At 48.5% G+C, this 138,125-nt stretch overlaps 8 protein-coding genes, 1 long non-coding RNA gene and 1 other non-coding gene across 14 annotated transcripts; 3 read left to right on the forward strand and 7 right to left on the reverse strand.

The window, feature by feature from the left end:
* Positions 1-4,359: 4,359 nt before the first annotated feature.
* On the reverse strand, positions 4,360-8,763 carry LOC132591148 (uncharacterized). The gene is made up of 2 exons (XM_088654886.1): positions 8,658-8,763; positions 4,360-6,398 (listed from the first exon to the last, which is right to left on the reverse strand). Exons 1-2 carry the CDS (start codon positions 8,761-8,763, stop codon positions 4,966-4,968), a joined length of 1,539 nt encoding a protein of 512 aa, XP_088511012.1. The 3' UTR covers positions 4,360-4,965.
* Positions 8,764-14,226: 5,463 nt separating this feature from the next.
* On the reverse strand, positions 14,227-16,587 carry LOC148684164 (uncharacterized). The gene is made up of 3 exons (XR_015946668.1): positions 16,509-16,587; positions 16,200-16,282; positions 14,227-14,355 (listed from the first exon to the last, which is right to left on the reverse strand). It is a non-coding gene; the product is annotated as an uncharacterized LOC148684164 (long non-coding RNA).
* Positions 16,588-20,819: 4,232 nt separating this feature from the next.
* Positions 20,820-34,624, reverse strand: LOC132593076 (zinc finger protein 213-like). 3 transcript variants are annotated; one of them, XM_088655992.1, is made up of 6 exons: positions 34,507-34,624; positions 26,771-27,275; positions 26,500-26,581; positions 26,189-26,274; positions 25,712-25,838; positions 20,820-22,932 (listed from the first exon to the last, which is right to left on the reverse strand). In XM_088655992.1, exons 2-6 carry the CDS (start codon positions 27,182-27,184, stop codon positions 22,028-22,030), a joined length of 1,614 nt encoding a protein of 537 aa, XP_088512118.1. In that variant the 5' UTR covers positions 27,185-27,275; positions 34,507-34,624; the 3' UTR covers positions 20,820-22,027. The 3 variants fall into 3 exon arrangements, with proteins under 3 accessions (XP_088512118.1, XP_060137995.2, XP_088512119.1); XM_060282012.2 differs by lacking the exon at positions 34,507-34,624 and adding an exon at positions 33,718-34,401; XM_088655993.1 differs by lacking the exon at positions 34,507-34,624 and adding an exon at positions 27,982-28,123.
* A 367-nt stretch (positions 34,625-34,991) lies between these two features.
* Positions 34,992-42,719, reverse strand: LOC132591130 (uncharacterized). Its single transcript, XM_088656039.1, has 5 exons — positions 42,275-42,719; positions 42,060-42,145; positions 39,647-39,723; positions 39,098-39,224; positions 34,992-37,177 (listed from the first exon to the last, which is right to left on the reverse strand). The coding sequence occupies exons 1-5, from the start codon at positions 42,685-42,687 to the stop codon at positions 35,859-35,861; spliced, it is 2,022 nt and encodes a 673-aa protein (XP_088512165.1). The 5' UTR covers positions 42,688-42,719; the 3' UTR covers positions 34,992-35,858.
* A 7,257-nt stretch (positions 42,720-49,976) lies between these two features.
* On the reverse strand, positions 49,977-72,881 carry LOC118095782 (uncharacterized). The gene is given in 15 exon segments (XM_088654887.1): positions 49,977-50,890; positions 50,893-52,878; positions 54,343-54,469; positions 56,241-56,323; positions 57,419-57,545; positions 58,062-58,144; positions 58,374-58,455; positions 60,624-60,911; positions 62,581-62,590; positions 64,036-64,819; positions 68,957-69,083; positions 69,433-69,518; positions 69,744-69,825; positions 70,025-70,520; positions 72,648-72,881. Coding segments are annotated over 14 exon segments (4,491 nt in total). The 5' UTR covers positions 70,430-70,520; positions 72,648-72,881; the 3' UTR covers positions 49,977-50,669.
* Positions 72,882-88,492: 15,611 nt separating this feature from the next.
* Positions 88,493-109,329, reverse strand: PELP1 (proline, glutamate and leucine rich protein 1). Of its 2 annotated transcripts, none has more exons than XM_088655983.1 (18): positions 108,986-109,329; positions 108,729-108,793; positions 108,206-108,311; positions 107,875-108,024; positions 107,252-107,323; positions 107,093-107,152; positions 106,361-106,511; positions 103,686-103,815; positions 103,493-103,580; positions 102,314-102,402; positions 101,943-102,059; positions 101,144-101,294; positions 100,427-100,568; positions 96,261-96,316; positions 95,316-95,522; positions 93,008-93,817; positions 91,180-91,881; positions 88,493-88,813 (listed from the first exon to the last, which is right to left on the reverse strand). In XM_088655983.1, the coding sequence occupies exons 1-18, from the start codon at positions 109,181-109,183 to the stop codon at positions 88,721-88,723; spliced, it is 3,387 nt and encodes a 1,128-aa protein (XP_088512109.1). In that variant the 5' UTR covers positions 109,184-109,329; the 3' UTR covers positions 88,493-88,720. The 2 variants fall into 2 exon arrangements, with proteins under 2 accessions (XP_088512109.1, XP_088512108.1); XM_088655982.1 differs by having other exon boundaries at positions 88,493-88,816.
* On the forward strand, positions 96,654-96,729 carry TRNAE-CUC (transfer RNA glutamic acid (anticodon CUC)). The gene has a single exon. It is a non-coding gene; the product is annotated as a tRNA-Glu (tRNA).
* Positions 109,330-109,457: 128 nt separating the features above from the next.
* ARRB2 (arrestin beta 2) lies at positions 109,458-126,711 on the forward strand. Of its 2 annotated transcripts, XM_035135348.3 has the most exons (16): positions 109,458-109,664; positions 111,730-111,788; positions 112,303-112,333; positions 114,882-114,942; positions 116,088-116,132; positions 118,193-118,389; positions 118,876-118,935; positions 119,132-119,199; positions 119,878-120,013; positions 121,023-121,107; positions 121,291-121,363; positions 121,901-122,038; positions 123,475-123,558; positions 124,340-124,422; positions 124,586-124,640; positions 125,711-126,711. In XM_035135348.3, exons 2-16 carry the CDS (start codon positions 111,730-111,732, stop codon positions 125,805-125,807), a joined length of 1,272 nt encoding a protein of 423 aa, XP_034991239.2. In that variant the 5' UTR covers positions 109,458-109,664; the 3' UTR covers positions 125,808-126,711. The 2 variants fall into 2 exon arrangements, with proteins under 2 accessions (XP_034991239.2, XP_034991240.1); XM_035135349.3 differs by lacking the exon at positions 111,730-111,788.
* On the reverse strand, positions 126,704-137,898 carry LOC118094737 (uncharacterized). Its single transcript, XM_088654888.1, has 11 exons — positions 137,867-137,898; positions 136,061-136,425; positions 135,518-135,766; positions 133,591-133,681; positions 133,427-133,502; positions 133,116-133,189; positions 132,612-132,842; positions 131,446-131,508; positions 129,848-129,944; positions 127,289-127,361; positions 126,704-127,200 (listed from the first exon to the last, which is right to left on the reverse strand). Exons 1-11 carry the CDS (start codon positions 137,896-137,898, stop codon positions 127,169-127,171), a joined length of 1,383 nt encoding a protein of 460 aa, XP_088511014.1. The 3' UTR covers positions 126,704-127,168.
* MED11 (mediator complex subunit 11) lies at positions 135,529-138,106 on the forward strand. The gene is made up of 3 exons (XM_035135362.3): positions 135,529-135,685; positions 136,057-136,187; positions 137,630-138,106. Exons 1-3 carry the CDS (start codon positions 135,553-135,555, stop codon positions 137,765-137,767), a joined length of 402 nt encoding a protein of 133 aa, XP_034991253.1. The 5' UTR covers positions 135,529-135,552; the 3' UTR covers positions 137,768-138,106.
* The last annotated feature ends 19 nt before the right edge of the window (positions 138,107-138,125 follow it).

The following is a 138,125-nucleotide window of genomic DNA, read 5'->3' on the forward strand; positions in this document are numbered from 1 at the left end:
AATTTTGACCTTTTGTCTTCAAAACCTATTCTCTTATCATTTATAAACACATCATTTACTTGGTGATATTGCAACCATCGCTGCATCACACTGTTGACTCATGTCAAGTTTGTGGTCTACCAAGACTCCTAGATCCTTTTCACATGTACTGCTCTCAAGCCAGGTGTCTCCCATCCCGTATTTGTGCCTTTCATTTTTTTTGCCCAAGTGTAGTACTTTACATTTCTCCTTGTTAAAATTCATCTTGTTTGCTTTGGCCCAGTTGTCTAATCTGTGAAGGTCATTTTGAAGTGTGATCCTGTCCCCTAGGGTATTGGCCACCCCTCCCCATTTGGTGTCATCTGCCAACTTGCTCAGGATGCCCTCAAGCCCATCATCCAAGTCATTGATAAAGATGTTGAAGAAGACTGGGCCCAAGACAGAACCCTGTGGCACCCCACTAGTCACTTCTCTCCAGGATGAGGAGGAGCCATGGATGAGCACCCTTTGGGTTCGGTCAGTCAGCCAGTTACAAATCCGCTGAATGGTAGCATTGTCTAGACCGCATTTTACCAGCTCCTTTACAAGAATATCATGGGGCACCTTGTCAAAGGCCTTGCTGAAATCAAGATAGGCTACATCCACAGCATTCCCTTCATCTACCAGGCTTGTAATTCTGTCAAAAAATGAGATCAGATTAGTCTGACATGACTTATTTTTCAGAAACCCATGCTGACTTTTAGTGATCACAGCGTTTCTTTCTAGGTGCTCACAAACCGTTTGCTTAATGATCTGCTCTAGAATCTTTCCTGGTATTGATGTCAGGCTGACTGGGTGGTAATTGTTTGGGTCCTCTCTTTCCCCCTTTTTGAAAATAGGGACAACATTTGCCCTCCTCCAGTCTGCTGGAACTTCGCCTGTTCTCCAGGAATTCTCAAAGATTACTGCCAGTGGTTCTGAAATCACCTCTGCCAGTTATTTTAATACTCTTGGATGTAGTTCATCTGGCCCTGGAGACTTGAATACATCTAAACTAGCCAAGTATTCTTGTACTACCTCCTTACTTATTCTGGGCTGTGTTTCCCCTGCTGAATCATCTGCTCCATATTCTTCAGGTCGGGCAGTTTTCTTTTTTGGAGAAGACTGAGGCAAAGAAGGCATCGAGGAGTTCTGCCCTTTCTCTGTCCCCTGTTTGCATTTCACCATCTTCTCCTCTAAGTGACCCCACTGTTTCCTTGTTCTTCCTTTTGCTACGGACATACCCATAAAAGCCCTTTTTGTTGCTTTTAACCTCTCTGACGAGCCTGAGTTCATTCTGTGCTTTAGCTTTTCTGACTTTGTCTCTACATGTGCTGGCTATATGTTTGAATTCCTCTCTGGTGATTTCCCCCTTTTTCCATTTTTTTTGTACATATCCCTTTTAAATCTTAACTCAGTTAAAAGTTCTTTAGATAGCCACCCTGGCAGAGAAGCTCAGGCTTTGAAGAAAACAGATTCAGTTGGCGGGGAAAAGGGGGACAAGGAAAAAGAGGCTCCGCTGGCAATAAAAGGACAATTATTGTGAGCTAAAATTTCGGCGGAAGATGCAGAAAGTGAGATTCAGAGGGCGAGAAAAGAGGCACAAAAAGAAATGTCCCTCAAGTGCAGGAGATGCAGCTGAGGCCAGAGAAGGGGAAAAATAAATAAAATAAATCCCCTCAGGGAAGAGGGGGAAATTCATCCCAAATGCTGGAGGGGGAGGGGGAGAAGAAGAAGCCTTTCTGTCTGGTTTGGAAAGACTTGGTTGTCCCAAAGGGGAGAAAATGGAAATAATTGGTTCAGCCCAGAGATACTGGTCAAGTAGAGCAGAGCCGGCCTGAGAGTTAGAGGGAGGCCTATAAATTCAATTAATAATAAAAATAACAGTAATAATAATAATAATAATGGCAGCCCAGGAGGAGAAGCTGAGGGGATTGAGGGATCTGAGGGGACTTGAATTCAGGCCAAGATGGAGAAGCGAGGCAAAAATTTGGCAGGGAAATAGTGGCCTGGAGGCTAAGGAGGCAGGAATTATTATTATTATTATTATTATTATTATTATTATTATTATTATTATTATATTCATTTAATTGATTTTCATTTTAGGAAACGACAGGAACTATTCACATTTGTGTCTGCCTGAGCCCACATTCACACACGTGAATACAGGTGCCTTGAATCTGATAATCCTTGCATTTGGAAGCTGCCTAGAGGAGCTGAAAAACTTATGCCAGTGGTTCCCAACAGGTGGTCCGCGGACCCCCAGGGGTCCGCGAGCTATGCCAGAGGGGTTCGCAAGATGCTATTAGAATAAAAAATATATTAAATATATTTCGTATGATAACAGATTTTTTGTTTTGGCCGCTTCCTGCATGAGCAGAGTCTAGCGCAAAACTAGAATTAGATAGAGGCAGTAGTTCTGCTGTATGCCGTTAGGTGGCGCTTTACAAACACTACTGTTTTGCAAAGAGGCAGCGCACGCATTCTACTAACGCTCACCTCCCCAAGATGCTTTGCGCGCGTCGGCTTCATTTGTGCGCTACTGCGCAGGTACCCTGTCTTCTCCATTCCCCTCCCTCCTCCCTGGCGCGCGCTGCCTCTTTGCAAAAGAGTAGTGTTTGTAAACAAAGCGTTGTTTTTCGCGGAAGCTACAGTTCGCGTAGTTAAAAATGGACCGTTGGTTAAAAAGTGGTTCGTTAAAACGACAAAGGCCTACAGATGAAGAGGAAGATAATGCATTTGATGTTCAAGCAAGCAAGTCAGTGACTCTCGAACCGATCTTGTCAGTGTCCATTGAACCTAAATCGTAACTGTAAAAAATGTATAAATATAAAATATAAAAAGACTCTTAATTTGGCTCTCACTTTTTAATTTTAGGATTAGGAATTAATGGGGGTCCTTGTCACAATAGCGGCTCAATGAGGGGTCCTCGAGAAAATTTTGTTGGGAACCCCTGACCTATGCTATTTGCTCCGGTTGGTGGCTGGACTCCTTCTTTGTTCCGTAGGGACCTGCAGGCTCTGCCCGACGAGCTGGGTGGCAGAGCAGCCTCACACCTGGATTTTTCTGTAACAGGGTGAACCCTCCTGGCTGGCGAACCGAGCTGCTCCCTCCCTTGGAAACAGAAGCTGGGACCCCCGCCCAAGGAGGAGGAGAGAGCTGCAAGGGGACCCCCAAGGGCCATCCAGTCCAGCCCCCCTGCAATGCTGGCATTGCATCGAAAGCATCCCTGGCATACGGCCAGCCAAGCTCGGCTGGAAAAGCTCCCCCCGCCATTGCTCCTTTCGTGAAGCATGGGGGGTCCCCCGTCGTCCTCCCCTCCCCCACCGAGGAAATGGGGGCGCCCGCAGGGTCTGGGTGGTGGCGGCTCAAGAGCAAGAACCAGAAGACCCTGGAGATGGGGGCGAAGAGGGTGGGGCTGGGGGGTGCCCAGGGGCTCCAACTCCTCTCCCAGCCCAGAGGATGCTGCCTTCAGCCCTGCTCCTCTCCTCGGAGGAGTCACCCCAGCAGGGCAGGAGGGCCAAAGAGGCAGAGCTGGCACCAGACTCTGGGCCCTGCGCCTTTGAGGGGCCCCGCAACAATGGATCAACAAAATATTGATTGGGTTTGTTGCAACTGCTGCTTGGTAAAATCAAAAAGGGATTCAGAGATCATTTGTGAGGGGACCCAGAGATTCCGATGGCCATAGGGCCTCCACTGGCTTTGATCTGGCCCTGGTCCCCAGGAGACAGAGGGCCCCTCTGCATGCCCACCCCAGCAGGGTGAACGGCCCCTGCTCCCTCGGATGGGGGGCAGGAAGAAGATGGTGCCTCCTGCCAGGACAGACCCTGGGGGTCCCTCCAGCTGCTCCAGGTTCCCCGCCCTGACTGGCAGCCTTGACCCTCGAGGGTTCAGGATGGGGAATGTTCCCACTTGACCCTGAGATGCTGCCGGGGGGGGTGGAGCCTTGGCCCTTCTGCATGCCAAACAGCTGCCCTCAAGCCCTGAGCTATGGTGGCCCTTCCCAGAGTATTCAAGGGACAGAGCTGTGAGCTGGGTCTTGACTGGGTCTTTCACCCAAGAGCCCCTTTATTCCAGCTGCCACCACAGAGTATTTTTAAATTTTCCTTTATGATTTATGATTACCTTATTTTGCATTTATTAAATTTGTATACAGTACTGCCTTCATTAGAAGATATCAGGGCAGTCCCCAGCATTAACATTCAAAATAAAAACACCAATTACATAATAAAAATTAAAATGAAACACACCAATATTTCCCTCCCACAAAGAAACTTAAAAGGATAAAGTTTAATTAGCCAAAGGCCTGATCGTTATGTTGATGTTGTAATTACTTAAACACCCTTCCAAACTCACAGCCAATCATCACTCACCCCATAATTTAAAACTCCCCCTCCCCCCAGCTAACATTGCCTTAAATGTATTATAATATAGAAGTTGACTTACTATTATGGCATTAATTATTTTGCTAGAGGAGCATACAGATTTAAATACAAACACCAGAATAAAGCACCCAAATTTTAAGCAGACAAACATGCATGAACCATTTCTAAGAGTCTCATTGGTGAGTCAGTGTAGTATATTGCCTAAAGTATTCGACTACACCCTGGGAGACCTGGGTTCAAATGCCTACTTGGCTATGAAGCTCAGTGGGTGATCTTGGGGAGCCTAACCTACCTCACAGTTATTCTCACGACAAAAAGGAGGTGAATAACCATGGAACCCCACAAGAACATAACAAGAAAGGAGATTCTTACTGAACATCAAGAAGATGCATTTCAGTTGGGTTAGACTAGACAACCGTAAAGATTCCTCCCAAAGCTACTATTCTATAACTCCAGGATTTCCCCCACTGTAAGTTTTTAATGGGCAGTGAGATTTCCTTCCAGTTGAAGCGCTTTCCACATTCCAAGCACTATTCAGGTTTCTCAGTCATTGGAATTCTTTGGTGGGAAGTGAGAGTTTGTTTCAAGGTGAATCTCTTTCCGCACTCTTGGCATTGAAATGGTTTCTACCTGTGTGAATTCTCTGATGGGTAGTGAGACTATTCTTCTGACTGAAGCTCTTTCCACATTCCACACACTGATATGGTTTCTCCCCTGTATGAATTCTTTGATGGGAAGTGAGACTGTCCTTCCTAGAGAAGCTCTTTCCACATTCCACACACTGATATGGTTTCTCTCCGCTGTGAATCTTCTGATGTCGAAGGAAGTCTCTTTTTGCAGTAAGGCACATCCCACATTGCAAGCACTGATATACTTCCTCACCTGTATGAATTCTTTGATGGGAAGTGAGATGGCCCCTCTTATGAAAGCTCATTCCACATTCCAAGCACTGATATGGCTTCTCCCCTGCATGAATTGTTTGATGGGAAATAAGACGAATCTTCCGACTGAAGCCCTTCCCACATTCCAAGCACTGAAATGGTTTCTCCCCTGTATGAATTCTTTGATGGGAAGTGAGATTATTATTCTGAGTGAAGCTCTTTCCACACTCCAGACATTGATAGGGCTTCTCACCGGTATGAATTATTCGATGGGAAGTGAGATAAGAGCTGCGACTGAAGCTCTTCCCACATTCCAAGCACTGATATGGTTTCTCCCCACTGTGAATTCTCTTATGTCGATCGAAGTCTATTCTTGTAGTAAAGAACTTCTCACATTCCAAGCACTGGTATGGTTTCTCCCCGGTATGAATTCTTTGATGGGAAGTGAGATGGTGTTTCCTGGAGAAGCTCTTTCCACACTCCAAGCACTGATATGGTTTCTCTCCTGTATGAATTCTTAGATGGAAAGTAAGACTAATCTTCCGACTGAAACTCTTCCCACATTCCAAGCACTGATATGTTTTCTCCTCACTGTGAATTCTCTTATGTTGGTGGAAGTCTCTTCTTGTAGTAAAGAACTTCTCACATAACGAGCACTGATATGATTTCTCCCTGGTATGAATTCTTTGGTGGGCTTTGAGATGTGAGTTGCGATAGAAGCTCTTTCCACATTCTAAGCACTGAAATGGTTTCTCCCCACTGTGAATTCTCTGATGTCGACGAAAGTTTCTGCTTATAGTAAAAGACTTCTCACATTCCAAGCACTGAAATGGTTTCTCCCCACTGTGAATCCTCTGATGTCGACGGAGGTATATGGTTGTAGCAAAGAACTTTCCACATTCCAAACACTGATATGGTTTCTCCCCGCTGTGAATCCTCTGATGTCGACAGAGGTATATGGTTGTAGCAAAGAACTTTCCACATTCCAAACACTGATATGGTTTCTCCCCAGTATGAATTCTTTTATGGTCTTTGAGTTGTGAGCTGTGACTGAAGCTCTTTCCACATTCCAAACACGGATAGAGTTTCTTCCCAATATGTTGTCCCTTGTTCTTAATTTCTAATTCATCTCCACCTGCAATGAAGAGAGGAACAGATCAGAGCTAGGAAAGAAATGGAGTTCCCAGTTTTTGAATAATGCTAACAAATATTTGTGATAAAGGAAGATCTGAAGGGCGTTAGATGGGAAGTCTTACTGCAGAGTTCACTGCCTGACTGACATTCACTGACATATTTATGGGAAATTCAGATTCAGGGATGTTCTTTTCAGGGATGAAATTTCTTTGGCTCAATCATTGAACCAACTCCATCTGCAAGGTCAGAGGTATATTTGAATATGAATTGGATTATCTTTCTAACAAGTACCTAGTGTCCGGGGGAGAATTAAATTGCTGGGTAATGACAGAATTCTAAATGGGTTTGGAAAACAGAGAAAAAAGCTCAAAACTAACTACTGGTGATTTCAAAAGATGAAGCAACGTCCAGTTCCCTAGACACTCATAAAGCCTATCTACATGCTGATCCCTGTTCAAAAGGGCAGAAGCGGAGGAATAATATTCACAGAAAAAAACAGTCCATAGCTTTCCATGCAAGGTCAGCTGTTATGGGTGTGTGTGTGTGAGAATCCCAGGTGCTCTAGGTGGCAATGTTGCGATCCATCAAAATATTGGAGGTTTGTCACAGAGAAATAGCTATTGAATTACAAAACAAATTACAGTAATAATATAAAAGGGTTTAGCTATACAACCTCTAGATTCCAAAAGGAGGTTATTAAAAAAGACATGAAGCTACTGAAGAAAGCCTATAGTATTCTGCTAGAATGGGAAACGAAATATGAGGAGGTTAAATCGGTTATGATCAAATGGGCACAAGATATAGGACACAACATACAAATTGATGATTGGGAAAAATTGTGGAAGGTAGATTTGAAATTTACAGATTGTTCTGCTTTGAAGGAAAACTATAATAAAATGATGTACAGATGGTATATTACACCAGTAAAAATGGCAAAAATGTATAAAATCGGGTCAAACATACAGATGAAACTTGGAAAATTAAAATATCGTCAAAAAATGCATTTATTTCAGTAATGCAACTTATTATTATTTTTCTTTTAATTTTGACAAATGCTTTCTTTTGGAAATTCCACAGTAATAAAACAAATAGTTACAATAATACAAAAAAAACCCCATCGCTATTACATTTATTTTTTTATTAAATATTTTTATTGGATTTTATCAAGAAATACAGAAAAAAAGAAAAAAAGGGAAAAAAGAATACAAAACAATTTGTCCATTCTCATTCCCCCAAAATTATTCACATTCCAAAAACAATTAAGAATTAAAAAAACTGAAAAAGAAGATACAACAGTACAAAGAAAAATAAAAAATACGATGACATCATTCTAAAACTTCTAAACTTATCCTTTCTGACTTCCCCATTTCCCCTTCTTGAGTTCTAATTACGGTATTAAAACAATTCTCGCAGTTCCCAGATCTAACATCACATTCTTTTTTTCCTAAATTTTAACTTATTCATTGCTATTAACCATTCTTTTTATACTTTAACTTCTTTATTACTAACATCCTCTCTTCAAAATTGCCATTGTCTAACTACTAATCTCTATCCCTTACCCAAAAATATTTAAACTTAACGTCCAAATCTTTTACCCATTTATTCCCACCCTCACAACAAGTTCCCACCCCCCTTTCCCTGAAATCGGTGTCTCCAGATGCATCAGCCAGATCCTTAATACAATCCTTAATACATTCCGAGGTCAGACCATATTATATCAAACAATATCGAATAATCCAAAACTCCCTCAACCCACCCCTAGTCTGTCCCAATCCAACTTTTGCCGAACTCTTGCCCTCCTCTTCTTTGGTAATCCCATCACTTTATATCTTTGCTCATTGTCATCTTTTTTCTGCACCCCACCTGTTTGCTTCCTCCCCTCTCCCACCGGGGTATTGGTTTTTCTATACTCTTTTTTGGGGTGCTTTTGTACTTCCACCCTACCCTGTTTCACTTCTCTCACCAGTGAAACAGTGTTTTCTCCTAGCTTTCCTACCTGTTCCACTCCTCCCACCAGTGGAACAGTATTATTCTCACAAATTAAGTCCATTGGTTCAGCATATTGTCCTTCAATGTTGCCTTTCTCCTCTTCTGGGTTTTTTGCATAAGATACACCAACACAGTCCTGCTCCTCCAGTCTTTTTTCTTCTCCCTTCTCTTGCTTTTTAATTACAATTAGTTCCTCTGTTTTAAAATCTGGAATCAATAATTCCACAGTCTCATCTCTCAAGAGGCATACATCAAGTTTGGAATTACTTACTTCTTTTGTAAGTTCCACAATTGTTGTCAATATTAAGTCCCACAGTGTGTCTTCCTCTGTTCTCTAGAACCTTCTCTCCCAGTCCTTTGTCAGAGTCATCCTCCATATTTGTTGCAGACAGGCAGTGGAGTTGTTATTTTTATCCAAATATAGATGAAAAGTCAAAGTTCTAATCCCACTTGGTCAGAGTCTCTCCTTTCACTCCTTCTTTTTTTCCACAAAGTCAGTACTGAGCAGCCTTAAAGCAAAACAAATCCTCTTTATCTGTTTGCAGCTCTCAGTCTCTCACACTCAGCCAGGCACATTCCATTGTATTGTGACGTCACTCAGCAGACTGACTGATCCTTCCTTTGACCCGACTCCAGGTTCACAGGGGTTTTTTCTCATGTTAAATCTCAGTCTTTTGCAGAGATGAATACACAGCTTACTTTTCCCTTTACTCTGCGTCAGGAAAAAGTTCTTTTGCAGTATTTCTGGGTTTTCCAAGCTTATTGCGTTACTTGAAACTCAGTTGGGGGGGTGACTTCCTTTTTTCTCCACCTCCCAATGCCGAATTCTTATTCCAAATTAATTAATTTTGACTTACTTCGTCCAGATCGTGACTTTTTTTTCAGGAAGACTCCACCGCTTGCAGGCTGCAGGCTCGGGGCTTCGCTTCTTGGAGGTAACGATGGTGCCCAAAATGGCTCCTGCGACTACCACTCGGCTGGCTCTCGGGAGCTATTGCGGGCTTCCCGGGCAGCTGAGGAGTCACTTCTGGAGATCCGCGTGCCCCTGCGGATTTCCCCCCCTCCGCGATGCCAGAAACCTCGGAGTACCTCGGGTTTCTGTGCCTTCATGCCAGCGCGGCATACCGGAAGTCGCTATTACATTTCATTAATTACATTCCATTTATAATTGACCCACCTAACGACAAATAATTACAATTACAACAAATAAAGTATTGACATGCATCATGCATCTATCTCATATATTGGTTTCACCTTTTAAGTTGCATTACTGAAATAAATGCACTTTTCGATGATATATAATTTTCCGAGTTTCACCTGTTTGTTGGAAATGTAAAGAAAAAGAAGGTACTTTATATCATATGTGGTGGGAATGTAGTGAAGTCAAAAAATTATGGGAGATGATATATAATGAATTGAAAAAGATGTTTAAAATGACATTTGTAAAAAACAAACAAACCAGAAGCATTTTTCTTAGGGATTCTAGGACAAGACCTGCCAAGGAAAAGAAAGAAATTATTTATGTATGCTACAACAACGGCAAGAGTCTTCTTAGCACAAAGATGGAAGAATGAGGAAATCCCAATGAAAGAACAATGGCAAGAAAAACTGATGAGTTATGTGTTGGCAAACTACGTGAGGACAACCATTACTTCAAATAAGCATGGGAACTTTTTACAAATTATTTTAAAAGACAACAAAAGGATTTGGACTACTTGGCAGGTTTTGAATAAACATCCACAATTTATTAGCAAAACATATGATAGATAAGGTAATGATATGTACAATTTTATAACATGCAGAAAACAATACGTACAAACATATCAGAGAGGGGAGCTGAGGGAAGTCCTTAGAGGGTGGGAGAGAGAGGGAGGGGAGGGGAAAGGGGGATTGTGATTGGTTATGTTATTGGTAATTTGTATTGTTCAAAAATTCTTTTTCTTATACTTCAATAAAAAAATTATTATTATTTTAAAAACAGATTATTATGACCCAACAGGGAACTTTACCAAGAGAGATCATGGTCCTACAAGTCTCCTCCATGACTTCCTGATGCAGAGCTCTCTGGGCAGGATCCAGCAATGCCCACTCCTCAACCGTGAAACGAACCACAACATCTTCAAAAGAAACTGAACCCTGAAAGAAAAATATCCTTCTCTTAGGCAGCAAAAATATTATTTCCTGCATGTTGCTCTTTTGCTTCCTGCCTGGATTGTTTTAATCGGATTGGTCTGCTGCACATTTTGATTATTGATGCTTACTATAATGCTTTATAACCAAGATCATGGCCACTGGTCCCATCACCTCCTGGCAAATAGAAGGGGAATAAATGGAGGCAGTGAAAGATTTTACTTTCTTGGGCTCCATGATCACTGCAGATGGTGACAACAGTCACGAAATTAAAAGATGCCTGCTTCTTGGGAGAAAAGCAATGACAAACCTAGACAGCATCTTAAAAAGCAGAGACATCACCTTGCCGACAAAGGTCCGTATAGTTAAAGCTATGGTTTTCCCAGTAGTGATGTATGGAAGTGAGAGCTGGACCATAAAGAAGGCTGATCGCCGAAGAATTGATGCTTTTGAATTATGGTGCTGGAGGAGACTCTTGAGAGTCCCATGGACTGCAAGAAGATCAAACCTATCCATTCTGAAGGAAATCAGCCCTGAGTGCTCACTGGAAGGACAGATCCTGAAGCTGAGGCTCCAACACTTTGGCCACCTCATGAGAAGAGAAGACTCCCTGGAAAAGACCCTGATGCTGGGAAAGATGGAGGGCACTAGGAGAAGGGGACGACAGAGGACGAGATGGTTGGACAGTGTTCTCGAAGCTACGAACATGAGTTTGACCAAACTGCGGGAGGCAGTGCAAGACAGGAGTGCCTGGCGTGCTATGGTCCATGGGGTCACGAAGAGTCGGACACGACTAAACGACTAAACAATAATGCTTTAATGAATTCTTTCATAGTGTATTTTAATGATGATATAAATCTTAGTGAAAATGGGTGGAACTCCACCTTGTTTTATTCAGATGAATTTGTCTGTGCAAGCGTTCCAGTTTGCCAAATGGAAGAATCCCTCTCTCTCTCTGGTACATGGGGTCACGAAGAGTCGGACAGGACTAAATGACTAAACAACAACAACAAGATGCAATGCTTGGCCAAGCACAGGTATGACTGTAAAGGCTATGTCATTGGTCACAGCCCTGGAGAAGAGCGGCAGAAGAAGAGCGGCCGCATCCGACATTCACCTGACAAGATGTGGTGCGCCCCAGGTACCAGCACACAGAAGCGGGCAGGATCTTGCTCAGTATGGCACGGACAACACAGAGGCTGCCAGCATGCAGGAGAAAATAAAGAGGGGTGATATCAGCAGTCATCAGACCACCCACAGAGGCTGCAGGCACCCGCAGGTGAGTGGGAGAGACAGGAGAACAGGTACCGGTAAGTGGGACCCTCACTCGAGGATAAGCCAAGGGGGGCTTTTACAGCATTAAAAATGTACTGAAAAACATGGCTTATACACAAGTATATACAGTACAGTAGTGCCTCGCAAGACGAAATTATTTCGTTCCGCAAGTCACTTCGTCTTGCGATAACAATAATGCTTTAATGGAGTTCTTTCATAGTGTATTTTAATGATGATATGAATCTTAGTTATAATGGGTGGAGCTCCACCTTGTTTTATTCAGATCAATTTGTCTGTGCAAACATTCCCCTCTCTCCCCTCTCTCCTCTCCATGTGTGTTGTTCTGGGATGGAAAGACTCTCCAGATGTCCTAAAGATAATTTATAACGAATAATACTAGTGACATTCAGAGTTAAGGTGAAGGAGCTACTCATTATCCTGAGTGCATAAACCTTCATTAATGTCATTTTCAGCCTTTGTCAAGAACAATGAGGAGGGGAGAGAAACGCCTTGTCTCCCCCACCCCTCAGCCTCTCTCCCCCCAAGGCTCCTTCCCCCTACCTGATCTGGTTCCTCAGCCGCTGCTTCCCCTCCACCAGGATGAAGAGATGGATGAGGAGGTCTTGCCGGCATCCTTCTTTCACCTGCAAGAGACAAAGGGAAGTGGGGAGACAGGAATGCATGATGCTTCTCTCAGAAGAGCATTTGGGAGTTTGTCTACCAACGTGAAGGGGAGCATTAAACTGCTGGGTAATGACAGAATTCTGAATGGGTCTAGAAAATAGATCAAAAAGCTCAAAAATAACTGCTGGTGATTTCAAAAGAATAAATCAATATATAGTTCTGAGACTCTCCGTTTATCTTCAAAGCTACACTATTCCTAAATCTCCTTTCACTGTTTTTCCTATGCGGAACGGACTGATAACCGATGGTCACTTTTTATAAGTGCAGAGACAATCAAAGGAGGAGAACTAATACATCGTAGTTAGTAAATCATAACAAAAATAACACGGAATGCCTTTTGATTTTTGATATGCTATAACCAGCAGGTAAGATATGAGATGTGCAGAATGGCTGGAGAGATTTGAGAGAGACTGCAGAGGAGAGAATGGACAGAATCTGTTGGAATAAAACCTGAGACAGCAGTAGATGAAGAAAAGTCCACAGCTTTACAACTGTATGAAAGAAAGAGAAAGAAAGAAAGAGAAAGAAAGAAAGAAAGAGAAAGAAAGCTGTTCTGAAGCCAGAAGAGATTTATGGAGGATTGGAGGTGGCAAAGACTGATCTGGAAATTAATACACAGGCAAAAAAAGTTTATCATCTATTGGAAATCAGTTGGGAGAAAGACTGGAGGGAATGGCGTAAAAAGAACTTGTTTCTTTTTTATTTGAACTGCAATGATCAATTGGAAATAGGACCATATTTTATGGTACTAAGTTTGATTTAAGGAAGACACAATAGGCAAATCATAGGAACTATGATATTAAGATTTGTCATAACCCTTGAAGAGAATTCATCATAATGAGGTGGAGAAAGGCCATACTGGAAATTTAATGAAAACAACCAATGAACTTTCTGATTGGATAAAGGTGAAGCCGAGAGGCCTGGAAGGGAAGATTGAGAAATACCATCTTGCAGAATGAGGAATGGCCGGATATCAATAAAGCCAGAAGTTGTTCTGGAATGCATAATTTGAATAATCGTTATATACATAATTGGCAGACAGAGAAATGGAAGATACTCCTTTGCTTTATGTTTTATATTTTTTTCTTATCTTGTTTTACCTATGACTTTTATTTTTTGTTAGTGTTCTGTCAATTTCACCTACATGTATGTTTTATTTTTTGAATTTTCATATCTTGGATAAGGGAGGATACACACAGGAAGGTGATGGAGAGAAGCTGAAGGGCTGAGGAAAGGGGACGAGGCTCCCAGGTGAGAGCTGGGAGGGTTCGCTCTTCTGTGTCTGGAATAAGGATATAAAGAGCTTCGGCTTATTATACTCTAATTTTTGTTTTTTCTCTTCCTTTTTCTCTTTTCTGGTAAGTTTTCTATCTCTCTTTTTCAGAATAGTTTGGCTTTTATTGAATTTCAAGTGGGAAACTTTCAATAAAAATCAATATTTAAAACTAAAAAGTTCCTTTGCTCCACCAAAAAATGGACAGAAACAAAAATCTGGCAGAAGTGACTTCCACTTCCCTGGACACTCAGAAAGCCTGTCCACATCCTGATCCTTGTGCAAAAAGGCAGAAGTGGAGGAACAATATCCACAGACAAAACAGTCCCTAGCCCTCCATGCAAGGTGAGCTGTGGGGGTGTGAGAATCCCAGGTGATCTAGGGGGCAACATTGGGACCCATCCAAATATGGGAGGTTTGTCCCGGAGAAATATCTATTGAATTCCAAAAGAGATATGATGACCCAACAGGGAACTTTACCAAGAGAGATCATGGTCCTACAAATCTCCTCCATGACTTCCTGATGCAGAGCTCTCTGGGCAGGATCCAGCAACGCCCACTCCTCAGCCGTGAAACAAACAGCGACATCTTCAAAAGAAACTGAAGCCTGAAAGAAAAATATCCTTCTCTTAGGCAGCAAAAAGATTATTTCCTGCACGTTGCTGTTTTGCTTCCTGCCTGGGTTGTTTTAATGGGATTGGTCTGCTGCACATTTTGATTATTGATGCTTATTATAATTCTTTAATGGAGTTCTTTCATAGTGTATTTTAATGACGGGTATGAATCTTAGTGAAAATGGGTGGAACTCCACCTTGTTTTACTCAGATCATTCTCTCTGTGCATCCAGTTTGCCAAATGGAAGAATCCCTCTCTCCTCTCCCTGTGTGTTGTTCTGTTATGGAAAGACTATCCAGATGTCCTAAAAACAATTTATAATGAATAATGCTAGTGACTGCCCCAATTCCAAAGAAGGGCAGTGCCAAAGAATGCTCCAACTACCGCACAATTGCGCTCATTTCACACGCTAGCAAGGTTATGCTTAAAATTCTACAAGGCAGGCTTAGGCAGTATGTGGACCGAGAACTCCCAGAAGTGCAAGCTGGATTTCGAAGGGGCAGAGGAACCAGAGACCAAATAGCAAACATGCACTGGATTATGGAGAAAGCTAGAGAGTTCCAGAAAAACGTCTACTTCTGCTTCATTGACTATGCAAAAGCCTTTGACTGTGTCGACCACAGCAAACTATGGCAAGTTCTTAAAGAAATGGGAGTGCCTGATCACCTCATCTGTCTCCTGAGAAATCTCTATGTGGGACAAGAAGCTACAGTTAGAACTGGATATGGAACAACTGATTGGTTCAAAATTGGGAAAGGAGTACGACAAGGCTGTATATTGTCTCCCTGCTTATTTAACTTATATGCAGAATTCATCATGCGAAAGGCTGGACTAGATGAATCCCAAGCAGGAATTAAGATTGCCGGAAGAAATATCAACAACCTCAGATATGCAGATGACACAACCTTGATGGCAGAAAGTGAGGAGGAATTAAAGAACCTTTTAATGAGGGTGAAAGAGGAGAGCGCAAAATATGGTCTGAAGCTCAACATCAAAAAACCCAAGATCATGGCCACTGGTCCCATCACCTCCTGGCAAATAGAAGGGGAAGAAATGGAGGCAGTGAGAGATTTTACTTTCTTGGGCTCCTTGATCACTGCAGATGGTGACAGCAGTCACGAAATTAAAAGACGTCTGCTTCTTGGGAGAAAAGCAATGACAAACCTAGACAGCATCTTAAAAAGCAGAGACATCACCTTGCCTACAAAGGTCCGTATAGTTAAAGCTATGGTTTTCCCAGTAGTGATGTATGGAAGTGAGAGCTGGACCATAAAGAAGGCTGATCGCCGAAGAATTGATGCTTTTGAATTATGGTGCTGGAGGAGACTCTTGAGAGTCCCATGGACTGCAAGAAGATCAAACCTATCCATTCTGAAGGAAATCAGCCCTGAGTGCTCACTGGAAGGACAGATCGTGAAGCTGAGGCTCCAATACTTTGGCCACCTCATGAGAAGAGAAGAATCCTTGGAAAAGACCTTGATGTTGGGAAAGATGGAGGGCACTAGGAGAAGGGGACGACAGAGGACAAGATGGTTGGACAGTGTTCTCGAAGCTACGAACATGAGTTTGACAAAACTGCGGGAGGCAGTGCAAGACAGGAGTGCCTGGCGTGCTCTGGTCCATGGGGTCACGAAGAGTCGGACACGACTAAACGACTAAACAACAACAACAATGCTAGTGACATTCAGAGTTAAGGTGAAGTGTCTACTCGTTATCCTCAGTGCATAAACCTTCATTAATGGCATTTTGAGCTTTTGTTAAGGGCAGCTTTGACAGAATAAATGAGGGGAGAGAAACACCCTCAGCGTCTCTCCCCCCAAGGCTCCTTCCCCCTACCTGATCCGGTTCCTCAGCCGCTGCTTCCCCCCCACCAGGATGAAGAGATGGATGAGGAGGTCTTGCCAGCATCCTTCTTTCACCTGCAAGAGACAAAGGGAAGTGGGGAGACAGGAGAGCAAGATGCTTCTCTCAGAGGTGCTTTCTGGCTTTTGTGCCCATTTCATATTTTAGTTATGTTAAAATACATCTCCTCTCCTTTGGGCTTTTGGCCCCAAGTTTCTTCCTCAAAACACTTAAAGAACCGACAGAGTAGTTTGAGAATCGCCAGAATGTGACCACACAGAGGAAAAACTCTTTCCTCCTTACCCAGCGGCCTCTCTCTGGTGTCCAGCGAAGTCCTCTCTGCCTCAGAGGAACCAGGACCCGTTTCTGCAAGCAGATCCTTCTCCTGAAAGAGCAACAAGGATTCCAAATAAAGAATGAAGAGAAGGGTTAGAGAAGGAAAGGGAGAGGCAAAATCTTTAAGTGTTTCAAATATCATTCCCTGGACACATTCCAAAATAGGATGAGCAATTATGGTAGTATAGCAGGCTTAAGCAGCCGCCTTGCTCAATATTCCTCGTGTGGTCTCTGTCATTTCTCCCAACCGTCTTAGGAGCCTAAAACGTGTCCTTACGGTGGTCACCGATTCTCTTAAAGCAGGTGACGTTTACTAATATTAATATTTTCATAACATGGGTGAGGCCAAAGTTCACGTGAACCAGACCAAAGGACAGCACTAAGAAGCAAGTGCAATATTGTGTTTTATTATTGAGTTTTAATGTTGTCGGCTGATCTGGGAGCCTACGATGAAGGGCGGGTAATGAATAATAATAATCATAAAAATAACAAAATTGTGATGTAGCTTAGCCCCCCCCCCCCAGCCAGATATGCTTGGGGGTTCTCCTGGGGGGCTCAGTGACTACAGCAGGATCCCTTTCCAGCTCTGACAGAGAGGACAAGGCCAGGATCCCCCACGCTCTGGATCCCATGAGGCTATGGCAGTGCCCTCTAGGCGGACTCCTCCAAAATGCAGAGTGGCTGGGTTCCCTCTCTTTATTCGTGGCCTTTCTCTCCCCTCCTTTTCTCCAAGGGGGCATCCAAGGCCCCCCCCCCCTCACTGAATCCCCACAACCTTGAGAACACATCTAATTCGCCTCTTAGAACAGCTGCTTTGGTGGCCAGTTCATTTCCTGGCCCAGTTCAGGGGCTCACACTGGGCACCCCAAACATCAGAACATCAGCAGGACTGGGGCGCAAGAGCCCCTCTCTTTCCCTGGGATTCAGACAAGAGCTCAGCCCTCCCGCCGGACGCCAAGCAGAGCCCCTCCTCCTCCCTGCACTGGTCCCAGCCCTGCATCCTGGGGCAGGGAGTTCCATAGGCTTGACTCTGCACCGCAGGAAGAAGCACTTTCTCTTCTCTTTCCCCTCCCCTCTTCTAACAGTCAGGCTTTCCTTTTTATTTCTTCAGTATGCTTTATGTCCAAATATTTCCGTCCCCCTACAACCTCTATCAGTAAATGGGACTGATTCCTCAGTCTGGGGGGTGGGTGGGCATTTTCAGGCCTTTTTCTTCCCTCCCCAAAGACGCCTCCCTTCCCAAACGGAGTTGCAGAGCTCCTGTGACCTCGCCCGCTACCGGGCTTTGCAGAGAGGAGGGGGGGGCAGGAGGCTCTGCTCCTTGACTTGGGGGTCCCCCCTGCACCCTCCCTGCATCCCAGGGACACCCCCTTCTCCCCAATGCACCCTTTGCAAGATGAGCAGAGACTCACCGGATTCCCGGAGGCGCCAGGGATGCAGCACGTGCAAAGGCCCCCCCCCTCCCTCCTCCTTTTGTAGGCAGGCGAGGGGAGGGAGGGGCTTTGGAGCGGGAGTTCCTCTCGCGCCCCCCACCGCCCCCATCCCACCGCCTTTATTTCCTCTCCTCTCTGGGAACCCAGCCCCATCTCTTTTAACCTGCTCCCCCCTCTCTGGTGTCCATCCCTGCCTCGAGTCCTGCGGCAGGGAGTTCCACAGTTGAAGTGCACTGCAGAAAGTGTTTCTGTCCTGAATCTTCCAACATTCACTTTCAATGGGTGTCTTTGAGTTCCCGTGTTAACAGAGGGGGAGAAAAACTCGTGTTAGAAATTCCCATCAAGATGCCTCTCACTTGGCTATCTCTAAAGAGCCCCCAACTCTGCAACCTTTCTTCATAGGAAAGTCTGACACCCCCTTGGTCATTTTGGCAGCTCTTTTCTGAACCTTTTCCAACTCCACAAATGTGCTCCTTCCTGAGGAGAGGAGACTGTACCCCACATGAGGTTGCACCATAGATTTGTGACCACTGGGGGGCTGCAGGGCTCTGTCCTGGGCCTGTTGTTGCTCAATCTGTCCATAAACGTCTTGGATGGAGGAATTGAGGGGATCCTCATCCAATTTTCAAATCCAGGTAGGTAGCTGTGTTGGTCTGATAATAAAACAATCCTTCCAGTAGCACCTTAGAGACCAACTAAGTTCATCATAGGTATGAGCTTTCTTCAGGTACTGTATCTGGAAAAGTGTGCATTCACACGAAAGCTCATACCTATGATAATTTTCAGATGACACCAAAGTGGGAGGGGCAAGTAATGGCACAGAAAACAGAATCAGGATTAAAGATTACCATTACAGATTGGAAAACTGGGGGCAAGCTAACAAAATGAATTTCCATTGGGACCATTATCAGGTTCTGCACTTAGGCAGGAAGAACCAGATGCTCAAATATAGGATGGGGGCACTTGGCTTGCTAGCAGTGCATGTGAAAAAGATCTAGGGGTCTTGGTGGACCACAAGCTCAACATGAGTTCACATTGTGATGGAGCTGGGGAAAAAAGTGAATGCTATTCTAGGCAGCGTCCACAGAAGTCTAGCACCTGGCAGCGTCCAAGAGCCCTCGCTCCAACCCACCAGGCTGTACGCTGCCCCCTGGTGGTTCCCTGACAGGGGGACATGCAACCTGCAGCAAGAGATGGAGGGTGGGGTGGTGCTGCTGCTGAGGCAGGGGGTGCTCAATTATGCTCAGGAGGGAAGCAGGAGACAAGAGGAAGAAGCTGCTATGGGTTGCCAGCACTGACTGGCAGCCTTGACCCTCCAGGGGGCCAGACGGGAAATGTTCCCAGCCCAACCCTGAGATGCCACTGGGGGGGGGGTGAAGCTTGGACCCTTCCACATGCCCAGCAGGTGCTCTTCCAGTGATCTTTGTAGTCTTGGTCATATTATGGGGGTGTCAGAGAGCCGGGTTAGTTTCTATGAAGCGCTTCAGAATGTGCCATGCAGAGAATGTGCCATGCAGAGCAGGCATTTGTCCACAGACGGCTTTCCAGGCCAGCATGACTAAACCACTTCTGGTGCATGGAGGACCATGATGGAAGCCAGAGCGCACGGAAATGCCCTTTACCTTCCCGCCACAATGGTACCTATTTACTTGCACTGGTGTGCTTTTGACCCTGCTAGGTTGGCTAGGTTTGGTGCAGAGGTCTAGTTCCCTCCCCCCGCCATGTTGTGCCACCCCCCCCTTTGCTCAAAGGGGCTCTGGCACTGCCCTCCCACCCCTGTGTCACCTTCCCACAGCTGTGAGCTGGGCCCTTCACCAAACACCCCAAACAGAGAACTCTTCCCTGAACACTTCACCCCGAAGGTAGCAAAGAATAGCCAGCTTAGCCTAGCACAGTGATGGGCAACCTTTTGAGCTTGGTGTGTCAAAATTCGCCAAAAAACCGAGCATAACTTGGGTGGTGTGTCGAGAAAAAAACCCCATAATTTCACAATATTTATAGTTTAAATAACAAAAATGTATAATTGTAATATATAACTGTATTTAATAAACCAAAAACTAATTATTTAACTTATTTTTAATTTTTTTAAAAAAAAATATTTAAAAAGGGGGGAAAATAAGGCAAAACCCAGAGGTCTTTCCTCAGGCCATACTCCAATAGGTCTGCCGCTGGGGAGGTGGGCTTGGGTTGGGCCTGTGCCTCCTCGTGGCCCTCTTCAGCCCACCTCTCCCCTCACTCCCACTCGAGAGGAGGTTTAAAATGCATTGGGGTTGACCCCCTCTTCCCCTTGCAGTTTTGTTTTGTTTTTTGCGCCCACCGTGGTCTCCTGCTTCAGTCTCCCAGATTTTTAACAGCTTCCCGGCTTTGTTCCACCCAGCCTTCAACCGCAGTATTTTAATTATTATTATTACTTTAAAGAAAAAGGGGGTGGGGAAGGGGGAGGGAAAAGGCTCCCCTCTCAAAAACAGTCAGACAAGCAGGTTTCAATTTAAAGGCAGGACAACCAGCAGTCAAACAACAGTGACAAAAGTGGGAGTGGGGGGGTGAGAAGTGGGGTAGGTGAGGATGATAAGGAGGAGATGAGTAGGGGGGATTTGGTGTATAAAATGAAGGGGGGAGTCTATGTATTAAAAGTGGGAGATGGGGGTAATAATAGTGATGTAGAAGTGTAAGGTCGAAGATCCCGCCACGTGCCGCGTGTCACTGAAATGGCTACCGCGTGTCAGTGCTGACACGCGTGTCATAGGTTCGCCATCACCGGCCTAGCAGTTACTTTGCAGATTCAGCCATTGCTTAACAGCAGTTCGATTTAAAAAAAGAAAAAAACGTAGCAAAGAATGAGGCATTTGGTGGAATACAACTGATTTATTAGAAATAAACAAGTTGAGGCTAAGTTTGTGTACATATAATTTCAAGTGTTCCTGTTCCTTTTTTTGTTTCTTTATTACTACTGTAACAATAGCCATTCTTATGCTGTTCCTCTCTTCTCCTCCCGATCCAACCAACCCTGGTTGACAATTCCCTCTCGCTCTCCAACCTCCAAGGGTCTCTCCTGAAGAGGCCAGAGACCATCTTGGCTGCTTTGAGTCCTGGAAGACCTGCTCCCTGCCTTGCAGGCCTTTTCCCATCTGACCACTGGATGTGCAGCTGGGGTAGTTTGTATCTGTTTTTAGTCGTTGCTGTGATTTGTGTGGAAATTGCTGGGTTTGGTTGTGTATTTTTTGATGTTTCATTTCTTGTTTATGATTACTTTCTTTTATACGATCTATTAATCTGCTATACTGCTTTCAACTGAAAATCTCAGGACGGTTTCCAGCATTAAAATACAAAATAAAACACAGAATACAGAATAAAAACCAGAAAAAATGAAGCAAACAAATAACCCACCTCCCATAACTGCATTTAAAAGGAAATTGAATGTTAAATCAGTCTAAGGTCATTCTTTCAAATTCTCCACCAATCATGAATCACCCCCAGCATCCCAAACTGGCCATCCCCCTCCCTAGCAGCTAACATTACCTTCAATCTATTCTAATACTGTACTTACTATTATTACATTAATTCCTTTGTTAGAGGCAACAACTACTCTCCTACTACTCCTACTAAAATCCCTTCTTAGCCATGAAGATCACTGAGCGACCTTGAGGACCAGGCACTACCTCACAACACTGCCAGGGAGTTGGATTAGATGACCCTCTGCATCCCCTCCAACACTAGAATCTATAATTCTATTATATTCCCCGTTGCAAGTTATTTGATGGGAAGTGAAACTTTTATTCCAGGTGAAGCTCTTTCTACATTTCAAGCACTGTCCGGGTTTCTCCATCATATGAATTCTTTGATGGGAAGTGAGTGTTTGCTTCAAGGTGAAGCTTTTTCCATACTCTTGGCATTGAAATAGTTCCCCCCCCATTGAGAATTCTCTGATGCCACAGGAGCGCTTTCCTTGCAGTAATGCCCATCATGCATTCTAAGTTTCTGCCCTGTATGAATTATTCTGTGGGAATAGAGAGTTTTCTTGTGGGTGAAGCTCTTTCCACATTCCAAGCATTCTTAGGGTTTCTCCCCTCTATGAATTCTTTGATGGTAAGACAAATATATCTTCCAACTGAAGCTCTTTCCACATTCCGAACACTGATATGGTTTCTCCCCTGTATGAATTCTTTGATGGGAAGTGAGATCAATATTCCGACTGAAGCTGTTTCCACATTCTAAACACTGATAGGGTTTCTGCCTTGTATGGATTATTAGATGGGAAGTGAGACTGGAGCTGGAACTGAAGCTCTTTCCACATTTCAAGCATTGATAGGGCTTCTCTCCTGTATGAGTTCTTTGATGGGAAGTGAGACGGTCCTTCCTGTCGAAGCTCTTTGCACATTGCAAGCACTGATAGGGTTTCTGCCCTGTATGAATTGTTTGATGGGAAGTGAGATAGGAGCTGCAACTGAAGCTCTTTTCACATTTCAAGCACTGATAGGGTTTCTCTCCTGTATGAATTCTTTGATGGGAAGTGAGACGGTCCTTCCTGTCGAAGCTCTTTCCACAATGCAAGCACTGATAGGGTTTCTGCCCTGTATGAATTGTTTGATGGGAAGTGAGAGAGGAGCCCTGACTGAAGCTCTTTCCACAATCCAAGCACTGATATGGTTTCAACCCTGTATGAATTCTTTGATGGCAAGTGAGATTGTCCTTTCTACTGAAGCTCTTTCCACAATCCAAGCACTGGTATGGTTTCTGCCCTGTATGAATTCTTTGATGGCAAGTGAGATTGTCCTTTCTACTGAAGCTCTTTCCACAAGCCAAGCACTGATAGGGTTTATTCCCAATGGGATTTTGATAAGACATGGAATCAGAGCTGTTAGGGAAGTTATCTTCACATTCCAAAGACTGATATGGCTTCTGCACTGTGTGGATTTTCTCATGGTTTCCTTTGTTCTTCATTTCCAATTCATCACCACCTGAAACAAAGAGAGAGGTGGATTAGAGCATCAGGATTATATGAAGCCCCCAATTATTGAACAATGCTCATTAGCGCTTGTGAGAGAGGAAGAACTGAAAGGGGTTAGATGGGAAATCTTAATAAAAGTTTCACTGCCTTCTTGACTGCCATCCACAGACATCTTTACGGCAACCTGAGTTTTGAAAAGTCTGGCTCTTTTCTGGGATGGATTTTGTTTTCCTGATCATACAATGTCCTGGACATGACTGACTACAACCAAGAGGAGCAGGCTGGATTGGGGTGGGGGGGCAGTCAAGCAGAAGTGAAAGAGGGAGGCAGCTGAAGCCACTGGGCTTGGGTCCTCCTCTCCAGAGCAGCAGCAGAAAACAAGGTTGCTCCAACTTCCATGGAAGAGCCCCTTTGATACTGGGAGATCTCCTGGTGTTAACTCCCATTCTGCCAGATCCCAGATCAGAGATGTCTAATGTCAAGAAGGTGACATTCTCCCTGTCTTTTCTGTGACTGAAGACGGGAGATGGTACATCCACCCCAGTAAACATTCCTATTGATTCTTAACTGCATTCAGTTTATTTCCCGTCAGCACCAGGAATGGACGACTCCTTTGACATGACAGGGAGATGCAGATAAAGAGAATGGTGTCGGTTAAAGCATTCTCTGGATTCCTCTCAGGGCAGAGGAGGAACGGGCCCTGTCGTCTGGCACATACTTCCCCATGAAATGCAAGAACAGCCAAGGCACTGGGGGCTGGAGCACTGGGTCTGCTGCAAACCACCCACACCCCGACTCCGTTTCTGGATGCAGAGGTCATCCTACGAATTGGAAGTTAATTGACAATTAAAGTAAAGGCATGTGCTGGAGGAGATGCAACTACAATCTGTGGTACATTCAGCTGCATGGATTTAAGGTTTGAGCTGAGATAAGATTTCATTCTGTGTGAGAGATGGGGGGGAGAGAATCCCATGGCTGTTTACTTTGAGTTTCTTTCTTTACTTTTACAATTCGGCAACCCTCTCCGGAATGCAAGTTTAAATACATATACATATACATGAGTGAGGATGGAATAAATTGGAGTAACACGAAGATTAAAATACAACAACAGAGAGTCCATGTGATTTGAAAGGAAGAAGGGAAGGGGGGAAGCTCTAGTGTTTGAATGGACTATGATGGAAATATAGAGCCAACCCCCCACCCTCCACTTTTTATAAAATAACAGGGAAAAGAAATAAAGACAGAGGATTTGGAATGTAATCTAACTTGAAGGATATCAGCTATAAGGATGAAAGGAAATTGAGCTGTGGAAAAAAGACAACACAGAGGTCTTGTGTTGAAAAGGAGCATTAAATCACTCTCAGACCACAATTCATGCTAGTTATATTCCAAGGAGAAAACTTAACACATAAAAGTTAGAGACTAAGTTAAGACATACTGAATTATAAAGATATGATAGAGAAAGGCAAGAAAAATATTAAAGATTACTTTGAACTTAATTGCAACCAAGGTGTTTGGGACGCAAGCAAGGCAGTTTTAAGAGGCTATTTTACTCAGCAAAGTGCATATCAGAGGAAAATAAGGGAAGGGAAGAAATTGGATATATCTAACAAGTTAATAAGGAATGAGAAAGAATTCTTTACAAAAGTGGGAAATACTTTCTACAAGAGATAAAGACAATACAATACTCAATGCTTGCAAACCAATGCTTGTTCTCCTACCCTCAATGCTCGCCTGGTCCTGGGAGAAGGGGGACAAGAATGCTCTCCAAAGACACTGAGTCTGTCAGCTGTCCCTCCTCTGGTGTTTCTTCTTCCTGCTGTTCCTCTTCCACTATTTCCCAGCTTCTCCCCTCTGCAGCCTCTGAACTATGACCATCTGCAAACCACGGTTCTAAATCTACACTGCCCTCCTGCCCATGGGAAGGTTCAGGAGAAGGGGGCAGCCCCCACCATTTCTCCTCAGTCCAGCCGACAGTAGGAGAGGGGACAGTGATTCCTACCATTTCCCTAATTCCTTCGAGATCTTCCTGCCTCTTTCTCACCTTGCCCATCTTTGGTCATCCTGTTTCCATTAACAAAAAGGCGAAAGACTTGTGATCGTGAGCAATGCTCTGAACCTAGAAATCTCTGTCTCCAACCTGCCTTTAAATCCCCTTGACATGGGGTGGGTGGATCCCACTGGGGAGCTGAGAATCCTGCACTGAGCAACCCTATATTTGCATGTGTTAATAATGTCTGATGTGTGTGAACTCAGGATATTCCTGAATGCCTTTCAGGATGTGGGAATAAGGCTTCCGTCAGGACACCATGGCGGCTCTGGTGTCCTATTAGAGTTATGTCAATATTATACAGTATAGAGATAAACCATATCATGAATTCAGGTAAACACACATCTCCTGACACTCTAGGTGGCAATGTTGAGATCCATCAAAATCTGAGAGGTTTGTGACAGAAAAATATTGATTGAATTTCAAAACAAGTACTATGACCAAACAGGGAACCTTACCGGGAGACAGGTAGGTAGCCGTGTTGGTCTGGATCGAAGTAAAATAAAAAAATTCCTTCAGTAGCACCTTAAAGACCAACTAAGTTTTTATTTTGGTATGAGCTTTCGTGTGCATGCACACTTCTTCAGATACAGTGAAATGGAAGTTTCACTGTATCTGAAGTGCCTGGAAACTTCCATTTCACTGTATCTGAAGAAGTGTGCATGCACACGAAAGCTCATACCAAAATAAAAACTTAGTTGGTCTTTAAGGTGCTACTGAAGGAATTTTTTTATCTTACCGGGAGAGTTCATGATCCTACAAGTCTCCTCCATGACTTCCTGATGCAGAGCTCTCTGGGCAGGATCCAGCAACGCCCACTCCTCAGCCGTGAAACAAACAGCGACATCTTCAAAACAAACTGGACCCTAAAAGAAAAAAGGTCCTTCTCTTACACAACATAAAGATTATTTACTGCACATTGCTCTTTCTGCCTGTGTTGTATTAATTGGATTTGTCTGCTGCACATTTTGACTGTGGATGCATAATTTAATGTTTTGGGATTCTTTCATACTATTTTTTAATGATGGGTATGAATTTTAATGAAAATGGGTGGAGCTGCACGTTGATTTCTTCAAATCATTCTGTCTGTGCAACCATGCCAGTTTTCCAGATTTCACAGAAGAAAAAAGAGCAGAAGAGAGATTCATTTGCCCCCAGAAATGCCCTGTCTCCCCCACCCCTCAGCCTCTCTCCCCCCAAGGCTCCTTCCCCCTACCTGATCCGGTTCCTCAGCCGCTGCTTCCCCTCCACCAGGATGATGAAGAGATGGATGAGGAGGTCTTGCCAGCATCCTTCTTTCACCTGCGAGAGACAAAGGGAAGTGAGGAGACAGGAGTGCATGATGCTTCTCTCAGAGGTGCATTTGGGAGTTTGTCCTCATTTTATATTTTAATTATGTCTAAATACATCTCCTCTCCGTTGGGCTCTTGGCCTCAAGTGTCTTCCCCAAAATACTGAAAGAACCCACAGATTATTTTGAGAATAACAGGATGTGACCACACAGAGGAAAAACTCCTTCCTCCTTACCCAGCGGCCTCTCTCTGGTGTCCAGCGAAGTCCTCTCTGCCTCAGAGGAATCAGGACCCGTTTCTGCACACAGATCCTTTCCCTGAAAGAGCAACAAGGATTCAAAAGAAATAAAAAGAACTATTCGAAAAGGAATGGCAGAGGCAAAATTATAGGGATATTTGATCTCATTCCTTTCTGAAAAAGGATGGCCCATTTTTTTTAGCATTTGGGGATGTTCTCCCTCTTGTTTGGAGCCCTTTGGGAGTATCCAGAGGAAAGTCTCTCTCACCTGCTTCTCCATCTGATTCCTCTCCTCTGCCTGACTCAGGAGAAAACCTTCAGCCAGGGCCACTGCCTGAGAACTGGTTTCTGCTCCGCATTCCCTCACCCAGCTCTCCATCTCCAGTGGAAGGACAGCCAAGAACTGCTCCAAGATCACCAGGTCCAGCATCTCAGCTTTTGTGTACCTTTCTGGCTTCAGCCACTGGTGGCAAAAGTGGTGGAGTCGGCTGCAAACCTCACGGGGTCCTTTGGCCTCCTGGAAGCAGAACTGCCTGAACTGGTGGCTCTGGACCTCTGAGCGAAGGGTGTCCTCCTCTCCCAGGCTCTTCTGCCCAGAGCTTTCCCAGAATCCCCCAGTGCTCCCATTATCAATGCCCTGGCCTCTTCTTGCTCCAGGGGCAGTTGAGTCTTGCTCATCCATCTTCACTCTCAGGAAGTCCACAAAAGATCCGAAGGAACCCCTTGGTCCTCTTCTAAGTTCTGTCCGTCTGAACGAGAGGTGCTGGCAAATTCTACAAACAAAGACATTGTTCTGTTCTAAAACTGATACACGGGAAGGAGAAGAAGGTTGTTCCCTGAGTAAGCGGAGATGAGTCTGAGCTTTCTTTAAGAAAAAATGTGATCCTGTCCTCTGGGGTATTAGCCACCCTTCCCAATTTGGTGTCATCTGCAAACTTGATCAGGATGCCCTCAAGCCCATCATCCAAGTCGTTTATAAAGATGTTGAATAAGACAACATCCCTTCAAAATGACCTTAACAGATTAGACACCTGGGCCAAAGCAAACAAGATGAAATTTTTATTTTGGTATGAGCTTCCGTGTGCATGCCAAAATAAAAACTCATACCAAAGCTCATACCAAAATAAAAACTTAGTTGGTCTTTAAGGTGCTACTGAAGGAATTTTTTTATTTTACTTCGACCCAGACCAACACGGCTACCTACCTGCAAGATGAATTTTAACAGGGAGAAATGTAAAGTACTACACTTGGGCAAAAAAAAATGAAAGGCATAAATATAGGATGGGTGACACCTGGCTTGAGAGCAGTACATGTGAAAAGGATCTAGGAGTCTTGGTAGACCACAAACTTGACATGAGTCAACAGTGTGATGCAGCAGCTTAAAAAGCCAATGCAATTCTGGGCTGCATCAATAGGAGTATAGCATCTAGATCAGGGGAAGTAATAGTACCACTGTATTCTGCTCTGGTCAGACCTCACCTGGAGTACTGTGTCCAGTTCTGGGCACCACAGTTCAAGAAGGATACTGACAAGCTGGAACGTGTCCAGAGGAGGGCAACCAAAATGGTCAAAGGCCTGGAAACGATGCCTTATGAGGAACGGCTTAGGGAGCTGGGTATGTTTAGCCTGGAGAAGAGAAGGTTAAGGGGTGATATGATAGCCATGGTCAAATATATTAAAGGATATCATATAGAGGAGGAAGAAAGGTTGTTTTCTGCTGCTCCAGAGAAGCGGACACAGAGCAATGGATTCAAGCTACAAGAAAGAAGATTCCACCTAAACATTAGGAAGAACTTCCTGACAGTAAGAGCTCTTCGACAGTGGAATTTGCTGCCAAGGAATGTGGTGGAGTCTCCTCCTTTGGAGGTCTTTAAGCAGAGGCTTGACAGGCATATGTCAAGAATGCTTTGATGGTGTTTCCTGCTTGGCAGGGGGTTGGACTGCATGGCCCTTGTGGTCTCTTCCACCTCTATGATTCTATGAGAAGTACTAGGGTGCTAGATTTCATCTCCAGGGATGTGTGTGTCCACCCAGGGATGAATGTGCCTTGGGGGTTTGTAGCTGTCCGGTTTTTTTGCATCTCCTTGGGATTTATGTGGAAATGGTTCAGCGTGGTGTCTTTTTTATGCTCCCTTCCAACTCTATGATTCCATGATCCTATGATTCTCACAGGGGCCACACAGGGACCTCAGTGGGAAGCCCCCCAGCAGGACTGGGACACAAGAGCCCATCCCCCTGTGCTTCTTTCCAGCAACTGGGATTCAGAAGCATCGCTGGGGAGACAAGAGCTCAGGCCGGCAGATGAAGCCACCAGGAGCCCCTCCTCCTCCCTGCACTGCTTCCAGCCTTGCCTCCTGGGGCAGAGAGTTCCATAGGTTTGACTCTGCACCGCACCAAGAAGCGCTTTCTTTTCTCTGCCCCTTCCCCTCTCCAAGCAGCTTTCTTCACTCTCAGTAAGTCTCCAAAAGATCAGAAGGAACCCCTTGGTCCTCTGTCAAGTTCTGTCCATCTGAGCGAGAGATGCTGGCAAATTCTACAAAGGAAATATATTGTTCTGTTATAAAATTGACCTGCTGTCAGGAGGATAGAAAGGTTCTCTCAGCAAGTGTGGATGAGACTTGCTAGGAACCAGAGTATGACTACATCACAGGCCAGACTCTGAGCTTTCTCCAAGAATGAAAGGAAGGAAGAAGGAAGAAGAAGAAATCCTCTCGCCCTCCTAGGGGGAAAGTGACCAGGCCAAAAGTGGAGGCAAATGAAGGGGTTTCTGTGAGAGGAATTTGCCTGGTGGCTCCTGACTCTCAGTGTTTTCAGCCCAGGGATAAAATCAGAATGGTGATTGACAAGTGAATCATTTGTTCCAAGTGTGGACACTAGTCTCTATTGAGGGTCCTAATCCTGGGCTCCTCAAGAGTTGCTCTCCCTCCCAGCCCCATTTCAGGGCACATTTCATTTCTGCTAGCACTTTTCTAGCACTTTGCATCGCCAACATCTCCAGACAGACTCCTGGGGTGGGATCCCTTTTTCTTTGTTCTGAGGGCCAAATCCTGATCTGGCCAAGCCCCTGAGCAACTAAAGCAAGTAAAGCAAAACTCAGTTTCTTTCTGTCACTGCAACTTGTTTTAAATGGTTTTTAAACTAAAACCTTTCTTATTCGTTCAACGTCTCCCTTAGTCTCCAAGTGTCGAAGGTTTCCCTCATACAAAACCCAAGAAACAACCTGTGGTGGTTGAAAATACAGTGGTGCCTCGCTTAACAAACGCCCCGTAAGACAAAATTTTCGCTTAAAGAAAGGATTTTTCTAGCGGAGGTTGCCTCGCTAGACAAATTCGTTTTACGAAGAATTCGTCTAGCGAATCGCGGTTTCCCATAGGAATGCATTGAAATTCAATTAATGCGTTCCTATCGGCAATTTTTTTTAAAAAAATATTCAATGCATTCCTATGGGATTCGCTAAACAAATTTTTCGTTATAAGAATAGACCCGTGGAACGAATTAAATTCGTCTAGTGAGGCACCACTGTATATCTAGAGGAGTCCTAGAGAGTTGGAGGGTTTGCCTCAAATGGTGGAAGAGTCAGGGCAGGAAATATAACCCATGAGGAGAATGAATTCCTACAGAAAGTTGTCTATTTTGTGAGGGAAAGATGGTTCTGTGAGGAGAAGGGAGAGGAGAGAGTCGGGCAGAAGCAGAAATGGAGGGAAAAACCTCTGAGGGAATTTCAGTCAGGAGACAAAATGGAGGAAACCAAAACCTGTCAGAGAAGCTCAGGCTTGGAAGAAAACAGATTCAGTTTGGGGGGGGGGATTCCCAGAGACCAGGCGGGAAAAGGCAGAGAAGAAGCCTTTCCTCTTGGTTTGGAAAGGACTTGGTTGTCCTAAAGGAGAGAAAACAGAAATCGCTTCAGAGATGGAGGTCAAGTGGAGCAGAGCCAGCCGGAGAGAGTTATGGGGAGGTCCATAAATGCAATAAATGATGATGATGGTGATGATGATGATGGCAGCCCAGGAGGAGGATCTGAGGGGACTTGAATCCAGGCCAAGATGGTGAAGAGTGGCGAGAATTTGGCAGGGGAATGGTGGCCTGGAGGCTGAGGCGAAGGAGGCAGGATTATTTATTATTATTATTTTCATTTAGTTGATTTTCATTTAATAATAATAATAATAATAATAATAATAATAATAATAATAATTTATTTATACCCCGCCCATCTGGCTGGGTTTCCCCAGCTACTCTGGGCAGCTTCCAACCGAATATTAAAAACAGTACAGCATCAAACATTAAAACCTTCCCTAAACAGGGGAACGCCTTCAGTTGTCTTCTAAATGTAAAATAGTTGTTTATTGCCTTGACATCTGCTGGGAGGGCTGTTATTTTATGAAATAACAGGAACGAAGGTGCTTTTTGGCTTATCTATTAATGTTGCAGCCGGTTATCCTAGTCAATAAAGACAGAAAAGGGTTCTTTCCGAGGAAGGTCTGGTTTATTAAACTGCAGCCGGCATCAGCGAGATCATTCTCAAAGGCTGAGCCCCGATTCCTCTTCCGAGGACCCTTTTATAATGACTGACAAACAACTTCTTGGTCCAAGAGCATGTGCAGAGTGAGATTACATCATTTTGCAAATTAGCAGATTACAAAAAGAAGAGGTCTCCCTTGCTCAGACACTACCCAAGCAAATTCTAAATCTGTCTCCTTCCTCATTTCTTCCCAGACGCACATTGCAAACACAAGCAAAATATCCAGACCCTTCCACTTCCCCTTTTCTTCCTCCAACTCTTGACTTTTGCCATTTCTGATAAGTAACGCATTCAACACGGGAGTTGGGTGGCTCTGACGACACTTTCTGCTCAACTTTGGGGCAAGGGCAGGTAAATACTGTTTGATCCCTCTGTCATTCCCACTTGTTTCCGCCTGAACCCACATTCACAGACATGAAGAGAGATGCCTTGAATCTGATAATTCTCGCATTTGGAAGCTACCTATGGGAGTTCAAAAACTCTGGTGCAGTTTTTTAAAATGTTGGCACAGATTTTGTTTATGAGGAGACAGTTCCATCAAGGATGCAAAGACAAGTTGGGGGATGAGTGTTCAGACCCCTGGGCTCTCACTTGTGGGGTGCCTCAGGGTTCTATCCTCTCCCCCATGCTTTTTAACATCTATATACAGTCGCTGGGAGAGATCATCAGCGGGTTTGGGCTGGGTGTTCATCGGTATGCGGATGATACCCAGCTCTACCTCTCTTTCAAATCAGAGCCAGTGAATACAATGAAGGTCCTGTCTGAGTTTCTGGAGGCAGTTGGAGAATGGAGGATGGCTAACAGATTGAGGTTGAATCCTGACAAGACAGAAGTACTGTTTTTGGGGGTCCTGAATGGGGCAACTGTGCCCCTGAAGAATTGGGTGTGCAGCCTAGGAGTCATTTTGGACTCACAGCTGTCCATGGAGATGCAGGTCCATTCTGTGTCCAGGGCAGCTGTCTACCAGCTCCATCTGGTACACAGGATGAGACCCTCCCTGCCTGCAGACTGTCTCATTAGAGTGAAGCATGCTCTGGTTATCTCCTGCTTGGACTACTGCCATGCGCTCTACGTGGGGCTACCTTTGAAGGTGTCCTGGAAACTACAACTAATCCAGAATGCGGCAGCTAGACTGGTGTCTGGGAGTGGCCACTGGGACCTTATAACACCAGTCCTAAAGGATCTTCATTGGCTCACAGTCCATTTCCTAGCACAATTCAAAGTGTTGGTGCTGACCTTTAAAGCCCTAAAGTGGCCTTGGCCCAGTATACCTGAAGGACCATCTCTACCCCCATCGTTCTGCCCAGACACTGAGGTCCAGCACCGAGGGCAGTCTGGCAGTTCCCTCACTGCGAGAAGCGGAGTTACAGGGAAACAGGCAGAGGGCCTTCTCGGTAGTGGTGCCTGCCCTGTGGAACACCCTCCCATCAGATGTCAAGGAGATAAAGAACTACACAAATTTTAGAAGAAGTCTGAAGGCAGTCCTGTTTAGGTAAGTTTTTAATGTTTGATATATTATGATTTATATATATGGTATATATATTGGAAGCCGCCCACAGTGGCTCAGGAAACCCAGCCAGATGGGTGGGGTATAAATATAACATCCAAACACCACTTAAAACCTTCATGGAAGAAGAGATTCTCGCATTGCAGGGGGTTGGACTAGATGACTTGGACTCCTTTCCAACTCTACGAATCCATGATCCTATGATTCTCACAGGGGCAACCCAGGGGCCTAAATAGGAAGCCCCCCCAGTAGGGCTGGGGTGCAAGAGCCCCTCTCTCCCACCCCACCCCCTGTGCTTCCTTCCAGCAACTGGGATTCAGCAGCATCACTGGGGAGACAACAGCTCAGCCCTGGCACCGGAAACCAAGCAGAGCCTCTCCTCCTCCCTGCACTGGTTCCAGCCTTGCCTCCTGGGGCAGGGAGTTCCATAGGCTTCACTCTGCACCGCAGGAATCATAGAATCATAGAGTTGGAAGAGACCACAAGGGCCATCCAGTCCAACCCCCGCCTTTCTCCCTCCTCTATATGGCATCCTTTAAGAAGTGCTTTCTTTTCTCTGTCCCCTCCCCTCTTCCAACAGTCTCAATTTACTGCATGGGTCTCGCTTTTTTGTATGTTACATATAAATCTTTCTCTCCAACTACAACGTAGATGGCCCGGATTCCTCAGTATGGAGGGGGTTTATTTTCAGGCCCTTTCCTTCCCTCCCCAAAGCTATGGATGCAAAGGAAGGAAAGAGTGACAGATGTCCTGTGCCCTGGTCCACCTACCAGGCTGTGCAGAGAGGAAGGGGGCAGGAGCCTCTCTCCCCCTGGACTTGGGGGGTCCCCCCATGCATGAGCTGAGCACACACACCAGGGCCGTAGCTGGGGGTGTGAAGAATGCCCACACCAGGGGCACAGACAGAGGGGGGGGGTTGTATGTCAATCCTATGACCCCCGAGGGCTGTGCTTGGGTGGTCAGTGAAGTACAGGGTGGCGGGGAAGGAGTTGAGAATTGGGGCCACAAGGGAGCGGGGCAAGGTGGGTGTTGAATGAATGAATGAATCAATCTTTATTTGCATCAGCCACCAGGCATAGCAATAAAATAAAATGCCGTATACAGAGGATAAAGGTAAAAAGTTGATGACATGAAATACATTTTGGGGGTTAGGATCAATAGTCAAATGATGGATCTTATTCTACCTGACCTGGTTAAAAACCTTGCAACTTTTGCTGTCACCAGTTCATCTTGATCTGCCAAGAGAATGGAGACCGCAACCGGGAGGGGTAACAACCTCGGTCCTCCAATCTTTGTAAAGAGGGACATGAGCCACCGATTCGATCCTGCCATCTCCACAGGGACATAACCGTGTTTGCAGTGGGATTTTTGGGAATCGATCTTGCGTGTCTCTATTTCGGTATTATTAAGTTATGCAAACAGGGGAGGTACAAGGCGGGCGTTGAAGGGGGGGGGAGAAAAAGCTCCCCTCACCCGCGAACCATGTTTGTTCTCCTCTTTGGAGAGCGATCCTGCTTCTCCCAGCAGAGGGGGGGTCCTCCTTTGTCCCCTCCCTAAGAGTAAGTTTCCAGGGGTCTCCGGGGGGGGGGGACTGCTTCCCCTCGCCGGGTCTCCTGGCTTTACCCAAGGAAAGGGGGGGGTCCTGTTACCCCTCCCCGCCTCCCCCAGGAGCAAGACGAAGGAGCTGCTCTGAGGCCTTGGTGTTTCCAGATGGGGGGCAGCCTGCCCCCTCCTCGTTCCCAACCAGACTCCCATTCCTCGCCTCTGGACCCCTCATAAAACCTTTATATATCCCCCCCCGGAAGATTCTTGGGGAGTGAGAGACTTTCCCTCGAATCACCTACAGGGAGGCGGAGAGAGGAAAGGGGGGGAGCCCTTGACTAGGGGGCGCCCTCTGGACGCTTCTGCCGGGGGCGCCAACTCTGCCCCACTTCACCCCCCCCCCCCGCGCCCTCTAGGGAAGAGAGAGGAGACTCACCCGGCGAGGCAGCCTCGGCCAAGGCGAGCAGATCCCCCACTTCCGGGAGGGAGAGGGGCTTGGGCTCCGGAGAATCTGCCCCCTCCCCACTACTTCCCGTCCGCTCTAGGAACCCAGCTCCGCTCCTCTTAACCCTTGGAATGCCAGGCGCCCCTCTCACCGTCTCGGCGCTTTCTCTCTCCCAAGCAGATCCCGAGAGGATTTTCGGGCGGGGGGGGCCTTCGCTCTGGAGGACCCGCCCCCTCCCCCGGGATTTCCCCGTCCTCTCTAGGAGGAAGGCGGGTCAGCTGCTTTTAACCCTTCGGACGGGGAGGACCAGAGGGAAGGGGGAGGTGGAGGGACGGCAGAGGGAGATGCTGGCAGGCCAGACGGGGACCGGGCCCTTCTGCATGCCAAGCAGGTACCCTTCCCAGCTATGGTGGCCCTTCCCAGACTATTCAAGGGACGGAGCTGTGAGCTGGGTCTTGACTGGGTCTTCCACCAAAGAGCCCCTTCATTCCAGCTGCCACCTCAGAGTATTTTTAAATTTTCCTTTATGATTTATGATTACCTTATTTTTCATTTATTAAATTTGTATACTGCCTTCATTTGAAGATACCAGGGCAGTCCCCAGCATTAACATTAACATTCAAAATAGAAACACCAATTACATAATAAAAACTAAAATGAAACACACCAATATTTCCCTCCCACAAAGAAACTTAAAAGGATAAAGTTTAATTAGCCAAAGGCCTGATAGTTATGTTGATGTTGTAATTACTTAAAAACCCTTCCAAACTCACAGCCAATCATCACTCACCCCCAGAATTTAAAACTCCCCCTCCCCCCAGCTAACATTGCCTTAAATCTATTATAATACTGTACTTACTATTATTACATTAATTACTATGTTAGAGGAGTATACAGCTTTATATAAAACACCAGAATAAAGCACCCAAATTTTCAGCAGAAACAAATACATGAACAATTTCTAAGAGTCTCATGGCAGAGCCAGTATAGTATATTGCCTAGCGTATTTGACTACACCCTGGGAGATCTGGGTTCAGGGAGATCTGGGTTCAAATCCCTACTTGGCCATGAAGCTCACTGGGCAGCCTTGGGGGGCCTAACCTCCCTCACAGTTATTCTCACGACTGACAAGGAGGTGAAGAACCATGTAACCCCAAAAGAACATACGAAGAAATGAGATTCTGACTAAACATCAAGAAGATGCATTTCAGTTGGGTTAGACTAGACAACCCTAAAGATTCCTCCCAAGGCTACTACAGTAACTCCAGGATTTCCCCCACTGTGAGTTCTTTCATGGGAAGTGAGATTTCCTTCTAGTTGAAGCTCTTTCAACATTCCAAGCACTATTCAGGTTTCTCCATTGTATGAATTCTTTGGTGGGAAGTGAGACTATTCTTCCGAATGAAGCTCTTCTCACATTCCAAGCATTTATATAGTTTCTCCCCTGTATGAATTCTTTGATGGGAAGTAAGACTACTATTCCAAGTGAAACTCTTTCCGCACTCAAAGCATTGATAGGGCTTCTCCCCAGTATGAATTCTTTGATGGGAAGTGACATTGGCCCTCTGACTGAAGCTCTTCCCACATTCCAAGCACTGATATGGTTTCTGCCCTGTATGAATTCTTTGATGGGAAGTGAGGGCAGAACTCTGACTGAAGCTCTTCCCACATTCCAAGCATTGATATGGTTTCTCCCCACTGTGAATTCTCTTATGTCGAAGGAAGTCTCTTCTTGTAGTAAAAAACTTCTCACATTCCAAGCACTGATATAGTTTCTCCCCTGTATGAATTCTTTGATGGGAAGTGAGACTGTCCTTCCGACTGAAGCTCTTTCCACACTCCAAGCACTTATATGGTTTCTCCCCTGTATGAATTGTTAGATGAGAAGTGAGACCGGAGCGATGACTGAAGCTTTTTCCACATTCCAAGCAGTGATAGGGCTTCTCCCCAGTATGAATTCTTTTATGGGCTTTGAGAATTGGGCTGTGATTGAAGCTCTTCCCACATTCCAAGCACTGATAGGGTTTCTCCCCACTGTGAATTCTCTTATGTCGAAGGAAGTCTCTTCTTGTAGTAAAAAACTTCTCACATTCCAAGCACTGATATAGTTTCTCCCCTGTATGAATTCTTTGATGGGAAGTGAGACTATCCTTCCGACTGAAGCTCTTTCCACACTCCAAGCACTTATATCGTTTCTCCCCTGTATGAATTATTAGATGAGAAGCGAGACCGGAGCTCTGACTGAAGCTTTTTCCACATTCCAAGCAGTAATAGGGCTTCTCCCCAGTATGAATTCTTTTATGGGCTTTGAGAATTGAGCTGTGATTGAAGCTCTTCCCACATTCCAAGCACTGATAGGGTTTCTCCCCACTGTGAATGCTCTTATGTCGAAGGAAGTCTCTTCTTGTAGTAAAAAACTTCTCACATTCCAAGCACTGATATAGTTTCTCCCCTGTATGAATTCTTTGATGGGAAGTGAGACTATCCTTCCGACTGAAGCTCTTTCCACACTCCAAGCACGGATAGGGTTTCTTCCCAATAGGATTTCTTTGATGGGAGCTCTGACGTAAGTTCTCTCCACACTCCAAATCTTGATATGGCTTCTCCACTGTGTGGATTTTGTTGTGTTGTCCCTTGTTCTTAATTTCTAATTCATCACCACCTGCAACAAAGAGAGGAACAGATCAGAGCCTAAGAAAGAAATGGAGTTCCCAGTTTTTGAACAATGCTCATGAACATTTGTGATAAAGGAAGATCTGAACTGAGTTAGATGGGAAGTCTTACTGCAGAGATCACTGCCTGACTGACATTCACTGACATATTTATGGGAAATTCAGATTCAAAAAGCCTGTTATTTTGAGAGATGAACTTTCTTTGGCTCAGTCATTGAACCAACTCGATCTGCAAGGTCAGAAGTCTATTTGAATATGAATTGGATTCTCTGTCTACCAATTACCTAGCACCCAGGGGAGAATTAAACTGCTGGGTAATGACAGAATCTTAAATGGGTATGGAAAACAGATCAAAAAGCTCTAACTACTGGTGATTTCAAAAGATTAAAATGAATACATAGTTCTGAAACTTTGCCTTTAACTTCTAAAATAATCTGTTCATAAATCTCCTATCTCTATTTTTCCTATGTGGGATGGACTGAAAACTGATGGTAACTTTTTATAAGAGAAGCAGAGACGATCAAAGGAGGAGAACTAATAAATCATAATTAGTAAATCATAGCAAAGATAACTGTAAGGGAGAGACTGTATAGAGAACCTCCCCCTTGCATCAGAAGCAGCTCCTCCCCAAGCAGTGATGGTAGCGAGGGCGCTGAGGAAACTAGTCAGGAAGTGGAGAGAGAGGGCCAGGGCTCTGGCAGCACGGGAGAGCCCCGGCTACACGGGAGGGAGGAGCAAAGAGAGGGGGAAAGGGGGGAGAAGGAAAGCATGGAGCGTAGACCCTTTCCTCCGGTTCCAGAATTACGCAGGAGAAGGAGGGGAAGGAGGTTTGCTGTCCCGAGACTCTTATGTTGGAGGAAGTCACAGGGCGGTTCAGTGCCGGATTCTGCATTGGACTGAGTAGACATGTCTTACACACCTGTCTCACTGTAAATAGACTGCACAAATAAAAACTGTTTAAAGACAAGCATGTGGAGCGTCATTACTCTAGAGTAGTCGCAAGAACCTCTGACAATGAATACCTTTTGATTTTTTTTGATATGCAATAACCAACAGCTAAGAGATGACATGCGCAGAATGGCTGGAGAGGTTTGAGAGAGACTGCAGATGAGAGAATGGACAGAATCTGTTGGGGAAACATCTGAGACAGCAGTAGATGAAGAAAAGTCCACAGCTTTACAACTGTATGAAGGGATGAAAGAAAGAAAGAAAGAAAGAAAGAAAGAAAGAAAGAAAGAAAGAAAGAAAGAAAGAAAGAAAGAAAGAAAGCTGTTCTGAAGCCAGAAGAGATTTATGGATGATTGGAGGTGGAAAAGACTGAGGACTGAGCTGAAAATTAATACACAGGCAGAAAAAGTGGGAAACTTTCAATAAAAATCATTCTTTTTTTAAAAAAAGTTCCTTTGCTGCACCAAAAAATGGACAGAAACAAAAACCTGACAGAAGCTACTTCCAGAAAGCCTGCCCACATCCTGATCCTTGTGCAAAAAGGCAGAAGCAGAGGAACAATACAGTGTTACCTCGAGTTACAGACGCTTCAGGTTACAGACTCCGCTAACCCAGAAATAGTACCTCAGGTTAAGAACTTTGCTTCAGGATGAGAACAGAAATTGTGCAGCGGCGGCATGGCAACAGTGGGAGGCCCCATTAGCTAAAGTGGTGTCTCAGGTTAAGAACAGTTTCAGGTTAAGAACGGACCTCCAGAATGAATTAAGTTCTTAACCCGAGGTACCACTGTATTCACAGACAAAACAGTCCCTAGCCCTCCATGCAAGTTGAGCTGTGGGGGTGTGAGAATCCCAGGTGCTCTAGGGGGCAACGTTGGGATCCATCAAAATATGGGAGGTTTGTCCCAGAGAAATATCTATTAAATTCCAAAAGAGATATGATGACCCAACAGGGAACTTTACCAAGAGAGATCATGGTCCTGCAAGTCTCCTCCATGACTTCCTGATGCAGAGCTCTCTGGGCAGGATCCAGCAACGCCCACTCCTCAGCCGTGAAAGAAACAGCGACATCTTCAAAAGAAACTGAAGCCTGAAAGAAAAATATCCTTTTCTTAGGCAGCATAAAGATTATTTCCTGCACGGTGCTCTTTTGCTTCCTGCCTGGATTGTTTTAATGGGATTGGTCTGCCGCACATTTTGATTATAGATGCTTTATCCAGTTTGCCAAATGGAAAAATCCCCTCTCTCCTCTCCCTGTGTGTTGCTCTGAGATGGAACGACTCTCCAGATGTCCTAAAGACAATTTATAACGAATAATGCTAGTGACATTCAGAGTTAAGGTGAATTGGCAACTCATTATCCTCAGTCCATAAACCTTCATTAATGGCATTTTCAGCCTTTGTTAAGGGCAGCTTTGACAGAAGCAGTGAGGGGGGGGGATTTGTTATGTCTCAGAAACGCCCTCTCTCCCCCACCCTCAGCCTCTCTCCCCCCAAGGCTCCTTCCCCCTACCTGATCTGGTTCCTCAGCCGCTGCTTCCCCTCCACCAGGATGAAGAGATGGATGTCTTGCCGGCATCCTTCTTTCACCTGCGAGAGACAAAGGGAAGTGGGGAGACAGGAGAGCAAGATGCTTCTCTCAGAGGTGCATTTGGGAGTTTGTCCTCATTTTATATTTTAGTTATGTCTAAATACATCTCTTCTTTGGCCTCTTGGCCACAAGTGTCTTCCCAATACCATATTTTTTCACTCCATAGGATGCACCTAGTTTTTTAGAGGAGGACAAGAAGAAAAAAAATGTTTTGCTTTCTTGAATTGTCCTAGGCTCAGGCTCTGGCTTTTGCGCGGTGCAGGAGGGGGCATCAGCCATCCAGGAGGGGACAGAGGGAGGGGAGTCAGGAATCACAGTTTGTTTGGAATCACAGAGTTTGTTTGAAACTAATGTGGGGCTAGCATGCAGCAGCATTTGCTATCTCGGCCCCCTTCTGCCAGGTGCACAATTTGAGATTTCAGGGAAGGGATGGTCAGACCAAGATGCTCAGGGAAAACCTTGCATGCAGCCAAGATAAAAATACCCTAGTCCAAAAGTTCTGTATATTAAGGCGGGATTCACAATAAAATGCTTCAGAAATTTCATGAAGACTTTAAAAATAAGTTTGTGGAGATGCAAAGGACTGAGAGATGAGAAACAGATAGAAACCAAAATGGAGAGAACCAAAACCAGGGCATGTGGCCCCTTTCTCAAGGGACCCAGAGCCAGGATTGTGCCTTGTGCAAGCACTTCGGCTTGCAGGGGTGGAGGGTGTAGGGGCAAATGTTTTAGATGCCATATCTAAAGCAACAGCAGCAGCAACCACCACCAGCCGATTCTCCCTGCCCATTCAAAACTACCCTATAAGGGAGAGTCTGATTCTCAGAAAGCCTCCTCTCCCACATGCTAGCTTTGCAAGTGTGAATACCCAACCCCCCAAAAAAACCTGAATCTGAAGTGATCCTGTCCAGAAATAGATACCTAAGCAAGAAGCAGACAAGAAGCAGCGGGTGGAGATTAGCAAATGCTAAGGAAAGAAGAGCTGGACCATAAAGAAGGCTGATCGCCGAAGAATTGATGCTTTTGAATTATGGTGCTGGAGGAGACTCTTGAGAGTCCCATGGACTGCAAGAAGATCAAACCTATCCATTCTGAAGGAAATCAGCCCTGAGTGCTCACTGGAAGGACAGATCGTGAAGCTGAGACTCCAATACTTTGGCCACCTCATGAGAAGAGAAGAATCCTTGGAAAAGACCTTGATGTTGGGAAAGATGGAGGGCACAAGGAGAAGGGGACGACAGAGGACAAGATGGTTGGACAGTGTTCTCGAAGCTACGAACATGAGTTTGACCAAACTGCGGGAGACAGTGGAAGACAGGAGTGCCTGGCGTGCTCTGGTCCATGGGGTCACGAAGAGTCGGACACGACTAAACGACTAAACAACAACAAGGAAAGAAGGGGTGAAAGAGAGAGGGGGAAAGAGAGAGGGAAGGAAGGAGGGAGGGAGGGGAGAGAGAAGGAAGGAAGGAAGGAAGGAAGGAAGGAAGGAAGGAAGGAAGGAAGGAAGGAAGGAAGGAAGGAAGGAAGGAAGGAAGGAAGGAAGGAAGGAAGGGGTCAGAGAGAGAAAGAAAGAAAGAGAGGGGGGAGGAAGGAAGTAAGGATGGAAGGAAGGGTGGATGGAAGCAAAGTGAGAGCCGCGCACAGCGCCCAAGCGGCTCTTGCTTTTCTTGCTGGTACAGCGAGCTGGGAGAAGGGACGGACTGACGGGAGCTCCGTCTGCCACCCCCCCTCCCAGCTCACCGCAAAGCAAGCGGAGTAGGCTTGGTAACCGGCAGCAGGGGGGGAGGGAGGCACCCCAAAAGCGCTCCTCCTGCCTTCCATGCCTGCTTTCCAATGGAAGGCAGGCAGCTCAGCCCGGGAGAAACTGTTGCTTTTGCAAGCAGAGTGACAGCCTCTTTGGCGCGCGCCTGCCTTCCGGGGCTGCTCATTCCTCCCCCCACCCGCCACCGCCCGTCGCTCGCAAAAGAGCTGTGGTCGGGAGAGGCGCAGCGCCTCTCTCAACAGTGCCTCTGATCCCTGCTCTAACTAGCGGCAAAGGTGGGCAGCGGCAGAGGCAGTGGGGGCGACTAGCAAGAGCAGGGATCGGAGCCTGCAGTTGGGAGAGGCACTGGCTCAGCGGCAGAGGCATCCCTCTGCGTGGACTGCAGCGGCAGCCGAGGGATCCTGCTGCCGGAGCCATGTCATTCGCTCTATAGGACGCACAGAGATTTCCCCTTACTCTTGAGGAGGAAAAAAGTGCGTCCTATGGAGCGAAAAACACGGTACTGAAATAACCCCCAGAGTACAGTAGTTTGAGAATCGCCAGAATGTGACTGAGAAAAAACTCCGTCCTCACCCAGCGGCCTCTCTCTGGTGTCCAGCAAAGTCATCTCTGCCTCAGATGAATCAGGACCCATTTCTGCAGACAGGTCCCTTTCCTGAAAGAGCAACAAGAATTTGTAAGTGAGAATGTGAGGAAGGGTTAGAAAAGGAAAAAGGATGAGCAATTAGGAGAGTTTTTTAGGATCTTCTCCCTCCTGTTTGGAGCCCCTTGGGAGTATCCAGAGGAAAGTCTCTCTCACCTGCTTCCTCTCCTCTGCCTGACTCAGGAGGAACCCTTCGGCCAGAGCCACTGCCTGGGAACTGGTCTCTGCTCCGCATTCCCTCACCCAGCTCTCCATCTCCGGGGGAAGGACAGCCAGGAACTGCTCCAAGATCACCAGGTCCAGCATCTCAGCTTTTGTGTGCCTTTCCGGCTTCAGCCACTGACGGTCAAGGTGGTAGAACCGGCTGCAAACCTCTCGGGGTCCTTTGGCCTCCTTGCAGCGGAACCGCCTCAACTGCTGACTCTGCACCTCTGAGTGGAGGGTGTCCTCCTTATACAGGATCTCCTGCATGGAGTTGTCCCAGAATCCCCCACTGCTCCCAGTTTCCATAATATGGCTTCTTCCTGCTTCAGGGCCAGCTGGGTCTTGCTCATCCATCTGTGCTCTCAGGAAGCTTCCAAGAGAATGTAAGGAATCCCCCTTTTCACCTGTCAAATTCTGAATGAGATGTGCTGGCAAATTATACAAAGCAAATTCATTGTTCTGCACTATCAGGAGCAGAAAAAAAGTTCTCTATTAAGTGTGGATGTATGGGCCAGATGCTTCAGGGCCAGCCAAGTCTTGCTCATCCATCTGTAGAAAGGAATCCAGTTTTTCTTTGTCCAAGTTTTGTCTGTCTGATTTAGAGGTGCTGGAAAATACTGCAAAGGAAATAGATTGTTTTGTTATGAAATTGGCACACAGTCAGCAGAAGAAGGTGGTCCTCTGAGTCTTGGATGAGTGTGGATGAGTCGTGCTAGGAACCAGGGCTGGACTGCACCACAGGCCAGACTCTGAGCTTTCTTGAAGAATGAAAGGAAGAAGGGAGAAGAAGAAGAAATCCTCTCGCCCTCCTAGGGGGAAAGTGACCAGGCCAAAAGTGGAGGCAATTGAAGGGGTTTCTGTGAGATGAATCAGGCTGGTGGCTCCTGCCTTTCAGTGTGTTCATCCAGGAATGAAGTCAGAATAACTCATTTGTTCCAAGCAAAATAGAAAAAAATTCCTTCAGTAGCACCTTAAAGACCAACTAAGTTTTTATTTTGGTATGAGCTTTCGTGTGCATGCACACTTCTTCAGATACACTTGAAACATTACACATTACATTTGTTCCAAGTGTAATGTGGACACTAGGCTAGAGTGGGGTTCCTCAAGAGTTGCTCTCCCTCCCACCCCCATTTCAGGGCATTTTCCTTATCTGCTTCTGTCTCGTTTTCTAGCACTGTGGAACTCAAATGTCCTCCAAACAGACTGCTGGGGTGGGATCCCTTTTTCTCTTTTCTGAGGGTCAGATCCTGATCTGGCCAACCCCCTGAGGCCCAAGTGGGTGAGGCCAAAGTTCATGTGAGCCAGACCAAAGGACAGCACTAAGAAGTGCAATATTGTGTTTTATTATTGAGTTTTAATGTTATCGGCTGATCTGGGAGCTTACGGTGAAGGGTGGGTAATGAATAATCATAAAAATAAAAATACTGTGATGTAGCTTAGCCCCGCCCCCACAGCCAGATATGCTTGGGGGTTCTCCTGGGGGGTTCAGATGACCTCAGTGACTAGCAGGATCCCTTTCCAGCTCTGACAGAGAGGACAAGGCCAGGGTCCCCCACGCTCTGGATCCCACGAGGCTATGGCAGTGCCCTCTAGGCGGACTACTCCAAAATGCAGAGGGGCTGGGTTCCCTCTCTTTATTCGTGGCATTTCTCTCCCCTCCTTTTATCCAAGGGGGCATCCAAGGACCCCCCTCCTCACTGAATCCCCACAACCTTGAGAACACATCTAATTCCCCTATTAAAACAGCTGCTTTGGTGGCCAGTTTATTTCCTGGCTCATTTCAGGGGCTCACACTGGGCACCCCAAACATCAGAACATCAGCAGGACTGGGGCGCAAGAGCGATTCAGAAGCATCGCTGGGGAGACAAGAGCTCAGCCCTCCCGCCTGAAGCCAAGCAGAGCCCCTCCTCCTCCCTGCACTGGTCCCAGCCCTGTATCCTGGGGCAGGGAGTTCCATAGGCTTGACTCTGCACAGCAGGAAGAAGCGCTTTATCTTCTCTGCCCCCTCCCCTCTTCTAACAGTCAGGCTTTCCTTTTTATTTCTTCAGTATGCTTTATGTCCAAATATTTCCGTCTCCCTACAACCTCTATCAGTAAATGGGACTGATTCCTCAGTCTGGGGGGGGGGCATTTTCAGGCCTTTTTCTTCTCTCCCCAAAGACCCCTCCCTTCCCAAACGGAGTTGCAGAGCTCCTGTGACCTCGCCCCCTCCCGGGCTTTGCAGAGAGGAGGGGGGCAGGAGGGCTCTGCTCCTTGACTTGGGGGTCCCCCCTGACCCTCCCTGCATCCCAGGGACTCCCCCCTTCTCCCCAATGAGCAGAGACTCACCGGATTCCAGGGATGCAGCACGTGCAAAAGAGAGAGACAAAGGCCCCCTCCCTCCTCCTTTTGTAGGCAGGCGAGGAGAGGGAGGGGCTTTGGATCGGGAGTTTCTCCCCCCCCAACCCCACCCGCCTTTATTTCCTCTCCTCTCTGGGAATCCCACTCAGTCCCTTTTAACCCTTGGCAAGCCAGCGCCCCCAGCGTCCCCCTCTCCGTCTGGTGTCCATCCTGCCTCCTGCGACAGGGAGTTCCACAGTTGAACTCTGCCTTGCGTCAAGAAGAGCTTTATTTTATCTGTCCTGAATCTTCCAACATTCCCATTCCTTGGATGTCGAAGAAACAACCTGTGGTGGTTGAAAATATATCTAGAGGAGTCCTAGAGAGTTGGAGGGTTTGCCTCAAATGGTGGAAGAGTCATGGCAGGAAATATAACCCAGGAGGAGAATGAATTCCTACAGAAAGTTGTCTATTTTGTGAGGGAAAGATGGTTCTGTGAGGAGAAGGGAGAGGAGAGAGTCGGGCAGAAGCAGAAATGGAGGGAAAAACCTCTGAGGGAATTTCAGTCAGGAGACAAAATGGAGGAAACCAAAACCTGACAGAGAAGCTCAGGCTTGGAAGAAAACAGATTCAGTTGGTGGGAAAAAGGGGGACAAGGAAAAAGAGGCTCCGCTGGCAATAAAAGGACATATTTTGAGCTAAAACTCAGGCGGAAGATGCAGATATGAGATCCAGAGGGCGAGAAAAGAGGCCTAAAAAGAAATTTCCCTCAAGTGCAGGAGATGCAGCTGAGGGCAGAGAAGGGGGAAATAAATAAAATCAAATAAAACAAATCCCCTCAGGGAAGAGGGGGAATTGAATCCCAAATGCCAGGGAGGGGGAAAGGGAGAGGAGAAGAAGAAGCCTTTCTGTTTGGTCTTGAAAGGACTTGGTTGTCCCAAAAGGGAGAAAATGGAAATAATTGGTTCAGCCCAGAGACGCTGGTCAAGCGGAGCAGAGCTGGCCGGAGAGTTAGAGGGAGGTCTATAAATTCTAATACAGTGGAACCTCGGTTTATGAACACCTCGGTTTACCAATTTTCAGTTTACGAACGCCGCTGACCCATCTGGAACGGATTAATTCACTTTCCATTACTTTCAATGGGAAAGTTGGCTTCAGTTTATGAACGCTTCAGTTTATGAACAGACTTCCGGAACCAATTGTGTTCATAAACAGAGGTACCACTGTAGTAGTAGTAGTAGTAATAATAATAATAATAATAATAATAATAATAATAATAATGGCAGCCCGGGGGGAGGAGGAGCTGAAGGGATTGAGGGATCTGAGGGGACTTGAATCCAGGCCAAGATGGTGAAGGGAAGCCAGAATCTGGCAGGGAAATGGTGGCCTGGAGGTTGAGGCGAAGGAGGAGGGAATTATTATTGTTTTATTCATTTAATTTATTTTCATTTTAGGAAACGACAGGAACTATTCCCACTTGTGTCCGCCTAAACCCACATTCCATGCTGCAAAGTACTTAGCAGAGCAAAGGCAGGATTACTTTTAATTACGCGAGGCAGACAAAAAGATTGTTGAAAGTCCAGATCTTTCAAAAGAAGATTGACTGCATACCCTCCAACATTTCTCTAATGAAAATAGGACCGTCCTATTCCATTATTATTATTATTATTATTATTATTATTATTATTATTATTATTTATTATACTATTTACACCCCACACATCTGACTGGGTTCCCCCAGCCACTCTGGGAGGCTTCCAGCATATATATAAATAAACATAAATAAACATTTAAAAACTTCCCTATAGTGGGCTGTCCTGAGATGACTCTGGGGTCAGAGAACTGTAGATTTGGAAGGGCCTCCTGAGGGTCATCCAGCCCACCCCCTGCAATGCAGGAATCTCAACTCAAGCATCCCTGAGAGATGGCCGCCCGACCTAAGAAGGAGTCCTTTCCTCTTCCTCTGCCCTCCATCTTCCAACAGTCTTTCTTATTGCATAGGTCAGGTTTTCCTTTTTAACTTTTCGGTATATTTTATGTCCAACATTTCCATCCGGCTACAACCTGTTAGTAAATGGGACTGATTGCTTCCCCTGGACGGGGTTTCTTTGCGGGATCTTTTCCAAAAATCCCTCCTCAAAAGGGGCCAGGAACCTCTGCTCCCTGGCTTAGGGGCCCCACCCGCTCACCTGCCCCCTCCTTGGCCTCCCTGGCCCCCTTCTCCCCATTGCACCCTCTTCGGGCAGAGAGAGGAGACTCACCAGAGCCCAAAAAGGCTCCGGGGCAGCATTTGGGAAGGAGACCACAGCCGCCAGTGCTGGATTTATGTCTAAGCTCAACCAGCTCTGGCTTAGGGCCCCACTTTCTTGGGGGGGGGGCCAAAAAAATTAAAGGAAAATACCCTGGATGTACATTTCCAAAATACAAGATAAAAAAGAAATAAAATAAAACCTACATACAGCAACAGTGTTTTAGATACTTATTAGGTCCATAATTCACAGATCGTGAAGCTCAGGCTCCAATACTTTGGCCACCTCATGAGAAGAGAAGACTCCCTGGAAAAGACCGTGATGTTGGGAAAGATGGAGGGCACAAGGAGAAGGGGACGACAGAGGACGAGATGGTTGGACAGTGTTCTCGAAGCTACGAACATGAGTTTGACCAAACTGCGGGAGGCAGTGCAAGACAGGAGTGCCTGGTGTGCTATGGTCATAGCTGCCAAGTTATCCCTTTTTTAAAGGGATTTTCCATTATGCTGAATAGGCTTCCTCGCGAGAAAAGGGAAAACTTGGCAGCTATGGCTATGGTCCATGAGGTCACGAAGAGTCGGGCACGACTAAACAACAACAACAGATCCATAAATTACCCTGTAGCATATATTCAACCCAAAAAAACAGCGACAATTTGTTGTTGACAAAGGACAGCTGGACCTAGAAAGGGCCCCGTTACCGTCAGTATACCTGACTTGGTATAAGGCAGCTTCCTGTGCTCGTATGAGAAGATTTCCCCAGTATAAAGACACTTTCTTAGTATAAGGAAGATGCTTCTTCCAGCAAATAAAAGGGCTTCCTCGAAGGTGACTGTTAGGAAGAAACTCCACTGAATGCAACACTTGATTTTGTGGAGAAAAAAGCATAGCTTTTAGAGTTATGTGAGCTTCCTTGATTCAGGACTTCATACTATTGACGCCTAAATGCTGCAGTGCACTATGTTATTGCCGTTTTTATTTTAAAGGAAACCCTGTTTTCCTTTGCAGACATGCATGAGTGTTTTCAACGTCCAGAAGACGAGAGTCCAAATGAGAAAGGCGATTCCTGCACTGCAAAATCTATAAGTTTTTGCAGAACCTTTGGGAACGTGTTTTGCTATTTCTTTTATCGCATTTTCTCAGAGTCTTCATGAAGTACTGGCATGCTCCCAGAGCCAAACCTCACCTTCGCCCTCCTCAGATCCCTCCTGCTCAGGGGTCAGCAACCTTTTTCAGCTGTGGGCCGGTCCACCATCCCTCAGAACATGTGGTGGGCCGGACTATGTTTTGGAAAAAATATATGAACGAATTCCAAAACCCCACAAATAACCCAGAGATGCATTTTAAATAAAAGGACACATTCTACTCATGTAAAAACACACTGATTCCCGGACTGTCCATGGGCAGTCTTATTTGTCTTATTACAAAAGAATTTCAGAAATAGACTGGAAAGAGAAGTTGCTGAATTGCAACTCGTTGTTGTTTAGTCGCTTAGTCAGAGCACGCCAGGCACTCCTGTCTTGCACTGCCTCCCGCAGTTTGGTCAGACTCATTACAACTCATTACCAAACTTAAAACTATGGAGAGACCTGGTCTGAATGGAGACATTGGATTCTTATCTCATTATACATGATAAAGCTATTTTTAGCTATCTCACCCCTTGCTTTTTCTGTAAGACCAATTGCAGTCCTTAACAGTCAACAGGTTTGCCACACCTATCAGCCAATCACCCATTCCCACCACCCTTCTGTGAAAAACCCTTGGGCATACAAAGGTCAGGCAGCTTGGAGGAAATCAGGACTCAGAGATGCGGAGGAAAAGAAAGTAGAAAATTTATTCATTGCAGGCTTGCCATCAATAAGTTTGACTCGGCAAACAGGAGGGCCAAAGAGGCACAGCTGGGACCAGACTCTGGACCTGCGTCTTTGAGGGGCCCCATTGATTGGGTTTGTTGCAATTGCTGGTTGGTAAAATCAAAAAGGGATTCAGAGATCATATGTGAGGCGACCCAGAGATTTCGACGGCCATGGGGCCTCCACTGGCTTTGATCTGGCCCTGGTCCCCAGGGGACAGAGGGCCCCTCTGCATGCCCACCTCCAGCAGGGTGAATGGCCCCTGCTCCCTCGGATGGGGGGCAGGAAGAAGCTGTTGCCTCCTGCCAGGACAGACCCTGGGGGGGGTCCCTCCAGCTGCTCCAGGTTCCCTGCCCTGACTGGCAGCCTTGACCCTCCAGGGTTCAAGACAGGGATTGTTCCCACTTGACCCAGAGATGCTGCCGGGGGGATGGAGCCTGGGCCCTTCTGCATGCCAAACAGGTGTCCTGCTCCTGAGCTACAGTGGCCCTTCCCCTGACCCAAGCCGCTCCACGCTGTCTGCACCACCCTTGGCAAACCTCCAGGTGTGGCTGGACTACAACTCCCACCAGCCCCAGCTCACTTGGCCAATGGCGAAGGATGATGGGAGCTGCAGCCCAGCAACCTTGGGGAGCCCCCCCCCCCCAGTTTGGGCCAGACTCTCTGGCAGGAGGTCTCTTTGGGCAGGGGATGGTCTCAGACCTTCTCGGAGATGCTGCCAGGGCAGAGATGGGGCCCTTCTGCATGCCAAGCAGGTACCCTCAGGCCCTGAGCTATGGGGATCCTTCCCAGAGTATTCAAGAGGCAGAGCTGTGAGCTGGGTCTTGACTGGGTCTTCCACCAAAGAGCCCCTTCATTCCAGCTGCCACCCCAGAGTATTTTTAAATTTTCCTTTATGATTTATGATTACCTTATTTTTCATTTATTAAATTCATATACGGCCTTCATTAGAAGATATCAGGGCAGTCCCCAGCATTAACATTCAAAATAGAAACACCAATTGCATAATAAAAACTAAAATGAAACACACCAATATTTCCCTCCCACAAAGAAACTTAAAAGGATAAAGTTTAATTAGCCAAAGGCCTGATAGTTATGTTGATGCTGTACTTACTTAAACACCCTTCCAAACTCATAGCCAATCATCACTCACCCCCAGAATTTAAAACTCCCCCTCCCCCCAGCTAACATTACCTTAAATCTATTATAATATAGAAGTTGACTTACTATTATTACATTTATTACTTTGCCAGAGGAGCATACAGCTTTAAATACAAACACCAGAATAAAGCACCCAAATTTAAGCAGACAAACATGCATGAACAATTTCTAAGAGTCTCATGGGAGAGCCAGTGTAATATATTGCCTAGAGCAGGGGTGACCAACTCCCAAGAGACTGTGATCTACTCACAGAGTTAAAAACTGGGAGTGATCTACCCCCTTTTGGGGGGTTCAGGTAAAGCTGTTGAGTTTTTTTAAAGGAAGGGAAGCCCTGTTTTTTGGGGTTTAGGTCAAACTTGTTGAGCTTCTTTTAGGAGGGCGGAAGGCCCATTTTTGTTTAGGGCTTCAGGTCATAGTTGTTCAGCTTTTTTTAGGGAGGAGGAAAATTTTGGGTGAGCTTTTTTTTAGGGTGCCAGTGATCTAGCAGTGATCTACCACAGACATCCAGTGATCTACCGGTAGATCACAATCTACCTGTTGGACGTGCCTGGCCTAGAGTATTCGACTACACCCTGGGAGATCTGGGTTCAAATCCCTACTTGGCTATGAAGCTCAGTGGGTGATCTTGGGGAGCCTAACCTACCTCACAGTTATTCTTATGATTGAAAAGGAGGTGAAGAACCATGTAACTCCACAAGAACATAACAAAGAGATTCTGACTAAACATCAAGAAGATCCATTGCAGTTGGCTTAGACTAGATGACCCTAAATATTCCTCCCAAAGCTACTATTCTATAATTCCAGGATTTCCCCCGCTGTAAGTTTTTAATGGGCAGTAATATTTCCTTCCAGTTGAAGCACTTTCCACATTCCAAGCACTGTTCAGGTTTCTCAGTCATTGGAATTCTTTGGTGGGAAGTGAGAGTTTGTTTCAAGGTGACTCTCTTTCCGCACTCTTGGCATTGAAATGGTTTCTACTTGTGTGAATTCTCTGATGGGTAGTGAGACTATTCTTCCGACTGAAGCTCTTTCCACATTCCACACACTGATATGGTTTCTCCCCTGTATGAATTCTTCGATGGAAAGTGAGACCGTCCTTCCTAGAAAAGCTCTTTCCACATTCCACACACTGATATGGTTTCTCCCCGCTGTGAATCTTCTGATGCCGAAGGAAGTCTCTTCTTGTAGTAAGGCACATCCCACATTCCAAGCACTGATATACTTCCTCACTTGTATGAATTCTTTGATGGGAAGTGAGATGGCCCCTCTTATGAAAGCTCTTTCCACATTCCAAGCACTGATACGGTTTCTCCCCTGTATGAATTCTTTGATGGGAAGTGAGTCTTCGCTTTTCACTGAAGCTCCTACCACATTCCAAGCACTGAAATGGTTTCTCCCCTGTGTGAATCCTTTGATGGGAAGTGAGATTTTGCTTGAAGGTGAATCTCTTTCCGCACTCTTGGCATTGAAATGGTTTCTCCCCAAGGTGAATTTTCTTATGTTGCCATAACTTCTTTGTTGAAGCAAAGCACTTTGTGCATTCCAAGCACTGATATGGCTTCTCCCCTGCATGAATTGTTTGATGGGAAATAAGACTAATCTTCCGACTGAAGCCCTTCCCACATTCCAAGCACTGAAATGGTTTCTCCCCTGTATGGATTCTTTGATGGGAAGTGAAAGTAACCTTCCAGGTGAAGCTCTTTCCGCACTCTTGGCATTGAAATGGTTTCTCCGCAGTGTGAATTCTCTTATGTGCCCATAACTTTTTCCCTGAAGGGAAGCACTTTGTACATTCCAAGCACTGATATGGTTTCTCCCCTGTATGAATTCTTTGATGGGAAGTAAGACTATTATTTCGAGTGAAGCTCTTTCCACACTCCAGACAATGATAGGGCTTCTCACCGGTATGAATTCTTTGATGGGAAGTAAGATTATTCCTCCCACTGAAGCTCTTTCCACACTCCAGACATTGATAGGGCCTCTCCCCCGCATGAATTCTTTGATGGGCTTTGAGATGTGAGATGTCACTGAAGCTCTTCCCACATTCCAAGCATTGATATGGTTTCTCCCCACTGTGAATTCTCTTATGTCGATGTAAGTCTGTTCCTGTAGTAAAGAACTTCTCACATTCCAAGCACTGGTATGGTTTCTCCCCTGTATGATATCTTTGATGGGAAGTGAGATGGTCCTTCCTGGAGAAGCTCTTTCCACACTCCAAGCATTGATATGGTTTCTCCCCTGTATGATATCTTTGATGGGAAGTGAGATGGTCCTTCCTGGAGAAGCTCTTTCCACACTCCAAGCATTGATATGGTTTCTCCCCTGTATGAATTCTTAGATGGAAAGTAAGACTAATCTTCCGACTGAAACTCTTCCCACAGTCCAAGCACTGATAAGTTTTCCCCTCACTGTGAATTCTCTTATGTCTGTGGAAGTCCATTCTTGTAGTAAAGAACTTCTCACATTCCAAGCACTGATGTGATTTCTCCCTGGTATGAATTCTTTGATGGGCTTTGAGATGTGAGTTGCGATAGAAGCTCTTTCCACATTCCAAGCACTGAAATGGTTTCTCCCCACTGTGAATTTTCTGATGTCGACGGAAGTTTCTGCTTATAGTAAAAGACTTCCCACATTCCAAGCACTGAAATGGTTTCTCACCACTGTGAATCCTCTGATGTCGACGGAGGTATATGGTTGTAGCAAAGAACTTTCCACATTCCAAACACTGATATGGCTTCCCCCCAGTATGAAATTTTTTATGGTCTTTGAGTTGTGAGCTGTGACTGAAGCTCTTTCCACATTCCAAACACGGATAGAGTTTCTTCCCAATAGGATTTCTTTGATGGGAAGTGGCAAGGGAGCTCTGACTGAAGTTCTCTCCACACTCCAAATCTTGATATGGCTTCTCCACTGTGTGGATTTTATCATGTTGTCCCTTGTTCTTAATTTCTAATTCACCACCACCTGCAACAAAGAGAGGAACAGATCAGAGCTAAGAAAGAAATGGAGTTCCCAGTTTTTGAATAATGCTAACAAATATTTGTGATAAAGGAAGATCTGAAGGGAGTTAGATGAGAAGTCACAACGTTGTGATCCATCAAAATATTGGAGGTTTGTCACAGAATTACAAAACAGATTACAGTAATAGTAAAAAAAGGGTTTAGCTATACAACCTCTAGATTCCAAAAGGAGGTTATCAAAAAAGACATGAAGCTACTGAAGAAAGCATATAGTATTCTGCTAGAATGGGAAAGAAATATGAGGAGGTTAAATTGGTTATGATCAAATGGGCGCAAGATATAGGACACAACATACAATTTGAGGATTGGGAAAAATTGTGGAAGGTAGATTAGAAATTTACAGATTGTTCTGCTTTGAAGGAAAACTACAAGAAAATGATGTACAGATGGTATATTAAACCAGTAAAAATGGCAAAAATGTATAAAATCGGGTCAAACATACAGGTGAAACTTGGAAAATTAAAATATCGTCAAAAAGTGCATTTATTTCAGTAATGCAACTTACTATTTTCTTCTTCATCATCTTCTTCTTCTTCTTCTTCTTCTTCTTCTTCTTCTTCTTCTTCTTCTAATTTTTACCAATGCTTTCTTTTGGAAATTCCACAGCAATAAAACAGATATGTCATGCATCTATCTCATATATTGGTTTCACCTTTTAAGTTGCATTACTGAAATAAATGCACTTTTTGACGATATTTTAATTTTCCAAGTTTCACCTGTATGTTGGAAATGTAAAGAAAAAGAAGGTACTTAATATCATATGTGGTGGGAATGTAGTGAAGTCAAAAGAATATGGGAGATGATATGTAATGAATTGAAAAAGATGTTTAAAATGATATTTGTAAAAAAAAAAAACCAGAAGCATTTTTGTTAGGGATTCTAGGACAAGAACTGCCAAGGAAAAGAAAGAACTTATTTATGTATGCTACAACAGCGGCAAGAGTCTTGTTAGCACAAAGATGGAAGAATGAGTAAATCCCAACGAAAGAACAATGGCAAGAAAAACTGATGAGTTATGTGTTGGCAAACTATGTGAGGACAACCATTACTTCAAATAAGCATGGGAACTTTTTACAAATTATTTTAAAAGACAACAAAAGGATTTGGACTCCTTGGCAGGTTTTGAATAAACATCCACAATTTATTAGTAGAACATATGATAGATAAGGTAATGATATGTACAATTTTATAACATGCAGAAAACAATACGTACAAACATATCAGAGAGGGGAGCTGAGGGAAGTCCTTAGAGGGTGGGAGAGAGAGGGAGGGGAGGGGAAAGGGGGATTGTGATTGGTTATGTTATTGGTAATTTGTATTGTTCAAAAATTCTTTTTCTTATTCTTCAATTAAAAAAAATTATTATTTTTTAAAAAACAGATTATTATGACCCAACAGGGAACTTTACCAAGAGAGATCATGGTCCTACAAGTTTCCTCCATGACTTCCTGATGCAGAGCTCTCTGGGCAGGATCCAGCAACGCCCACTCCTCAGCCGTGAAACAAACAGCGACATCTTCAAAAGAAACTGAACCCTGAAAGAAAAATATCCTTCTCTTAAGCAGCAAAAAGATTATTTCCTGCACGGAGCTCTTTTGCTTCCTGCCTGGATTGTTTAAATCGGATTGGTCTGCTGCACATTTTGATTATTGATGCTTATTATAATGCTTAGATTATAATGCAGTATGTGGACCGAGAACTCCCAGAAGTGCAAGCTGGATTTCGAAGGGGCAGAGGAACCAGAGACCAAATAGCAAACATGCGCTGGATTATGGAGAAAGCTAGAGAGTTCCAGAAAAACGTCTACTTCTGCTTCATAGACTATGCAAAAGCCTTTGACTGTGTCGACCACAGCAAACTATGGCAAGTTCTTAAAGAAATGGGAGTGCCTGATCACCTCATCTGTCTCCTGAGAAATCTCTATGTGGGACAAGAAGCTACAGTTAGAACTGGATATGGAACAACTGATTGGTTCAAAATTGGGAAAGGAGTACGACAAGGTTGTATATTGTCTCCCTGCTTATTTAACTTATATGCAGAATTCATCATGCGAAAGGCTGGACTAGATGAATCCCAAGCCGGAATTAAGATTGCCGGAAGAAATATCAACAACCTCAGATATGCAGATGACACAACCTTGATGGCAGAAAGTGAGGAAGAATTAAAGAACCTTTTAATGAGGGTGAAAGAGGAGAGCGCAAAATATGGTATGAAGCTCAACATAAAAAACCCAAGATCATGGCCACTGGTCCCATCACCTCCTGGCAAATAGAAGGGGAAGAAATGGAGGCAGTGAGAGATTTTACTTTCTTGGGCTCCATGATCACTGCAGATGGTGACAGCAGTCATGAAATTAAAAGCTGCCTGCTTCTTGGGAGAAAAGCAATGACAAACCTAGACAACATCTTAAAAAGCAGAGACATCACCTTGCCTACAAAGGTCCGTATAGTTAAAGCTATGGTTTTCCCAGTAGTGATGTATGGAAGTGAGAGCTGGACCATAAAGAAGGCTGATCGCCGAATAATTGATGCTTTTGAATTATGGTGCTGGAGGAGACTCTTGAGAGTCCCATGGACTGCAAGAAGATCAAACCTATCAATTCTGAAGGAAATCAGCCCTGAGTGCTCACTGGAAGGACAGATCGTGAAGCTGAGGCTCCAATACTTTGGCCACCTCATGAGAAGAGAAGAATCCTTGGAAAAGACTCTGATGTTGGGAAAGATGGAGGAAAAGACTCTGATGTTGGGAAAGATGGAGGGCACAAGGAGAAGGGGACGACAGAGGGCGAGATGGCTGGACAGTGTTCTCAAAGCTATGAACATGAGTCTGACCAAACTGCGGGAGGCAGTGGTAGACAGGAGTGCCTGGCATGCTCTGGTCCATGGGGTCACGACTAAACAACTAAACAATAATGCTATAATGGAATTCTTTCATAGTGTATTTTAATGATGATATAAATCTTAGTGAAAATGGGTGGAACTCCACCTTGTTTTATTCAGATGAATTTGTCTGTGCAAGCGTTCCAGTTTGCCAAATGGAAGAACCCCTCTCTCCTCTCCCCGTGTGTTTTTCTGGGTGGAAAGGCTCTCCAGATGTCCTAAAAACAATTTATAATGAATAATACTAATGACATTCAGAGTTAAGGTGAAGGAGTTATTCATTATCCTCAGTGCATAAACCTTCATTAATGGCATTTTGAGCTTTTGTTAAGGGCAGCTTTGGCAGAACAATGAGGAGGGGAGAGAAATGCCTTGTCTCCCCCACCCCTCAGCCTCTCTCCCCCCAAGGCTCCTTCCCCCTACCTACCTGATCCGGTTCCTCAGCCGCTGCTTCCCCTCCACCAGGATGAAGAGATGGATGAGGAGGTCTTGCCGGCATCCTTCTTTCACCTGCGAGAGGCAAAGGGAAGTGGGGAGACAGGAGAGCAAGATGCTTCTCTCAGAGGTGCCTTTGGGAGTTTGTCTACCAACGTGAAGGGGAGCATTAAACTGCTGGGTAATGACAGAATTCTGAATGGGTCTGGAAAACAGATCAAAAAGCTCAAAACTAACTGCTGGTGATTTCAAAAGAATAAATCAATATATAGTTCTGAGACTCTGCATTTATCTTCAAAGCTACACTATTCGTAAATCTCCTTTCACTGTTTTTCCTATGCGGAACGGACTGATAACCGATGGTCACTTTTTGTAAGTGCAGAGACGATCAAAGGAGGAGAACTAATACATCGTAGTTAGTAAATCATAACAAAAATAATACGGAATGCCTTTTGATATTTGATATGCTATAACCAGCAGGCAAGATATGAAATGTGCAGAATGGCTGGAGAGGTTTGAGAGAGACTGCGGATGAGAGAATGGACAGAATCTGTTGGAATAAAACCTGAGACAGCAGTAGATGGAGAAAAGCCCACAGCTTTACAACTGTATGAAAGAAAGAAAGAAAGAAAGAAAGAAAGAAAGAAAGAAAGAAAGAAAGATTTTTCTGAAGCTAGAAGAGATTTATGGAGGATTGGAGGTGGCAAAGACTGATCTGGAAATTAATACACAGACAAAAAAAGCTTATCTATTGGAAATCAGTTTGGAGAAAGACTGGAGGTAATGGCGTAAAAAGAACTTGTTTCCTTTTTCTTTGAACTGCAAATAGTTTGACTTTTATTGTATTACAAGTGGAAAATGTTCAAGTCCCTTTGCTCTACCCAAAAATGGACAGAAACAAAAATCTGGCAGAAGCGACTTCCCCAAACATTCAGAAAGCCTGTCCACATCCTGATCCTTGTGCATAAAGGCAGAAGTGGAGGAACAATATTCACAGACAAAACAATCCCTAGCCCTCCATGCAAGGTGAGCTGTGGGGTATGTGTGTGTGTGAGAATCCCAGGTGCTCTAGGGGGCAACGTTGGGATCCATCAAAATATGGGAGGTTTGTCCCAGAGAAATATCTATTGAACTCCAAAAGAGATATGATGACCCAACAGGGAACTTTACCAAGAGAGATCATGGTCCTACAAGTCTCCTCCATGACTTCCTGATGCAGAGCTCTCTGGGCAGGATCCAGCAACGCCCACTCCTCAGCCATGAAACGAACCACAACATCTTCAAAAGAAACTGAAGCCTGAAAGAAAAATATCCTTCTCTTAGGGAGCAAAAAGATTATTTCCTGCACGGTGCTGTTTTGCTTCCTGCCTGGATTGTTTTAATCGGATTGGTCTGCTGCACATTTTGATTATTGATGCTTATTATAATGCTTTAATGGAGTTCTTTCATAGTGTATTTTAATGATGGTATGAATCTTAGTGAAAATGGGTGGAACTCCACCTTGTTTTATTCAGATCATTCTCTCTGTGCATCCAGTTTGCCAAATGGAAGAACCACTCTCTCCTCTCCCTGTGTGTTGTTCTGGGATGGAAAGACTCTCCAGATGTCCTAAAGACTATTTATAATGAATAATGCTAGTGACATTCAGAGTTAAGGTGAAGTGTCTACTCATTATCCTCAGTGCATAAACCTTCATTAATGGCATTTTGAGCTTTTGTTAAGGGCAGCTTTGACAGAAGCAATGAGGAGGGGAGAGAAATGCCTTGTCTCCCCCACCCTCAGCCTCCCCCCCCCCAAGGCTCCTTCCTCCTACCTGATCCGGTTCCTCAGCCGCTGCTTCCCCTCCACCAGGATGAAGAGATGGATGAGGAGGTCTTGCCGACATCCTTCTTTCACCTGTGAGAGACAAAGGGAAGTGGGGAGACAGGAGAGCAAGATGCTTCTTCTCTCAGAGGTGCATTTAGGAGTTTGTCTTCATTTCATATTTTAGTTATGCTAAAATACATCTCCTCTCCTTTGGGCTTTGGGCCCCAAGTGTCTTCCTCAAAACACTGAAAGAACCGACAGAGTAGTTTGAGAATCGCCAGAATGTGACCACACAGAGGAAAAGCTCCTTCCTCCTTACCCAGCGGCCTCTCTCTGGTGTCCAGTGAAGTCCTCTCTGCCTCAGAGGAATCAGGACCCATTTCTGGAAACAGATCCTTTCCCTGAAAGAGCAACAAGGATTCAAAATAAAGAATGAAGAGAAGGGTTAGAGAAGGAAAAGGAGAGGCAAAATCTTTAGGGGTATCCGATATCATTCCCTGGAAACATTCAAAAAAAGGATGAGCAATTAGTATAGTGCGCTGAGGGGCTCAGATGACCTCAGTGACTAGCAGGATCCCTTTCCAGCTCTGACAGAGAGGACAAGGCCAGGGTCCCCCACGCTCTGGATCCCATGAGGCTATGGCAGTGCCCTCTAGGCGGACTCCTCCAAAATGCAGAGGGGCTGGGTTCCCTCTCTTTATTCGTGGCATTTCTCTCCCCTCCTTTTCTCCAAGGGGGCATCCAAGGACCCCCCTCATCACTGAATCCCCACAACCTTGAGAACACATCTAATTCCGTTCTTAAAACAGCTGCTTTGGTGGCCAGTTCATTTCCTGGCCCAGTTCAAGGGGCTCACACTGGGCACCCCAAACACCAGAACATCAGCAGGACTGAGGCGCAAGAGCCCCTCTCTTTCCCTGGGATTCAGAAGCATCGCTGGGGAGACAAGAGCTCAGCCCTCCCGCCTGAAGCCAAGCAGAGCCCCTCCTCCTCCCTGCACTGGTCCCAGCCCTGCATCCTGGGGCAGGGAGTTCCATAGGCTTGACTCTGCACCGCAAGAAGAAGCGCTTTATTGTCTCTTTCCCCTCCCCTCTTCTAACAGTCAGGCTTTCCTTTTTATTTCTTCAGTATGCTTTATGTCCAAATATTTCCGTCTCCCTATAACTCTATCAGTAAATGGGAATGATTCCTCAAGCTTGGGGGGGAGGGGTATTTTCAGACCTTTTTCTTCCCTCCCCAAAGACCCCTCCTTTCCCAAACGGAGTTGCAGAGTGACCTCGCCCCCCCGGGCTTTGCAGAGAGGAGGGGGGCAGGAGACTCTGCTCCTTGACTTGGGGGTCCCCCCTGCACCCCCCTGCATCCCAGGGACCCCCCCTTCTCCCCAATGAGCAGAGACTCACCGGATTCCCGGAGGCGCAGGGATGCAGCACGTGCAAAAGAGCGAGACAAAGGCCCCCTCCCTCCTCCTTTTGTAGGCAGGCAAGGAGAGGGAGGGGCTTTGGATCGGGAGTTCCTCTCGCTCCCCCCCCCACCGCCTTTATTTCCTCTCCTCTCTGGGAACCCAGCTCCGTCTCTTTTAACCTGCTCCCCCCTCTCTGGTGTCCATCCCTGCCTCCTGCGGGAGGGAGTTCCACAGTTGAACTGAACTGCATAAAGTTTCTGTCCTGAATCTTCCAACATTCACTTTCAATGGGTGCCCTTGAGTTCCCGTGTTAACAGAGGGGGAGAAAAACTCATGTTAGAAATTTCCATCAAGATGCCTCTCACTTGGCTATCTCTAAAGAGCCCCCAACTCTGCAACCTTTCTTCATAGGAAGGTCGGCCTCCCCCTTGGTTATTTGGGCCGCCCTTTTCTGAACCTTTTCCAACTCCACAAATTTCCTCCTTCTTGAGGAGAGGCGACTGTACCCCACATGAGGTTGCACCATAGATTTGTGACCACTGGGGGGCTGCAGGGCTCTGTCCTGGGCCTGTTGTTGCTCAATTTCTCCATAAACGTCTTGGATGGAGGAATTGAGGGGATCCTCATCCAATTTTCAGATACAGGTAGGTAGCTGTGTTGGTCTGACGTAGTCAAATAATAATAAAACAATCCTTCCAGTAGCACCTTAGAGACCAACTAAGTTCGTCATAGGTATGAGCTTTCTTCAGGTATCTGAAAAAGTGTGCATCCACACGAAAGCTCATACCTATGACAATTTTCAGATGACACCAAAGTGGGAGGGGCAAGTAATGGCACAGAAGACAGAATCAGGATTAAAGATTACCATTACAGATTGGAGAACTGGGGGCAAGCTAACAAAATGAATTTCCATTGGGACCATTATCAGGTTCTGCACTTAGGCAGGAAGAACCAGATGCTCAAATATAGGATGGGGGCACTTGGCTTGCTAGCAGTGCATGTGAAAAAGATCTAGGGGTCTTGGTGGACCACAAGCTCAACATGAGGTCACAGTGTGATGGAGCTGGGGGGAAAGTGAATGCTATTCTAGGCAGCGTCCACAGAAGTCTAGCATCCAGATCAAGGGAAGTAAGAGTCCCAATCTGTTCTGCCCTGATCAGGCCACACCTGGAATAGTGGGTCCAATTCTGGGCAAAACAATTTAAGAAGGATGTTGACCAGCTGGAAGGAGTGAAGAGGGCAGCCAAGATGATCAAGGTTGTCTGGAAACCAAGCCTTATGAGGAACAGTTGAAGGAGCTGGGTATCTTTGTTGTTGTTGTTTAGTCGTGTCCGACTCTTCATGACCCCATGGACCAGAGCACGCCAGGCACTCCTGTCTTGCACTGCCTCCCACAGTTTGGTCAGACTCATGTTCGTAGCTTCGAGAACACTGTCCAACCATCTTGTCCTCTGTCATCCCCTTCTCCTAGTGCCCTCAATCTTTCCCAACATCAGGGTCTTTTCCAAGGATTCTTCTCTTCTCATGAGGTGGCCAAAGTATTGGAGCCTCAGCTTCACGATCTGTCCTTCCAGGGAGCACTCAGGGCTGATTTCCTTAAGAATGGATAGGTTTGATCTTCTTGCAGTCCATGGGACTCTCAAGAGTCTCCTCCAGCACCATAATTCAAAAGCATCAATTCTTCAGCGATCAGCCTTCTTATGGTCCAGCTCTCACTTCCATACATCACTACTGAGAAAACCATAGCTTTAACTATACAGACCTTTGTAGGCAAGGTGATGTCTCTGCTTTTTAAGATGCTGTCTAGGTTTGTCATTGCTTTTCTCCCAAGAAGCAGGCATCTTTTAATTTCGTGACTGCTGTCACCATCTGCAGTGATCAAGGAGCCCAAGAAGGTAAAATCTCTCACTGCCTCCATTTCTTCCCCTTCTATTTGCCAGGAGGTGATGGGACCAGTGGCCATGATCTTGGGTTTTTTGATGTTGAGCTTCAGACCATATTTTGCGCTCTCCTCTTTCACCCTCATTAAAAGGTTCTTTAATTCCTCCTCGCTTTCTGCCATCAAGGTTGTGTCATCTGCATATCTGAGGTTGTTGATATTTCTTCCGGCAATCTTAATTCCGGATTGGGATTCATCTAGTACAGCCTTTCGCATGATGAATTCTGCATATAAGTTAAATAAGCAGGGAGACAATATACAACCTTGTCGTACTCCTTTCCCAATTTTGAACCACTCAGTTGTTCCATATCCAGTTCTAACTGTAGCTTCTTGTCCCACATAGAGATTTCTCAGGAGACAGATGAGGTGATCAGGCACTCCCATTTCTTTAAGAACTTGCCATAGTTTGCTGTGGTCGACACAGTCAAAGGCTTTTGCATAGTCAATGAAGCAGAAGTAGACATTTTTCTGGAACTCTCTAGCTTTCTCCATAATCCAGCGCATGTTTGCTATTTGGTCTCTGGTTCCTCTGCCCTTTCGAAATCCAGCTTGCACTTGACCCCAGAGCGTCATAAATCCAGAGATACAAATTAAATAAAAAGACACATTCTACTCATGTAAAAACATGCTGATTCCTGGACCGTCCACGGGCCGGATTTAGAAGGCGATTGGGCCGCATCCGGCCCCCGGGCCTTAGTTTGGGGACCCCTGGTATAGTACATTGGCTAGAGGGTAAGACCTGGATGACGCTGGTGGAAGATCTCCGGGGGGGGGGGGGTGCAGAGACTGAGGGGAAAGCTGTTTCCTAGTTCTGCTGGATCTCTCAGCGGCCTTTGACACCAGTGACCATGACATCCGTCTGGACCATCTAGAGGAGTTGGGGGCTGGGGGCAATGTCATACAGTGGTTCCTGTTAGCAATTTCACTCCACCGATGCTGCAGAATGTGTGAAAGGAAGAGCGTCTTCTCTCTCTTCCGCTGTGGTATTGTTACAATGTACTTTCACTTTTGCCTATTCTCTCTCGGAGATGGATGAGAGAGAGCGTCATGATTCTCTGTCTGTAATATAGTGTAAATAAATATGTAGTTTAGATCTACGGATGGTTCATTCTTCTTGCTGTGCAATGACGGAAGATTAGTGTGCATAAATCAAGCTGTTTTATGCCATTCCAGAGTTGTGCTTACCGGGAGGACCCTCGAAAAGGTCAGGGAGACGGAGGGGGCGACCCCAGAGCGTCATAAATCACAACCATTCCACTCCTTCCTCCAGGGCCGTGTCCAGAAAGTCGTATTGGGGGTGAGTGTTCAGACCCCTAGCTCTCACTTGTGGGGTGCAGCTGGGAGAGATCATCCGGCGGGTTGGGCTGGGTGTCCATCAGTATGCGGATGATACCCAGCTCTACCTCTCTTTTAAATTGGAACCAGTGAAGGCGGTCCTGTGTGAGTGCCTGGAGGCGGTTGGAGGAGGGATGGCAGCTAACGGATTGAGGCTGAATCCTGACAAGACAGAAGTACTGTTTTGGAGGGGCAAAGGGCGTGGGTGTGGGGGGCTCCCTGGTCCTCAGTGGGGTGGGTGCACAGCCTAGGAGTCATTTTGGACTCACAGCTGTCCATGGAGGTGCAGGTCAATTCTGTGTCCAGGGCAGCTGTCTACCAGCTCCATCTGGTACACAGGCTGAGACCCTGCCTGCCCACAGACTCTCTCACCAGAGTGGTGCATGCTCAGGTTATCTCTCGCTTGCCCTACTGCAATGCGCTCTACATGGGGCTACCTTAGAAGTTGAACTGGAAACGACAACTAATCCAGAATGCAGCAGTTAGACGGGTGACTGGGAGGGCCACCGAGACCATATAACACTCGTCCTGGATGACCTACATTGGCTCCTGGTACATTTCCGAGCACAATTCAAAGTGTTGGTGCTGACCTTTAAAGCCCTAAATGGCCTCGGCCTAGTAGGCCTGATGGAGCATCTCCACGCCATCGTCCAGTCTGGACACTGAGGTCCAGCTCCGAAGGCTTTCTGGAAGTTCCCTCGCTGCGAGAAGTCAAGTTACAGGGAACCAGGCAGAGGGCCTTTTCGGTAGTGGTACCCGCCCTGTGGAACACCCTCCCATCAGATGTCAAGGAGATAAAGAACTATACAACTTTTAGAAAAAATCTGAAGGCAGCCCTATTTAGGGAAGTTTTTAATGTTCGATTTATTATTTTTTATGTATATGTATATGTATATGTATATGTATATGTATATGTATGGGTTCCCCCAGCCACTCTGGGCGGCTTCCAACAAAACACTAAAAAACCAAAATCCATCAAACATTAAATCCCTTCTTAGCCATGAAAATCACTGAACGACCTTGAGGACACTTCACAACACTGCCAGGGGGTTGGATTAGATGACCCCCTGTGTCCCTTCCAACACTATAATCTTATAATTCTATTATATTCCCCATTGGAAGTTATTTGATGGGAAGTGAAACTTTCATTTCAGGTGAAGCTTTTTCCACAATCCAAGCACTATCCGGGTTTCTCCATCATATGAATTCTTTGATGGGAAGTGAGTGTTTGCTTCAAGGTGATGCTCTTTCCGTACTCTTGGCATTGAAATGGTTTTCCCCCCATTGTGAATTCTCTGATATCACAGGAGCGCTTTTCTTGCAGTAATGCCCATCGTGCATTCTAAGGACTGATATAGTTTCTGCGCTGCATGAATTATTTCGTGGGAGTTAAGATTAGCCTTTCTACTGAAGCTCTTTCCACATTCCAAGCACTGATATGGTTTTTCCCCTGTATGAGTTCTTTGATGGGAAGTGAGACTTGTCCTGTGACTAAAGCTCTTGCCACATTCAAGACACTGATAGGGTTTCTCCCCTGTATGAATTGCTTGATGGAAAGTGAGGCTTGCCCTGTGATTGAAGCTCTTGCCACATTCAAGGCACTGATAGGGTTTCTCCCCTGTATGAATTACTTGATGGGAACTGAGAGAGGAGCCCTGACTGAAGCTCTTGCCACATTCAAGGCACTGATAGGGTTTCTCCCCTGTATGAATTCTTTGATGGGAAGTAAGACTTTTATTCCAACTGAAGCTCTTTCCACAGTCCAAGCATTGATATGGTTTCTGACCCATATGAATTCTTTGATGGTAACTGAGGTAGCGGCTATGTTTGAAGCTCTTTCCACATTCTAAGCACTGATAGGGTTTCTCTCCTGTATGAATTATTTGATGGGAAGTGAAACCATCCTTCCGACTGAAGCTCTTCCCACATTCTAAGCACTGGTATGGTTTATTCCCAATGGGATTTTGATGAGACATGGAATCGGAGCTGTTAGTGACGTTATCCTCACATTCCAAGGACTGATACGGCTTCTGCCCTGTGTGGACTTTTTTATGGTTTCCTTCGTTCTTCATTTCCAATTCATCACCACCTGAAAGAGAGAGATGGATTAGAGCATCAGGAAAATATGAAGCCTCCAATTATTGAACAATGCTCATTAGCGCTTGTGAGAGAGGAAGAAGTGAAGGGAGTTAGATGGGAAATCTTAATAAAAGTTTCACTGCCTTCTTGACTGGCATCCACAGACATCTTTATGGCAACCTGAGATTCAAAAAGTCTGGCTCTTTTATGGGATGGATTTTGTTTTCCTGATCATCGAATGTCCTGGAGTTGACTGACTACAACCAAGAGGAGCAGGCTGAATTGGGAGGGGGGCAGTCAAGCAGAAGTGAAAGAGGGAGGCAGCCAAAAACAGTGCGCTAAAAACCCCTTGCCAGAAAGGAATGTGCCTTATCAAAGCAGTGAGAGCAGGCTGGAAGAAAGCCCACTCTCTGAGGAGCGACCGTTCATCACTGCTCAGGGGAGGGGGAATTCTTCCTCAGAGGAAGGGGAGGTCTTAACAAATGGCAAGGGTCAGGGACAAGAGGAAGGGCAGCAGATTCCGTGTTTCCTGCTGGGGGAGGGGCTCAAGTTCAGACATGTCAACATAACCAGGATGGATAGTCATGAAAGAGTGTGGCTCCGAGTGTAATTAGCTGTGGACAATCTATCTTCTTCTAAGAACTACACTGCTTGCTCAAAACAAAACAAAAAAATTACTTCCAGTAACACCTTAGAGACCAACTAAGTTTGTCATTGGTATGAGCTTTCGTGTGCATGCACACTTCTTCAGATACACTGCTTGCTGTTTCTCTATGCCGGCAGCCTGCCTGTTCCTGACATGGAATCCTCTCCGTCTCGAAAGTTAGCTGTCTCTTTGGTCCACCAAAAATGGACAGGAGCAAAAAGAAAAATGAGCAAGTGTGGATGAATCTGGCTCTGGACTGCACCAAAGCACCATTTGCCAAGGAGACCACAGCCCCCTCCTCTTGCAGGAAGGGACTGGGGAGGAAGGGGCTTTTGATCTGGAGGACCTGCCTGCCTTAGCTTTTATTTCCTGTCCTATCTAGGAATGCAGCTCAGTTCCTTTTAACCCTTGGGAAGACAAACACAAGTAGCGCACCCTTCCCTTCCTCTCTGAGCAGGAAATGCTTTCCAAGAAGGAGAGAGTTGCAAGGGAACCCCCAGGGCGATATAGCCCCTTCCCCTGAAATGCAGGAATCTCAACTTACACACCCAGCTGTAAGCAACAGCAATGACACGTACACACTCTGTAGTAAAGAGTGACAATTTATTCCAAGAAAGAAGACAAAGACAAACAACCACACGTAAGTCTGCCGCTTCCTGCTCGAGGCTACTAGTTAATCAGATGATGACTCATCTAGCTCTCTGGCATGATTCCATCTCCTTTTAACCCTACGCTCAAACACCGCCCTCTGCCTACATCTCTGTGACTGCAATTTCCTCTTATCCTGTAACCCTCCCCTCCTGCGTCCCCGTAACCTTAAAGACCTAGTAACAGGCTCGGATAAACTCTCTTCTGAGGTCTGATGTGTTTCTGCCATTTGCTCACCCCTCCCAGCCAGATCCTCAGCCCTTGTCAAAACAAGCCTCCCTTCCAGTTCCGGGCTATCTGCCAAGTCTGACAGCTGAGCATCATCACTTATCGGCTCTAACCTAACACCAACCTCTGCTTGCAAAACTCCAATGCCTTCTTCTGCAGAGGCAGAAGACTCATCCAAGCTCTGCTTGAACTCCTCCAATGAAGGAGAGTTCTGCACAAGGTTGCTCCAACTTCCATGGAAGTGTCCCTTCGATACTGGGAAATCTTCCAATGTTACCCCCCATTCTGCTAGATCCCAGATCAGAGATGTCTAATGGTCAAGAAGGTGACAGATTCTCCATGCCTTTTCTGTGACTGAAGATGGGAGATGGTACATTCATCCCAGTAAACAATCCTATTGATTTTTAACTGTGTTTGGCTTCCGTTTCCTGTTTGCGCCAGGAATGGATGACTCCTTCGACATCGCAGGGAGATGCAGATAATTTTTGAGATTCTTTCTTTACTTTTATGATTCGGCACGGCAACCCTCTCCGGAATGCAAGTTTAAAAAATATGTATGAGTGAGGATGGAATAAGTTGGAGTAACATTAAGATTAACAAAAAACAACAGAGATTCCGTGTGATAGGAAGGAAGGAAGGAAGGAAGGAAGGAAGGAAGGAAGGAAGGAAGGAAGGAAGGAAGGAAGGAAGGAAATAAGGAAGGGGAAAGGGGGGAAGCTCTAGTGTTTGAATGGATTATGCTGGAAATATAGAGCCAACCCCCCACCCTCCACTTTTTATAAAATAACAGGGAAAGGAAATAAAGACAGAGAGGATTAGGAATGTAATCTAACTTGAAGGATAAAAAAGGTAAAGGGACCCCTGACCATTAGGTCCAGTCGTGACCGACTCCGGGGTTGCGCGCTCATCTCGCATTATTGGCCGAGGAAGCCGGCGTATAGCTTCCAGGTCATGTGGCCAGCATGACAAAGCCGCTTCTGGCAAACCAGAGCAGCACATGGAAACGCCGTTTACCTTCCCACTGTAGCGGTTCCTATTTATCTACTTGCATTTTGACGTGCTTTCGAACTGCTAGGTTGGCAGGAGCTGGGACCAAGCAACGGGAGCTCACCCCGTCACAGGGTTTCGAACCGCCGACCTTCTGATCAGCAAGCCCTAGGCTCAGTGGTTTAACCCACAGCGCCACCTAGGTCCCAACTTGAAGGATAATTGGCACATAAATATCACCTGTAAGGATGAAAGGAAACTGAGCTGTGGAAAAAAGGGCAACACAGAGGTCTTGTGTTGAAAAGGAGCATTAAACCTGGCAGGAGGTCAAGAAGACCGTGATACTTTGTAATAGATATGGACAAGTATTTGATATTTATTTGTTATGGATGGTTTTGATTTTGTGTTATGTCTTTTCTAAATTCAATATAGCAATAGCAATAAAAAAGGAGCATTAGATCACTCTCAGATCACAATTCAAAGCTAGTTATATTCCAAGGAGAAAAATTAACACACAGAAGATAGAGACTAAGACATAAATATTAAAGATTATGTTGAACTTAATTGCAACCAAGGTGTTTGGGACACAAGCAAGGCAGTTTTAAGAGGCTATTTTACTCAGCAAAGTGCATATCATAGGAAAGTAAGGGAAGGGAAGAAACTGGATATATCTAACAAGTTAATAAGGAAAGAGAAAGAATTCTTTACAAAAGTGGGAAATAAAGACATACTACAAGAGATAAAGACATTAGAGATATAATACTCAATGCTTGCAAACCAAGGCTTGTTCTCCTACCCTCAATGCTCGCCTGGTCCTGGGAGAAGAATGCTCTCCAAAGACTGAGTCTGTCAGCTGTCCCTCCTCTGGTGTTTCATCTTCCTGCTGTTCCTCTTCCAATATTTTCCAGGTTTTCCCCTCTGCAGCCTCTGAACTATGACCTTCTGCAAACCACGGTTCTAAATCTATACTGCCCTCCTGCCCTGAGGATGGGTCAGGAGAAGGGGGCGGCCCCCACCATTCCTCCTCAGTCCAGCCCGGCAATAGGAGAGGGGGCAGTGATTCCATCAATTTCCCTAATTCCTTCAAGATCTTCCTGCCTCTTTCTCACCTTGCCAATCGTTGGACATAGAATCATAGAATAATAGAGTTGGAAGAGACCACAATGGCCATCCAGTCCAACCCCCTGACAAGCAGGAAACACCATCAAAGCAGAGGCTTGGCAGCCATCTGTCAGGAATGCTTTGATGGTGTTTCCTGCTTGGCAGGGGGTTGGACTGGATGGCCTTTGTGGCCTCTTCCAACTCTATGATTCTATGATTCTTTAGGCACCTTCCATGTTTCCGTCTCATTGGTATTGCCTGAAGTTGTGCTTTTAATATCTCCCTTTTAACATCCTGTTTCGTTTAACAAAAAGGCGAAAGACAATGATCTCAACCTATAAATCTCTGTCTCCAACCTGCCTTTAAATCCCATTGCCATGGGGTGGGTGGAGACACTGGGGAGCTGAGAATCCTGCACTGAGCATCCCTATATTTGCATGTGTTAATAATGTCTGGTGTGTGTGAACTCAGGAAAAATATTGATTGAATATTGATTGAATTTCAAAACAAGTACTAGGATCAAACAGGGAACCTTACCGGGAGAGTTCATGATCCTACTAGTCTCCTCCATGACTTCCTGATGCAGAGCTCTCTGGGCAGGATCCAGCAACGCCCACTCCTCAGCCGTGAAACAAACAGTGACATCTTCAAAACAAACTGGACCCTAAAAGAAAAAAGGTCCTTATCTTACACAACATAAAGCTTATTTACTGCGCATTGCTCTTTCTGCCTGTGTTGTATTAATCAGATTTGTTTGCTGCACATTTTGACTGTGGATGCGTAATTTAATGTTTTGGGATTCTTTCATACTGTTTTTTAATCATGGGTATGAATCTTAGTGAAAATGGATGGAATTGCACTTTGATTTCTTCAAATCATTCTGTCTGTGCAACCATGCCAGTTTTCCAGATTTCACAGAAGAAAAAAGAGCAAAAGAGAGATTCATTTGCCCCCAGAAACGCCCTGTCTCCCCCACCCTCAGCCTCTCTCCCCCCAAGGCTCCTTCCCCCTACCTGATCCGGTTCCTCAGCCGCTGCTTCCCCTCCACCAGGATGATGAAGAGATGGATGAGGAGGTCTTGCCAGCATCCTTCTTTCACCTGCGAGAGACAAAGGGAAGTGGGGAGACAGGAGAGCAAGATGCTTCTCTCAGAGGTGCATTTGGGAGTTTGTCCTCATTTTATATTTTAGTTTTGTTTAAATACATCTCCTCTCCGTTGGGCTCTTGGCCTCAAGTGTCTCCCCCAAAATACTGAAAGAACTCACAGATTATTTTGAGAATAACAGGATGTGGCCAGACTGAGAAAGAACTCCTTCCTCCTTACCCAGCGGCCTCTCTCTGGTGTCCAACGAAGTCTTCTGTGCCTCAGAGGAATCAGGACCAGTTTCTGCAAAAAGATCCTTTACCTGAAATAAAAACAAGGATTCAAAACAAATAAAGAGGAGAACTATTAGAAAAGGAATGGCAGAGGCAGAATCTTTAGGGATATTTGACCTCATTCCTTGGATGCTTTCCAAATAGTATGGGTTATTAGGAGAGCATTATGGGATGTTCTCCCTCCTGTTTTGAGCCCCTTGGGAGTTTCCAGAATAAAGTCTCTCTCACCTGCTTCCTCTCCTCTGCCTGACTCAGGAGGAACCCTTCAGCCAGGGCCACCGCCTGGGAACTGGTCTCCGCTCCGCATTCCCTCACCCAGCTCTCCATCTCCGGGGGAAGGACAGCCAGGAACTGCTCCAAAATCACCAGGTCCAGCATCTCAGCTTTGGTGTGCCTTTCTGGCTTCAGCCACTGGTGGCAAAAGTGGTGGAGTTGGCTGCAAACTTCACGGGGTCCTTTGACTTGCAGGTAGCAGAACCAGCTGAACTGCCGCCTCTGCGCCTCTGAGTGAAGGGTGTCCTCCTCACCCAGGATCTTCTGCACAGAGTTTTCCCAGAATCCCCCACTGCTCGCAATTTCCATGGCATGGCCTCTTCCTGCTCCAGGGCTGCTCCAGGGCTCCTGCTTATCCATCTTCACTCTCAGAATGTCACCAAAAGATCAGAAGGAACCCCTTAGTCCTCTTCCAAGTTCTGTCCGTCCAAACGAGAGGTGCTGGCAAATTCTACAAACAAAGACATTGTTCTGTTATAAAACTGATACAGGGAAGGAGAAGAAGGTGGTTCCCTGAGTAAGCGGAGATGAGTCTTGGAAGGAACCGGGACTGGACTGCACCACAGCCCAGACTCTGAGCTTTCTTTAAGAAAAGAGGAAGAAGGAAGAAGAAATATTCTAGTCCTCCTACAATGAAAGTGACTTATCTGGCAACCTCTTGTGGGTCAAGTGGGTGAGGCCAAAGTTCATGTGGACGGGGCCTAAACTGTTTTTACTATAGTGTTTTAATGCTGAAATCTGTCCTGGGAACTTAGGGTGAAGTGCATGTAAATAACAGGATGGGTAATTGCTAATTATAATAATTAAAATAACAATAACGTTGCCTAGCACAACCCCACCACCACCCCACCTGCTTAGAGGTTCTCAGGTGCCTCAGTAACTAACATTGCCCATTTCCAGCTCTGGCGAGTTTTCCAGCCACAATCTCTTTGGGAGGAGAGGACGAGGCCATGGGATTCCATGCTCTGGATCCAATGGGATCATTGCAATGCCCTCCATGCGCAGCTGCCCTTGAAGACAACTCAGAAACAGCTGTAAAAAGCAGCCGTCAGATTATGGGCTGGGCTCCATCTCTTTATTAATTTCATTTCCTTCCCCCCATTTTCTCCAAGGAACTCCAGAGTCTATTCCTCCTCCCTGAACCCCCCAAACAACTCAAGTCCTGTTTTGAAACAGCTGCAATGCTGGTCCATTCACTTCTGGGCCCAGTTCAAGGTACTCACAGGAGCTGTTCCTTTTGGCCCCCCAATATCTGAAGAAAGGCCCCCTTGGTGCCCCCTTGGTGGTTTCGCCACACTCAAGGACTTTGGGTGGCCAAAGAGAGGGCAGCCTGGTGGCGGTTCCTCTCTTGGGGGGTTTCCTCCCCAGAGAGGCCTGCCTGCCCCCTTCCCTTCTTGGATGCCTGCCCCACACCACAAGCTTGTTTCACAGAACCCTAGAACTATAGAGCTGGAAGGGGCACTGGGGGTCATGTAACCCAACTCCCTACAATGTAGGAATCTCAACTCACACATCCTTGAGAGGTGGACATCCAAACTCCACTTAAAACCTTCATGGAAGAAGAGATTCTTGCACTGCAGGGGGTTGGACTAGATCAGCGTTTCTCAACTAGTGTGCCGCGAGACGCTGGCTGGTGTGCCGCGACGTGCGGCGACGAGAAGGGCGATTTGCATTGTCACGTGCCTGGCGGCCGCCAATATACTGAACTAACCCGCCGGAAAGCAATATTTCTCCTCCTCTTTCCCAAAGCTCAGTGCAAACGAGCCTGGCGGCCGCCAATACACAGCAATGACCAGCAGGAAAGCAATATTTGGCAAGTGTTTCTTACAGTCATAATTATAATATAGGGTGGCACAGAGTTAAATTTTTTAACTTTTTTAATGGTGGTGTGCCTCGTGATTTTTTTCACGGAACAAGTGTGCCGTGGCCCCAAAAAGGTTGAGAAACACTGGACTAGATGACCCTCGGGGCTCCCTTCCAACTCTATGATTCCATGATCCTATGATTCTCACAGGGGCCACCCAGGGGTCTCAATGGGCATTCCCCCCAGTAGGGCTGGGGCTCAAGAGCCCCTCTCTCCCCCTGTGCTTCTTTCCCAGCAACTGGGATTCAGAAGCATCGCTGGGGAGACAAGAGCTCAGCCCTCAGCCCTCCCGCCTGAAGCCAAGCAGAGCCTCTCCTCCTCCCTGCACTGGTCCCAGCCTTGCCTCCTGGGGCAGGGAGTTCCATAGGCTTGACTCTGCACCGCAGGAAGAAGCGCTTTCTCTTCTCTGCCCCCTCCCCTCTTCCAACAGTCTCTCTCCATGGATTGCATGGGTCACGCGGCTCTCCTTCTTTTCTTTCTTCTATTTTACACACAACTCTTTCTTTCCCACGATTCTTGGGTCTGAAGGGGATTTCCTTCCCTCCCCAAAGCCAGGGATGCCAAGGAATGCCCTGGTTCCCCTCCCCGGCTTTGCAGAGAGGAAGGGGGCAGGACTTGGGGGTCCCCCCATGCATGAGCTGAGCACACACCCGGTGCTCCCCCGGGACCCCCATCTCCCCACTGCGCCCTGGGGGGGGGAAAGAGGAGACTCACCCCAGGCAGAAGCTGCAAAGGCGACAGCAGCCCCCTCTTTGGCTCCGGAGGACCTCCCCCCCCCGCTCTTTCCTGTCCCCTCTAGGAACCCAGCTCAGTTCCTCTTAACCCTTGGAATGCCGAGCAGCCCCATCTCTGCGCTTTCTCTCCCCAAAGGAGCCCAGGCGGATCCCGAGAGGGGATTTCCTTGAGGGACCTTCGCTCTGGAGGACCTGTGCCTTCCTTCGAGATTTCCCGTCCCCTCTAGGAAGGCGGATCAGTTGCATTTAACCCTTGGGACGGGGAAGATTTTCTTTTATGGTTGATGAATACAGTACCTTATTTACCGTAGATGGGGAGCCAGAATCCCATTGCTGATCCAAGCCTCAGATTGCCTACCCCATAGCAGTTTAATTCTGTAGAAGAGAAGAATGGAAGCCGGACTGAGATGGTAGAGAGGAATTCTAGACTCTACCCGGGAAGAAAAACCAGAGGAGGTGCAGCTTTAATAAGGAGATGGGATTAGCAGAAGGACCGAGCAGGATCGAAACAAAATAAAAATGGGTGATTGGCTGATAGGGGTGGTAAACCTGTTGAAGTGTCATAGCTGCCAAGTTATCCCTTTTTTTAAGGGATTTTCCCTTATGCTGAATAGGCTTCCTCGTGAGAAATGGGAAAACTTGGCAGCTATGTGAAGTGTGCATGCACACGAAAGCTCATACTAATCACAAACCTAGTTGGTCTCTAAGGTGCTACTGGAAGGAATATATTTTATTTTGTTTTGTTATAGAAAATTCTGGGTGCGAAGCTGCTCAGCCACCCAGCTCCTTAGGCAAGAGCCCGCGGTCCACTGCGGAATAAAGGAAGGAGTCCAGCCACCAACCGGAGCAAAACAGCAAAGTTTATTACTGCGCAGCAGGTTCAAGCCAAGACCGAACAGCGGGAGCAGGGTTGCAAGAACTTTCAAAACTTCCCACCTAAATACCAGAATACATTTCCAAAGCATCATTCCTATATCAGAGTTACAGGTAAGGTAGCTGTGTTGGTCTGACGTAGTCAAATCAAAATAAAAAAAATCCTTCCAGTAGCACCTTAGAGACCAACTAAGTTTGTCATAGGTATGAGCTTTGGTGTGCATGCACACTTCTTCAGATTTATCATAGTTCTTCAGATTTATCATATATCATAATTACATAGCTAAACGTCAGAAAAGGGGAGGTACATACAATATTAACATACTGGTAAACAATATTAACATAAGGGTAATGGTTCAGGGCAAAAGTAAATGTGTGATAAGTACCGGGAAGAACTTCTCGAGTATCCGCAGGAAAAGAACAATGAGGTCCTTGGCTTTGCTCTGTCACCTGGGTGCGTCTGGTGATGGGATTAGGCTTGGCCAGTTTCAATTACTGCAGACCAACACAGCTACCTACCTGTAACTAGCAGTGTCTATTATTCTGGATAGTGATTCAGATAGTTCGCACTGATGGATTTATTCATAATGTTTTAAAAATCAGGACATAGATGGCAAACCAAGGTTAAGTAAGGCTCCCTGATGTCCTTGGCCAGCTGAGTCAAGTGTGTGGAGAAAAGAGCCATCACTCCAGCCAGGAATGGAAATTCCAGTGATTCAAACTACATGCCACAGTCTCAGAAGTGTGCCAAAGCTCCATCCAAAAGAGTCTTTTGCTTCCCATAGAACAAAGAGGGACACATATCCCGATTTTGTGAAGCTCCAAACCAGCAAAATCCCCTTCATTTTAGCAACCAAATCACAATTAGAGAAGCAGAGATCCAGAAAGCAATCTTCTTTTGCAACAGAAGCGTCCAGCTGGAAACAGATGTGATACAAAAAGAAAGAACTCAAACCAATGGTTGCTCAGTTATGGATGTTCTTAATATATGATGTGTTAGGATGAAGGTTTACTTGGCGGCATGGACAATCTTAAACTGTCAGTGGGGATGGCCATATTCCAAGTGCAAATAGAGAAGCCATAAAGAGATACGGTACAGGTCAGGAACCCGGAACTGAAAGCCAGTCAGTCAATGAAGAGAGAATCATGTGGAGTTATAGATATGCCTCACACTTTGAATAAAACTCACCAGAAACCAACAGGCTACTATTCTAAGTGCTTATGCACCAACACTGGATGCTGATGAAGACATTAAAGAACATTTTTACTCTCAGCTGGATACCATCCTATCAGAGACACCTAAGGAGGATCAAATTATCCTCCTGGGTGATTTTAATGCAATAGTTGGGCAAGATTTCGATCTGGGGCCTGGGACTATTGGGAAAGAAGGAATTGGCCGTCAGAATCGGGGGATGAAAAGCCAGCTGGCTTGGCCCCAGCTGGAGCGTCTCCCCTCTCGCCTTGCCGCTGCGGAGATCCATTGACTTGTGCTCCTCCAACGTGCGCCTCTGACTCAAGCTCAGTGCATACTTGAGCACACATTACTCAGCAGTGTAAACTGCGCAACAGATGAGGCTTGAGGCATGGATACAATACTAAACTACACATTTATTATACACAAACCAGGACAAAGAAAACATGGCTTCTCTCCTTGCAGTCTTCTCGGAGAGACTGAAAATCAAAATCAATAGAGCGGAAGTTCCGCTCATGCCAGCAATCTGTGCTGGAATGTAAACAGACACGTGACATGTAACAACCCACATACCTGCAGCAAAAGGTGGAATGGAATTCCCAACATTGGCAACAGCAACCAGAATGGAATCTTACTTTTGATGATATGTGCAACGCAGAACCTTGTTATTACCAACACACACTTTCGACAAAAAAATAAATGTAAAACATCTTGGAGGCACCCTCTGTCAAACCACTGGCACCTCTTAGACTATGTACTAATTGTCCAAGCTGAAGATTGAATTGCAACATGGCCAATGTGTCCCCCTGGGGCAGAAAAGGTTTCCTTCTACAATTTAGAAAGGGCACATGCCAAGTGACCAAGGATGGCCAAGCGTGTGCAGAAGCGCATTTGGTGAAGAGGGCCTATGAGACTAATCTCTCAGAAATCCAGACTGCAGATGTGGCACACAAAAGCCAGAAGGACGAAGCAGGCCCAGAACTCTGCGCTTTGGGAAAGCAAAGTGTGCACGTTGCATTACTGAGTGAAGTGTGAAACCTTCTTTCCCGCCACGCACTGAAAAGAGATGTCAAACTCAGCCAAGAGCATAAGGTCAAACAGATTCCTCACTGGCCTTGCAGACAATTTCATTGTGCAGAATGTAGGAGAAGCAACAAGAGGATCAGCCATTTTAGATCTGACCCTAATCAATAGTGATGACCTGATTAGCGGGCTAGAAGTGGCAGGATCATTAGGGGGGAGTGATCATGCTTGTTGTGTATTGAGTCTAAGGATTTTATATCTGTATTATTATTGTCTGTATTTGCATTAGGATAAAGTAACTGCCTTTTGGTTCCAGAGGGTACAGCTACTATCGGTTCATTTAAGCTGCTGTATTTGGATCCTCTGTCTTATTGGTTCCCTCCAAAAGGCAGCACTGTGATTGCCCGATATTGTTCCCTCCAAAATGTATCCCTTTCTAGCTAGTTCCCTGTCCCTATAAATGTAGCCTTCCTGCCCTCAGAGTCAGTCTTGTTCACTTTAATAAAGAGCTGTTACTAGAGAACTGCCTCCAGCATGTTATGTCAAGAGAGCTGAAATCACAAACCCCACGTCACAACAATGCTCTTCTGGAGTTTATGTATCTATGATGTAGTTGTGATGTAGTGATGATGTAGTTTTAGGGGTGTCAGCTTGGGGATTAGGAACTAATTAACGTTGGAGTCTCCTTTTGTTCAGGGCTTCCATCTTGCTTCATCTTGTGGCTGGTGGGAGTCCTGTCACAACAGTCTTCTTTAATAAAGACCAATCCTACTGGCTGCTGTTTTGCTCTGTTATTCCTGGCTGGTGTCTTTGTTTTGTCCAAGGGAGCCCTCAGATTTTCTCCGTTAACAACAACCAAGTGTGTAAGTTGCATTACTGAGTAAAGTGTGAAACCTCCTTTCCTGCTACACACTGAAAAGAGAAATACCAGGGTGCTAGATTTAATCACCCAGGGGTGAACATGCCATAGTGGTTCATAGCTGTTGGTTTTTTTGCATATATATTTTTAGCTCCTTTGGATTTATGTGAAAATGGTTCAGCATGGTTTGTCTTTTTTATGTTTTATTGCTTATGACTACTTTTTCGTATTTATTTAATAAATTTGTATATGACCCTTCATCTGAAGATCTCGGGCAGTTCACAGCATAAAACCACAGAATAAAAACACAAGATACAGAATAAAAACAAGAACAAAATAAAATCAAGGATCAAAACAAAACAATAATCCCCCCTTTCCACAAGCATATTTAAAAGGACACAGAATGTTTAATTAGCCCAAGTCATGATTGTTGTCGTTATTCAAATCCCTTTCAAACTCCCAGCCAATCACCTCTCCCATGCTGGGTTAGGTGAGCAAAAGGGCGGCAAACAAAGTGAGCTGTCAAAGGCAGGAAGCTGTCACTGGCGTTTGAGGCGCAGTTTGATCGCGGTTGCGTCTGGAATGAGCTCAGAAGTCCAGACAGGGTTGGGAGCTGCGTTAGGGTCTGGTCCAGTCTGTTGGGCTCGATCCTGGCCCTGATCTGGTCTGATCTGTTCCTCTTCCTTGTCATTGATGTAGGAGGCTGGCGCAGGAGGTGGGGCGTCGAAAGTGTTGTCTTCTCCCTCACCGCCTTGTTCTCCCGGAGGAGGCTGGGCTGCCTTGCACCACCTTGTGTTATGGAGCCAAGCGTTCTTTTTTCCAACCTTTATGGCAGTGGGTGAAGTAAGGAGCACTTGGAATGGCCCCTCCCAGGATGGTTGCAAGGGTAGCTTCTGGTATACCTTGACCAGGATGGTTGCAAGGGCAGCTTCTGGTATACCTTGACCAGGATCCAGTGTGCAGGGGCGTCGAGAGGCAGATTCTGTCCTTCTACAGCAGCGTATTTGTGGAGGCGTCACAGCTGTTTCTGAAGCTGAATGACATAGTTAATGAGTTCTGTTTCTCCTACATCATGTTCTGAGAGGGGAATTGTCTGAGAGGGTCTCCCAAATAAAAGCTCAAAGGGGGACAACTTCAAAGGTCCCATGGGAGCACTCCAGATATTAGGAGGGACCAGTGGTAGCGCATTTACCCACTTGAGTCCGATAGAGTTACAAAGCTTTCCTAGTTGGACCTTAATTTCTTGGTTCATATGCTCTACTTGTCCGGACGAGGCTGGGTGGTAGGGGGTATGAAGTTCTCACTTTATTCCAAGGGCTTGGGCAACCTGTTGAATTACCTCTGCAGTAAAATGAGTGCCGCTGTTGCTGTTCAATCGATGTGGTACTCCATAACGTGGGAAAATATGGCGGGTGACTCTGCATACCCTTGGGGTAGTCTTGTCCATGTCAATTGCCCTGGTCCCCAGGTAAAGGCAAAGAGGAATTGACTCTTGCAGAGGTTGATGGCTCAAGGGTGCTGCTAGGGTAGGTGTTTGCTGGTGGAATGGTGTCGGTTGTTGGCCTCCATATCCTTGGGAGAAATGTTGGCGGGATGGGAAAGGAGCATAATTATTGCCCCTGCCAAAAGGGGGGGTTTGAGTCGAGTCCTCCGAAGCTTCCCGTGTTAAGATATGGGCAGAACTTCTTTATGTGACCCTCTTCTTGGCAGTGGTAGCATCTTCCTCCAGGTGGGCCCCAGGGTCTTTGTATGATCAGGGGCCCTCCTCTGCTGGTCCCCCTTCCTCGATAGGAGTTTATTTTCTTCCTCTCATCCCGGGTATTAAAGATGGATTTTGCTATTGCCAGAATTTCACTGATGCTCTTTCCATCGTAAGCAATCTGTAGGTTGAGAGCCTTACGAATATCTGGGTTGGCTTGTTCCTTAAAGAACCATTTCACTATGAACTCCTGTTGGGGGTTTTCTGGATCTATCCCCCCCCATGTCTTTATAGCAGACACGAGTCTTTCATAGTAGTCGAAGGGGTGTTCATTACGTCCTTGTAAGACGGATTGGACTTTAGTCCAATTGACGGGGCGTTGCCCGGCTGCCTTTATTCCATCTAGGATGGCTTTCCTAAAGGTATCTAGGCACCAGACTCCACTGGGAGTATTGTAATCCCAGGTCGGCTCATTTTGTAGGACTTGAGCCGAGAGTGCCTCCACCCCTAGAGGTCGGTTTTGTTGATAATTTGGGCGTTCTAATGCTTCCCCTGCCTTTGCTAAGATGTCTACCTTTTCGGCCTCATCGAAGAGGGCATTTATAAGTAGATGGACATCTGCCCACGTAGGTTTATCAATATAAAATATTGCCCTCACTTGCCGATGGCATTTATCGGGGTCATCTCTCAGGGAGGCGATTTGGTTTGACCAGGTGATGAGGTTGGCCGCAGAGAATGGATGATGCGCGTACACCATTCTAGGAGGCCCACCAGCATTTATCGGTGGGGTTGGTAAGGGCCTCTGGGCCTCTGCTGGACTTGAGGTTTCTCCCTCCGCTTCTCGTTCCCTGTGTTGCTGGCGAGTGACTACACGACCGACACCTCCCGTTGCTCCCTCCTCCCTTTGCTCGGTTCCACTGCTGTCTGAGTCTTCCGGATGGGCCCCTTGGCAATGAAAGGGGATCAAAGCCCTTTTGACAGAGTCGTTGGCCATGGGTCCCTCGTAGGGAGGGGGCAAGGGTTGTTTTTCAGGTGTTCCTGCTGGTTGTTTTTCAGGGTTTACTATGGGCTTTTGTATAGATAGGCCAACCCTCGGGGCTTGAATAATCCTGATTGCCTCAAAGGCGGCAAGGTATTCCAGCTGCAGGGGTTTTTCTTCCATCAAGTGCTTCCTAAGGGAATTTAGGTGGTCTGCACTGAAGGATCCACCCGGTGGCCAGCGCAGTTCCGGTTTTTCACTGGCGGTTCTGGTGGGCCAAGAATTCAGGCATAGGTCTTCCAGCTTTTGTTTAGATAGAAGTCTATGGCTGGGTATTGCCTTCCAGTGTGTTAAGACAAATTCAAGGGGAGAGTCAGGATCCCTCTGGGGTAGGGATGGATTCCGCGAAGCCTTCCTGCTAGCTCGCTCATGCTTCGAAGCGTGGGTACCCATTTCTTACGGTTTGGTGTTTCTAAGACAGAAAGGGAAGGGAGAAGAGGGTTGGTAAGGGGTTTAACCTATCTCTAGAAGAGGCCTCAATGAAATCTACCGTTCCTACTATTTCTCAGTCTTAAACCCCTTTAGCTAACAACTTCACAGTTTCTCCTGAGTCCTAGCTAGACCTTTGGCACTCGCTTTTCTCTTTTCTCTCTTTGGGACGCTTCCAACCACTTTGCCCTGTGCCCCTAGTCCCTGCTAGGCTACCCCTCCTGGCAACCTCCTACCTATCATTGTGAATACATTGTTCCTTCGCAAAATACAGAGTCCATTCACAATGCCTGCTTTCGTATAGCATAGGGGGAAATGGCAACTTTGTTTGGGGTTTCTAGGGGTTTGTGTACTGTTTGGGGCAACATTTGTGACAGGGCTTGGGGAGTCCTCAAAGTGGTTTCTTGAGGTCATTGCCTTGGGTCCTCTAGGGCTTAAATGAGGGTAGAACTTCATTTGCAAACCCCCCTCCGTTCTGTAACAAAGTGCAACATTTCACCACCTCTTCTAGAAAGTTGAAGATCTACCTTTGATTTTTAGCATGGGAAGTTTAAGACAAGCTGTGCATTTACTACTTTGTTTTAACGCCTGCCACCTCTTTAGGTTTAGTGTCATTAATAAGTTCACTGTTTCCTGAAAGGACACAACTCCTGACCCTTCTTTGTTTTACCAACTTGGTTTTGTAACTAAAACCTTTCTTATTTGTTCAATGCCTCCCTGAGTCTCCAAGCATTTAAGGTTTCCCTCACACAAAACCCAAGAAACAACCTGTGGTGGTTGAAAATATATCTATAGGAGTCCTAGAGAGTTGGAGGGTTTGCCTCAAATGGTGGAAGAGTCATGGCAGGAAATATAACCCAGGAGGAGAATGAATTCCTACAGAAAGTTGTCTATTTTGTGAGGGAAAGATGGTTCTGTGAGGAGAAGGGAGAGGAGAGAGTCGGGCAGAAGCAGAAATGGAGGGAAAAACCTCTGAGGGAATTTCAGTCAGGAGACAAAATGGAGGAAACCAAAACCTGACAGAGAAGCTCAGGCTTGGAAGAAAACAGATTCAGTTGGGGGCAGGAAAGGAGGAAAAGGAAAAAGAGGCTCCGCTGGCAATAAAAGGACATATTTTGAGCTAAAACTCAGGCGGAAGATGCAGAATGTCAGATCCAGAGGGCGAGAAAAGAGGCACAAAAAGAAATCTCCCTCAAGCGCAGGAGATGCTACTGAGGGCAGAAAGGGGAGAAAGAAATGTCCGTGTAGTAAATAAAAGAGATTTCCCTTAAAAGGAGACAGTTCTACCAAGGATGCGAAGACAAGTTATACTTCATTTTTCTATCTGCCACCAAAGAAACCAGTTTCTCATATTCTTAAAAAATAATAATTCATAGCTGCAGACAGACAACTTACAAATACATTAATAAAAATATGTAGGATTATGATGAGGCTCAATTCAACACTTTGCAGTTTTCATGCATCAGAGGATTCATGTAATAAAATTAATTTAATTTGTATACTGCCCTATAGCCATAGGTCTCAGGGTGCTCACAACATAATATCACAATATTAAAAACACAAAATAAAAACAAAACAACCCAATAACACCCCCCCAACAAGAGTCTGGGAAGATATAGATGTCCAAATACTTCTGACTTAGTCCAGCAGAGTAAGTTGCCCAGAGTGGTTGGGGAAACCCACTCAATTGGGCGAGCTATAAATATATTCTTCTTCTTCTTCTTCTTCTTCTTCTTCTTCTTCTTCTTCTTCTTCTTCTTATTATTATTATTATTATTATTATTATTATTAAATGTAGTAACCTAAAGTAGGCCCCAAATTTCCAATCAACAGCTGAGCAGAGAGAAAACAATGCAGGGTTGTTGTTGCTGTTGTTTCCATGCTGCAAAGTACTTAGCAGAGCAGATGCAGGATTACTTTTAATTATGTGAGGCAAACAAAAAGATTGTTGAAAAAAGATTGACTCCAACATTTCTCTAACGAAAACAGGGTGCCCTATTCTGTTGTTGTTGTTGTTGTTGTTGTTGTTGTTGTTGTTGTTGTTGTTGTTATATTTACACCCCACCCATCTGACTGGGTTCCCTCAGCAACTCTGGGCGGCTTCCAACATATATAAAAACATTTCAAAACATTTTAAAACTTCCCTATAGAGGGGCTGAGGGTTAGAGAACTAGAATTGTGGGTTTGGAAGGGGCTCCTGAGGGTCATCCAGCCCAACCCCCTGCAATGCAGCTCAAGCATCCCTGAGAGAGTCTTTCCAAGGGATCCTGCTCCTCTTTCCAGCCTCGGTTTCCTTGGATGGAGAGGCCTCCAGTGATGCTCAGCAGGGCTTTCTGTTCAGTCTCTAAAGATCCTCTGGACACCTGAGCAGCTGCATGTCTGAATGGGCACATGAGTGTCAGCCAGGAGTCCAGATACTGCCTTGTCTGATTCATTGGGGGGGGGGGGGGAAGCTTCACTTCAGCTGAGGAGCTCAGCATCAGAGCAGGAGAGGAGCCCTGCAGGATCAGGCCAGTGGGGCCCCCTGGAGTCCCCTCTCCTGTTCCCACTGGGACCTCAATGGAAAGCCCCCAAGCAGGACTGGGGCACAAGAGCCTCTCCTCCTCCCTGGACTGGTCCCAGCCCTGTATCCTGGGGCAGGAAGTTCCATAGGCTTGACTCTGCACCGCAGGAAGAAGCGCTTTCTTTTCTCTGCTCCCTCCCCTCTTCCAACAGTCAGGCTTTCCTTTTTATTTTTTCAGTATGCTTTCTGTGCAAATATTTCCCTCTCCCTACAACCTCTATCATTAAATGGGACTGATTCCTCAGTCTGGCCGGGGTGGGTGGGTTATTCTCAGGCCCTTTTCTTCCCTCCCCAAAGACCCCTCCCTTCCCAAACGGAGTTGCAGAGCTCCTATGACCTCACCCCTCCTGGGCTTTGCAGAGAGGAGGGGGGCAGGGGCCTCTGCTCCTTCACTTGGGGGTTCCCCCCTGCCCCCCTGAGACCCCCCCTCTTCTCCCCAATATTCCCTTTGCCAGATGAGCAGAGATTCACCAGATTCAGGAGGCACCAGGGATGCAGCACTTGCAAAAGAGAGAGAGGCAGGGGCGGAGAGGGAGGGGCTTTTGCTCAGAGCCCCCCCCCAAAACCCTTATTTCCTCTCCTCTCTGGGAATCCCACTCAGTCCCTTTTAACCCTTGGCAAGCCAGCGCCCCCCTCTCCCTCTGGTGTCCATCTCTGGGTCCTGCGCTGGGGAGTTCCACAGTTGAACTCTGCCTTGCGTGAAGAAGAGCTTTATTTTATCTAGGCATCCCCAAACTTCAGCCCTCCAGATGTTTTGGACTACAATTCCCATCTTCCCCAACCACTGGTCCTGTTAGCTAGGGATCATGGGAGTTGTAGGCCAAAACATCTGGAGGGCCGCAGGTTGGGGGTGCCTGATTTTATCTGTCCTGAATCTTCCAACATTCCCATTTCTTGGATGTCCTTGAATTCCACTGTTAGGAGATGGAACTCTCCATCCACTTTCTCGAGGGCAGGCTTGGCTTTTGAAAATTAGGGGGTCCTCAGTAATTAGCTAATTGGGAACCACTGCTCTAAACTAAAGAGCCCCAAACGCTGGAACCTTTCTTCATAGTGCTAGTTACAGGTAGGTAGCTGTGTTGGTCTGACGTAGTCAAAACAAAATATTAATAATAATAATAATAATAATTCCTTCCAGTAGCACCTTAGAGACCAACTAAGTTTGTCATAGGTATAAGCTTTCATGTGCATGCACACTTCTTCAGATACACTGAAACAGAAGTCACCAGACCCTTATGAATAGTCAGAGGGTGGGGGTGGGGGTATTACTCAGAAGGGTGGCGGGAATGGGTGATGGGCTGATAGGAGTGGTAAACCTGTTGATGACTGTTAAAGACTGCAATTGGTCTTGCAGGAAAAAGCTAGTGGTGAGGTCATGATAAAGCTTTCTTTACCAATGGCAAACTTAGTTGGTCTCTAAGGTGCTACTGGAATGAATTATTATTATTATTATTATGTTGTTGTTGTTGTTGTTGTTGTTGTTGTTGTTGTTGTTCTTTCTTCATAGGAAAATCTGCCACCCTCTTGATCATTTTGGCGGCCCTTTTATGAACCTTTCCCAACTCCTCAAATGTCCTACATGAGGAGAGGCGACTGTACCCCACATGAGGTTGCACCATAGATTTGTGACCACTGGGGGGCTGCAGGGCTCTGTCCTGGGCCTGTTGTTGCTCAATCTGTCCATAAACGTCTTGGATGAAGGAATTGAGGGGATCCTCATCCAATTATCAGATGACACCAAGCTGTGATGGGCAAGTAATGGCACAGAAGACAGAATCGGGATTCAAGATTAGATTACCATTACAGATTGGAGAACTGGGGGCAAGCTAACAAAATGAATTTCCATTGGGACCATTATCAGGTTCTGCACTTAGGCAGGAAGAATTAGATGCTCAAATATAGGAGGAGAGGGACCCTGCAGGATCAGGCCATTGGGGCCCCCTCTAGAGTCCCCTCTCCTGTTCTCATATTGGCCTCAATGGGAAGCCCCACAGCAAGACTGGGGCACAAGAGCCCCCCCCCCGCTTTTTTCCAGCAACTGGGATTCAGAAGCATCGAAGGAGAGACAAGAGCTCAGCCCTTGTGCCCGAATCCACCAGGAGCCCCTCCTCCTCCCTGCACTGGTCGCAGCCTTGCCTCCTGGGGCAGGGAGTTCCACAGGCTTGACTCTGTACCGCACCAAGAAGCGCTTTATTTTCTCTGCCCCCCTCCCCTCTTCTAACAGTCAGGCTTTCCTTTTTATTTCTTCAGTATGCTTTCTGTCCAAATATTTCCGTCTCCCTACAACCTCTATCAGTAAATGGGACTGATTCCTCAGTCGGGGGGGGGGGGGTATTTTCAGGCCTTTTTCTTCCCTCCCCAAAGACCCCTCCTTTCCCAAACGGAGTTGCAGAGTGACCTCACCCCTCCTGGGCTTTGCAGAGAGGAGGGGCGGGAGCCTCTGCTCCTTGACTTGGGGGTCCCCCCTGCACCCTCTCTGCATCCCAGGGACCCCCCTCTTCTCCCCAATATTCCCTATGCAAGATGATCAGAGACTCACCGGATTCCCGGAGGCGCCAGGGATGCAGCACGTGCAAAAGAGAGAGACAAAGGCCCCGTCCCTCCTCCTTTTGTAGGCAGGCGAGGAGAGGGAGGGAGGGGCTTTGGATCGGGAGTTTCTCCCCCACCCGCCCCCAACCCCACCCGCCTTTCTTTCCTCTCCTCTCTGGGAATCTCACTCAGTCCCTTTTAACCCTTGGCAAGCCAGCGCCCCCAGCGTCCCCCTCTCCGTCTGGTGTCCATCCCTGCCTCCTGCGACAGGCAGTTCCACAGTTGAACTGCACTGCCGAAAGTGTTTCTGTCCTGAATCTTCCAACATTCACTTTCAATGGGTGCCCTTGAGTTCCCGTGTTAAGGGGGGGGGGACACACACTCATAAGTCAGAAACTTCCATCAAGATGCCTCTCACTTGCCTATCTCTAAAGAGCCCCAAACTCTGCAACCTTTCTTCATAGGAAAGTCGGCCTCCCCCTTGGTCATTTGGGTGGCCCTATTCTGAACCTTTTCCAACTCCACAAATGTCATTTCTTTACTTTTTTTTTATTAAAGAATTTCTTGATGTACAAAAATATATGCACTTTCTTTCGTCACGTTTTTACATATCAGTTTCATTTGTTGAGGCATTGGGAAGAAAAGGGAAAAAGAGGTGGATGGGGGAAGATAGGTGAGGGTGGGGTCGGGTGGCGATGTTTCTATTTTGCTTAGTATATGTGGGGTTTTTTGCCAGTGTCGCTTGTGTAGGTTCTCTGCGGTTCGTTTGTGTTCCTTTGTGTTGGGGTTGGCCTGGGATATGGTTGTTCATTTGTGGTTGGCTGTGGTGTTGTTTCGTGACACCTACCCACTCCACTCACACAAATGTCATTTCTGAGAGTCCACAACCTCTCAAAAGGAGTCTGTTCCTTGAGTCCTACCTTGCAGAGCAGGAGAAAACAAGCTTCCTCCATCCTGGGTCTACGTGCTTGGTCTGTGTGTTCATTGAGCTTTATGCCATGATGCCAAGGTCTCGCTCCTCTTCTGCCACTGCCAGTCCAGACCCCAGGAAAATGTACATGAAATTAAGAGTTTTGGCTCCAGCATAATGTTTCCTTGTAATCTCAGAAAAATAGACCTGTGGGATGCCACAGGGTTCTGTCCTGGGCCTGTTGTTGCTCAATCTCCCGATAAACAGTCTTGGATGGAGGAATTGAGGGGATCCTCATCCAATTTTCAGATGACACCAAAGTGGGAGGGGCAAGTAATGGCACAGAAGACAGAATCGGGATTCAAGATTACCATTACAGATTGGAGAACTGGGGGCAAGCTAACAAAATTAATCTCAATAGGGACAAGTGTCATTATTATTTTTGAGGGGGGAATGTGTGTAGAATTGCCTAAAAAATGCATAAATATAAATAAAAATGATTGACAAGTATTCAGTGTTATACATATTATTAGGTATGTACTATACATATTTTGTATTAAATTTTGTATCATACACATGTAATAATTTTAACGTTTTATATATATATATGATAATAATTGTTCATAAACATGTACATGAATGTACAGGCACATGTCTGAAGCAGCACAGGAAGACAGGCCTGACTGTCACCATTTTGACTCTCTCTGACCAGGTGTTCCTCTGCAAGTAAAAAGGGGGGTGGGGGGAACCTTCTCATTGTCTCAGAAATTAAAGTGATAATCCCTGGCATCCTGATACCTGAGTGCCAGACAAAAGGGTGTGATTAACTTGGCTGGGAAACAGGGAAATGTAAATGTTAGGGCAAAATTCTGGGTGGAGAATGCTCAGCCACCCAGCTCAAGAGGCAAGGGCCTGTGGTCGTTGCGGAGTATAAAAGGAAGGAGTCCAGCCACGAGCAAACAGCAAGGTTTATTACTGCGCAGCAGGTTCAATGCCAGACTGAACACCGTGAACAGGGCTGCAAGAACTTTTAAAAGTTCCCACCACCATCCCATAATGCACATCGAAAGCATCATACATACATCACTTGTGACAGGGTAAAACGTCAGAAAAGGGAAGGTGCAAGGGGCATTAGCATACAGGTAGACAGGAGGTAAAGAGGATTAACATAAGGTAACAATGCACGATGTCCCAGGACATTGTTAAGCAAGTACCAGTAAGTATCTGGGAGGGGATCCTTGAGTACCTGGTGGGGAAAAACAATGGGTCCAGGTGTGAGTATTGCCTCTGGCTTCGGAGGGTCGGGAATGGCAGGAGATGGTACCTGAATGGATTATGGATATGCAGAGGAGCACCACCCTGGCTACGTGACCTCTCGCTTAAAGGATTATGGCTGTTCCCTGCATCCCTGAGAGCCCTTGGCCAGAATCGCAAAAGGGGGTTTCATTTAGAAATACAGAAACACGGTATTCATTCATCAAGAAATATGGTTACATAGAGTCTCAGGCAACAGAGAAAGGGTAGGAAAGGGAGCCTTTATTACACAGGGCTTGACCTTGAGGGGTTCGTGTTGGTGCTAGAGTGGTGTTGTAGGATCAGACGGGGTCCCCTTGAGGGCATTTGTGCCAATCTTGATTCCCAAATGAAGCCTCGTTTGGGTGCCCCCCCCCTATAAAATTCCCTAACAGTAAATATCTCCTTTTTTGTTGATTAAGTTTTGGGGGCAGGGTCCAGGAGGCTCAGATTACTGCCACCAGACCTCCCCCTTCATGATGTACCTCTGATGAATCTAGTATGGGTGATGCTTCGGGGGGGGGGGGGTTGGGCTGAAACCAATTTCAAATTTTTATTTAAGGGCAGGGCACCTTTGTTTTGGGTTCCTTCCTTGTTCTCCTGCGTGAGGGGAAGGACCCTGTTGCAACAGCAAAAATAAAGGCTTTGCTTCTCAAACTTATCTGGTTGGCCTCTGTTATATTCTCCGACCGATGGAGAACCCAATAAGGGCTCTTGTGTACCCCATAAGGAATACGGGCAGATTTTTGCATATAACACACACACACATTGACAAGCACCTCTAATGAGTCTAAGCCAGGCATGTCAAACCTGCGGCCCTCCAGATGTTTTGGCCTACAACTCCCATGATCCCTAGCTAGCAGGACCAGTGGTTGGGGAAGATGGGAATTGTAGTCCAAAACATCTGGAGGGCCGAAGTTTGGGGATGCCTGGTCTAAGCCATTGGAGGTGATTCCACTGCTTGTTGATACTGGCTGGGAGGTGGGGTGTGTGTGTGCCATGCATTGGGTAGAGGTGAAGCTTGAGCTGATCTGGTTGGTTTGTGGCCTTCACACCAAGCTACCCCTGCGACACTCGATTGCAGCATTCAATGGAAGGTCTGGCAGGATGCTAGAGACGGCTGGCTGCAGAACTTTAAGCTGATCCTTCATACACCAAGCTCAACTTATTTCACGGAGCCTCTTATTTCACGGAGTGACAATATAAAAAAGGATCTGTCTACTGATCAAGTGCACACGTGTTGGAACACAGGAAAGCCGGACTCGCGAGGGTCTAGTCCAACCCGCTCGTTCTTTCCATCCGTTCATTCAGATGCTGCCGTCCGGGGCAGCATAAATATTCCACCTTGATCCCCCCACATGGGTCCAACTCGCCCTGTTGCCTTTGCCCCGGTTGTACCACAAACCAAAGTGAACATACAGTATAAAGAAATTTTATTGAACGTCTTTTGTATTTTAAAAAAACAAATGCAAAACCTTCCTCCCCCCCAAAACACAAACACATAAAAAAGAGAAAATAGAGGCTTCTAAATCCAGAAGGCAGTGATGCGCACAGCGGGGAGCGTCTGTTTCAGGGATCACAGGGCCACTCTTCTCAGCCCCCATTTCGCCTACCACCATGGACCACGGCGGTTCCAGCACCCCCTCAGGAACTGGGTTCGGACGGCACCTTCTCCTCATCTGGGGGACAGTCCACAAAGTCAGCCAACATGGCTTCTGTTTCATCCACTTCTGTGCCCTGCTGTGGAAGAATATTAGGTGGGATCACTTCATTGCCATTGTTGGTATGCCAACTCACCCCACCGCCCACCGCCTATCTGAAGTATCCCCCCCCCCCAAAAGCGCCTGTTAAATATATTTGGGTGCTTAGCTGAACAAAGTTTTGAAGACCGGCAAAAAAGACAGCATTTCTGCACTCAGTCTAAAAAAAGACGTACACACAGAGTAAACCCAGAATGCAGGCCTTAGAGAATCACAGAATTGTAGCGTTGGAAGGGACTTTCCCAAGGGTCATCTAGTCTAACCCCCCTGAAATGCAGGAATCACAGCTGAAGCATCGCTGACGGAAGGCAATCCAACCTATTAAAAAACCTCCAATGCAGGCAGGAGAGCCCGTCACCTTCCATTCACTCTGCCGTTGATTGGCTCTTACCCTCAGAAAAGCCTCAATTTTTAGTATCTCCTTTCTTGCAATTTGAAACCATGGGTTCGGATCCTGCCCTCCAGAGCAGGAGATAACAAGCTCGCTCCATCTTCCTTGTGACAACCCTTCAGATATTGGAAGACGTCTCTCATGTCTCCTCTTTTCCAGGCTAAACCTCTCCATCTCCCCCCATTGTTCCTCTTAAATAAGGCTGGGTTTCCAGGCCCTTCGCCATCCTGCTCACCCTCCTCTGCACACCTTCTCGTTTCTCAGCAATATCCTTCTGGAACTGGGGTGCCCAAAATTGGACCCAGGGCCCCAAGTGGGGTCTGACCATTGTTCCCAGCTGCCACTGCAAGGCCCCTCGCTGCTCCCTCCAAAGCTGGAGAGACTGCAGAACATGCCCCCCCCCCGGCCATAAACCACCCCAGCTCCAGAAGCAGACAGAGCCTTCCTCTTGAGGAACCTGCCCTGGACACCCCCCCTCCCTCCAGACTCTCCGCCGCCCCAGAGAGGACTTTTTCTGCCATCCAAAGTCTAGCCAGGATTATTTAGATTGTTCTTAATGACAATTTGTGCTCTTAAAAAAACAAAACGCCGTCAAAATATTCCACGACACAGCGGCCTGGTTGCATCCTTCTCCTGCTAAAGGTTCTCTGGGTGGGCTTCCCCAACCAGAAAGCGGTACAGCAAAGGCGCCTGCTTGATCTCAAGAGGCGGGGAATTCCAAAGGGCAGGGGCTGCCACAGTTCTTACAAAAGCGGCAGGGCCAGATCCGCCGGCAGAACCGGCCAAGTGGGAGCATGTGGGGCAAAGCGATCTCACAGGTAAACTACTTTCAGACACAGGTAGGTAGCCGTGTTGGTCTGAGTCGAAGCAAAATAAAAAAAATTCCTTCAGTAGCACCTTAAAGACCAACTAAGTTTATATTTTGGTATGAGCTTTCGTGTGCATGCACACTTCTTCTTTTGGTATCTGAAGAAGTGTGCATGCACACGAAAGCTCATACCAAAATATAAACTTAGTTGGTCTTTAAGGTGCTACTGAAGGAATTTTTTTACTTTCAGACAACAACCCACATTACGAAGTTCATGCGGGTTTTTTGCCGTGTTAACTGTTCAAAAGCCTTAACGTTGTTGCTGTTGCAAATTTTTCTGATTGACAATTTATCATCATCATCATCACCAAAACCACCACCCTTTTGCAAACCACTTTGAGGTTTACTTATTTGCTTCATAAAATCTTTATGTGGTTTCATTGAGAAAACCTTTCCGGCTTTGAGGCTTTTCCCTCTACAATCGATCAGCGAAGAGATTTTGTGAAGCAAAACAAATGAATAAATAGAAAACAGCACCGTGTAGAAGTCAAACAAACAGCTTAATTTGGAAAGAGAAGAATCAGCTGTAAACTGATATTATTTCACTCCCTCTTTTGCCCTTTCTTGGGGGGGGGGGGAGAAAATGAGACCCGGGACAGAGGACAGAACAGGAGAAATGTGAGTATCTGGAAGGGGGTCCCAAGCGATCATTGTTCTTATTTTTATTACGCATTTTGCGTTTATTAGATTGTAATTTTACCCTGCGAATGCCCTGAGATCTATAGGTCTACAAATTTACCAAACAAAACAAAACCCTTCCTCCACCTGTAATGCCTTCATAATGGAGTCATAGAATTGAGAAGTTGGAAGGGACCACGGGGGGGGGGGCACCTAGTCCCACCCCCTGCAGTGCAGGAACCTTTTGCCCAACGTGGGGCTCGAACCCACGACCCTGAGATGAAGAGTTTCCTGCTACCGACTGAGCTGTCCCAGGTTCCTTTCCCCCTGGAACTTCAACGCCACACCCTGAGCTCCACTATCGCTCCCCGTACAGAATCCAGATAACGAAGGTGTATTATTCCCCACGTGTGCAGAGCGGGGAGACAGCTGTGCCCTCTCTTCCCACCCTGCCCCTCATGCCCACCTCCTCGTCCGGCAGTGGCTCCTGCTTCTCTGATTCTCCCCGCAGCGCTGCAGCCTCGGGGGCCGCCCCTCCTGGCTCCCTCCGGCCCCCTTCGTGTACCACCACTTCCTCCTCCTCCTCTTCTTCCTCCTGCCCCTGCGGAGATGTGGTCTGGGGGGCAGCTGCAGCCGCAGGGCCCTCCTCCTCCTCCTCCTCCTCGAGGGGCTGCTTCTCGCCCTGCTCCTCCTCCAACTTCACAGAGGGCAGGGGGGCCGCACTGGGGAGGGGGGGCTGCCCTTCAGCCGTCCGCAAAGGAGACGCCTGGCCTTCTGCCTCCCCCGGGTCCCGCTCCGGCTGGCCTCCTTCCTCTTCCTCCTCTCCCATTTCCTCTGGGGGGTGGAAGGCTTCCTCGTCCACCTCCATCAGGAGCCCGGCGGCCGCCTCTTCGTCTTCCTCGCCGTCCTCTTCCTCCTCCTCCAACTTGGGGGGCTCATCCTTGATGGGCAAGAGCTCCGGTGGCTCCTCGTCATTCCGGTGGGGCGGCAGTGGGGGCAGCACCTTCCGCTCCTCCTCCTCCCCCTCTTCCTCCTCCTCCTCCTCTGTCAGGCCTTCCTCCTCATCCTCTTCCTCCTCCGTCAGGCCTTCCTCCTCGTCAAACTCCTCGTCCTCGTCCTCCTCCAGATCCTCCCCAAACTCCTCGTCCTCTTCGTCGTATTCTTCCTCCTAGCCAGCAAAAAAAAAAGGGTGGGAGGGAGAGAATCAGAACTGTAGAATTGGGAGAGGGACACCCAAAGGCCATCCAGCCCAACCTGTGCGCAGGAACCACAGCCTGATGGCCACCCAGCAAAGGGCAGCTACCCAACGCCAGCAAAGGGCAGTTTGCTACCTTGCGAGGGACCCCGCTGAGGGTCATGCAGCCCAACCCCTTGCCACCCAGGGGGGAAAGAAACATGGCTAGGCTTGCCCTCATCCCGCAACCACGAATCGGGGCCCAGAGCAAGCCCCGTCTTCACCTGTCAGGTGTGTGGCTAACAGCTGTGGCTTGAGGAGGATGTAAACATTAGAGACCAAAGGTGTCTGGTTTTGATTTTAAAAACAATATTTCAATACTAATGGCATTTAACCTCAAGATGAAATCCATCAGGGAATGATTTCTGTGAGGCTCCTGCGTGCCGACATTTTACAACCCTTGTGCTCTCTAGGCCATAAACTAACATTGCTATCTAAGCCTCAAAGTGGCACCAACAGCCAATGATGATGTTTTCCTAAGTCGATATTTCAAGTTGGCAACCCAGCCTCTTCCTGAAGCTTCCCGAGATGTGAGGGAGGGGCTGGAATGTCAACAGCCTTGCCATGGGAACGTTTGGGGGTGAAAGTGCGACAACCGAGACCCACGTGGCCTGAGCACTTGGGGGGAGCAGAAACCGGTAGGGAGCCATGCGTGTTTTATATCCCATGACCTGTAAACTTTTCTCAATGTTTGATGGCTCTTGGTTTTCATGGCTCTGTGTGCGTGATCCGTTTGCAGCTACTATATAAGCAAAGTTAAGTTGAGCTCTGTCCTATTGCAAGAGCAGATAATAAACTGGGTCCCTAACGGGTCTGCTGGACTTGAGTTTATTTCCTTGGTTCTGAGTTTTATTTAAAGGTGTTCCCTTCCCCTGGGTAATGTCCTGGTGGTGGTGAAGTAAAATCCTTACCCCAGAGGGGAAAGCAGGGATGAATTTGACCCACAGGGTCACAGCACCTCCCGCCCCACAAGCCCTGCCTCTTCACTGCCTGGCAATAATAATAAAACATAATCCTTAATATGCCCTCCATCTGACTGGCCCCTGCCTCCCCTGTGCACCTCATCCTCATCCTCTTCAAAGTATTCCTCATCCTCCGGGTAGTCGTCTTCATCGTCCTCTTCCTCCTCACTGCTGTTGATGTTGATGACGGTGGGGTCTTCCTCCACCAAGGCGGAGAATGGGGGGTCTAGGGCTGCAGGGGAAGGGGAGGCTGGAAGCGCCAGGACAGCGGCGGGGGCAGAGGGCAGGGGCACAACCAGGGAGAGGGGTGGGGCAGGCGGCTCCGGAGGGGTCTCCTCAGAGGCCGGTGGGGGGGAAGGGGGTGCAGGCGGGGCCGGCGGAGGAGCAGGTGGGGTGGGGATCTGGGCTGGGGTGGCCGCCACTAACATGGCGCTCCCAGGGCCCTTGCTGAGCTGCCCCTTGGGCACAATGACCACTGAGTCGTCCGAGTCACTCTCCAGGGAGATCTCCACATCCTCCTCCTCCTCTTTGTCGTAGTGGACGAAGACCGAACGGCGCAGCTTGGCGCCCAGAGCCGCCTCTGCCGCCCCGGGGGATGTGGGCAGGGAGGGCTCCTCGGGGGCCAGGCGGGGGGGCAGCTGGGCCGGCGAGGCCAGGCCCGGTGGGGGCAGCCCCAGGGGGTTGGCTGCCGAGGAGCCGGGGGGAGGAAGGAGGAGGCGGGGGGCAGAGAAGGGGGCGGGGGGCGCCGGGCGGAAGGGTGAGGCCAGGGCGGGGGAAAGCTCCGAGGGGCCTGGAGGGGGTGCTTGGGGACCCCCCGGGGGGACGGCCAGCGGGAGCTGCAGGGAGGGCACCCTGGGGTGCAGGAGGGCATTGCAGACAGCCAGGGCCTCCGTGCAGAAGGAAGAGACCTGCAGAGGGGAGGAGGGAAATAAATGCCTTGAAAGAGGGGGGTGGGAGGGGCATTTTCTAAATTATTTTCATTCTTATTTTCATTCTTACATTTTTTCTTATTACTATTATAATTTTTAATTCGCAAACCGCCTTTCATCTGTTGATCTCAGGACCCTTCCCAACATAAAAATACAAGATGAAACCACAAAACACTGATTACATGATATCCTTATTTATACATATAGTTATTTATACCTAACGGGACTCAATTTCATTTAACAGATAAAAATAAGAGCAGGCTGAGAACTTAAGGGGGTGGGGGAGAAACAATAATTAAAAAATGATTAAACATCCACAGAATTAAAACTATACACCCACCCATTAAAACCATGCAAATAATTACAGTACAATTAGAGGTGCGGTCTCCTTTCTGATGCACAGATATGGGGAAATGGAGGGAGAGGACAAATGGGAAATCTATCTCCCATTTGCACAAAAGGAAGAGCTTAGATCAGAACCAGAACCAGGATACATAGAGGAGAAAATAGGGTGGGGGGGAGATTCAGGTAGCCAGGAAATTCAGGGAGCTGGGGCTAAAGGATAACTATTTCAAAACTGCCTACGAATGGTATTTTAGCACCTTATAGACTGAACTCAATAGGTCAGTCAAGATCAGACAAAGGCTGGAGACCTGGATTAAATAAAGCACGTCTTTCGGAATTGTTCCCAAAGAGAAATATTTGGGAAATCAGTGCAGGCCAATATATGTCCTACACCCTCGGGACCTGCAATGTTTTCCCCGCACTATCCAAAAAATGTTATTCTGGAAAATGAACAAGAAATAACGCTCACCCTCACTGCTGCAGCTAACATAGAAATGGTTCCGAATGGGAGAAAAGGCCATTTCCTACTCTAGGTGAACGGAGGGAGGAAACTGGGGTTGCGTCAACAATGACTCACCCCCCCCCCTTATCGCAGAAGAAAACCTACTAAAGCAGCAGCCCAACAGGCTGGGGGGGGAGTGGGCCTTTTCTGTGCTGCTCTGGAGCAACAAGCTCAAGGATCGAGCCCAACCTTAAGCGGCTTCCAACCGACTGTAGCAGCTATTTCCTTACCTTGGTTTACTTTCTAATAATAATATTATTACCATTATGCTCCCCATTTGACTGCATTGCCCCAGCCACTCCTGGGAGGCTTTCAACAACGTATTAAAACACAAAAAACTCAAAACATTAAAAACCACCCTGTATTATTTATGAATAATTCTCTTAAAAACACCTAACAGGGCCCAGCCAGGGGGTTTACTTCCTGCCTCCAGGACTGGCGAAGCCCCTTGAAACAAATCAATGGTAAAAAGGAGAGGGGGATGGAGGAATGGGCTGGCTCAGCAGGAACCTCCAGGCCGGGAGGCAGTCTACCTGCTGGGCAGAGACTGGGCTGGAGGGGGGGGGAAGGGGGCTCTTCCCTGTGGGCCAAACCCCAAGTGGATGTTGGGGGAGAGAGAGAGAGACTCACCTGGAGGTTGGGGTCGGTGCGCCCCTGGCTGAACAAGCGGAGGGCGCAGTGGAAAGGGGGCGGCCAGGAGGGTGGGGGGGCCAGCACCAGCGCCAGGAGGAGGCGGTGCAGCTCCTTGCGGCAGGCGGCACTGGCGTAGGGGGACCCCGGGAGGGTCTCGGCCTGACCCAGGCGGATCAGCAGGGGGACCACCAGCTCTTGCAGCCTCTGGGGGGAGGAAAAAGGATAAAGAGAAGTTGCTTGGGGGGGCGCAAGACGGTCTGGGGGATCCTCCTGACCCTCCCTAGCGCAGGGAGGCTCCCCCTGCTCCCCACCATGAGCAAAAGGAGGCAGACAGGGAACCGACAGACTCCCTGCCCTGCTCTGACTATTATTCTATCATGCCCTCTCATCTCTCCAAAAAGGGAGGGATATAAATTCAACAAATAAAAAAGTCGCTTCAGGTTGTTGTGACCAAAAAACCCCCCACAACAACAAAGCAGCTGGACAGCTCATTTATTTCATCTCATAAAATTTATACACCACCTGACTGTAAAGAAATCAATCTTGAAGCAGCTTCACAAAGAGAATAAAACAGTTACTGTTTATTTAAGAAGCTATTTAGAATATTCAACGGGATTGAAATCAGCAATCAACATAAACAGATTTGAACGTAGTAATAATGATCACAGATCACATCTGAAATTATCCTTCTCCCTCCCCTTGTCCTCCATCAAACTTCTTTGCATCATTTTCCCGCACTGTAAGCTCCATGGGGCAGAGACGCCACCGGCAAACCACCACAGCGCTGTGAGGGGAAGGATCTCTCCGGAAACCAAGCACTGGGCTCGGCCACCAGGATTCGCACTCCACCCCACCCCCTTGCCTGGTAGCCCAGACCCCCAAGTCCCTCAGGGCTGCCCCCACAGCCCCCTCCCCCTTGGAGGAAGCCCACCCCCCACTCACCTTGTGGACCTGCTCCTTCATCAGGCTTCCGGTGAGGAGGACGGCACGGCTCAGGCCTGGGGGGGTGGGGGTGGAGAGAGGACAGTTTAGTCGGGGGTGTGCGAGTTTGGGGTGAGGGGGATTGGAGAAAGCAGAGCCCCATGCCCGGCCCCCTCTCCACCCCACTGCTAAGCATTCATTTCCTATTGAAGCTTTTTTGAAACAATAGATTGGACTGGACCAGTGGCTCCCAATTGGGGGTCCCCCAGGGGGTCTGCGGCCCCATTCAGGTTCCAGGTTAGGGGGTCCATGGCTTGGCTTTAGAAAAACAGGGGGTCTGTGGTACTTAAGTTCTTTGGGAGCCCTGGGCTAGACGACTCTGGAGGGTTCCTTCCAGCTCTGCCACGCTAGGATTCTGCGATAGCTCAGTGGGTAGAGCGTGAGACTCTCAATTTCAGGGTCGTGGGTTCGAGTCCCACATTGGGCAAAAAGTTGCCTGCAGGAGTTTGGCCCAGATGGCCCTCGTGGCCCCTGCCAGCTCTGTGATTCTATGGGGAGCTCCCTTCTAGGGCTCAGTTTGCATCACAAACATTAGAAAGGCAGAACATCCAGGGAGAACCCCAGAATTGCAGGCTTGGGAGGGGGCCATCCAGCCCAACCCCTGGCAAACAAAGAGGAGGTGACCGACTCCCAGATCATCCAGTGAATTTCAGGACTGAGTAGGGACTCCTCTGCTATGGGGCAGCTCTATATATTAAGTCTGTAAATAAAAATGGGGGAAAGCAAAATGTCCCTTACAGAAGGATCGGAGTAAAATAAAAAAATTCCTTCAGTAGCACCTTAAAGACCAACTAAGTTTTTATTTTGGTATGAGCTTTCGTGTGCATGCACACTTCTTCAGATACAGTGAAATGGAAGTTTCCAGGCACTTATGTAGAGAAGGGGTGGGGAGGGGTGGGGATGGGGAGGGGGGATCACTCAGAAGGGTGGTGGAAATGGGTGATTGACTGACTGATAGCTGTTGATGACCGCAAACGACTGCAAATGGTTTTGCATGAAAAAGCAAGGGTTGAGATGGCTGAAGATCGCTTATCATGTATAATGAGATAAGAACCCGATATCTCTGTTCAAACCAGGTCCCTCCATGGTTTTGAGCTTGGTGATAAGTTGCAATTCAGCAACTTCTCTTTCCAGTCTATTTCTGAAATTCTTTTGTAGTAAGACAGCTACTTTGAGATCTTGTATAGAATGTCCTGGGAGATTGAAGTGTTCTCCTACTGGTTTTTCTGTCTTCTGGTTCCTGATGTCAGATTTATGTCCATTTATCCTTTGGCGTAGGGTTTGGCCTGTTTGTCCAATATAGAGAGCTGAAGGGCACTGTTGGCATTTGATGGCATACACAATGTTAGAGGATGAGCAATTAAATAGTCCTGAGATGGTATGTTGGATGTTGTTGGGGCCAGTAATGGTGTTGTCTGGGTGTATGTGGCAGCAAAGTTGGCATCTGGGTTTATTGCAGGCTCTGGTACCAGTGTCCATGTTAAGTCTGGTGGTTGTATTATTGTGGGTGAGGAGTTGTTTAAGATTGGGTGGCTGTCTGTAGGCAATGAAAGGTCTTCCTCCCAGAGCTTGAGAAAGGGAGCTGTCATTGTCCAGGAGAGGCTGTAGATCTCTGATGATGCGTTGTACTGTTTTAGCTTGGGAGCTGTATGTGATGACTAGTGGTGTTCTGTTATTTTCTTTTTTGGGTCTGTCTTGCAGCAGGTTCTCTCTAGGTATCTGTCTGGCTCTGTTGATCTGTTGTTTAACTTCATCAGGTGGATATTTTAGTTCTAAAAAGGTTTGCTGTAGATCTCTTAGGTGAGATTCTCTGTCTGTAGAGTTGGAACAGATGCGGTTGTAACGTAAGGCCTGGCTGTATACGATGGATTGTTTGGTATGTTTGGGATGGTAGCTAGAAGCATGTAGATATGTTTGTCGGTCAGTTGGTTTTCTGTATAAGGTGGTGTCTATACGTCCATCCTGTATTTTTATAGTAGTGTCCAAAAAATGTATTTCTTGCATAGATTGGTTCATTGTTAGGTTGATGGTGGGGTGAAAGTCATTGAATGTCTGGTGGAAGGTTTCCAGGGTCTGTTGTCCATGTGTCCAGATAATAAAAATATCGTCAATGTATCGCAGGTACAGGAGAGGTTTGAGTGGGTAGGAGTTAAGGAAACGTTGTTCTAAATCTGCCATGAAGATGTTGGCATACTGTGGGGCCATGCGGGTGCCCATGGCTGTGCCGCTGATCTGGAGGAACAGGTCATCACCAAATTTGAAGTGGTTGTGGGTAAGGACAAAGTGGCAGAGTTTGGTAGCAAAGTCCGCTGTGGTTTTATCTGAAATGGTGTTCCTTATGGCTTGTAAACCATCATTGTGTGGGATGTTGGTATATAGAGATTCCACATCCATAGTGGCTAGTATAGTATTGTTAGGAAGATTGTTCAAATATTGTATTTTCCTCAGAAAATCTGTGGTGTCACGTACGTAGCTGGGAGCACTGATAGCATATGGTTTCAGAACAGAGTCCATATAGCCGGAAACACCCACTGTAATGGTGCCAATACCTGAGATGATGGGGCGTCCTGGGTTTCCTGGTTTGTGTATTTTGGGTAGAAGATAGAAAGTTCCTGGCCGAGGTTCCGCTGGTGTGTTTGTGAGGATCTGTTCTTGGATGTGTAGGGGTAGCTCCTTAATAATCTTGTTCAGTTCTTTTTTGTATGCTTGTGTGGGGTCTGAGTCCAATTTCATGTAAAAGGCAGTATTGGAAAGTTGTCTGTGGGCCTCTTGGATGTAATCAGTTTTGTTCATGATGACGACAGCTCCACCCTTGTCTGCCTCTTTAATTATAATGTCTGGGTTGTTCCTGAGATTTTCTATGGCTCTCCTTTCAGCATGGTTTAGATTTTGTTGTAAGCGATGGTGTTTTCTGGTCACATCCGTTTGGATTCTGTGGCGGAAGCATTCGATGTACAGATCTAGTGTGGTATTGCGTCCATCAGGAGGGGTCCATGTGGAGTCCCTTTTTGTGTAACTTCTTTTCGGTGGTAGTTGGTGGTCAATGTTCTGTTCATTGATGCGTTTGGAGGGTGATGGTTGTTCCCCAGTAAGTTGAGAGGTGTTGTGTTGTGGGGATGTAGTTTGTTCTACTTTGTCTTGTTCTTGTGTGTGATGAAAATACTCCTTCAGGCGTAAACGGCGGAAAAATGCTTCCAGGTCCCCGCAGAACTGAATCATGTGTTGGGATTTGGCAGGGCAGAATGATAGTCCCCGTGAAAGGACGGATTCCTCAGCTGGGCTGAGTGTTTGCTGTGAAAGATTGACAATGTTGTTGATCTTGTTTTGATTGGTGGCCTGTAGGTTGGAAAGGTTGCAGAGTTTTTTATTTTTCTGGTTCTTCAGTAACTCCAGTTGAGAGTGGTAAATGGTTTGTTTTTCCTTGTGGATCGAAGGATCGGAAATACTTTCCTGAAAGACTTAATTTGTTTTATTCTGGATTGTTTTCATGTGATGAATCACTTTGAGATTTCCTCTTTAAAACATAGAGGAGTGTAGAAATGAAATGTACAACAAACTCCACTGGGGGTGGGGGCAGGAAAGGTGCCTAGACCAGGGGTAGGAAACCTAAGGCCCGGGTGCAGCACAATCGCCTTCTCAATCCGGCCCGGGAATCAGTGTGTTTTTACATGAGTGGAATGTATTCTTTTATTTAAAATGCATCTCTGGGTTATTTGTGGGGAGAGGAATTCGTTCATTTTCCCCCTTTCAAAATATAGCCTGGCGTCCCACATGGCTTGAGGGACAGTGGACTGACCCACGGCTGAAAAAGGTTGCTGACCCCTGGCCTAGACATTCCCCGGTGGCAACCACAATGGAGATGTAAGCTGCCATTTGGCAATTTGCTGATATATCTGGGTTTCTAGCACTGCCTCTCAGCTTATTGCAGAATGCCCCCCCTCCCCCCAGGCAGGCACCCCCGGAATGGTGGGACACCCCAAGATACCTCTGTTCCATGGAGGGAAATGGGGGGCACAGGCAAGGGAAGAAGTATCTCCCCCCCCAAACCAAAGAGGCGGTGAAGATAGAGGGGACCAGCCCCTTCCCTCCTCTCCTTCCCCCAGCGCTTTGCAGGATGCGGCCCTTACCTCGCAAGGCCGCCAAGCAGGTGCTGCTGTTGGCCTGGGAGTCCTGCTTGGGGTGCAGGGATCCCAAAGTGCCAATGTCAGATAGTTTGGGCTTCTTGGGAGCGCTGGGCTTCAGATCCGAGCCTGGCCGGCTGTCCCGCATCTAGACCGCGGCAGAGAGAAAAAGGGATAGGGAAGTTTTTGGTGTCTTATTATGCTTTTATAGTTGTTGGAAGCCATGGAGAGTGGCTGGGGCAGCCCAGTCAGATGGGTGGGGCACAAATGACAAAATAGTAATCATTGTTGTTATTATTTAAAAAAGAGGGAGAGAGGCCAGGAGGGAGGTGGGGGAGGGGAGAGAATTCATCAACGCAGCTCCAATACTTCATTCACATAAAATTTCAATCGAGATTTTCCCCTAATACAACCAGATTGCAGCTACCTAAGATGCAAAAGAGGGGAAAGAAGCAGAAGAAAGTAAGAGATAAAAGGAGAGGAAAAGAGAGAGAGAAAAAGAAAGAAAGAAAGCAGAAACGGAGAAATATTAGCTAAAATTACAAAAGGGGATGATTTTCCATGTACAGTACTAGATGAAAATATAATTATTTAAAACCATCAGTCAGTACAACAAACTATCAACTCCACTTTCTGTTCAACAATATTTCCTACTGTGTCTCGCAGCCCTTCATTTTCTTTTCCCTTTCCAATACTTCTTTTTTCATGGGGCGGGGGGCTCACCTTGAGGGTGTCGGCCGGGGGGCTGATGTCGCTGATCAGGTGACCCAGCAGGGCCTCACTCTGGGTCCTGGGTCCCTGCAGGATGCCACAGGCTGCCCCAGCCGTCTGGACCCACAGATCCAGGACTTCGTAGAGCCGCGTCCGCACAGCACTGAGGAGGAAGGAAGAGGAGCTGGAGGAGGGGGCAGCCTTACAGGCCCCACCCCCCACCCGGGGCTGGTTTCATGGCCATGTAGAATTGGAAGGGGCCCCCAAGGGTCATCCAGCCCAACCTCCTGGAATGTGGGAATCGCAGCCAGAGAACCCCTGACAGGCGGGTACTCGACTTCTGCTTAAAAACCTCCAAGGAGGGAGGCCCACTTAGGAGAGGCCCAGAGAGAGAGAGGAAGGCCTGACCGAGGCAACCCTGCAGGGGTGTCGCTAATGCTGGACTAAGCAGGGGAGGCAGCAGCTGGGGCTGTTGGGGTGGAGGCAGCTTTCGGGACAGTGTGGCATCGCGGAGAGGAATGTCAGGGCCCAGATCCCCCAACTTGGCTGTGAAGCACGCTGGGAGAGCTCAAGGGCTGGCAGCTGCTTCTCAGCCGAAACTCCCTTGTGGGGTGTTGTGGGGAGAACCATGAACACGCCGCCTGCTCGAAAAGCTGGGATGTGAACAATGAAATTCCTGTCTATGGGGTACCTGGGGGTCCTACTTCCCGAATGCTCCCTACTTCTCTAGGTCCCCCTTCGGGTGGTGGTAGTGGTATGCACTGGCCCAGAGCAGCAAGGGCCCCCTCCTCTTCCCCGGCTCCCCACACACCTATAGGGGCGCTCCTGCCCGGGGGGGAAGAGGTCTCGCCCGCTGCTCCACGTGGTCAGGACCTGGGGGAAGAGGCGGCAGAAGGTGCCCCCAAAGCGCACCAGGCGGGGGCCACACCTGCAAAGGGAAAGCAGAGAAGAAGAAGACAAAGAGTTTGGATTTGATATCCTGCTTATCACTACCCGACGGAGTCTCAAAGCGGCTAACAATCTCCTTTCCCTTCCTCTCCCACAACAAACACTCTGTGAGGTGAGTGAGGCTGGGAGACTTCAGAGAAGTGTGACTACCCCAAGATGACCCAGCGGCTGCATGTGGAGGAGCAGAGACCCGAACCCGGTCCCCCAACGCCCTCTCCCCTCCCCGGGACTTACGCCAAGATGAGCGCAGAAAGGAGGTCCAGGGCTTCCAGGTGGACGGAGGGCAAGAGGAGCATCCGCAGGGGGCCGTCGCCAAACCAGCTCTGGAAGGGAGGGGGAGAGGGGGGGTCAGAAGGGAGCAGCACCCCCCCCATCAGCCGTGCAAGCAAAGCAAAGCTTGACAGATGGGCGGAGCATGAAAAGAAGCCAAAAACGCCCCCAATCCCCCCATTATAAAGTGACCAATGTCAATGGATGAATGTCCCCATTACCATCCATTCTACTAGGCTGCATTTTTACTATTATTATTATTATTATTATTATTATTATTATTATTATTATTAGCAATAATAACAGCAATAATTCTACTAAGTTTTGTCATTTCTTAAGTGTTAAGTTTTCAAGTGATATTGAAAAAACCCATTGCAAAAAAGTAAAATCATTACAAAAGAAATAACAATTCTCAAAGTAATAATTTTGATGATGTAACATGTATATACACATATATGCATTATGACATTAACGTATTACAGCAACATATAATTAAAATTCTGCTAAACTTTGTTCTTCCTTAAATGTAAGCTTGTAAGTAATTTACATATATTTTTTTGCGTAAATAAATAAAGCATTCATCCATGTACAAAATGACAATTTAAGGAGCATACCCGTTAGCTACTGCACTGGATGCAGAAGGTCCAATTAGAGGAATTAACGCTACCTACGGGGTTCACCTTGCCCTGGAATTCTACCTTCCCTTCATTTGGTGGCCTCTCTTCCAGCCCCTCTTTGGTGACAAGGAAGGAGGTTCCTACTAAGCACCAGGAAGGCCTTCTTGACAGAAGGAGCTTTTCGAGAGGGGGAGGGGCTCCCCTTCCATGGCAGCTTTTCAGAAGAAGCAAGATGCCCATCATCTCGGATGCTTCAGCTGTAGGGGGTTGGGCGGGGGGGGGGGCCCTCCCAGCTCCAGAACGTAGGATTCTGGGGCCAAAAGGAGCCCAGGAGCAGCAGAGAGGGGCTTTGCTCGCAGGGACAGACTCTGGTCACCTTTGGTACTACGGCGCCCTGAGTGAGGCCAACACTGGGCACCCCCAGAAGAGATCTTCTCCACCGTGGATCTTCTCGGTTGTGTGCCCCCTCGGCTCGGGGAACTGCCCGCCCACCCCTGACCCCAACGCTTCCCCCTTGGCTACTCACAATGTTCTTTGAGGAGATGTTGAGGGCGCGGCAGACGAGGTCCAGGATGTCTTGAACCGGGATGGAGACGGGAGCCACAAAGTCGTTACTGGAACAGCAAATGAAGCGCTGGGTTTAGGGGAGGGGAGAGGGTTGCAAGCACAGTGGCAAGGCGGGAAAGGCGCGGGGGGGGGGGGGAAGAGGGGCTCCCCACCTGAGCATCTGGCAGAGGCATTTGGCCAGTCCGGAGAAGCGATGCTTCAGGTGGAGGATGAAGTTGGCCTCTCCATCTTGGGGGGTCGGGAGCAAGATCTCCACACCAGGCCCTTCGTAGTGCAGAGGATCTGGAGGAGAAGCAGGGGGAGAGAACCCTTCAGGTGCGGTTGCAGAGCTGGAAGAGGGACCCCCAAGGGTCATCTATCCCAACCTGCAGAACAAAGGACAGCTCTAAAGTGGCTTGCAAGGGGGTCCCATGTGCAGCACTTGGCAACATTCAAGAAGAAACATCTTAAAGCACTTAAACATTGGCTTGTTGTGCATATTTACTTATTAAATCTGTATTCCGACCTAGACCCAAATACATCTGTGTATTAGTTCAGTTCAGTCATTAAATACATTAAATCTACTAACTGCATTTAATGATATATATTTAAGTATATGAATCGCATAGGTTAAATACATTGCAGGCCTTTCAATTCACCATACGGAAATTTAATTCAGCGTGTGGCTCGCGGGTTCTGCGATCTGAGAGGTTGGACTGCCCTCGTCTAAGATGTTCATTTAAAGTGCCAATAAAGAACCAAATTAAGAACATGTTGCACAAAGAATCTTTGATCTCAAGTAAGAGCTAGAGGGCTGGGCGATATCTGGTTTTCAACATCACGGTACATCACCAGCTAAATATTGCCATATACTGATGCACCAGGATCTCGGACTTAGATAGCGCTATGTAGAGGTACTGACGGGCTTCACAGTTTCCCCTTCCTTATGATTTTTGCATAACACCCACCCACCCACCACGATTTGTGATATATTACCAGGTCAAAAATTATGAAACCTATATCACAATATGGGCTTCAAACCAGTTTTGGATGAGATACCGATATATTGCTCGGCCCTATTAGATTGAGGTAAGAGGGTGCTTCTTGCAATTAAAAGATGCCCCCCCCCACAAGAGACGGAAGGAGAGCCATTGCAAGCTATTTTAAAATGCTGGACCACAAGGACATAAACCAGTTTTTATTTTTTTTATTTTATCAATACAAGCTCATAGAGAATACAGTAAAAGTCATAAGCGCAGCAGATAAAAAAGCATATAGAAATAGATTTTTAAAATTGGAGACACAATGGGGAGGAAGAAACAGAAAATGACTGAGAATACAATACTGCACTCAACTATCAAAAAAGAAAAAAGAAAGAAAGAAAAAAGAGGGAGGGGGAGTCAATTCAGTTCTCAATAAAATCTCTCCACATATTTATCTGCGGAGCAGCAGGTGTAGTGGGCAGCCCATGGGAGAAAAAGCTGTAACACGCTGAGTGGAAAATTAAGGACTCTTGTTTAAGGAGAATCATAGAATGGAGGCATTGGAAGGGATGCCAGGGGTCATCTAGCCCAACCCCCCGCAATGCAGGAATGTCCCAGTTTCTGGCAGGGCAACACCCCAGACTTCCGCTTGCTCTTCCTCTCGGGAAGCGAGTTCTTTTGGACTTCCCATGGGTGGCCGCTGCTTCCGGCTGCAGCCAGACAGCCAGGAAAAGGGGATTTTGGGAAGACAAACAGCGGGGGTGAAACGAAATGATCATGCAACATGACAGAGGTCTGGGATTTCGCCTGTCTCCTCCGCTGTCAACACCCATCACCGGTCCTGTTTCCATCATGCGGGTTCGGCACAACACGTCAAATCGGCTTGTCAACAAAGCATTTAGCTTAATTGCTCCCTCAAGGGCAGGAGACGCCCCGGCCTCAAATTAGCCGACCGAGCGCATTACGTGAGCAGGATCTGCTGGGAATATGGCCGCTGCAAAACAAGAGCCTCCTGGCTGGGGCTGGGTTTCCCCTCCCCCCAAATGTGGGGCTTCACTCGTGCTTGATCCGGAAGCTGCCCGTCGGTGCAGGATGCTACAGCACGATTGCTGATGGGAGGGAGGTCTTATGCCGCTATTAGTATAGGAAGACCTTAGAAATCTGGGACCAGCTTACTGTTTTTTTAAATTTTAATTAATAAATTCCTTATATATTTTTATGTGCCAGGCGAAAACGTTCTTCTTAAGCCAGGCCTTTGACAGATTAATATTCTACAGCTTTTTAAATGAGTCTGTAGGAAGGGGGAGGTTACTATTTTGCTGTTTATTTTTACTTATTGACTTGTTTTTATCCTGTTCTGCCAGCTGCCCTGAGATCTTGAGATCTTATGATGAAGAGCGGTACATAAATGTAGTAAAATAAAATAAAATAAAAATAAAGATATAATATAAATAGAAAATAAAATAAAAAATATAAAGTAAAAATAATATTTATAATATTTATATATTTATATCCCACCTTCCTCCCTTATTTTACAGTTAAAAATAAGAACCGCTAAAAACTAGTGGAAACAATTAACTATGACGTCGTTTGCGGCTCCTGCTCAGGCTGCACAGAAAAAGCACTTTGGTTCCTGAAATTCGTTCTGATTGTGCAGATAAAATAGAACTGAGAGAACTCTACAGGCTGGGGTGGGGTGGGGGGTCGCAGTGTGTGATAACAGTGCGGCTCCAAGGATCCCCAGAGGGTGGAGATGCCAGGGTAGCATCCTGGCACCGGGTGCAAAATGTGCCTGGCGAATTCTGAGCCCTGCTACCCCCCCCAAGTAACAGCAATATCCACCTTAAAAGTAGGAGGAGACGCACCTGTCTCGGCGCCCTCGTAGAGCGTTCCCAGCAGGCTGTGCAGCGTGGCCAGGAGGCAGTGGGCCTGCTGTCCCCAGCACTCTGTGTACTTGAGCCCCTGCGTGAAGCCGGCGCCCAGGGAGGGCAGGAGGGCGTAGCAGTCGCAGGCCAGCTGGGGGGGAGAAGGAGAAGGAGGCAGAGCATCAGTGGGGCAGCCCAAAAGAGGGGCGGGATCCCCATAGCACTCAAAGAGTCCTGGACTAGGACCTGGGTTTAAATCCCCACCTCACAGAGATTGCATGGGGATTCAATGGGGTCTAGAGCCTGGGAGACCTGACTTCAGCCCCCCCTGCTATGAAGCTGGGCGAGGGTGACCTTGGGGGCCAGTCACAGGCTTCTCTCAGCCTGGCCTACCTCACAGGGTTGTTACAGGGATAAAGTGGGGGAGCTGCATATGCCAGCTTGGGGAATGAAGGCGGGCTGTATAAATGGGATTTATAAAAGAGCCACGAAGCTGCTGACTGGGCCATTCAGGCCCTGCTGGTGGGATTCTTCCCTCTGGGGGCACCTGGTTGGGCAGGGGTGGGGAGGCCGGGATGCTGGGCCCCTCTGGCCTGATCCAACTGCACTCTCTGGGGCTCTTCCTAGGTCTCACAAACACCCCCCCTGCCCCCAGGGGACTTTCCCAGTTTAAACCACAAGGCAGGGGGTCCCTGCGCAGCAGAAGGGCAGGCAAGAGAGGTTCATTTTTACCTGCTGTAGGTGGGGTGTCTCTGCATCCACGCGAGCCAGGAAATAGGCTGCCAGTTTGCCCTGGGGGGGGGGGCAGGGGAAAAAAGGGTGGGGGAGAGAGGTCAGTGGGGATTCTGCAACCCAGTGCTGCTCCTCTGCCCCCCAAAACAGAAGACTTACCCGCAAAGAGCCACATGCCCTGGGGTAAAACATCATGCAGGCCTTGCTTCCTTCCAGGGTGGCAATCTGGCACTGGGAAGAGTCCCAGGGGGAGGCAAGGGGGGGGGGTCAGAAAAGAGAAAAGGGTCAGGGAAGAGTTTTTACTCCGCAGCGAAGCCAGATGCAGGGAGATCCAGGAGGGATCAAAGAAAGACCTTCTTTGTTGAACTGCGGAACTCCCTGCCACAGGGAGACCTCCCGCTGTGGCCTAGGCCTGACCCAGCAGCCGAGCTCTGCTGTCCTCATGGAGCCTCCAGTTGCAGAGGCAGTCTACTTCTGTCCCTTGGTGCAAAGAGGTCTTTGGCCACTGTAACCTCACCCAGCCAGGCTCTGGTGTTCTCATGAAAGGGGGGGAAGTCACATTATGGGGGGGGCAATCTATTTAATTAGCACATTGATTGTTAAATTCCACTTTGACTGTCTTAATATTTATGTACAAATTGTGCTGAATTTCTGATTTTATTAAGCTGGCCCATTAATACTTTCAATTTGTGGGTCTTCAAACATGTTTTGTTCCACCTTGGGGGGGGGGAATGCAGGCCACCCCCAGTTCCCCAACTAAGGTGGGTTGGGGGGGGTCTCACCTCGGGTTTGAGAGCCAGCAAGGAGGTAAGCAGCCCTGGGATGTGGTTGGTGCCAATGTCTCGGGCCAGCTCAGGGATCTGGCAGGAATACTCAAGCAGGTCACGGAGGATGAGGACGGCCAGCTCCATCGTGGGGGGCGGATCCTGAGACTTGGGGGGGGGGAGGGAGAAGAAATGAGGTTAGTGGGGGGCAGCCTTCCTCATCTAACACCGCCCACCCAAAACATCTGAACCACCCAGCCTTCCTGGGGACAGAAAGGGCAGCTTCTGCTGGTGGGTGCAGCTGTGGAGCTCTTGGGCCGGGGGGGGGCACTGCTGCCCCCCCACTCACCTGAATGAGGTGCTGAAGGTTTCGCAGCCACCCCAGGCAGTTCTGGCTGAAGGCTTCGGTGGAGCTCTCTGTCACCAGCAGGGAGAGGAGGCAGAGGCCCTCAAACCTTTGCAGGGAGAAGAAAAAGCAGGCGGCAGGGCAGAGTCAGAGAACTGCACGGCTGGAAGGGGTCCCCAAGGGTCATCCAGCCCAACCCCGGGCCAGACGACGATGTGTCAAGAGAAAAAGGTCCCAGTAGCTTGTGGCTGGTGGGGTTGGACTACATGCCCCTTTGGGTCCCAATTCTGAGACACCTGTGGGTCCACCCGAGGGGGCTGCACTGGTTTTGGAGTGGGGCCACAAGACCCCTGCCACCCCGTTTCACAGAAGTTGTGAAAGGGGATGCTGGGAAATTGGCAGAGTGAGAAGAGCCACCCAGCCACCCCCTGGGTCAGCTCCAGATTCCAAGGAGCTGGGGATGCTGGGAGTTGTAGTCCCCGGCGCCTGTGGGGCATTGGGGGAGGGAGGAGAGGCAGCGACTCACCGGGTTTTGATGGAGCCCAGGCGGGTGTTGCTGAGGCTGACCAGACCCCCCAGGGTGGGCGACGCCTGGAGGGAGGGAGGGAGGGAGGGGGACAGAAGGGACCCAGTCAGAGACCAGCGCGGAGGGGGAGGAGGCGGCGCTCTGCTCATGCTCGGGGGCCCGGGGGCCCCCCACCCTGAGGGGGAGGAGGAGGAAGCGCCAAGGGGAGGCTCCCCCCCCAAGGGGAAAAGGCCCTTCAGACGGGGTGGGTCTCTCACCTGGGCGCCCCCACCGGCCTCCCTGGCGCAGCGCAGCAGCCCGGCCAGGCCCCGGGGCGTCTCCGGGGGGGTCCCCGCCTGCGCGCCCCCCCTCAGCAGCCCCGCCAGGGTCTCCAGCACCAGCCGCCCCGGCGACGGAGCCCCCCCGGGACCCGACGACGAGGAAGGCGCCCCCATCGCTAACGCCGCCGCCGCCATCGCCTCTCATCACCGCCAAGGGCGCATGCGCGGGGCGAGCGCGAGAGGCATGCTGGGAAGCGCCGGGGGGGGGGCTTGAATTGCCCGCCGCGAAGCCGCGCCCCAGGGGAGGGGCTCCGCGAAGCCGCCTCCTTCTCCTCCTCCCCGCCCCCGCCGGAGCCTCTGAGCGCGTGCAGAGAGCGGAGGGGGGCGCTCTGCACATGCTCGGGGCCTCTCTCTCGCTCCGCCTTCCCCAGCGGGGGGGGGAAATCTGTGTCGGCGCCCGCTGACGTCTCCCCCCTCCCCACCCCGCCTCCCGGGCCAGCCCTCGGATTGGCTGCCGAGGCTCCCACGTGACCGCGGCCCGGAGGCCAGCCATGGCTTCACTGTGGTCCGCTCCGCCCTGCAGCCCGGACTCGGGTCTGAAGCAGTAGAGGAGGAGGAGGAGGAGGAGGAGGAAGGCGAGCGCAGGCGGCGGCATGGGGGAGAAGGCGGGAACCAGGTAGGGAAGGGACCCGGGCGCCCCCCAGCCCCACGCACGCGCATCGGCTGCTCGGGAGGGAACCCAGGAGTCCGAGCAGCCCCCCGCTGCGCGCGCAAGGGGAGCCCAGGCGCCCCCTCTCCCCGCCAAGGGACCCAGGAGTCCGACACCCCCCTCCCCCCAAGGAGGAGCGGAGTCTTGGTCTCAGACTCCCCCCTCCCATTCTGCTCTCCGGGACTCTGGCTTCCTTCTCCGTCCCCTGACAAAAGCGCCCCAACTCGAGGGGACCCAGGCGTCCGAGCGACTCTTCAGGACTTCTCCCCCCACCCCACCCCTTCCCTTCCCTCTGGAGAGCCCAGGTGTCCTGGCCGCTTGCTGGAGCCTCCCAGGCGTCTGGGTCCCAGATGGCGCAGAAGGGCTGGGGGATCTTTTTTGGGGGGGGCGGGGAGACTTGGCTGCAACGTGGGGGACCCCGGGGCCCTCTGAGCGAGGAGGCATTAGGGTGCCAGGCCCGGGGGGGGGCTGGCAGCTGCCCCAGCACCCAAAGGCTTTCCTGCCGTTTCCCCTGGGTGGGGGAACCCCCCCTTCTATGCCCAGCTTGCATTTCTATTCCCAATGGTTCTGGAGGGGGGTGTCCTTTCTTTTTCTCCCCCTTTGCTTTGGGTGGGGCAGAAAAGAGAAGTTACTTTTCTCTCTCTCTCTCTCGCCCTCCTCTCCGTTATTTACTTTTATTAGTTGGCTATTAACCTCTTCCCGGAGCCTGGCAGGAGTTGGCACCAGAGCCCCATATGTTGTGGGGCAAGAGGGAGGGAGGGCTGGCCACGTCTGCCTGTGTACACACAACACACACACACACACACAGAGCTCGGCCTCTGGATCCAGAGGTGAGAGGGTGCCCGACCCGCCAAGGCAGTTCTTCCCGTTTATTAGTTGCGTTTATCCCCTGCCTCCTGGAGCTGAAGGTGCTTCTTCAACGCACACAACAACCCTGCGAGGCCGAGAGGCAGAGGCCAACCTGCTCTCTCCAAGGCCCTCATCCCAATTCCATTCACACAACAGCCCTGCAAGGCGGGTGCAGCACCCCAGGCTCACCCCCCCCCCCAGTCTTTGGGCGGTAATCGAACCCAGGTCTGAACTCTAACCACTATGCCTGCTTTTCTCAACTCACTTCCAGACACAAAGCCCCCCCCCCCCGGATTATTTTCCAGCGCTGCACTGAGGGGGAGGGGGGACAGAACGAAAACGGCCCATTTATAAGGAAGCGGTGACTCTCCTCCCCATCTTTGCGTGAAAACAGGAAGTCATCTGCCGGGTGACATTTGGAAGAGGGTGTAAATAACTTTCTCTGCTCTGCACCCACCATCCCTCTGGACAGCTCTGGTTCCACTCTGGCAGCCCCCCCCCCCGAGACGGCCCAGGATGGAGGGTCCTGCCCTGACATGCAACAGGACGCAACGCCGCTCCCTGCGGTGATGGCCCTGCAGAGCTGCTGGCCCCCCTTGAACTTCTTAGAAAGGAGGGGGAGATGGCAGGTCTCTGTGCCCCCCAGGCTTTCCTGCCCCACTGAAACTCCAGCCAGGGCAGAGAAAATCCCCCATCGGGCTTCTATAGGGCAGGGAGGGAGGTGTGTGTTGGGTTTATAAGGGGGAACCCTGCCCCACCTCTGCTTACAAACCTCCAGTGAAGGAGAGCCCAGGCAGTAGAGCACGAGACTCTCTGTCTCAGGGTTGTGAGTTCGAGTTCCACGTTGGGCAAGGGATTCCTGCATTGCACGGGGTGAGGCCGGATGACCCCACAGGGTCTCTTCCAGCTCTAGATTCCGAGGTAGAAACACGGGCCTTTTCTGATCTTGGGAGGAGACGGTTCAGGGGAGGGGTCCCGAGAGCCTGTTCCCCACCCCCTTTCTCTCCCCCTTTGGGGCAAGAGCCCCCTCCCAAGGAGAACAGGATATTGGGAATAAGTGCACCGTGTTCTGAAATTCTCCTGCATCACCACCCAGTTCCTTTTAAGGGCTCAGAGGCAAGGATTGGGGGGCAAGGAAAGAGATGGCTGGTTTATTATGATTATTATTACCGTACTTTTTCAGATGGGGCTTATGGGGGCTTCCAACCCTGCGATTTGTGAGCTCAGTGGCACCTGCTCCAGGTTCGAATTCTGCAGATGGCATTTCCAGGCTGGGGGAGACTCCTGGCCTGGCTCCGTCAGGGCAGAACAGAGCTGGCGGGGACCCCCAGCGACGGCCTTGCCCTGGACCTTGCTCTGTCTCTGCTGGGCTGGACCTCCCCCCCCCCCCCCGCCATGCCCAGGCTGGAAAAGAGGTTCCCCAGCGGGGTTTGCCCTCACCACCCAACCCCCTTGATAACAGGGTAACAGCTGCTCCCGTTGCTGCGGCAACCCTCAGGCACCTGGTCCTGATGCGGTTCCCACGGCAACACATTGTACTAAGCCCTGCTGGTGGTGGATTTCTGTTCCTGGGGGAGAGAGGGAGCTGTCCTGAGAAAGCATTGGATAATTTAACGGTGGGGAGAGGAGAAGGGGGTGGGGGGACGGTGTTTCTTTTTGGGGGGAGTCCCACTTGTAGGGTGGGGGGAGATGCTGCACGCGCCCCACTTATCCTAACTGCCTTGTCCTCTTTCTCCCTCTCTGTCGTTGGAAACAGGGTTTTCAAGAAGTCCAGCCCCAATTGCAAAGTAAGTGACCCCCTTGCACCCGGCTTTGCCTCCTCCCCCTGCAAAACACCCCCTTCCCAGTCCGATGGGTGCTGTGCAAATAATAATAATAATAATAATAATAAGCAGCAGTAGTATTCCCTCCAAAATCCGGCCAAGCCCAATTTCTACCCCCTGAGTTTGGCGCCTGGGCCAAAAAGGCACGTTTAACGGTTTATTCGTGTGGCCTCCTCTCTCTCTCTCTCTCTCCCCCCATCTCTCTCTTTGTGGGTTTCCTGTCAGCCACCCTCCCCCTCCCAGCTTCCTTCCTCCCCAACAGGCAAGCACAAGTCTCAAACCAGGAACTGACTCCCGCCTGCCGCTGCCTCTCTTTCTCCCCGCTCTGCGCACTCTGCTTCTCCCCCCCCCACCTGTCAGTCGCCCGAGAAACACCCCCGCCCACCCCCTTGATCTGATCACAGACTCAAATTTGCGGATGGCGCTCCCCCTCTCCCTGCCACATCCAGCAAAAGGGATCTCTTGCATTAGGGTCTGGCTGGTGGATCAGGCCCACGGCCCACTCAGCCCAGCATCCTCTTCTCACAGTGGCCAACCAGATGAAAGTCACACACAAATCGAGGATTCGATCTCAGGAGCAGCTTCTGCCGTCTTGGGGTTTCCAGTTTGCTGCCTCTGGAGGCAGAGCTTATGCATATTCCATTGCATTTAATGTCCATCCACTAGTCTCCTCCATGGTTTTTTTTTAATCCATCCAGGTTTGTGGGCCATTGCTGCCTCCTGTGGCAGGGAGTTCCGCAGTTTAACTTCGCATGGAGAAGGACTTTTTTCCTCTCTCTCCTGCATCTTCCAACATTCAGCTTTGTTGCATGTCCACAAGTGTTATGAGATAGAGGGAAACTTTTCCCTGCCCAGTTTCTTTATGCCATGCATAATTTTACATACTTTATAAGTTGATTTTATAAACTTAGTTGCACAAGAACATCCCCCCACCGAAAGAGAAAAAAATTCCTTCCAGTAGCACCTTAGAGACCAACTAGGTTTGTCATTGGTATGAGCTTCCGTGTGCATGCACACTTCCTCAGATATCAGGTATCTGATATCTTCTGAAGAAGTGTGCATGCACACGAAAGCTCATACCTATGACAAACTTAGTTGGTCTCTAAGGTGCTACTGGAAGGATTTTTTTAATTTTGTTTCGACTACGGCAGACCAACACGGCTACCCACCAAAAGCGATCTCTCTTCTTGCTGATGGGGTGTGGGAAGAGGCTTCTTGTGGGGGGGTGCAGATGGGGGGGCTGGCTTTACAGGGGGGCTGAAGGAGAAGGGAGGGCGCGGAGGCGATGAACTGGAAAATTCAATTTTTGAGCTGGTTGCGGGGGGTGGTCTTGAGTGCCTGAGAAAACCACTGTTGGTGGAAGGGAGGAGGGAAGCGCCCTTGTGGTGGTGGTGGGCTTTTGTTTGGGGTGGGGGCAGCGAAAAAAGCGTGTGGGTGCCAGCCCTGCTTTCAGAACACCTGGCTGGAATCCTGAATCTTGGGCAAGGCAGCTGAGAGGCAAGGATGGAGGCAGGCAAACACGTGTCTTTTCTTTCTTTCTTTCTTTCTCTTTCTTTCTTTCTTTCTTTCTTTCTTTCTTTCTTTCTCTCTCCATCTCTCTCTCTCTCTCTCTCTCCCCCATTGCCCCCCTTTCTCTCTCCTGGTTTATTAGGGGGTTGGGCTAGATGGCCCCTGGGGGTCCCTCCCAAGCCTCCAATGCTTTGCTCAATCTGGGTGAGGAGGACGGCGCTTTGTTGACTCCTGGAGTCTCTGTGGTGATCCTCCCTCCCTCCCTCCCTCCCTCCCTCTCTGTGGGGCAGCCAGCAACGCAGACTCCTGGCAGGGTAGGGCAGCCAGAAAACGCTGCAGGCCAAACAGCCTTTGGGGCTGGGGGGGGGGAGGAGTGAAGGGGGGGCAGCTGGGATCAACGGAGGAAGTGGGGAGGGCAGGATGGAACCCCTGGAGCTGGGCCAGATCCGGTGCGAGGTGCCTCCTCTGGGCGTGCGGGTTTATCGGAAGCAGCTCAGCAGCCAGGTGGGGATCTTTGGGGGGTGGGAGTGGGGTGGGGTCCTGCTTTGCAGGTTATGGATTTGGGGGTGGGAGAAGGATGGTGGGGCTGGAAGTGAGCTGGGGGGGCAGTTCCAGGTCTTGGGGGGGGGTGAGGAGAGGACGAGGGACCTTGGCTGCGTGGGGGGGCAGGTGCTTGATGTCACAAGGTTTGGGGTCTTTCCAGTGTCCCATTGCCCTTGTCTGTCCCACTGATATAGAATCAGAGATTTGTGGGTTTGGAAGGGCTCCCCAGGGGCCACGCAGGAACCGCAACCAAAGGATCCCTGACAGACACCCCTCCCCCCCCGACCTCTGCTTAAAAATCCCTAGGGAATCCAGGAATTGTAGAGTCGGGCGGGGCTCCCGAGGCCATCTAGCCCACCCCCCTGCCATGTTGGATTGGGGGCTTCCCTAGAGAGGCCCCCCATGGAGGGAGCTCCCTTCTTGTCTCCACCTAACCGGGCTCTGCCTCTTCTCCTCCCAGCTCACCGTCTACCTGGGCAAGAGGGACTTTGTGGACCACCTGGACAGAGTGGACCCCGTAGGTGAGTAGGGGGCAGGGGGGGCAGAGAGCCCCTGGGGCAGTCGGTGGTGCAAGGGGGGAGCAGGCCGCTCTTCCTCCAGAGGAATGCTTGGAGAAGAGGAAAGTGAGTTAAGCGGTGGTCCCTTCCAATTTCTTTGGGGTGCGTCAAAGTCTCCCCGCCCCCCCACTCCATTCAGGCGAAAATGCCTTTTTAAAAACTGCACTTTTAGACCACTTTATTTTCCTGCAAGGAGCTCAAGGTGGCCAAGACTGCAGGAAGGCAGCGACTGGTCCCGGTGGTCGCCGGCGGGGGGGGGGGGCACGGCTTCCAAGTCTGAGCATTTGAACCCAGGTCTTTTTTTTAAGCCCAAGGGCTTTAGTAGCGCTGTGCTGTTTTGTTTTAATGGCACATACTGTATTTTCATAGGCATGGCTTTCAAATATTCTTGCAGTTCTGTTAGAGTTTGATTACATTTTTCGACAGTGATAGTAGATGATAGGAAGAGGTATACCTTAATAAATTTGGATCCAGATTGCAAAGCGATAGAACTCAGCATCAGAAATGCAGGCGGCGATGAAATTGCAATTTAAATAAAAATAATAATAAATTGTCCAGTAGCACCTTAGAGACCAACTAAGTTTGTTCTGGGTATAAGCTCTTCGTGTATCTGAAGAAGTGTGCATGCACACAAAAGCTTATACCCAGAACAAACTTAGTTGGTCTCTAAGGTGCTAGTTAGAGCACCTTAAAAAGGAATTTTTAAAATTCATTTATTTATTTCGACTGCATCAGACCTGAATCTAGTTGTGTCTGTGTGTGTGTGTGTGTGTGTGTGTGAACCATTTTGTGGAACCAAATGGAGAGAACCTTCCCCTGGAGTGAAAAGGGTCCCAAGTAAAGGCTATTGATCTGTTATCAGATCATCAAGTCTAGAACAGGAGTCGGGGGGGGGGGTTGGCTGGTGTGTGTGTGTTGCTGTTTGGGCTGTACCAATCCAGGGCGATGTGGGTGGGAATGGAGGTTTGCATCCCCCCCTTACCCATAGCTGCCAAGTTATCCCTTTTTTAAAGGGATTTTCCCTTATGCTGAATAGGCTTCCTCGCGAGAAAAGGGAAAACTTGGCAGCTATGCTTACCCCCCCCTCTGTTTCTTTTCTGCCCCCTTAGATGGTGTCGTTCTGGTGGACCCCGAATACCTCAAGGACCGGAAGGGTAAGTAGGGGGGCAAGAAAAGGGGCTGATGCTTGAATTTTTGGGACACTGATTTTTACTTGTTTGCCTTTATGTATTTATTGTGCATTTTGTATGGGCACCAAAAATGGCCGGCGCCGACAATGGAAGTTGCATCTACACATGTCCAGAAGTGCGTAGGCGCAACTTCCTGTGTCGCTTTGCCCATCTATGGGCACCGAAAATGGCCGGCGCCGACACCGGAAGTTGCGTCTACGCACTTCCAGACATGCATAGACGCGACTTCCGGCGCCGGACATTTTCTGGGTGGCTCCCAACCAAATTAGTGATAATAATAATAATAATAAAGCAATAAAACATCAGACATTAAAAACTTCCCTAAACAGGGCTGCCTTCAGATGTCTTCTAAAAGTCAGATAGTTGTTTATTTCCTTGACATTTGAAGGGTGCCACTACTGGGAAGGCCCTGTGCCTGGTTTTACAGGCTCCAGTCCTTAGGATGCTCCAAATTGCTCAATGTCTGATCGTTTGAGGAGCTGGGGGGGGGGGGTCGGGCAGCAGAGGAGACTTATCTGGGAAATTCTGTGAAAAAACGGTCAACCTACAAACGCATTTTTCCTGTTCACACGTGGTCAACACGTTCTCCACACCATTCCAAAGATAATTCAGTTCAGAGTTTGATGATCAATCATTCTGCGCATGATTAGAGCAGCTGGAAGTGTGACAGGAAGATGACTCGGATTTTCTCTAATTTCTACTCCCCATCTCCCACCCTAAAGTTCTTCTAACGACCTTGCCAGAGAAAAGAGACAGTAGGTTAATGACCCTTGATCGTACTAATAGATTTGCTTCTTCCTTTGGGGAACTGATAAGAAGTGCCATGCTAGGGGCGGAAATCAGATGACTGGAGGGCAATGAAAATTGCATTGCTTGAACATGTTATGTTGGTCACACATACCTCTCCCTCCCCATAGCAAATGAAAAGGAAAATGTATGGTTTTTTTCCTCTTCTTTGAGGTTCTTAGCATTAAGATAACGGGGTGAGATGTTACCTGAAATGTGTCATATATTCAGTATTTCTTGTGACCAACGAAACATCACAGCAGGCAACTTATAAGAGGGTGTGTCCCATGAACCTCCTTTTAGGACCGTCATAATTCCTTCCCTGAGAATTTAATAAGCATTAGGACTGCAGTTTGGACCATACTATCAGTAAAGGTAAAGGGACCCCTGACCATTAGGTCCAGTTGTGACTGACTCTGGGGTTGCGGCGCTCATCTCGCATTATTGGCCGAAGGAGCCGGCGTACAGCTTCCGGGTCATGTGGCCAGCATGACAAAGCCACTTCTGGTGAACCAGAGCAGCACACGGAAACACCGTTTACCTTCCCGCCGGAGCAGTACCTAATTATCTACTTGCACTTCGTGCTTTCGAACTGCTAGGTGGGCAGGAGCTGGGACCGGGCAACGGGAACTCACCCCGTTGCAGGGATTCGAACCGCCGACCTTCTGATCGGCAAGCCCTAGGCTCTGTGGTTTAACCCACAGCACCACCTGCGTCCCTATACTATCAGTACATGGCATCTTATAGCTCTCAGGAAGTTTGAAACATATAGGTAAAAATAAAAATAAATAAAACTTTAAGAGAAAGTCATTATCCAAGTGTTACAGGTAAATTCTTGAGGCTGCAGAACCTTTGCCACAGTCAAACACACCTTTTAATTGCAATAAAAGAAATTAAACGACAGCTTCTTGGTAATTTTTGCAGAGAAGTGCCTTGCCACGAAAAGAGGTCCACTGGAGTTCAAAAAACATTAGCTTGGAGGGAACCAAAACATGACGTGTCAAGGAGCTTGCCAATGTGACGTTGGTCACGGCGGAATCACCCGCGTGGGGCGTTGAAGCACCCCCAAATTTCTGTCACCAAACAGAAGTAGTGAAGCCCTTGCTTTCTGCAAAACTGCAAAATCCTAGATGCCTGGGGGGCGACCGTTTCCTTTTTTCTGAGCATGTCCTTCCCTTTGGCTCCAGGGCTGTGTGGCATCGGAGGGGCCTAACCGTGTCCCCCTTCTTCCCTGGCAGTCTTTGTGACGCTGACCTGCGCTTTCCGCTACGGCCGCGAGGACCTGGACGTGCTGGGCCTCTCCTTCCGCAAGGACCTCTTCCTGGCCTCGTGGCAGGCCTTCCCGCCCCCCGAGGAGACTGCCGAGCCCCTCACCCGCCTGCAGGAGCGGCTGCTGCGGAAACTGGGGGCCAACGCCCACCCCTTCAGCTTCATAGTAAGAGAGGGAGGAAGCCCACCCAACCTTTTCACCCCTAAATTCCTGCATTGCGGCGGGTTGGGCTAGAGGCCCTTTGGGGGTCCCCCCTTCCAACTCTCTGCAGTTCTCTGGCTCTATGATCATGCCATTACTGTCCCCTTACAGATTTCCTTTCCATCCCCTGTCACAGAATCAAAGGACTGTCAGGTTTGAGGGGAACCCAAGGGGCATCTAGCCCAACCCCCAGCTTTGAAAGTTGCCGTGGAAGGCACCTGCTGAATTTTCAGTGGCAGGGAGTTCCGCAGGGTGGGGCTGATGGCGCGGCTACTTTGGTTTCTGGTCTCCGTTTGTGGGGTGGAGAAAGTGGCGAGAGGGGAAAATGGGGGGGGGGTGTCTGTGTGCTGGGACTCAGAGGAGAAGCCCTTGGGGTGCCATGTTGGTGACCCCAAAGTTGGAGTTGGGGGGGAACTTTTTCACTGCTCTATTTCTCTCTGCGCCCCTCAGATCCCACAGAACCTGCCCTGCTCTGTGACGCTGCAGCCGGGTCCAGAGGACACAGGAAAGGTAGGGGGGTTTCTGAAGGGGTGGGGGGCAGATTTTGGGGGTTCAGGGGAAAGAAAAGGATGCAGCCTTGTGGATTCTGCCCTGAAAGCAGCATTAGGGGCAGAGCTGCTTATGGGGCAGCTGGGGGGGGGACACACGACAGGACCAGCAGTGTCACTAAGGGACACACACACCCCCCGCTTTCCCCCTCCTCCAGGCTTGCGGTGTCGATTTTGAGATCCGGGCTTTTTGTGCCAAAATTCAAGATGAGAAGATTCACAAAAGGTGAGCCAACGTCTCAGGGCTGTTCTTCATGGGCAAACAAATCCTGTGGCTGAGAAATTGCAAAAAGCAAAACAGATGTATTGTTATTTTTGGTGTTATGTAGCCCAGTCTTCCCCGCCAAACCCCTGGGAGTTTTCCTAGAATGGTAGAGTTGGAAGGGGGCCCCCGGGGTCATCCAGCCCAGCCCCCGGCAATGCAGGAACTGCGGTTGATCAGGGAAGGTTGTGGGGCAGGGAGATAAGGCTGTGTCCTTTTCTGTGAAGCCCCTTGCCCCCTTTTCCGGCTGCTTTGCCCATGGCAGGCTCTGGGTTCAGATCTCTGGCAACACGTCCAGTTCAGGCCAGAAAATACCTTTGTCCCAGAAACTGTAGGGAGAAGTGTTTGGCCCAACTCTGTATTTAATTCTTTACTATTTGTTTTTCCCCTCGATTTATATACTGGCCTTTATCATGACCCCCTTCTCTCGGACTTCCCTAACTCGCAGGGTGGTGGTGGGGGTGTGAAATGGGGAAGAGAGCTCCTTGCGATTCCTAAAGGTGGGCTGACGTTCATGCAATGGATTAATAGGGCTTTGAACTGCCCCCTCCTCACTCGCCTTGGGGAGAACCCAGGCATCCTGGGCCACAGCCAACTCCTCTTTCAGCCACTCTCCCTTCTTGCCCCCCACCCCACCCACAGGAATTCCGTCCGCCTGGTCATCCGGAAAGTTCAATATGCCCCGGAGAAGCCCGGCCCCCAGCCCATGGCCGAGACCACCCGCCACTTCCTGATGTCCGACCGCTCCTTGCACCTCGAGGCTTCGCTCGACAAGGAGGTATTTTTTTTGGGGGGGGTTGCGATGCACATAGGTGCATTTGCGGTGTGTGTGTGTGTGAAATGTGCTTCTGACTGAGACCCTGCGGACCCCCGCCACCAGTATTGCAAGAGTCGCAGTAAGGAATCCGGGAGTCATAGCTCAACCCCCTGCAAGGCGGGAACCGCAGCTCAAGACTCCCTTGGCGCCCAGCCTCTGCTCAAAAGCAGCCCCAGTCTAGTCCCCATCTCCCCCACCCCCAGCAATAGCTGCCCCCTCCCCACAATGCCCCACCTGCAAGTTGCTGCAATGAGGGAAAGGCCCTTAAAGCCGATTAAAACACACCCCAGTATCCCCAGGCTGGTCTGAGCAAATCAATGCTTTTAAAAATGGTTGATAATTTTGATTTTTTTAAATTGATATTTAAATTTGCTGGAAGCCACCCAGAGTGGCATAGAAATAATGTATTACTATTACTACGGTATAATTTTAGAACAATTTTGTTTATGAAAGAAAAGAGACGAAGAAAATATGTGAGAAAGAAGATGCAGAAATAAAATCAGTACATTTCCATACATTGAAATAAATGATGCTCTATCCCTGATAGAAGTGTAGCTATTCAAAACCTAATACGTTCTTTGCAAACTCATTCCAAATATCACTATATTAATCCAAACCAAGTATCTGTTGTCTGACTGTCAAGTTCCACACCGTAGGCGTTTAGTTCAAGAGAATATTCTCCCCGGAGTATTTTCGCTTTTAGGAAGCTCTGAAAAAAGGGTCAAGAGGCAGTGAGTTCCAAAGATGGATCTCTTTCAAATGCAGAACTCTTGGCAGCCATGGTTCATTTAGAGAGTCTCTGGGGTCACAGGCTTCAAGGTGGATGTTCCCCGCTTTTGATTTGGGGGGAGGGTGTTGCGAGAGAGAGGCAACTGGTCCAAGGGGGGTCCTGGGAGAGTGGGCTGTGTCTTCCCTTTGAGGGCCCTTCCTTGGCCATGTATCCTGACCCCCCCTTCTCTCCCCCCTCCAGCTTTATTACCACGGGGAGCCCATCAGCGTCAACGTTCACGTCACAAACAACTCCAGCAAAAGTGTCAAGAAAGTCAAGGTGTCCGGTAGGAAGGGGGGGTCCCTGCGGAGCTGGGTGGGGCCACCTTGGAGCATTTTTTGGGGGGGGTGCGTGGGGATGGAGCGGCCAGATGAGGACCCCGCCGGAACACCCCCCCCAATTTGGCACTCCATGGACCTGGCTTCCTCTGGACAGTACCTGACGCTTTTCCTTCCTCCCGACCCTGCAGTGCGGCAATATGCAGACATCTGCCTCTTCAGCACAGCCCAGTACAAGTGCCCCGTGGCCCAAATCGAACAGGAGTAAGTATCCGGATTTGGAACTGGGGCTGGAGCGATGGGATGCGGGGTGTGTGTGTGTGATTTCGGAAAACGCAGCCTTGCCTTCGTCGTCTCCCCAAGTGTAGAAATGTTCTGGGACACCCTTCTCTCCCTAAAAGCTCCAAGGGAGACTCCACCCACCCCCAGGGGGAAGCTGCAGCACTGGGTGGAGCTGGGTGGGACTCCCAAGGCTCATCCAGCCCAACCCTCTGCAATGCAAGAGTCTCAGCCAATGGCGTTTTGCATTTTGGCACTGGCCTGACGTTGTCCCCTGCACCCCAGCTTGCAATGGGGGTTCGTGGAAGGGCTGTCACTCAGTGGTTAGAGCAGGCAGTTTCCGGGTTTGAGCCCCAAGGGAGGAGAGGTAATTCTGCATGACGTGGGCTGACAAACAGCCTTACTCGGTAGAAAGCAGCTTGCGGCGTCCCTGCGAGGTGGGCCGTGATGGGCTGGCAGGAATCTTGACGCCGCTCTCTCTCTCTCTGTGTGTCTCTGCTTGCCCTTGGCTTCCTCTGCCAGCGACCAAGTGGCCCCCAGCTCCACCTTCTGCAAGGTCTACACCCTCACGCCCCTGCTCAGCAACAACCGGGAGAAGAGGGGCCTGGCGTTGGACGGGAAGCTCAAGCACGAAGACACCAACCTGGCCTCTTCCACCATGTGAGTCCTGCCCCCCCCCCTGCGCCCCCATTCCGGCAATTAAACACCCCTGAACTCCCGGGCCGGCTGGCAGCAAATACGCCTTGGCATTGTTCTGTCATGGAAGGGGGGTGCCCAGGGGTCATCCAGTCCAACCCCCCTGCCGGGCAGAAATTGCAGCTAAAGGATTCCAGGATTGCACAGGAACCAAACGGGGGTTGCAGCCCCCCCGGTGGGTGGGAGGGGGGGCAGGAGGTTCCTTGGGGGTGTGCTAAGAGGCAAGAGGGCAGGGAATATTGGACTTTGCAGAGCTGCTCACCCCAGGATTGATGGCGCTCCGTGTAGCAAGGTGCTCTCCTTCTGGCTGCCCTGGGTGCAGGCTGCTGACTGGAGGGGGAGACCCAGTCAGCATACGACACCTGTGCTGGCTGCCAATTGGCTCCCGGGCCGAGTCCAAGGTGTTACTCTTAGTATATAAAGCTCTTAACAGGGGGTTGGACTAGATGACCGCCGGGGATCCCTTCCAATTTGACGAGGCTGTGATTCTGACAACTTGGGGGCAGCTTATCTGCAAGATTGCTTGACCACCCTTATTTTTATGCATAAGCCGCCTTGAGTCCTGTCAGAGGAAAAGGTGGGGCATAAATACATTAATATTAGTTATTATTAATAATAAATGTGGCAGCATCGACACTTTCGAACCCCTGCCTCTTGATATCCTCCCGCACAACTGCCTTCACTGTATTCTTTTTGGTGCCTGCTGAACACGTTCCCGTTTGAGACAAGTTTGCACAAGTTTCAGTCTATTCTGCTGCAGTTTTAAATTGTGCTTGTAGTGTGTTCCATTGTGGTTTTGCAATTTTTGTGACAGTTTTATGGTTTTGATAAACCTCTCTGAGGCATTTTCCCTTTGCAATCAAGCGGTATACAGTGGTACCTCAACTTACAAACGACTTAAAAACCGAATTTTTCAACTTACGAATGGGGGTAATGGCCACGCGCTTACGAATGTCTCGACATCCGGAAAAAACCCGCAGCGGTTTTAGATAGGGTTGCTTCGACTTACGAATTTTTCCGTTTTCAATGCATTCCTATGGGAAATTGCGTTTCCAATGGCCTTTTTCAACGTACGAATTTTTCGACTTATGAAGGTGCCTTCGGAATGGATTAAATACATAAGTCGAGGCACCACTGTATAAATTTTATGAAGTAAATACAGTGGTCGTTTCAGTTGGATTAATCTGGCAATTAGCTGCTGCTACTGCTCTGAATCTTCTTTTCGGAGGGGTGGAGCCACTGGGGGTGAGTTCATGGCACCGAGGAGGCGGAAGGGACCCCCAAAAGTTTGGGTAAAAAATGTGAGCGTAGGGAAAAGGGGAGGCATTGTTCTTTGCAGGGTCCTTGGGGTGTTTCTAGGTCAGAACAGCCTCCCCATTTCTTTTTCCTTGGCATTGCAGCGTGAAGGAGGGTGCCAACAAGGAGGTCCTGGGCATCCTGGTCTCCTACCGGGTCAAGGTCAAGTTGGTGGTGTCCCGGGGAGGGTAAGTATGAGTATCGGGTGGGTTGCTCTTCTTCTCTCGTTGTCGCCATGCCCCCCCCCCAAATCCCAACTCGTCTGTTGCAAAAGAGGTGTTTGGAAGAGAGACTCCTGCTCTCTAGTAGCAGAGTTAAGCACAATGGTTCACTCCAAGCGCATTTAAATTTGGTTAGATTTTACATTGGCTCTCGCCCACTTTCAAACAAACACCTAGGCTAGAATAAATCACAGGCACTTGGCATTGCAGATAAGTGGATATTTTGGGGGCTTTGCAGAAGTTACAGCCAACAAGTTGCAGTAGTAAAAAAAAGGGGGGAGGAGTTTCCAATCGATCTAAAAAGAAGAGAATAAAAAGGATCGTGCAATATTTGGGGTTTGCAAAGATGCAAAATCTCCCCAAAAAGATGTAAAATCTCCCCAAGGAGTTGCAGCAAACCAAGGATTTGAAGTAGGATGCCAATGGAAGATAAGTCGGGAAGTCTGTGTAAGATTAAAATAAGAGTTGTATAGATGCAATGTGCCAAACGAAAAATGATTAAATAACTAAATATGAACACCTAAAAAATAAAAAAGGCATCTGTTCAGCTACTGTGAGGGCAGGATGCTGGACGAGCCTCATCCAGCAGCCAGACATTTCAGATGACAGTATGGAGCTTCCAGGTCCAGAGGCAGTATATCTCAGTTCCCAGGTTCTATGAGGCATTTGGCCCTTTGAGGCCAGGATGCCTTGGGCCTGATCCCGCTTGCAGGCTCTTCTCATGATCTTCTCCTCCCCCGCCCCCCAGGGATGTTTCCGTGGAGCTGCCTTTCGTCCTCATGCACCCTAAGCCACCCGACCAGGCCTCGCCCAAGTTGCAGCCTCAGCTGGGTAAGTCTCTGAATGGGAGTGCAAGCCTTCTCCTACGGGATGCCACCCCAGAGGCAGCTGTGCTCGTTCCGAGTGGAGGGTGGGGTGGGAGACGTTTCATGGGTCAAAAGGGGCGCCTTGCCTTGGAGAACGAGGAAACTCACGCTCCCCGTTTCCCTTCCAGCCGCCCCCGAGACGGACGCCCCGGTCGACACCAACCTCATTGAGTTCGAAACGAAGTAAGACAAGTCTGACCCTTTCCCTGGGGGGCTCAGAGGCCAGCACCCACAAGGCCCTGCTCTCGGGGGGGGGGGGAGGTAGGAGGTAGCCAGGCTGTGCCCAAAGGGTCTGCCTCTCTCTCTCTCTCTGCCTAGTTATTTCCCACTCAGCCCAATTATTTAGTATTATTATTGACTTATTTTTATTCCCAGCATAAGAAGGCAAGATGGAAACCCAAAATGCATAATAAAAACAAAGCTAGCCAATAAGCTGCCTCCCCCTCTAGCAACAGATCGAGGCTCTTAGGATTATTACATTTATGCCGGCCCTTTCCTCCAAGTTGCTCAAGGACATGTGCCTTCTTCTCTCCCTCCCCTTTTTATTCCCCCCCAACAACAACCCTGCGAGGGAGGTTTGGGGCCCAAGTCACCCAATGGGCTTCATAGCCGCTTTGAACCGGCGTCTCCCCAGTCCGAGTCTAGAACTTACAACACATTTCCGTCTTCCATTCCACAAGTTGGAGTGGCTTCTTTTTTTATATAGGGCAGGGCGGAGCCCCCAAACCACCTTTGAGGACTTCTGTGGGGTGACTGCATTGCCATCTAACACTTGGGGGGTGTTCAACTGGGGTGGGGGGTTTAAAAGTGGAGAATCTTGGTCAGCGGTTGGGGCATGGAAAGGAGAACCCACAAGGAGGGGGGGGACAGCTGCAAGGGCCCCCAAACCCACCACCCACCCCCGTGTCCAGGGCCCAGGAAAGGAGCTGGACCTTGGGGTCTTGCACAGGGAGCTCCCAGTGTGGTGCAGTGGTCGGAGCACCCGGGTTCAAATCTCTGCTTGGCTGTGCTGCTTGCCTGGGGGTCTGGAGGGGGCCGGTTTCTCCCTTTCAGCCCTAGCCTACCTGGCAGGGTTGTTGCTTCACGCACCACCTTGGAGGAAATGATGGGATGTAGGAATGCGGGGAAAGAAGCAGATCTTTTACAGGTGAAAGAAAAAGAAAATCCACCATTTTTGTGCATATCCAAAGCAGCCTGACTGTGTCTCCCTGTTCTCTCCTTTCCTTCCCCCCCCCCCACAAAAAACAACCCAGCTACGGGCAGGACGATGACATTGTATTCGAAGACTTTGCCCGCCTGCGCCTGAAGGGGCTGAAGGACGACAAGGAAGACGACGACCATTTTTGCTAGGGAGGGAGAAACGCCCCCCCCTCGCCACCACAGGTCCAGCCAAGTTTGGGGGGGGGGAGCGGAGAGAGAGGAAAGAGCTGAGAAATGCCCCCCCCCGTATGGATGTCGCCTCATCCTCTACTCCCCCCTCCTTTCTTATAGGAGCCATCACCCCCCCCCTTTGCCTTGTGTCTTCATGCTGTATGGGGGGGGGGCTTTTAATGTGACTAAAAACGGAGGGGGGAAGGGGCCACCGCTTCACCCCCCCCCCCAGCTTTTAATCTTTACCTGCTGCTGCGTATCTTCTCCACAGATGGATTTTAACGCCACCGTCCTCGTCCGTCCCCCTCTCCCAAATTTTTGTCTAACGCACTGGAATCATATATTGGGCATTATCGTCTGACTGTCGTATCCCCACCCCGAAAAAAGGACCACGTTGTGTGTGTCTAATCTCTCTGGGCAACCCCCCCCACCTGCTCTTTATATAAATGTTTTATTTTTAAATGCTATTTTAACTGGTTAGGGAAAACAATTGGTCAATTGAACTCTCTCCTCTTTCCCTTAAAAAAAAATCCATTGGGGCTGGGAGGCATCTTCTGTCTCCCCCCCCTCTCTTTTTCAACAAAGCCCCCCACCCACCCACAAGGAGATATGCCTCTGCTGGCCATGGGGAGTGTGAGCTGAGCCCCACCCCCACTGCCTGGGATTGGGGACCCCTCCCCGTGCCCCCAAATGCAGAAGGGGGCAGGTGTGTGCCAATGTCTCTGTGCTTTGTGCCCAGTCCCCCCACCTTTGCAGGGCTGCCCCTCTGTACAAACAGGTGCGGGGCAGGCAATGCGTGTAAAAAGAAGTAAAAAAAGGCCATTATTATTTCTTATATTGTCTGAGCAGAGAGCAAGAAATGAATTAAAAAGTGGTTAACAGATGCCTGGAGGTTTTTATTAAGTGGTTTGAGCATTAAAAACGGTGGAAAGGGGGCTCCTGTGAAAATAGCACCCCCTGCCAGAGATTCTCAGATCTGCAGCAAGGACTCCCCTCTTGCTGCACCGCTGTGGGGCTAGACGCTCCCTGACCCCCCCCCCGCAGAAGAAGAGCCATGTGGGGCTTTCGATAGCTGCCCATCCGGGGGGGGGGGGCTGAGGCCACACCACCCCCAAAAACTTGTAGACTCCTGGGTTGTGGGGTGTGGCTAGCTCCCTTTTCCTGAGCAATTCACAAAACCAGCACGCTCTCCGTGACATGCAGTCGCGGCTGGATTTCTCCCCCCCCCCCCACCCTGAGGTCCAGGTAAAGAACCTGGGTGCAATTGCAAGCGTGCTGTGACCACTGAGCAAGCCCACCGACGGCCGTGCAGATGTTCCTCGGAAAGGGCCAGGCTGCATTCACAGGGCGGGGGCTGCCTCAGGAATCGGACCTGTGGCGAGAAAGAGAGGAGCCAAGTGAAGGACATGGAGAAGGTTCACTGCCCCCCCCAACTCCCCAGGAAGGAGGGACAAGGGTACCTGCAGCCCCGCGCTGACCCAGAGGGGATGAGGCCTGGGGAGGGCTGGACTCGGCTCGCCCTGCTTCTGAAACCTAGAAGCAGAGGAAGGAGGAGCTCTAGGAACTTCAGGAATGAGGAGTTGGGAGGGACCCCAAGGGTCCTCTAGTCCAACTTCTGCAATCCAGGAATCGCAACTCAGGAATCCCCGACAGGTGGCCCCCAAAACAGCTTGAAGACCTCCAACAAAAGACAGGAAGGTTCTTCCTGATGTTAGCTGGAATCTCCTTGCCTCAAGTCGTCTCCTCTGGAGCAGGAGAAAACCAGCTTGCTCCGTAGCAAAAGGAAGAACAAGGAAACAGTGGGGTCACTTAGAGGAGAAGATGGTGAAATGCGAACAGGGGACAGAGAAAGGGCAGAACTCCTCAATGCCTTCTTTGCCTCAGTCTTCTCCAAAAAAGAAAACAACGCCCGACCTGAAGAATATGGAGCAGATGATTCAGCAGGGGAAACACAGCCCAGAATAAGTAAGGAGGTAGTACAAGAATACTTGGCTAGTTTAGATGTATTCAAGTCTCCAGGGCCAGATGAACTACATCCAAGAGTATTAAAAGAACTGGCAAAGGTGATTTCAGAATCACTAGCAATAATCTTTGGGAATTCCTGGAGAACAGGCGAAGTTCCAGCAGACTGGAGGAGGGCAAATGTTGTCCCTATTTTCAAAAAGGGGAAAAGAGAGGACCCAAACAATTACCGCTCAGTCAGCCTGACATCAATACCAGGAAAGATTCTAGAGCAGATCATTAAGCAAACGGTCTGTGAGCACCTAGAAAGGAACGCTGTGATCACTAAAACTCAGCATGGGTTTCTGAAAAATAAGTCATGTCAGACTAATCTGATCTCATTTTTTGACAGAATTACAAGCCTGGTAGATGAAGGGAACGCTGTGGATGTAGCCTATCTTGATTTCAGCAAGGCCTTTGACAAGGTGCCCCATGATATTCTTGTAAAGAAGCTGGTAAAATGCGGGCTAGACAATGCTACCATTCAGTGGATTTGTAACTGGCTGACTGACTAAACCCAAAGGGTGCTCATCAATGGCTCCTCCTCATCCTGGAGAGTAGTGACTAGTGGGGTGCCACAGGGTTCTGTCTTGGGCCCAGTCTTATTCAACATCTTTATCAATGGCTTGGATGATGGGCTTGAGGGCATCCTGAGCAAGTTTGCAGATGACACCAAATTGGGAGGGGTGGCTAATACCCCAGAGGACAGGATCAGACTTCAAAATGACCTTAACAGATTAGACAACTGGGCCAAAGCAAACAAGATGAATTTTAACAAGGAGAAATGTAAAGTACTACACTTGGGCAGAAAAAAAATGAAAGGCACAAATACAGGATGGGTGACACCTGGCTTGAGAGCAGTACATGTGAAAAGGATCTAGGAGTCTTGGTAGACCACAAACTTGACATGAGTCAGCAGTGTGATGCAGCAGCTAAAAGAGCCAATGCAATTCTGGGCTGCATCAATAGGAGTATAGCATCTAGATCAAGGGAAGTAATAGTACCACTGTATTCTGCTCTGGTCAGACCTGACCTGGAATACTGTGTCCAGTTCTGGGCACCACAGTTCAAGAAGGATACTGACAAGCTGGAACGTGTCCAGAAGAGGGCAACCAAAATGGTCAAAGGCCTGGAAACGATGCCTTATGAGGAACGGCTTAGGAAGCTGGGTATGTTTAGCCTGGAGAAGAGAAGGTTAAGGGGTGATATGATAGCCATGTTCAAATATATAAAAGGATATCATATAGAGGAGGGAGAAAGGTTGTTTTCTGCTGCTCCAGAGAAGCGGACACGGAGCAATGGATTCAAGCTACAAGAAAGAAGATTCCACCTAAACCTTAGGAAGAACTTCCTGACAGTAAGAGCTGTTCGGCAGTGGAATTTGCTGCCAAGGAGTGTGGTGGAGTGTCCTCCTTTGGAGGTCTTTAAGCGGAGGCTTGACAGCCATCTGTCAGGAATGCTTTTAAGATGTTTCCTGCTTGGCAGGGGGTTGGACTGGATGACCCTTGTGGTCTCTTCCAACTCTATGATTCTATGATCTTTCATGGAACAGCCCATCAGATACCAGATGATGGTTCTCATCTCTCCTCCCAGTCTCCTCTTTCCCAGGCTAAACATCCCCAGCTCCTTCCCCCATTTCTCACAAGGCCTGGTTTCCATCTTGGCTGCCCTCCTCTGCCCATGTTCCAGCTGGTCAACATCCTTCTTAAACTGGACTCCAGGTGGGGTCTGACCAAGGCAGAATAAAGCGGTATTATTCCTTCTCTTGATCTGGACACTCGACTCCTGCTAGAATAGCATTCACCCTTTCTTGCTGCTGCATCACGCCATTCGCTCATGGTCTACCAAGTCCCCTTGATCGTTTTCAAGATCACAATAAACACAAGATCAAATGGTACGAGAATGCATTTTGAAGCTTTCCAAGAAACCTTCTGCCCTGGAAGACTATCGCCTGAAAGGTGGAGCACAGCTTACTTGAATAAATACACACACACACCCAGCCACAACCCCACACCCACCTTTGGGCTGCTCCCACCTTCTACACTGGTTTCCTCGCAAGACGTGCTGAAGGTGTTGTCACTTGGGGACGATTCTGCAGCTGCCGGCCTGGGAATCCTGTGTCGAGAGAGAGGGGCAGACTGTGTTTGGGGGAGGCAGTGGGATGCCCCACTTTCATAAGAAAAAGTGGGGGGCTTTCAGAGCAAAGGCAGCTGCTGTTCAGAAGGCAGGGCCAGCCTCTGCAAACCGGCTCTTCTTAGAAAACGACACCCTGCTTTCCCCACAGAGGGACATTATTATTATTATTATTATTATTATTATTATTATTATTATTATTATTATACTATTTATACCCCATCCACCTGACTGTGAAAAACAAAACATTCTATCTAGTCTGTTCAGTCTAGACTCTCCTCCCTTGGAGGTTTTTAAGCAGAGTCGAATTGAGTGATTTCAATACCACTTAATATTTTAAATACATCTCTAAGCGGTCTACCAAAAACAGGCAACTGAAACTGTTGCAAAAATACAGATAGGCTTGAGTCTTTTTACAATAATTCAAAGGTTTGGTGGCCGCCTGCCATGAATGTTTCAGTTGCAATTCCTGCATTGAAGGGGCTGCACCAGAGCCCCCCCCCCCGCTGCCCTTTCCCGCCTTTCAATTCTGTGATTTATTAATTGCATTTTTATCCTGCTGCTGCTGTTTTTTGTTTTTAAGACCTAAGGACCAGACCCAGGATGATCCACACACACACACACACACACACACACACACACACACACACACACACAGCGGTCAGCCAAGATGCAGGATCCCAGTGTAACAGACACAGGATAATTCTATTATTATTGGTACTACTACTAATTTTGAGGGCCTGGTCCATAGAGAAGGGCTGGGAAGCTTCAGGGGCCATCATCGGTTTCCCACTGAAAACCAGAGGTGCTTGGGGCCCAGGGACGGTTGAGGAAAAGCCAGGTGCCCCCAGGACTCCCCGGATTGGCACCGTGATAAAGGGTGAGGTGCAGAATGCCCACCTCCCTTCTCAAAGCAACCCCAACACTACAGCTACCTGGAGCTGGGAATGGCTCCCCCCTCTCTATAAGGGAGGCCTTGAAGCAGTTGCCCCCTCCCATCACAAAGCAGGGGACAGCAAGGCACCCCAAAACCTTGTGCCAGGACTGATAACGCCCCCATTTAAGGCCCCAAGGGGAGCCCTGCTGGATCAGGCCAATGAGGGCCCATCATCCTGTTCTCCCAAGGGCCAAATGCACCAAAGAACTGAGGAATCAAGGTAGACAGCCTCTGGAGCTGGAGGTTCCACAAGGACATCAGGGCAAGCGGGATCCAAGCACAAGGGCAACTCTCCCCTCCTGCAGCTTCTGGCAACTGGGATTCAGAGGTACAGCCGCCTGCCATTGTGGAGACGGAGCAGGCCCACCGATGGCCCATGAATTTGCCTTGTCTCCCCCTTCCACCGCTGCCCCCTGCGGGAGGGAGTTCCACAGTTCAATTACGTGCTGTGTGCCAGAGTGGCCCAGGGAGCTTTGAGGCCGAGCCCCCCTAGAGAGAGAGAGAGACACCTGCTTGCCCTCCCTCAGAAAAAGGAGACAGACTCACATGCCGGCCACTTCCCTTGCCTCCTGCAGCTTCTCTCGGAGGCACTGGACTCTCCGCTGATACCTGGGGGTGGGAGGAAGCCATCATTAACAAACAATTAAACATTAATAGAATTTATATATACGTACTATATGTACGCTCAGGAACAACATACCCAAGGACCACCTCTCTCCCTATGAACCATCCCAGATCCTCATCTGAGGCTTTCTTCGTGTGCTGCCTCCATGAGAAATCCAGAGGGTGGCAATAAGATAACATGGCCTTTTCTGTGGTGGCTCCTCATTGGTGGCATGCTCCCCCCAAAGTGGTTCGCCTGGCGCCTTCATTGTACCTAGGGCCTCTGTATGTCCGTATTTTCCCGGGACACGTCCGGAAATCGGGCTCTCTGAATGGCACCTGGACTATTTTCAATTGGGGCCTAAAAATGTATTCATTTTGGGGGGCGGGGGGAGAGACATTAAAAAAAAAAAGCCTCCCCCCCATCACACATTTTTAGGCACCAGGCAGAAACTCCCCTCTTCTCCCAGGCCCTTGGCTAACTAACACCCTGTGTCTATTGCCTTTGTGTTTTTATCTTGTACAGTGGTGCCTCGCTAGACGAAATTAATTCGTTCCACGGGTCTTTTCTTATAGCGAAAAATCCGTCTAGCGAATCCCATAGGAATGCATTGATTTTTTTTGATTTTTTTTTTGCCCATAGGAACGCATTAATTGAATTTCAATGCATTCCTATGGGAAACCGCGATTCGTAAAACGCATTCGTCTAGCGAGGCAACCTCTGCTCGAAAAATCCTTTCGTTAAGCGAAAATTTCGTTAAGCAGGGCATTCGTTAAGCGAGGCACCACTGTATTTTATTCTGTGATCTGCCCAGACACCTTATGACAAAGGGCAGGATATGAATTCTAACTACAATCGTACCTTGGAACCCAAACATCTTGGCACTCGAACGTTTTGGCTCCCGAACGCCGCAAAACCGGAAGTGAGTGTTCCGGTTTGCGAACGTTCTTTGGAACCCGGGCGTCCGACGGGGCTTCCTGCAGCCCATTGGAAGCCGTGCCTTGGATTCCGAATGTTTTGGAATGGATTCCGTTCAGCTTTCAAGGTACGACTGCACCTGCACAGCTACACGCAGGAGCATCTTTCTGGATAGAGCCCCTCCGCTCACCGGTCGCGCTCCTCGTTGGCCTGGTTCATGCGGCCGGCCTCCAGCGCCTTCTCCTGCACCCAACGCGCCTCGAGGTCCTCCCTTTTCCGCTGCGCCTCCTGCATGAGTCCCTGCGCCTCGGCCAGCTCCCGGCGCAGCCCCTCAGCCTCCTGGAAAAGCGCCCAGGCCTGGCACTGTGCCTCCTCATGCTGGCGGGTCAGAGCAGCCAAATCCTGGGCCAGGCACCTCATCCTGCAGAGGGGCAGAAAGCACCGGATCCCAGAGCATGGAGGGACACCCCGGGGTCATCCAGACCAACCCCCGGCAATGCAATATTTCATTTTCTAACATTTTGTGGGCATGGTGCCCGGCCTCCTGGTGAATTTTGCAGCAAAGACGGGGAAGGAAGGAAGAAAATCCGCCGGAACGCAACGCTGGCGAACCAGATGCACCCCGGCTTCTTTAAAAGGCCGAACCCCATTCCCCTCCCACAACTGGGGGGGCCAGAGAGACCAAGACTCCTACTTTGCCCGCTGCTCCTTGTTCTCTGCCTCCGTCTCCCGCAGGACGTCTGTCAGGAGGGCGACCTGCTGCCGCAACTGCAAAGCAAGCACAGCGTTTATTCATTTCTCTCCCAGATTTGCACACGACTAATTTTGTCCCGGGAGCAGAGGTCGGGTGGCTGTCTGTCAGAGATGCCAGCCTTGAGATTCCTGCACTGCAGGGGGGTTGGCCTAGATGACCCCTGGGGAAGCCCCTCTCGCTCTACAATTCCATAATCTGACGAAGCCACAGGAGATGGACCTGATCCAGGCCCTTGCGGAGCCTCAACTCACCTCCTCCCTCTCTCTCCGGACATCGATCAGCTCCATCTCCTGCTGCACCTGGATGGAGGCCAGTTTCTGGGGGGGCCTGGAAAAAGCCAGAAGAGGACCCCCCAGTTCAGCAAACGCCCATCCTTCCCCCCCCCCATGCCAGCACCTCACCCTGGTGCACTCACCGGCAGGACCCCACGGCCGCCGGCCACTGCCCCTCCTCCGCCGCTGCCAGGAGGGTCTGCATAGCATCCAGGCAGCCATGCAGCTTTTCATCTGGAAGAGCAAGAAGGAGCCTCTCAGGAGGGGGCTGGGAAGGAAGGGGGTCTCTGGGAAAAGGGGGAGAGAGCAGGAGCTATTAGAAAGGGCAACCCCACCCCAGGCCTCCACTGCCCCGCTTGCCTCTCAAAAGGCTGAGGAGAGTAAGCAACTTCTTCACGCTGCATGCCATTAACCTGCGGAACTCCCTCCCACAGGAGGTAGCAAATGGCCACCAACCTGCATGGCTTTAAAAAGAGAATCGGGCACTTTCGCAGCGGAGAACGGGCCTATCAGTGGCTACTAGCGAGGATGAAGGCCCTTTGCTGGAAATTATGGGGAGAGCTGCTCTTGTGTTTGAATCCTGACAGGCGGCTTTCCATCAGAGGAGTCTGGGTGGCTGCTGCGAGATCCGGAAGTTGGGCTCGGTGGCCCTGCTTTGGCCCCTCCAGCAGGTGGTTCTTATGTTCAAGTCAATGGTTGCCAGCAGAAGGGGCCCTACGGGTCATCCAGCTCAACCCCCTGCGGTGCAGGAATCACAGCTAAGGAAACACGCAAGCCAATGGGTGCTGTGGTTCAGCCTTCACCCACTTGGGGGCTACTGGGAGTTGTAGTCCAGCAACCTCTGGAAGGCACCAGGGAGGCGAGGGCTGCTGTAGCAGTTGCAGGATTCTGCACCAGGCAGAGCGGCAGGAAGATGAGCTCAAAGATCTTATTCCTACTTTATGGCAGCGAAGCGGCCCTCCAGTCCTTTCTGCCTGGCCCTCGAAACTCTTGCTAGGCTACACGCCTCTCTGCTCCTGCTTTATAGCCTCTCAGCATTTTTGTCTAACCAGAAACTATCCTCAAGCTCCAAAAGATGCGGGCCCAGGGTGTGGCAGCGGCAAAAAAGGCCAATCCCCACACCAAGGATCCTTGGGAAAGGAATTGCAAACAAAAAACATGCTGGTATAATTAATGAGGTTCTGCAAATCAATGATGTGACTGTATCTCTGTGTGGTTCTGGTTGTCTCACCTGAAAAAGGATATTGCCAAGTTGGAGAAGGTTCAGAAAAGGGCCACCAAAATCACTATTATGATCAAGGGGATGAAGCAACTCCCCTTTGAGGGAAGGTAGCAGCCTTTGGGGCTTTTAGTCAAGAGTAAAGTTGATGAAGAGGCAGCATAAAGGAAGTTTGTAAAATGATTAATGTCACAGAGAAAGTGGAGAGAGGAGAGTTTTTCTCCCCCTTTGGACACAGGAGGAGGGCAACCAAGGAAGCTGAATGGCGGGAGTGGCGGCTGGAGAAGGATGAATGGAGGAGAGGGTTCTGCTAGCAGGTGGCCCCTGGAGGGGAATGTGGCCCCAGGGCGACCCCTCCCCCGCAAGGAAGAAGCCCCAACGAAGCCATTCCGGGCGGGGTGGGCTGCGCTGAGCCGGGAGGCTCCCCGGCTGGCTTTCGGGCGCCTTGTGGCGGGGAGTTCCCTCGACTCTCTCCCGCTCCCCCCCCCCCGACTCCGCGGACGGGGCGAGGGGGCTCTGCACGCGCGCAGGGGCTCACGTCGCTCCAGCAGCACCCGCAGGCCCCGCGCGCGCCGCTCCCGCCGCTGCAGCTCCGCACGCACATGCTGCCGCCAGCCAGCGCCAGGCATGGCCCCGCCCGCTTTCCGGGTCACGTGTGCACCGCCGAACGAAATGGATGACGGGAGATGGAGTTCTAAAGGAATTTATTTAAATGCACCCCGCCTCATAGAGGCGCATGCGCACGCCTCCCGGCGGAAGCCACCCCGGGTCACGTGCCGCTAATAGAGCGCAGGGCACTCAGCGAGGCGCACGCGCACGCGTTCCGGCGGAGGAGAGGGCGGGGCTCAGACCAGTAGCTCGCGGACGGGAGCCGGGAAGGACCGAAATGGCGGCGGGCTCCTCATCTGCGTCGGCGTCCGTGTCGGGCTCGAGCGCGTACGGGCTGGGCTTGGCCAACGAGCGGCTGCGGCTGCTGGAGGAGCTTGAGCGAGAGATCGGCGCGGCGATGCAGAGCGCGGGTGGGCGGGGCCAGGGGAAACGACGTGCGCGAGGGGCGGGGCTCGAAGAGGGGCGGGACCTCTGATTGGCTCTCGCCTTCTCTTGAGATGGGCAGGTGGGACTTACAGGAGGGGAGGGGCCTTGAGCTGTGCTCTGAGGGAGGAGACGTCTGGGCGGGGCTTAGATGCATCTGGGGCGGGGCTTCAGCTTCCATCTCCCAGCCAGTGTGGGCGGGGCTACAGGGGCGGTGTCGTGCAGTGGGCGGGACCCTAGGGAGCAGGTGGGGCTAGGCGGTCACATGGGTGGAGCTGGGTGGAAATCCACCTGTGTCTGAGAGTGCAAACTGTTTGCCCCGCCCACTGACATCACGACCCCTCTCCCCCCCCCGCAGGCACCGTGATCCTGGAGCTGTCGAAGGAGAAGCCCAACTGGAGCCTGCTGGAGCGTCAGACATCCCAGTTCATGGGCTCCGTCCAGAAAGTGGAGTCGGAGCTCTCTGCCCAGATCCGCTACCTCACGCAGGTAGGTGGGCGGGGCTGGCACAGGAAAGGCGCTGGTGGGTGGCTCCTGTCCATGAGCCAAGCCCCAGCCGACACCCCAGAAGCCACAGTAATAATAGGAAAAGGAGGTGATATGTTGAAATTGACGCTCCAGCTGGAGAAAAGTCTCCAGTTCTTTCTGGAAAGTGCAATCATGTCCACCTGTCCTATCATGTCCACCTGTCCATGGATGCTCTTCCATGCGCTGCTGCTCAGAGTTTCTGCAGAGCACAAAGGGGGAGTGCTGTCACGCTCAGGACTTGCTTGGGGCTCCTTGGCCCGTGGCCACCAAGTGGGGTGGCTCTAAAAGGTGAGGAAGCCAATTCATGGGGGGTGATAAAGGCTGTCTGTGGCTGCTAGCCACGCTCTGCTTCCACAACCAGAGGCAACAGTGGTGCTTCTGGGTACCAGTGGCTGAAAACTCACCGCAGGAGGGAACATGGCTGCTAGAGGTCAAAGAGAACAACAATTACCAGACCTTTAGAAGGCATCTCAAGGCAGCCCTGTTTAGGGAAGCTTTTAATGTGTGATGGATTTCTGTATTTTAATGTTTGATGGATTTCTGTATTTTAGAATTTCTGTTTTGTTGGAAGCCGCCCAGAGTGGCTGGGGGAACCCGGCCAGATGGGCGGGGTATAAATAATAAATTATTATTATTATTATTTGGGCTCGGATCCTGCCCCCGGATTTCCCACCTTGTGGGCCAGTCTAAGAACTTGAGGCTGGGCTAGAAGGCCCCCCCCCTTGCTCTCCTCCAGTGGCAGTGGCTGCTGCTGCTGCTGCAAGACTCTTTTGATGATCATAAACTGACTTGCAAAGCTAAGCCAGGCCCAGTGTGGTTTCAGATGGGATGGGGGACGGCATGTTGAGATTCCTGCATTGCCGGGGGTTGGACTAGATGGCCCTCGAGATTCCTTCTAGCTCTACAATTCTTTGAAAAGGAGACATTGTGCACAGTTTGAGGGAAGGGGAGGGAAACAGGTTGCAGGGGACCAAGCAGAACATTATATCAATGTTGTTTCCTTGTTGCATTGTTATTCCACCTTTTCCTCCAAGGAGTTCAAGCGGCTTACATGCTTTCCCTGCTCTGCATTTAAACCTTATAAGGTAGGAGAGGCTGAAAGAGGCAGGGACAGCCCCCCCCCCCATGTCGCATCCAGTGTGTTTAATCGTGGCCGGGTGGGGAATTCAAAGCCTGGCTTCTCCCAGGTCCTAGTTCTCATTTAACCCCACACCAACCCTGCAAGGTAGGCTAGGCTGAGAGGGACAGGGATGGACCCAGGGCCACCCAGTGAACTTCACAGCTGAGTTGCTGGCATCCTTCTGTCTCAGGAGACCATGGAGAAGGGCGCCTTTTGGGGGCAGGTCCTTCCTCTGAGCCACCGGCTGCCCTCTCACCTGGCCTGCTTTCCTCTCCTCCTCCAGGTGGCCACAGGGCAGCCCCACGAAGGCTCCAGCTACTCGGCCCGCAAGGACTGCCAGATGGCCCTCAAGAGGATTGACTACGCCCGAGTCAAGTTGGGAGAAGTCTCCCGGACCTGCGAGCAGATGCTGGAGCAGTGAGGCCGAGGCGCAGAGGGGACGCCTCTCCCAGGTGGCCCCTCCTGGCCGCCAGCACTCGCCAGGTTGCTCTTTGTGGACAAAGGACTCTGAGCAGCCTACCTGGCAGGGACGGCGGTGGAAACTGCCTGCATGGCAGACCGGAGCAACCCCAGAAGAGGAAGAGCAACGTCTCTGTAGCCTTTTCCAGCTGACTTCCTCCTCTTTGGCTTCTTTCCTGAAACAAACTTGTGATATTTATGAAGCGTTTCCACAATATTTTTTTTTTACAAAACGTTTGTTAATTTTTCGACAGATTCACGGTATGCACATTTTCATTAAATGAGAACTGCCAGAAGGGCATCCGGTGTGGGCTCAGTTC

This window comes from Zootoca vivipara, chromosome 12, assembly GCF_965207765.1.
Source record: "Zootoca vivipara chromosome 12, rZooViv2.hap1.1, whole genome shotgun sequence".
In the NCBI taxonomy this organism is placed as follows: Eukaryota; Metazoa; Chordata; class Lepidosauria; order Squamata; family Lacertidae; genus Zootoca; species Zootoca vivipara.

Coding starts and splice junctions, on each gene's coding strand:
- LOC118094737 (XM_088654888.1), bottom strand. CDS start 137,898: ATGCAGGCAGTTTCCACCGCCGTCCCTGCCAG. Junction 131,509..132,611: donor GCCAACGAGGAGCGCGACCG/GTGAGCGGAGGG, acceptor TCCCACCCCCAG/GTATCAGCGGAGAGTCCAGT. Junction 127,362..129,847: donor AAGGTGGGAGCAGCCCAAAG/GTGGGTGTGGGG, acceptor CTCTGCTTCTAG/GTTTCAGAAGCAGGGCGAGC.
- LOC132593076 (XM_060282012.2), bottom strand. CDS start 33,860: ATGGCAGGATCGAATCGGTGGCTCATGTCCCTCTTTACAAAGATTGGA. Junction 27,276..33,717: donor GTTGCAAGGTTTTTAACCAG/GTCAGGTAGAAT, acceptor CTTTGTTTGTAG/AATTTGCCAGCACCTCTCGT. Junction 25,839..26,188: donor CGGCTGAGGAACCGGATCAG/GTAGGGGGAAGG, acceptor TTTTTCTTTTAG/GGTCCAGTTTGTTTTGAAGA.
- ARRB2 (XM_035135348.3), top strand. CDS start 111,730: ATGGGGCTTATGGGGGCTTCCAACCCTGCGATTTGTGAGCTCAGTGGC. Junction 116,133..118,192: donor ATACCTCAAGGACCGGAAGG/GTAAGTAGGGGG, acceptor CTTCCCTGGCAG/TCTTTGTGACGCTGACCTGC. Junction 119,200..119,877: donor GATGAGAAGATTCACAAAAG/GTGAGCCAACGT, acceptor CCCCACCCACAG/GAATTCCGTCCGCCTGGTCA.
- LOC132591148 (XM_088654886.1), bottom strand. CDS start 8,763: ATGGAGGATGACTCTGACAAAGGACTGGGAGAGAAGGTTCTAGAGAAC. Junction 6,399..8,657: donor TTGTGGAACTTACAAAAGAA/GTAAGTAATTCC, acceptor TCTTCATTGCAG/GTGGAGATGAATTAGAAATT.
- PELP1 (XM_088655982.1), bottom strand. CDS start 109,183: ATGGCGGCGGCGGCGTTAGCGATGGGGGCGCCTTCCTCGTCGTCGGGT. Junction 102,060..102,313: donor CTTTCTGCGCTCATCTTGGC/GTAAGTCCCGGG, acceptor TTCCCTTTGCAG/GTGTGGCCCCCGCCTGGTGC. Junction 93,818..95,315: donor GCACCGACCCCAACCTCCAG/GTGAGTCTCTCT, acceptor TCCCCTCTGCAG/GTCTCTTCCTTCTGCACGGA.
- LOC132591130 (XM_088656039.1), bottom strand. CDS start 42,687: ATGGATGAGCAAGACCCAGCTGGCCCTGAAGCAGGAAGAAGCCATATT. Junction 39,724..42,059: donor CACCAGAGAGAGGCCGCTGG/GTGAGGACGGAG, acceptor TGTCTCTCGCAG/GTGAAAGAAGGATGCCGGCA. Junction 39,225..39,646: donor CGGCTGAGGAACCAGATCAG/GTAGGGGGAAGG, acceptor TTTTTCTTTCAG/GCTTCAGTTTCTTTTGAAGA.
- MED11 (XM_035135362.3), top strand. CDS start 135,553: ATGGCGGCGGGCTCCTCATCTGCGTCGGCGTCCGTGTCGGGCTCGAGC. Junction 135,686..136,056: donor CGCGGCGATGCAGAGCGCGG/GTGGGCGGGGCC, acceptor CCCCCCCCGCAG/GCACCGTGATCCTGGAGCTG. Junction 136,188..137,629: donor AGATCCGCTACCTCACGCAG/GTAGGTGGGCGG, acceptor CTCCTCCTCCAG/GTGGCCACAGGGCAGCCCCA.